The sequence below is a fragment of the Melanerpes formicivorus genome, unplaced genomic scaffold, assembly GCF_026170545.1.
Source record: "Melanerpes formicivorus ecotype bairdi unplaced genomic scaffold, bMelFor1.0.p_v2 SCAF_48, whole genome shotgun sequence".
NCBI lineage: Eukaryota > Metazoa > Chordata > Aves > Piciformes > Picidae > Melanerpes > Melanerpes formicivorus.
The window spans coordinates 694668-814552 of record NW_027142400.1 but is presented as its reverse complement, the minus strand read 5'-3'; the positions used below and the strand labels follow the sequence as shown (position 1 = coordinate 814552).

Sequence of the window (119885 nt, the reverse complement as noted above, 5' to 3'; positions counted from 1 at the left end):
CAGGGCACCTACAATGGTACAAGTACAGTCACCTTAGCGTCCAGATGCTGTCACCTACATGAGTAAGAAACAAAGCAGGATTTAGTGTCTAACCTAGATGTTTACATATCCCATCATACTCCTGATCTAAGGGTCTAAATGCCTTGGAAATTTTGGTCTTTCAGATTTTAAATCCCATGGTGGGGGTCATAACTTTCCCCACACCCTGAGGGGGCTCAGCCATCTAACTATTCAAAGAGCCAGATCCACCTGAACACTACTAGCTGGACCAGGGCCTTTGCTATTGCTGACTCACCTCTCAGCCACAGATTCAGCCAGCATCATCCAGACCCCACAGGAGAGGCAAGGACCTATACTTCCCACTGTGGGATCTAAGGCCCAGCCAGACGCTGGCTGCCTGCTGACATTACTGGTAGAAGGACTTTGCTAAGCTCTGCACTGCTGTAGGAGCACGGATGTTTTCCTTCTCTCTGATTTTCTCTTTCTCTACCCTACAAGAAGCAAAAATGATTTCTTCACCTAACCAAGTCAGATCTGATTATTAAATCTGCAATTTTCCCCGAGAGTGAAGCAAGTGCCTTACTGCCTGCTTCGTCAGGCATTTCTGTCTCACATCAGCATGAATTCCATGCGGTTTAAATAAAGAATGGATGAAATGTGCTTCTCCCTTCTAATTTATGCAAATTCCCTTGGGATTTTTCCTCCATGGGAAGAGATTTCTGCCTGTTGGGTATGAGAGGATTCACAGCCTGGGCAGGGAGAGGGGAGAAACAGGGCTAAAAGAGAAACTGCAGGGTGATATAAGCAGGTTGGCATCAGGATGTGGGTGACCTTCTCTCAGAACAGTGAGGAGCCCAAAATGCAGTCCTGTAGGCAGGGACAGTCCCCAGGCACTGGGATGGTCTGACTGGTGTTCAGACAGCTAAACATTCCTGCCATCACAGACAGAAAAGCTTAATAAATTCAGCACGTGTTTTCAGTCTTTTCTTCCTAGTGCTGTTTTCCTTGGGAGTTATGGTTAGGTAGTAAAGAGTTAGCTAGCAAAGAGTTAGCTAGCAAAGAGTTTTCTTCACCCTGAAATGTCCTGTGGCTGGTAAGGAGAGTGTGAGTCATTCTGTCCTCTAGAGCAAGAAGTAAAATTAACTACAGCTTTTGAACTACACCCAGACAAAGTGCAGAGAAGCAAGAGGGGACCATGCTGGCCAGCCACCACCTGCCCCACTGCCAGCCCTGCTGAGCCTTAATGCAGTCCTGGCTGTAACCTTGGGAAGGGTCCATGGGATGCATCCCTCAGGGGTCTGTACTGAGACCAGTGATGTTTAACATCTTTGTCAGCAATATGAGTTTTCAGCAATGAGATTGAGTGCACCTTCAGCAAGTCTGCGGATGACACCAAGCTGTGTGGTCCACTTGACATAGTGTGGGGAAGGGAGGCCATCCAGACGGACCTGCACAGGCTTGAGACGTGGGTCCAAGCCAACCTCATAAAGTTCAGCAAGGCCAAGTGCAAGGTTCTACATGTGAGTACACAAGCACAAATACAGGCTGGTCTAGCAGTCTTGAGGAGAAGGACTTGGGGATGTCAGTGGATGATAAACTCAACACAAGCCAGCAATGTGTGCTTGCAGCCCAGAAGGGCAGCTGTGTCCTGGGTTGTATCAATAGAAGCATGACCAGCACAAGGACAATGATTCTCCCCCTCTACTCAGCACTTGTGAGACCCCACCTGGAGTACTGCATCCAGTTCTGGTGCTCCCAGCAGAAGAAGGACATGGAGCTGCTGGAATGAATCCAGAGGAGGGCCATGAAGATGATCAGAAGGCTGGAGAACTGTCCCTATGGGGACAGGCTGTGAGTGTTGGGGCTGTTTAGACTGGAAAAGAAAAGGCTGCTGGGAGACCCTTTAGCAGCCTTCCAGTACCTGAAGCGGGTCTGCAAGAAAGCTGAGTAGGGACTTTTTGCAAGGGCTTCTAGTAATAGGATGAGAGAGAATGCATTGAAGCTCAAGGAGGGCTGATTTAGACTAGGTATCACAGAATTGCCAGGGTTGTAAGGGACCTCAAAATCATCCAGTTCCAACATCCCTGCCATGGGTAGAGACACCTCACAGTAGATCAGGTTGCTCAGAGCCCCTTCCAGACTGTATAAGGAAGAAATTATTTACAGTGAAGGTGGTGAGACATGGGAACATATTGCCCAGGGATGCTGTGGAAGCCCCCTCCCTGGATGTGTTCAAGTGCAGGTTGGATGGGGCCTTGAGCAGCCTGGTCTAGTGGAAGGTGTTCATGCCTATGGCAGGGGTGTTGGAACTAGATGATCCTCAAGGTTCCTTCCAAACTAAACCATTCTATTAATTGCATGAATCTATGCTGTGCCATGTCCACATGTGGCAGAGAAATTACTCCAGAGATGCTGGTCAGATAGGCCTGAACCTCTGCATGGCAACCAGCAGAAGCCTGCCCTGAGGAAAGCAGCCAGGCTTGGATTAGAAATTAACCACCCAGTAAGTCTCAATAATTAGGATATTTTTTTATTGGTATTTTCTGACACAGTCTGTTCACTTTTCAAATTGATGGACAGGGACTGTAATAACACAGTCACATGAAAAGATGATTCATTGACAAGATTTCATGCAGGTGCATCCAGTGATGGGAAAGCAAGTGGTGGGGGGGAAGGCAAGATGGAGCTAAAAGCTAAAACAGTCCTCTATGAAATAACAAAAGGAATAGCAGTAATAGCAGTCCCTCAAAATGAGTAGGTATGTCACCATTTTACATTAGTCTGTTTTCTTAAAAAATTTTGTAACAAAATCTTCTGTAGTCACAACTGAATCTGAGCTTTCTATTCAAGAAAGGAAACATTTCCATCATCTCCTCTGATGTCACTCCAGAGAGAAGATTATCTGTCAGACAATGCCAATCCGATAGCAAGGAAAATAATTTTGCACATTCAAAGAGAAAATGGAGGAGAAAATCCAGCTATCTTGAAAACACATGAACCTTGCCAGTAGTAACTACTGGCTCACAGAGAAAACACTTTATACACACAAGCAGCTATACAGTAAATAAATAAGAAGATCAAAGCCTTGGAAAAGGATTTATCTTAAAGAAGAAATGAGCTGATAGTTTGAATCTCAGTGGCATTTTAGTCTCATCTAATTTATAAGTGGTTGCATTCTCTGTGGAGGTGTTATGAAGGGCCAATGAAATCATGTGAGGAAATAAAAAAACTACATCCAAAAGACAAAAGTGGCTTTTGAGCTGAGCAATTGTTGCTGGCAATGTCTCCTGATGCACCAGTTACCAAAATGAGCCTGCCCTAGCACTCAAATGAAATTTTACACAAGGATGGAGAGAAGGTAAGCACAACTGCGTGAGGCTAGCTTTCAGTATCTGCTGATAAACACTAATGGCTCTTTGCTGGCAGGCTCTGCAGGAGTCACCCAGCACAGGATGACAGAGGCTGAAGTTATTTTCCCATTGACACATGGCAGATTTCTGTACACAGCTGCAATTAGTGTTAATGGCAGTTCCCTCCACAAATGTTCCAGGTGTTCCTGAATAGTCTCTCAGTGAACCTAAAGAGCTAAGAAAAATAATATGCTTCAATCACAACTTGTTGCTTTTGGTTTTGTTGGTATTATTACTGTTTATTTCAGTGGAATCAAGACTGAGTCTTGTACATCTGAGTGCAGCTCCATGTACTTTGCACAGACCTAGTGGAAAAAAAGAGTGTCAAGCCCTGAATGTAAATACCACTGTGTCAAGTGATGAGTTTGAGAAGGTGAGAATCTTGCAAACCTGATTTGCCAGCTGCAAAAATAATACTCAGGCAAACAGATGGTCTCTGCAATGAGGGAAGTCTTTAAAAGATTCACAAATTGATGAGCTCTTCCAGATTTTTAGTAATTCCTACCAAAATTCCTATAAATCAGCCTAACTGGTAGGGACATGGAGAAGAGAGGAATCAATAACTTTCCTAGACAGCTTGTATATCCAAGGTTAGCTGAAAAAGAGCTTCAGAGCTCAAAAGTCCCAAGAGGAATTACAGAGGTGCAGTATTGTCTTTTTTTGGAAGGCAAAAGCCACAGCATTTATCATGTACTATCAGCACTCTGGGGACTCAGTGCTCTGGGGACTAATTGCAGCCATCCATGATCAAGGGTATTGGTTTGGTGATAAAGGAAGGTGAGGTGTCAGACACACTGAATTATTGGCTCATTCTGGGAACACCGAAACGTGCTTTGAAGGAATGAAAGCCTCCTCTATCCACCACAGGTCAAAGACAGACCACATCTTCACCTACCTTCAGTCTTTATTAAAACCAGGGCCAGACAGCATGTTGCCAATGCAGAATGTTTAGAACAGCCAAACTTAGTGCTACTTTCAGATAAATTACATCTCATTTCCATTCTCATCTCCAAGACTTTCTCCTTGCTCAGTGTTATGTCAAGCACAGAAAGATCCTTTCACCAAGCCAAAAACACATCATTAAAATTGTCACTGTCAAGTGTTAGCCACAACAAGTACCAAAAAATCAGGGTTTCATCCCAAATTTAGAGCAAACTATGTTTTGGGAATGGAGCATCGTCAGAAAAAGAGCAGCAGAGAGATTTGATAAAATCCTCCGGCTGATCATCTCTCCAGCAGATCTTCTGTACCCAAACAACTGCTGTCTCTACAAAACTGAGTGATTTAATGTATAAGGAGACAAAATTAATTAAGGAATTGCTAATGGAATCAGAGTTGAACAGGAGGAAAAATTATTCATTAGGATATCTCAGGTTTATAATGTGATTCACTTTACAACTCAATTTCATTTGGTTCTTTGCAAACGTTTGTCACTGGTATTTGACAGTGGAACAATCTGGGAGGAGTTTTCACTCTTAGTCATTTGGAGCCACCTCTGTCTTACAATAAACACAGGCACAATTAACGGAAGCAGTGACCTTGTTGGCAGTTTCTGCAAAGAGGGCAAGAATCCTTGAGAATAAAGCAGATTATTACATGTAAGTGACCTCTGGAAGTTACACTGGAGGTGACGTATGTTGCTTGTGACTGTTTTAATAGCACAGAAGTCATCTTTCCAAGCAGTTTTCGTTGAAAACAGGATTGGATTTGTTTTAGGTTCACTGATGTTTGTGTTTTTCACTACAGGCACTGCCAGCTGCCTCAAAGAGAAATTCAAGACTGCCTTGGTGTGGTTAGACTCTCAGCTCTGGGGGGAGGGAAGCCTGGGCTGACGTGGTGGGGACTGCAGCACCTTGTTGCTGAGCCAGGCAGTACAGGGTGACAGGCACTCAGACCCTTGTGGGGAAATCAAAGTCCCCCCTGCCAGGATGGAGCAGAGAAAATCTAGAAGAGGGTAAAATGATTTTCCTAGGGTCACTACATGAGACCATGGCATGGTGGCAGGGGAGTCTGGTCCCTGCTCCACCATGGGCAAAAGGCAAACAGGAGAATTCACTAATTCAGGTTTCAAATTAGAGTGTTGCTTGCAAACAGGAAAAATCTTAATAAATATTTATTATTATATTAAAAGAGAGAGAGGTAGAAAAACCTGTTTCCATTCACTGTTCAAGAAAAATATGAGAACTTTTATTTTTCTTTCTTATTTAGTCTCAATAAATGGAAAAATATTTTCACCTAAGAGGCTGATGGGGTGCCTGGCACTGATCTTGGGGATTTGGTTAGGAACAGCTGCTGCAGAACTGCTGGGAAAGGGACTATAAGTATGTGACATCCTTTCACTTAACCAAAACTGCTGCTAAAGCGATGCAGATGGGCCAGGAGACCACTTTGTACAGTTACCAGCCTGGCTACACCTAGCTGCATTGCCCCAGAGTGGGGGTAGCTTCGTGCCTTGCTTGGTATCCACCTAGCTGGCGCTGCTCTCTTGTTAGCTGCAATCACTTCTGTGACTGAAATATCTTACAACCATTCTTGAGATGCTCGATAGTACAGCAACAAGTGTTTTTTTCCAATATACAAGCAAATGTTCCAGCTGCCATGGGAGCTGGAAGCATTCAGGAAGCACTTTGTGCTTTAAAATTGTCGGGACAAGCTTCCCTGCAATTTCCTAGTTTGATGCATGAAGCAGCTTCTTCCTTCTGACTCTCCAGTTCTCACCCAGGGCTAATCTGTGTACTGAGTTTCTCCCACTGCCACTGGAGTGGAGCAGGGGAGCAGCATTTCCTCACGTAGTCAAAGCCAAGAGCTCCCATCTCAGGGCAGAGCCAGTGTTGCTGCTGCCTCTCAACATCCCCTGGGGCTACCTCTTGCAGTTCTCAGCATTGCCTTGTTCACACTGTGCCTTTTCTCCCATTTACACAACCAAAGCACAAATCCAAGTCAGTTTCCCTGCTATGTCCATATCTCACCCATCACTCAATCCACAGAAATGACATGACTTAGTAGTAGCAAGTGAATGTTTTCCTCTGAAACACTGGAACACAGCTAACCAAGAGGGCCTCTAAAAACATCACAATTATATTATACAGTACAGAGTCTGATGTGCTGAGCTGCCATACCTGGACCACCACTGCAACAGCTAATGTGGGCTAATCGGGGATCCTGGCATTTTTAAGTACAGTATCAATGTGTAGCTAGTTACAACTTATCACAAAGTTATCCTTGAAAGTTATAAAAACCTTATTAATGGTAAGGTGTTTATGTTGCGTGGAATAAACCCAAAGCTGAAGAAGTGAAAATTAAACCACCATTGATATTTTTTCCCTTTTGATTTAGAAAGCAACAGAAGCCTAAGAGAAATCTGTCTCACAGCAGAGCCCACATCTAAGGAAGTTGCACATATGGTCAAATGTCAAGCTGTTTCTTTTGCAAAGGGCAATGTGGCAATCGTATTTCCATTTGGAGAAAAGTTTTTTCCTTCAAGCCAAGTTTTTCAGTGCGGGAAGAGAGGAAGAGAAAGTAAAGTACTTTCAGCACACACACACTCAGTAACTTGGCTGCTCCTTTTTAAAAGGTTATGGCTCCTTTTCCTGCTCCTCCATATGAGCACAGCCTGGTCAGTCACACATTGCCTACTGGTCCTATGTTCTTAAGGTCTCCCTTTTTCCTCTGTGAGGCTCCTCAAACTAAAGTAAGCCCTTGGAAAGGCTTAATTTGAATGGGAGTCTCAGTGACTCCTATCCACCCATCAACAGGCAGAGTTTGGCTCAGTGCTCTTGCCAGTTTAAAGATCCTTTTCATTGTTGTTTCCTCAAGAAAAAAGATTTGCATAGTCCCTTCAATAATAAATCCACAATCCACCAATTAGTTCCAAGCCACGACAAGGCCTGAAAGCAATTGAAGTTCCTGCAGTTTCCAGAGAACATCTGGAACTCTATTAAGGAGGAGAGATTGTATTAATTTAAGGCCGTGTGACTTAGAGATAGGCTGGCACTTTGAACTAGTCAGTGCTTGGCCAGGCAGACCATGAAGCACACACAATGCCTTAAAGTTCACCCCAGTGTGCCACCTCCACCCCTTCCAGTGGCACAGGCAGAATTATGGGGACAAAGGAGGAAGGTGGGGATCTTAAAGGGGAGGCTGCCGTGTCGGACAGTAGTAGAGAGGAGACTGCTGGAGAGGTGATGGGAGAGTGTTGTGATGTGGTGAGGATGCTACAGATAACCCAGAGGGAAAATAGGTGTCACTCAAAAAAATTGGGAGGACAAAAACTTCACAGCAGGCCAGCATCTGTTAGTGCTGCAGGGGTTTTTCCCATCCTGGTAGACAACCTGCCCAGAGCCAACTGCCAGCTGACTCCTTGCACCCATCGGGGCTCTGATGACCTCAAAGCCACCCCCAAAGGGCTCAGCCCTTTCAGGAAAAAGCTGAAAATGTGTCTCTGTTTCTAAAATTCACTTTCATCAGCATCATCCTCATCACCTTCACTTTCCTCCCTGACCTTTCTGCCTTCACTGCCCACTTCTGCACCACACTCAGAGGCAAGAGCCATAGCTTTGCCATCTGCAAATCCTCCTTCTTGGCCATTTCACTGCTTTGCCAGGTCACCACCAACCTCATCGGAAAGCCCCCAGCTATCCCTACTCTCAATTTCCCCCACTTACTGCTATTTATTGCTCAGCAGTATTCAGGGGAGGAATGCAGCCTGTCCTGGGAAAAGGGCTGCTGCTGCCAAGACTCATCAGGCTAAGTTTAGTTCCTGACTCTGCCAGGGATCATCTCTGTGACACTAATCAAAGATTAAATTTCTCCCTGCCTCAGTTTCCTCTCTGTAGATATCAAAGTTTTCCCCCTTTTTTTTTTAACGGTGTTCCATTTAGATAGCAATTCCTTAACAAGTAAAAGGACTCTGGGATTGCTCATGCAGTTCTAGATATTGATTCTGAGAGCCAATGTGGCCACAGAGAGTTTGTCAGTCTTAAGTTGTATGAAAAGCTGGACATGAGCCAACAATGAACACTTGCAGCCCAAAATGCCTATAGCATCCTGGGTTGCATCAAAAGTGTGGTTAGCAGATAGAGAAGTCATTCTGCCACTCTACTCTGCTCCATTGAGACCTCACCTGGAGTATTGTGTCCAGGTTTGGGGCCCTCAACACAAGAAGCACATGGATATGATGGAGAGGGTCCAGAGGAGGGCCACAAAAATGATCAGGGCTGGAGCACCTCTCCTATGACGAGAGGCTTAGGCAGTTGGTGCTGTTCAACTTGGAGAAGAGAAGGCCCTGCAGAGACCTTATTGCAGCCATCCAGTACATGAAGAGGACCTACAAGAAAGCTGAAGAGAGACTGTTTACAACTGCACATAGCCCTGTGATGAGGGGAAATGGTTTTAAACTAGAGAAGGGTTGATGTAGATTGGACATTAAGAAGATGTTCTTTACTATGAGGGTGGTGGAACACTGTAACAGGCTGTCCAGGGAGCTGGTGGAGGCCCCATCCCTATAGACATTCATTCAAGGTAGGCTTGATGGGGCTCTGAGCAAACTATTTAGTTTGGGATGTCCCTGTTTACTGGAGTGGGTGTTGGACTAGATGACCTCTAGAGATCCTTTCCAGCCCCATATGGTCTATGATTCTAAGTTCCCTAGGAAGAGGTCAGCCTTTGAAAAAGTAGCTGGAGCTACTGTCTGTGTTTTGGCAATGAAATGAGTGAGCAACAAGAAAAGAAAGCCCTCTGTGTGTGAGCTGAAGACTTGGCTTGATGCTGTCTCTTTAAAAAAATAGCTCAAACAATACATTAAGAATCAAATGTCTATCACATACATATTTCATCTGCAGCTTAGAACTGTAATTAGTGGTACAGGAGGCTTCGTTTGACAAGCTGTCCTCAGGGCAGACTTTTTACTTCTATCTATGTTGACAGTGTTCTCTGCTACTGTTTCCCCTGGCAAAACTCCTCCTCAGTTTCATCCTGCTCCTTAATGGAGAGGTGAGCAGATGTGGGGCTGGTCCACATTTCTCTCCATTGATGAGCTTCCCTCAGATATAACAGGACTAAAGAGATAATTTTTCAAAGACAGAAGAAGATGAGGTGGGATGCAGAGTGAAAGGCAAAAAGAAAGCTCCAGCCTGTAAAGCCTGCCTGCTCTGTGTAAAATAACCAATGCTAATTCAATGCAAGTGTGATCAAAATGAAACACCACGGGCCAAAGAAGTCCCTGTTCAGCACCAGTAACCCAAAGATAGATGATTACCAAATCACTGAATTTACACCAGAGTGAACTTGACCCACAGCATTACATGGTATCTAACAGTACGGCCAGGAAACTTGAAAGAGACACACATACAAGCATGGGTGTTTTGGTTGTGGCTGGTGCTCTAATGCACCTAGTCAGTTGTTAGCTCTTGAGCCTTTGTCAGCCCCGATAAATATTTCATTTACCTCCATCCTTTTCATAATCATAGTGGTCCTCCATCTTTGTGAAGACATTATGGAGGCTCTGCAAAAACACAAGGAAAAATAAAATAATTAAACACTGCATGAGCTGTGTTTTTTCTAACCAATTCAAATGGAAAATAGACAAGGAAAAAAAGAAGTGGTAACCTTTATGCAAGATCTGCTTGATGGAGCACACGCTCATACAATGTGTACTGAATCCATCACAAAGTAAATCAGCTTGCAGCAGGCTAGAAATGCACAGACATCATCTCCGGGAAGAACTGAGGTGGTATGACCCATAGGATCCCAAAGGCTTTCAGAAACTGAGTTATGGATCTTATGCTGCAAACAGGATAGAATTAAAGTTTTGCTACTTCCTCAGGCTTTGAAGCATGTAAAAGATGAGGCTGCTGAGCCTTGTTTCTCTGAGAAGAGAGGAGGTGCTGCAGTCCCATCAGTCCTCCACAGAGACACATGCCATAGTGGCAGGGATTGTTTCCAGGCTTGGCACAGATTGTTTGCACAGACTCTCCTCCTGTTTGTCCAAGGGCCAGGCAGCTCACAGCACCTGCTTCAGCAGTCCTGAGATCAGTGAGATCTTTGCCATCAGCTCACTAGGTACCAGGCCAATACCCCATAGTATGTAATACTTACAACTTGGCTACAGACCTTGCACATTCTCCTGAGCACTTTTAAAACCCAAAAGCAGAATTTTGTGTTTGGTGTTCTGGCTCAAAGGTTTACCCTGTCAATCATCTGCATGTACTCTATCATTAATTATTTCATCTAGAATCTGGCAATAGCTAACACTGCTAGCTCTTACTATCAGTGATGCAGATATATAAAACCTCAGAGGTGGGATGGCTCTGCAAAGGTTTTATAAAACCACAGCCAGAATTTTACTTTTTGTTTAGCTCTGTTTCGAGACTGCATCTGGGTTTCATTTGTCTTTTGGATTTTCTAAACAAGGATTTCATTCTTTTGGGTAATTTATCTACAGTTGACTACCTACATCTCTCTCACTATACAACCCTGCAAAATACTGCTTTGTGCTTATGTTTACAGCCCTAGAAATAGTCCTTTTATGAGTAGCAGCATTGAATTTGTCAGTGTTAAGTGCTGCAAGATTGGCAATACACAAGAATGAGGGAAACTAGCAAACGCTGAAATTCAGACACTCATAGTTGTTTGTTGTGGCTAAAACATAAGCACTAACACAACTCCATGGGGAGGTGGCATGGGCTGATAATAAAGCACTCCTTAAGGAGATAGACACATCAATATTGGATGTGGAGGTCTTAGAGGACAGAGAAGTAAGACTACAAAACCCTAGGATTTCAAGATAAAAAAGGTACCCCAAAGCAGCAAGAACTAATGGAGTTGTCATTCTCCCAGTTAACCACCTAGTGATGATGAGAAAGGAAAATGTAGGAAAATGATCTGGAGGTATTTTGAAGCTATGAATACTTTGTTAAGAATTCAAAATTTCACGTTTTCATAGATAAGTAGGTGCTGCCTCTGGTCAGCCCAGGGGTGATGACTTTAAGGTTGGAGAGGCAAGGAGGTCCCTTATATGGTGCACAGAGTGAACGAGGCCCCTTGGACTGGGCTGCAGCCTTGAGAGAGCCCTAGCATCGCCATCACCTCCCTGGTTAACACTGTTGACTGATTTTTGCCTTTGCTGGCCCTTAGGAAGGCAATCCAAGGAAAACAAAGGAAGGTTATCAATTTGCAACCGTGCATTAGGATCTGAGCATCTCTGTGAGTGCAGTGTCACCCACAAGGTCAACAAAACCTTGTAAGGATGAAGTGGAAGAAGGAGGACCAGGACTCACCATCTTGGTAGCAGCACAGCCCCATCATACAAGCTTCTGGAGTACTTCCTCCATTCAGCCCAACACCACTGCAGCACAGACTGCTGAAATGGCAGGACAACAGCTGAATCTTCTCATTTGGTGGGTACCAGTGACAGTGGACCAGGTAACAAGGCTCAGCTTTTTCCAAACGAGCACTTCGTTTCTTCCCCCATTCCTTGCTGTGCTCACCCCACCTTAAGTGCATACCACCACACACTCCTGCTCCGTCCTTATCAAGTGTGATTAAAGATAATGAGCTGCTGATTAGCACCGGAGAACACAACTGAAAACATTTCATTCCAATTGCCTTTCTTGTTGAGTTAATTAAAATAAAACACAAAGCTTCTCAGCTGCAATAGATGCCTGCTTAGCTCAAAGCACTTCGACTGAACAGGCTTGCAATTAATACTTGTGTTGACTTCCCCCTGGCATTAGCATAACAAAAGAGACTAATAGCACCTTTCAGATGATTCCCAGTGGTGTAGCTGCTTGCTTCTGGGACGCTTTGGCTGCAGGGAAGGTGCTACGCAGTCCTTCCACAAGCACAAGGCTTTCCGAAGAAGTAAGGCTAAGGAGAAATGTGCACTGACCACCTACTCTAGAGTATTCATATTGAGCTGTAGACAGTGCTTTACTTTAATAGCTGTCAGCTGCTTCATGAGACTTTGTTCAGGTGGTCAATGAAAACTTTGGCTGTAATATCGGTGGGAGTATTTTTGACCCCATATTGGTGGTTCAGAAAGTTCAGGGTCGTGCTTAGTTTGAGAGCAGCACTGCAATCTATAGGCCCCTGAAAGCAGAAATAAACTTTCTTATGCTTTAGCTGATTCGTTTCTCTATTGATGCCCCAAGTGTCTAAGCCGCTTAAAAACCCTGTGGACATGAATGACTGCCCTCTCCTGGAAGGTGATGGAGCTGCTACTGCGTTCTTCCCACCAGCTGAGCATCAGACCTATGGAAATTACACCTTTTAGTATTTCACTCTATCTTGTATATCACACGTATGTTACATATATATATATAATCTATACACAATGTATATAGCATATACAGCCGTATACACATATGAGCCAAAGGCACGTAGACCTGAACCCTCTGCAGTTCAAAGTGCATGGTTATAACTGATTTACCTCCTGTTCATGCAGTAGTTTATAAATGCATCTGTTCTTTTTCTTTTTCTTTTTTTTTTTTTGGCTACCAATACTATCATCTTATTAGAGTTACTGAAAAGCATTTTCATAACCAGTACAGACACACTCATATCTAAACCACATTCCCTCTCTCACCTCTATATTAATCCTAGCAATGACTACTGACAAAGCATACATACAGCTTTCTCGTGCTTTTGCAAATTGCTATCTGTATTTTCTAGCATTTTCATCACCAAGCATAAATAAAATGTGACTGTTGGTAAAGAATTGAGTCATCAATACAGGAGGTTTCAGCCAAAGTTAAATGTAATGGTTTTATACATGTTAACTGAGTGGAGAAAATTGCATTAGTTTCTCTCTAATTTCACTTTTAAGGGGTTCCTCATTGCCAGGTGGTAAGAAATCACCAGAAGCAGCTAAGTTTCATGCTGTTATTACTAAGCATTGTTGTTTTCTGCAGGTACAAGTTTTCTTCTGGCAATTCAGAAAACTCCCATCTGAAAATTTCTCTTTACCAAGGCAGATTTCAAATGCAACCCAGATAGAGTACAAAGCTCTATCCTGTCAGAAGTGGCTGCCTGGGCTGCACAAACCTCACCCAGTAGAGAGTCCCTGGGGGCTGGGGCTGCTGCCACCTCGGTGGGCCTCCTGCCCATTGGTGACCAATGCTGCACTGACCACTGCTGCTGCCACCAGGCTGTGCCTTGCAGGACCAAGGAACAGATGTCACAGATACCCACACTTTAAAACAGGACTGGTATCAGGTGGTGAAGGAGTGAGGCAGAAACCAAAGTGTAACATCTTATGGCAGCACAGCTCACTCACTTCCAGTTGTGGAGCAGAAAGGTTAAGTTTATGCCTCAGATCGAAATGTCTGCCCTAGTTTTGGCTACCCTAGAAAAATGTCTGCCATTGATAATTAGTCTCCAGTGTGGGAAAGAGGATGTGTAGTTAATCATTCAGGAAGCTCATTAGTTTTGCCCCATATTCAGTATTACATTTGCTGAGGTCTTTATATGCCTGAAAGTGTCTTGCAACTCCTGCTGCAAGCAAGTTGGCATCTCTCTGTAGCAATGAGGGAAGTAATAAAATGTAATCAGATTCATTATCCCTCTTTTATGTTGGTATTACTCCATTAATTTTAAAAGCCTCCCTTGACATACACAGGTAAAAAGGAATTCCAGGCACCTGCTTTGCTATTTTTGGACACTGAGTTGAATTCAGAAAGGGCAGAAAAGCATTTGTGGGTTACTGAAACATTCTCCTTTTTGTAACCTTCCAAATTTATTTTACAATAACTCTTTTTAAGTCATTTTTCTGAATAAAGATCATGAAGTAAGTGGAATTCCTTAATGGAAAAGTGCATCGTATTTTTCATTTCATACTAGAAAGCACTTAGCTCAATGAGAATTAGAGGCCTGGCTGTGTCTTAGGTTTAATAATAATTTTTTAAAATTAGCATTGATACTACAGGAACTACTACAAGAACAAATGCCCTAGAAGCAGAGGTGAGCTGCAGTCACTCTTTCTTAATTAATAGAATCAGGAATGTTGCAACCCATGGGATGGGAGAGCAGATGCAGCTCTTTCTCTGCTTCCACCTACACATGGCTGTGCTGGGAAAGCTCCTTGGTGTCACCTGATGGTGTGAATGTTGATGAGCTGGGAAAGAACAGGCCACCATGATATGCTCTGATACCCTGATGGATATGTTACATAGGATTGCTTCTTATTTTAGTCATCCTCACAGGAAAAAAAAAGAAAAAAACAAAAATCCAATTCTCTATTGTGTAGAAATGTTGTAAGCAAAGGAGCCTGTGCAACATGTGTGAGCTCCTGATGGTTGGTCAAAGTAATGAGAGCAACTTCCACAGCTGATGTCCAGTTTTTCCCTCTGCAGATCAAAAACAGGACTGAAAAACTTCCCATGCTCTACCAGACTGGTGAAAAAAGCCAATTCTGAGTGGTAAACATAATGGCCCATTCACGTCTCTTGCCAAATCAGGCTAATCTTTCATGCAGATAGTCATCACAAAACAGCATTCTGCAAAGAGATGCTGGAGTATAATGGAAGTCAGGCAGTCACCTATTCTGGGCAGTATCACTGGAATCAGTGAAAAACAGATAAAAAAGCTGAGCAAGAGTGAAATTGGAGAGTAGACAGATGTAAGCTCCATTAGCTCATTAAAGATGGAGATGTTGGCCTGCTGGGAAATTATTGTCCACTTTATGTCTTGATATTGGAAAGAAATTAACTAAAAGAGCCAAGGCAGATTTAGCACTTGAGCTACTTAATTATGCCTTTTAAAGTTGTCTTTGAAGCCACTGAGCAAAGGATGAATGAAATGCTCTCTGAAGGTCCTTATTAGTCATTCCCTTCTCTGATGACAATAATAATTACATTGTCCTACATTGGAAGGAGTGTTCCTAGTGAATCCCCATACTCCTTGGTAACATTTCCAGCAGGGCAGACTGTGATAATGATGTGGGTAATTAGAGCTCTGGCTGCAGGGTATGAGCACCACAGAGGTCAGCTGTGAATGTCCCTCCTAGGCAGAGCAGCCTGGTTTCACTTCCAGAGGCTTAGGCAAGATGTGAAAATCCTGGCACTGAAGAAAAATCCAGCTCAGATGATTTGACTGCTGCTCCTCTGTGTGTGGACTCCAAGAGAATTTCCTTTCCTATTACTGGCTGCAGACAGAATAGTAGATGAGACTTTTGTTGGATCTCAACCATTAGAAAATATCCTTTGGTCTATCCTTCTGCATAATGTACTGCATGACCTACAACACAGATGGCTAATACTAAGTTTCTTGACTCTATTAAACCTTGAAACCTAGTAACTAATGGATGGACCAAAAAAAAGACCTATAAAATGGCAGCGGTGTCGCAGCATCACCTTTGTTCCACTGTATTTTCTGCACAGAAACGACATCCTGCAAGCACCTGCACGTGTGGCAGCAGCAGCTCTGGTGAGGCAGCATGCAGACAACGGCAGACTGCAATGGGACTTCCCCTGGCAGCACCTGACACAAGGATGAATAATGAAGGGACTCATTAATCATTTACAGAATTGCTGTTCCTGTGGATACATCAGTAGTAGAGACTTGCACTGAAGTCTTTCTCTTTTGATTCCACTGAGCATTTTCTTTTTGTGCTTGGCAAGGTCACACTGTCCCTGGGACGGAGATAACTTCATCATGGAGAGGAAAGTTTTACAGCCCACAGGTCAGCCACTTTTCCATCTCTGCCTTAGCTTGCAAATCACAGCACTAGTCCAAGTACAGACTGGCCATGGAACCAAAGGGACATGAACTCTTCAAGTAACAGGAGAAAATCTGGAAGGAGGTTAAAAAAACCCAACCTTGTGTCTAAAAATGTAGCTGTTTCCCTAATTACCACCCCTCAGTGTTGTCTCCTCAGCGCACCTCTCCACTGCCCTCCCAGCCCCCCGTCTCCCTTCCTCCTTCTGTGCCCTACTCCTCCTCTTCACTCCCAGTGTAGGACACAACTCCCTAGCCCCACAGGACCTCCGCCTCGCGTCCCCAGCACACAAAGCCTAGTACTGTCCCAGGGCCTAGACTGGCCTCCCGTGCTACCCTGGATGCCTACCTTGCCTTGCGCTTCCTGCCTGCGCTGCTCAGAGCTGCCCTGCCCTGACTGCATGGCTCCTCCATGCCCTGCTCAGAGCTGCGCCGCCTGCCGCAGGCGCAGCCCCAGTGACCGCAGCTCTGCCTGCACCGGCGGGTCCCGGCCACAGGAGGGGAACGCTGCAGCGTGCAGCGAACGCTTTTCCCCGGTTACTCCTTAAGGAAGAAGAAAGGGTTCCTCCAAGCCCTTCACCTGTGCGGGGGCACGGCAGAAGGTTTCGGTTACAACCTCGACCCCAGAGCCGCCCCCGGGAAAGGCTGCAAGGGCCTGGGGATCCAGGGAAGAGCAGCCGCTGGCCAGGTGCGGACCCTTAGGTCTGGCAAGGAGCACACCGGTTACGATCCGAACAGCTTAATCATCTGTAAATTATTTGAATAAATGCAGGCAAGTCGCTACTATTATTCCAAGCAAGAGAAGTGTGTGTAATCAGATCAGCTCTGTGTGTCATACATATCATGAAACGATTAGCGAGTTAAGGGTATTAGATGCCCGAACATGCAGCAAAGTCAATCACAGCATCAAGACCTTCCTCTGCCCGTGATAATTCATGCAGGACTGGGGAAGGAAAAATGTGCTGTGATTTCATGCTCCTAGAGCATTTATCCAGTTAAGATTCTTCTCCAGAGTATCCACAAAAACATGTTTCCTCGTTAATGTAAATAAAGATGCTTGTCCTTTTTTTTTTTTTTGGGGGGGGGAAGCAGGTATTTATAGATGCTTGGTTTTCCATCCGTAGCTTAAGGACGGGCATAGTGTGTCTGCTCTGATTACTGTTTGACTGTAGGCACGTATCTTTCAATAGCCTAAACAAAGGTTGGGAACCACTGTTTCAAAACAAATATTGGGCTGGATCCAGAGCTTGCTGAAGTGAATAGGACTCCCATTGGGGTTTTTAATCAGGCCTATCATTAATTCCCTAATGAAGTTAGCCATTTATCTTTATTAGATGGATTCTTCGATGAATTAATTTAATCTAGAAGACTTCTCCTCCATAACAGGGTTTCGGAGCCCCATGCACTCCTGCTTCTGCCAGGAGCCCAGCCTGCCCTCTGCCAATCGTGCTCTGCTTCCCAAAGAGCTAATCAGCCGGCCCTTCTCCTCTCAATCAATAAACATTTATTCTAATTGAAACCAACATGCACTGGATACCGACCAGGAATGTGAAATGCTCTATAAGTAATGTGCATGGGCTAGAGCCTGAGAGCAGGCAGTATTGGGACTGTCAATGGGCACGCTAATGGGGGGACATGCCACCCAGCACTCTGTCACTTTCCCAGTGTCCTATTTAGAGCACTCACCAGGGAGCTGTCTGTTTGGCTTTGATGATGAATTAATTTCCTCTGACAGATCAGTCCCCCATTGCAACACCTTGCAGAATGCATTGCCTAACGAGAATTGCTCATTAACATATAAATCATGATGTATTTCTTTTTGGCACCCCAGGCAAAACAATGGGTCGAGTGCTACCCCCTCATCTAGCATTTTCCTGGAGGGAGAACTTTCATTTGATTGCTAAATGGAAGGTGGAAAGAGTGAAATCATTTAATTGCATGACTCCTCTGATGTGCTTCTGTGTAGACTTTAAGTAAGCATATGACTTCCCCAGCACGCATGCTGTCTTCATATTTCATTGCAGGATAAGGTATGATGAGTCTTCTCTATCATAACCACTTATGATAGAGAATGTTCAAGTGTTAGTTTACCAAGAATATCAGGGTCCTCTGAACACCCCACCTGCAATGGGAACAGACAAGGTTTAAGACCCAAAATCTGTGATCTCTCTCTTTTTTAAGATGGATCTGTTCTCTCTATGCCACAAGGGATATATTCAAGATGCACAGATATGAGGCGGCTCCAAGTCAGGAGCTAAACAGCCACTGACAACATTATTCTGTGCTGAAGTTAAGAAACCATTTTCATAGTCAGCCTGGGAAACACCAGCAAAAACACCTTCAGGCATTTAATGGTTTATATCTAGCTCCTCAGTAGACAATGGTAGGTAGCTGCCTCAGTTTTTCTGCCTGGGTAGACAAGGCAGGATCATCTGAACTAGTAAATTTTCAGTTCCTAGTATTGCATTCACTACAGCAATTAAAGAAAGTTCCTCAAACTCCTCCCTTTTCTCCTTGCTTGGACTATCAGCAACTTATTTTTGATTCATTATTTTTATATGATCATGTCATAACCTCAGAGCAATGTGGCAGCTATACCTTCCAAATCTGACTTGAGAATAAGGATTGGAGGCACCACTTTGTCCCCTGAATCAGAGAAGGCTTATCTTCTCATGAGGTTCACCAAGTGCAGGCTCCTGCATCTGGGTCGAGGCAACCCAAGCACAAATCCAGGCTGGGCAGTGACTGGCTGGAAAGCAGCCCTGAGGAGAGAGACTTGGGGGTGCTAGTGGACGAGAAGTTCAACATGAGCTCTCAATGTGCACTTGCAGCCCAGAAAGCAAATCAGATCCTGGGCTGCACCAAGAGAAGTGTGGCCAGCAGGTCAAGGGAGGTGATCCTCCCCCTCTACTCAACTCTGGTGAGACCCCACCTGGAGTACTGCGTCCAGTCTAGAGCCCCTATTACAAGAGGGATGTGGAGGTGCTGGAAGGTGTCCAAAGAAGGGCCACGAGGATGATCAGAGGGCTGGAGCACCTCTCCTATGAGGACAGACTGAAGGAGTTGGGGCTGTTCAGTCTGGAGAAAAGAAGGCTCCGAGGTGACCTAATTGTGGCTTTCCAGTATCTGAAGGGGGCCTACAGGAAGGCTGGGGAAGGACTTCTTAGGATCTCAGGTAGTGATAGGACTAGGGGAAATGGAATGAAGCTGGAGGTGGGGAGATTCAAGCTGGTTGTGAGGAGCAAGTTCTTCACCATGAGAGTGGTGAAGCCCTGGAATGGGTTGTCCAGAGAGGTGGTTGAGGCCCCATCCCTGGAGGTGTTTAAGACCAGGCTGGATGAGGCTCTGGCCAGCCTGATCTAGTGTGGGGTGTCCCTGCCCATGGCAGGGGGTTTGGAACTAAATGATCCTTGTGGTCCCTTCCAACTCTGACTGATTCTATGATTTGGTGAGAAGTGCACATTGTAGCTTAGACATTAATAATATGACCAGGCAGTGGATCATGGAAGCAGTGCCTTCAGTAGCAGAAAGAAGGAGTTAATGAGTGCCAGGAACCTGCAGTGTAGCCCCTTGGGAATCCCCCTTCCTCTTTCTGAGCTGCACTACAGATATGGCATGGAAGAGCCAGCAAACCCAAGGCCAGTGTACCTGCAGTACCTGTAGTAATGAGCACTATGAATTAGTTCAGTTTGATGAACAGCAAACAGATTTGATCTATCCTGCAGATTCAACCTGCTGCATACTTCCACACCAGTGGCACAGCTCACATAATCTGACCCTCTCAAGGCTTACAGAGAAGCCCATCTTGCAGCCTCTCCCACTTCCCAGTATGTCTGGTCGACAAATTGACCTTCCATGTGGGGCATTTGGCATGAGGAGACTAGAAAAGCACAGCAGATGGTCTTTGAGGATCAAGATGTGGTTACTTCCCACAATGCCTCATCCCAGACAGAGAAGCAAAAAGTCTGTATCAGCTTTCCGCTTCTTCATACACAGTTTTTACTGGAATCTCCACAGTCTCAGAGAGGCTACAGAAAGAGACCTCACACATCTGAAATATTTAGCTAGTCAATAACCTGAGGCCAAGATGAGAAGCATTCTCAAGAGTCTTGACTGCCCCAGGGTGAACCTACAATAGCAATTCCCACCACATCCTTACAGTTGGCAATGGAGCAACTAAGGCAGAGCTGAGGCAGCCCAGCCTCTACCCAAAGCATTGCCAGTGCTGCCCTGCCTTTGCTCTCTTGCCTCCTCCCAGCCCCAGCTCCTGCCCCACAGCAGCTCTTCCTCTGCAGTCTTCTTCATATGTCACCTTTTCTATGCTCCTCAGGTTGGGGATGATTTAGTCAAATAAGCACAGACACCATCTTCTTTTCTTCTTCCACCTTTTGCAGGTAACTTCCTCATTTCATGCTAACAGCCACTGAGAATGTAATTTTTGCCAGTTCCAACAGGAATAAGAGGAATGTTTTCACTGTTGCAAATTTGGGTGGTTTTTTTGCTGTCCTACCTTCTGTAAGTGCTGGGCAGTAGCTCAAATTGCCCATCTCTAACACTAATGGGGCTTCCAAATTTGAATGGGTAGAATCCAGCTCACTTTCCCTTCAGCCTTTTGTTTTGCTACTTTGCTCAAGATTTAAAGCAGGGATGCATTTTTGTCTTGTTTTGTGTTTACATTAGCAAGATTGGTATCAGCTTAATTAGGTCAGCTTAAAATCAGTTCATACCAGGCACCATTTTCCTTGTGTAGACAACAGCAGAGCACAAAGCCAGCATAGCTCCATTCAGCTCTTTTGAGGTGGGGCTGAGCCAGTCAGGCAAGAAGAGGAGCCCACAGCAATGCAGCTCAGGGTCATCGCCTCCACTAGAAGTGCCAGAAGGAAAGCTTGGAAATTCCATCAAGTCTTCTTGGAAGTTGTTCTGGAAGGTATACTTTGTTAACATGAAGGAAACATGAAAATTTTTCAGCACCACTCAGGAAGCCTGGTGCCATTATTAGCAGGCAGGCTATGAAGCGGGGCACACAAAGCAAGCTCTCTCTAAATTCCAGTGCCTTTTTGCCATAGATACATCACCAACACCCATTTTCCTCATTTGCACAGAATATTATTTTCAGTCTAAGAACTTCTTTGAGGCACTGTTTTCTTACCAACCAGGTCTTAGCTACTGCACCAGCATTAGTACCCAGCTGCCCTGGCATCACCTGGTGATCTAGGGTTTTGGGTGGGGTTTTTTAATTCTTTTGTTTTTCAGACAACATTAGTATGACCCAGGGTTCTGCCTCTTTAAACTGCTGAATATTTCCTTCACAATTTTTCATTGTGGGTTTGAGTCATGGCTGTGGACTCTCTTATCAGATGAGGAGAATCATCTCTGGCAGAAGGCTGGGTGATCAAAATTATTTAAGTCATGCATCTATCCCTTTAAATTTTACAATGTGTCATACAGGACACTGTGACTATGAGCACACCAGTTCTATGGAGAGCTTTACCCATCCTCATCCCTGGGACCAGGTTCTGGAAGAAGCCTCACAGGGTAAAAGCTGCCTGCCAACAGCAGAGACATGTCAAAAGGAGGCTTGTGCTTGTGGAAGGCATATGCCTGGCTCTTTTCACTAAGCACAAGGACTTGTGGAGAACACAAGTTTCCTTCAGAAGAAAGCTCTCAGCAACATGGAGCAACCAGTGTACAAAGCATCCAAGGGCACATGGGATCTCCTTTGGGGCCTCACCAAGGACAGCACATGACAGTCTGTTCCCCAACAGCCATCACCTCAGCTGGGCAGACACCGTGCTCAGCCAGGGAAGCTGAGGAATAGCACGTTTGCCTTTGCTGCTTATTGTGAGAGAACAGAATGTTGTCATCCATAGCGAGGCCATGAGTCAGTACAGAAAAGATGGATGTAATCTCTTATAGACAGGATCATGCAAAATATCATCCTGACTTTCCTCACCATGCTTTCAATATACAAGTTCATGGGTCTGTGGAAACCCTTTGCACAGTATTTCATCTAGAGCTTTCGGATTTTCTTGGTCCAAGAGTTTTACTACTAGTCACATGAATAGTGCAAGCTGTGGTTACACAATAGTGAAAGAGACCTAACTGAGTGTTTCAACTACTGTGCTTTACCAGTCCCTCCCAAATGCCTGGCTGCAGGCACTGATGCTTATCTGGCCATGGAGTAAGTCAGCTCAGGAAACTAAACTGACAGAAAACTGACCTGGCAAAAATAGAGAATTGCTTTCTGTGATGTAAGCTCCTGCTCTGGCTTATTGCAGGGTTAGGGAGATGGGAGTGCCCTTCAGGGTGTGGAGGAGATACCTTCATTTGGGGAGAGTGGGACCATACCAGAGCTGACTGAAGTAACTTTAAAATTATGTGTCAAGCCCTGTCATAGACAATGTCCAGACATTGTGATGAAATGGAATATCCCACATGCTAAAATTTGAGGTCTTCCCTGAAGTCTTTTGTAGAAGAGACCTTGTATGTGCACTTGTGTTGTTCACATTGCATTTGCACTTAAGTTGTCTGAGGAGGTTGAGAAGTCTCTCTTCTCAGAGATCGAGACACAGACCTGTGCAGCTGGCTGTAGGTATCCCTGCTTGAGCAAGTGAGGTGGACACAATGACCTCCAGAGCTCCCTTCTGACCTCAGTCAGTCTATGGTTCTGTGATTCTATATTGAAGTCCCATCAAATACAGTTCAGAAGCAGCTGTAAGCACAGAAGCCTTAGGGTGGGAGGCTACAGCTGTAATTACAGCATGTAATTTCTTAGCTAACAGGGGTCAACCTTAGTCTGCACTGGTGATTGAAGGAAAAGCAGGTTCTGTGGAGCTCCCTGGTTCTCAGCCATGTTCTCATTGCCTCCCTGGCCTCTTGATCACGCTCATGCATTCACATGCTCCACATCAGGCAGCTCCCCTGACTTAATGCTAGTATATTTTTCAGGTTAGTTTCTGCATCTCCAATGCCTGTTGGGCTGTCTGGCTGTGAAGCAGTGCTGCTGCAGGGGGTGGTACACGGGAAGTGGTGGGAAAGCTTTTCCAGAAACATGGATTTGCATTTGCTTTACTACAGTATGAAACCACATAAGCAATGACCCTGTACCATGGTGCCCTGAACCATTCTTGCCATAGTTCTGCCCTTTCTCCTGTCCTTTTCATTCAGCCTTCTCCCTTCTCCAGCCCATTTTTGCTAATGCATGCTAACTCCTCAGCAACCTGCCCCCTTCTCTGGCACTTATCCAGCAAGCTTTTTCTCTCCAACCTCACATACTTATTTTCATATCTTTGCTTGGAAAGTTTTTTGCCATTTTAGTTGGCTTTCCAGGTAGCAGGTAGCATGGAGGCAGGGACTAGCATGGTGATCGTGCGACCCTTTTGGCCACGCGAAGATGTTACTTTGGCTTGGCAGAGACAGAGTCAGACTCTTCTGTTTGTTCTCATTCTCCAGTTTAATTGTTTGCTTTTTTTCCTGCACTTTACTGATAAAAGTGGAGTTTTTTAAAAGGATATGTGAACTGGGCTTGTAAATGTAATCACACATCTTTTTTTTTTTACCCAGCTACTGAACCAATCCATTTAACAGGTCACTAGCCCCAAAAGAATGATATTCTATGGCTAGAGTGTGGATAAATTGTGAGCTGATATGGGCTCAGGGCTGAGATGCAAATCTACAGATAACAGCTGGCTTCAGGGGAGCCAGTTGCAGGAAAGAGGATCTCAGAAATCCTAACACCCAGCTGTACAGTATCCCAAGAGCAACCCTGAAGGAGAAAGAAGAGCCAGCCTTTTCCTATCCCATCCCTCATGTTTAAATGCAAACAAATGCTGAGAACAGAAAACAGAATTATTAAATGTATCTATTCCTGCTGTTCCCTGAATATGATTAATCTTCTTTTCCTCTACCAGAGAGTATATTAGTGAGAGTGGGCTTATAATACAGAGGCATCTGGCTGAGGCTAGGACGAGCAGCATGCTGATGCATTATTAATGCTTTAGAAAAAGCAGACTTTTGTGGCCTGAGTGTATATATTGGATCGCTATGGCATTGCCTTTACAGGATAATTAGCACTGATAACTGGCCCATTTTGCTTATCTTTTGCTATGGAATTATCTCCAGGATGAGACACGTTTTGTCAAATAGGGAAAGAGATTATGTTTTGAAATAGCTTTTAATGAGCAGCTAGTGCCCAACACTACTTTACTCTTAAAAGAGAGAACCTGATCTAGGAAGGAGTGTACAGCAAATTGACAGAGAAAATGCAAACCTCCACCTTAGCAGATCTGTAATTGTGAACTGGGATCTTCAGGGATCAGACATGGTACTGCAGTCTCACCAGCGAGACAGACAGCATTTGAGGGAAATATAAAATTATAGTGGGGCTTCCAAAGGCATAACTTTGACACATAGGGGCTGTGTTTCTTTAACTGGATGATGTCCAAAGCAAGCACAGTACGGCAGGAGGCCATGGGGGCTGCCCAGGTATGAGACATAATAATCAAGTTTATATTCCAGCTTTCTTTTTCCAAGTGATTTATCCACTGCAAGATGTTTAAATCAGCAAGAAATTGGTGAGGGCCCTAATCTTGGGAAGATAGAGCTACATTCATTTGTGTGCTGCTCATTTTCAAAGGATGAAGTGACTCTGTGATACGTATCTAGCCCATAAATCAGAGGAGCAAGGAGACACACTGGCTCCCCATTCCCTACCCTCTGACATGAAGAGCTCAGCTCAGCAGAAGGGTAGAGTCACATTTCCAGCAGAACATGGAGTGTACCAACCATACCTCTTACCTTACACAGCTGTGTATCAGCACCAGGGTCCTTAAGTAGGATTCATTTCACATGTTTGCATCTGAACTGGTCACCCTGGGGTCCTTCTATAGTCAAGGATGTAATTTATCTGATGCACAAGTAGATATTTAACAGAGGTCAAATGCATTGCCTTAGAAAGAGCTTATTTCTGTTGCTTACAGAGCTGAGACTACTGCCTCTGCTGTAGCTATCCATGTAACACTGGACAAGACCTCGCCCCTGTGGCAGAGGTGTTTGGGCACAATATCCCACGTGCTGGTGGTGGGTTGGCACTGATGCAGCATGGGGCCACAGCCACCTGGCTGTGGAGAACCACAGCTCCATAGCAGAGATAGCTGTGCCTCACAGCACAGTGTGGTGGAACCTCAGCAAATGCCTGTCAACCAAGCAGTGCTTGTGGGAGCACCATGATGGACTGCTTAGAAGCTGGGGCACATCTGGTGCCTTGGGGAAAGGCCTTTAGGGAACATGCTGTCTGTGTGTACAAATGGTCAACACATACCCAAGGCATCTTGAAATCCCAGCTGAAACTGGGGCTCTGCTGAAGCAGTAGGGAAACATGCATGATTTCTTGACTTGCAGCAAGAAGCAGCACAAATTGCTACCTGGCCAGCTTAAGAAACAGCCTTCTCTGGATGTGATGAATGCTCAGCCACTGATCTGCCATGAACAGCCCCAGAAGACTGGGGTGCTGTGGAGCTGTTGTGCTCATCCAAGGGGTGTGCAGGTGTGCAGTGACTCCAGTCAGGTTGGGGATGGGACAGGCTCTTGTGACTGTGCAGATACCAACTCACTCCCAAGACGATTCTGGGGCGCTGCCACATGCTGCAGTGGTGCTAAAATCCAGCCAAATCTTTGTCTTTTAGAAAGACATGTCTTTCTGGAAAGCCATGAAGTAACAGTGTAATGTGGTGGGTTGAAGTTTCCCCCCAGCATTACCTTTTTGCCAGATCAACTCAGTTAGAAGCAAATGAAGCTGTATTTACAAGCAGAATCTGCACTCTGCAACGGAATGCAATGAATATGTACAAAATACACAGTATCTACAATATTATACAGGTATTTACAATTAGCAAACAACACAAAGATGCCCCTGGTCAAGAGACCAGGGAAGCTGTTCCACTGCCCCCCTCTACCTCCCTGTCCCAAGAGAGAAAGGAGCAGAGAGAGAAGCAGTGGGTTAGACTTAGCCAAGGCTAGCCAGAAGCATGTTACCTCTCCCGAGTGAAGCAAAACAGCCAGAGATCAGAGCAGAAGAGAAAAAATGGAAGAATTACTATGGTATAGCTCCTCTTATTCCAGATATTTACCCAATGAATTTGTTTAGAATAATCTTTTGTTTTCCTTTTTACACCCAATAGTGATTTATTTATATTTTTCTACTTTTCTGCTTAAAATCTGTAACTAAATTTTAAAGGCATAGCATAAACCCACCACAAACAGTAAAACAAGCTACTTGGAAGACTGCCACTTTTCAAGCCCTCAGGCATGCTGCATCTTAACAGTGGCTCCCAGGCAGAGCCAGGCAATTGCTTTCACTGTCCTGAGGCCTGGGATGGGAGAGAGGCTCCAGGGAGGCACAAGACCCAGCTGTAGCTGTAAGAAACATTGAGGCAAAAACCCACAGTGGGAAACTCACACCCAGTATGTGAGACTTGATGGATCTGTCACTTCACAGAGCCAGGCTCCATCCCCTAGCAAATACAGATGACAAAAGGATAGACACTGCCAGACTAGCCTTGCTGTCACTGCAACAGCAATGACACGCTGCTCAAAACCCAGAAGACTTGCTGCTCTGGAAGTTGTCCTGCCCACAGGACTGTGGCCATCCCTCAAATGCATAAAACCATCTCTGTTTCTTGATAATATTTTCATCCTAAGTGTTGTGGTTTTAGGCTATGCCTTTAAAATTTAGTTACAGATTTTAAGCAGAAAAGTAGAAAAACATAAATAAATCACTATTGGGTGTAAAAAGGAAAACAAAAGATTATTCTAAACAAATTCATTGGGTAAATATCTGGAATAAGAGGAGCTGTACCATAACAATCCTTCCCTTTTTCTCTTCTCTTCCGATTTCAGCTGCTTTTGCTTCACTCAGGAGAGATAACCTGCATGCTTCAGCTGGCCTTGGCTAAGTCTAACCCACTGCTACTCTCTACACTCCTTTCTCTCTTGGGACAGGGGGGGCAGGGGGAACAGTGGAACAGCTTCCCTGGTCTCTCGACCAGGGGGGTTTTCGTATTGTTCGCTAATTGTAAATACCTGTATAACATTGTAAATACTGTATATTTTGTACATACTCATTGCATTCCATTGTAGAGTGTACATTTTGCTTGTAAATCCAGCTTCATTTTCTTCTATCTGAGTTGGTCTGGCAAAGTTAATGGCGGGGGGGGAGAAAAACTTCAACCCACCACATTGCAAAAATAATTGGTACCTATTCAATGTGGGGCAATTGTTTGATTGATTGATTAATTCCTGCTCAGATTAAGGAAGCAAAATGAAGCTGTTTTGGGTTTTGTGGCATTTGATATATTCTGATTTTATATAGATGATTCATGGCTCTGATGTTAGATAAACTGGGAAGATATTTATCATATAAACTGTTCCTTTGGTTTAAATACAAGCTGAAAATGCTGTATGACCGCTGCTTGGGATTTCTTTGGCTTAAAAGATTTGATAATATGACTGTACATCTTCCCACAGAAGTATATGAATTCAGCATTCCTGTCACTGAGAGCTATGTAAGCAGCTGGGATCAAAAAATGATTTATTTGCCATGTGTGATTCTGTTATTGGTAATAATTAATGTGTTGTTCTTAATGGCACTGCTCCAAGAGGGACGTGCAGCAAATAGGGGTTCTATTTTTAGACGCAGCAGACGCAGACGTCGTAGGGCTAGTTCTAACTCAAATGCAGAAATTACGACTGACGATGAAGACACAGAAACAGGACAAACAGGAGGAAACAGGCAGACAGGAGTTAATGGTAAAGCAGCTCTGAGTGAGGTCGGCAGCAGTTCTGGCATTGAGCCAGCGGGGGGGACAGACAGCCCACAATGGCTGGAGCAGCCATGCCTCCACTGGCAGCCATTAACGAGGCAAAATCACTTCCGCCTGCAGCAGCTGGAGCAGGAGTTCTGCGGCAGCCGCTGAGTCCCAAAGTCCACCCGCTAATGGTGTTTCCTTGCAAATCCCTTCTGCTTCTGCAAATTCTGCTGTAAATTCAAATACAGCTCCAGTTAAACAAATTGCAGCTTTGGATGAAAGGGGCAGGTGCAGGGCAGATGGAGAGGCAGAAGAACAGCAAGAACAGCAGGATCCCTCTGCTGCTCAGGGACCTTCTGTTAAAAAGGATCCTTGTGATGATGGAGAGAAAGTTTGCCTTAAAGATATAGCTGACTTACTGAGACCATCAGTGGATAGTGGAGATGCAGGACAGGATATGGGTTCTGGTAAGTCAGGAGCTAATGGAAGTGCTTCCGAATTTAAGGAAGTCCTGTGGCGAGTATCATCAGGATTATGGGGACAGCATCTTCAAGAGGATGTGATAGATGAAGAGGAAGATGACATTCAGACAGCTAACACGCCCCAGGCAGGAAATTAGGCATGTGATAAAGGATTACATTAGAGGAGAGAATGAGCCTATTTTGACCTGGTTAGGAAGATGTTATGATACAGGTGCCCCTGCTTTAGTAGTGGGGGACAAGTCAGCATCTCAGCTTGGAATCCTCTCAAAAGATAGTGCGATAGACATCTAGGCAGGTGTCTTGGTAAAAGATTATCCTAAACAAATTCATTGGATACCTGACCACCTGACCAGCAGATCCAAGCAGATGAGGCCCTCCATAGGCAAATAGAAGCGGCTTCCAGGTCACAAGCCCTGGTCCTCATGGGTGATTTCAACCACCCGGACATCTGCTGGAGGGACAACACAGCAAGGCACCAGCAATCCAGGATGTTCCTGGACTGCATAGAAGACAACTTCCTCCTCCAAATGGTAGAGGAACCAACAAGAAATGGTGCTATGCTGGACCTTGTTCTCACCAACAGGGAAGGGCTGGTAAGCAATGTGAGGCTCATAGACGGCCTTGGCTGCAGTGACCATGAAGCAGTTGAATTTAACATCCTCAGGGCAATCAGGAGGAAGTATTCCAAGCTCATGACCCTAGACTTTAGGCATGCAGATTTTGATCGCTTCAGGGATCTGCTAGCCAAAGTGTCCTGGGACAAAGCCCTGGAGGGAAGAGGGACCCAGGACAGCTGGTCAGTATTCAAGGACCACCTCCTCTGTGTCCAGGAGCTCTGTGTACCAACAAAGAGAAAAGCAGGTAAGAATGCTAGGAGGCCTGCCTGGATGGGCAAGGAGCTACTGGACACACTATTACTTAAAAGGAAACTCTACAGGAAGTGGAGGGAAGGACAGGTAGAACAGGGGGAATACAAGGAAGCTGCCCGAGCAGCAAGAGTCCTGGTTAGGAAAGCCAAAGCAGAGTTTGAGTTGAATCTAGCCAGGGAGATTAAAGGGAATACTAAGAACTTTTACAGGTATATTAATGGGAAGAAGAAGACTAGGGAAGGTGTGGGCCCCCTCAGAAAGGAAAATGGTGACATGGTCACCTGTGATGAGGAAAAGGCTGAGGTACTTAATAACTTCTTTACCTCAGTCTTCACTGCAAGGGCCTCTAGCCACACTCCTGATGTTATGGAAGTCAAAGCCAGGGACGGGGAGGAAGAACTGCCCATTGTAAGTGCAAATCAGGTTCGTGATCATCTGAAGAACCTGAAAGTGTTCAAGTCCATGGGACCCGACGGGTTACACCCACGGGTACTGAGAGAACTGGCAGATGAGGTTGCTAAACCCCTCTCTATTATATTTCAAAAGTCCTGGCAGTCTGGTGAAGTCCCCACAGACTGGAAAAGGGGAAACATTGCCCCCATCTTCAAAAAGGGCAAGAAGGAGGAACCAGGGAACTACAGGCCAGTCAGTCTCACCTCTGTGCCTGGAAAGATCATGGAACAGATCCTCCTGGAGTCACTACTCGCTCAAAAGAATAGTGAAGAGGTGATTGGGAACAGTCAGCATGGCTTTGCCAAGGGCAAATCCTGCCTGACCAACCTGGTGGCCTTCTATGAGCAGGTGACAAAATTAATAGATGAGGGGCAAGCAACTGATGTCGTTTACCTGGACCTGAGCAAAGCCTTTGACACTGTCCCACACCACATCCTGGTCTCCAAACTGGTGACACATGGGTTTGATTGGTGGACCACTAGATGGATAAGGAGCTGGCTTGATGGCCGCACCCAAAGAGTGGCTGTCAATGGCTCCATGTCCCAGTGGAGGCCAGTGACAAGTGGAGTCCCTCAGGGATCAGTCCTGGGACCTGTCTTATTCAACATCTTTGTGGGGGACATGGACAGTGGCATTGAGTGCACCCTCAGCAAGTTTGCTGATGACACCAAGCTGTGTGGTGCAGCAGACACGCTGGAGGGAAGGGAGGCCATCCAGAGGGACCTTGACAGGCTGGAGAGGTGGGCACAGGCCAACCTCATGAAGTTCAATAAGAGCAAGTGCAGGGTCCTGCATCTGGGTCGAGGCAATCCCAGGCACAAATACAGGCTGGGCAGGGACTGGCTGGAGGATAGCCCTGAGGAGAGAGACTTGGGGGTGCTGGTGGACAAAAAGCTCAACATGAGCTCTCAGTGTGCACTTGCAGCCCGCAAAGCCAATCAGATCCTGGGCTGCATCAGGAGAAGTGTGGCTAGCAGGTCGAGGGAGGTGATCCTCCCCCTCTACTCAGCCCTGGTGAGACCCCACCTGGAGTACTGTGTCCAGTTCTGGAGCCCCTATTACAAGAGGGATGTGGAGGTGCTGGAACGTGTCCAGAGAAGGGCCACGAGGATGATCAGAGGGCTGGAGCACCTCTCCTATGAGGACAGACTGAAGGAGTTGGGGCTGTTCAGTCTGCAGAAGAGAAGGCTCCGAGGTGACCTAATTGTCGCCTTCCAGTATCTGAAGGGGGCCTACAGGAGGGCTGGGGAAGGACTTCTCAGGATATCAGGTAGTGATAGGACTAGGGGGAATGGAATGAAGCTGGAGGTGGGGAGATTCAGGCTGGATGTGAGGAGGAGGTTCTTCACCATGAGAGTGGTGAAACCCTGGAATGGGTTGTCCAGGGAGGTGGTCGAGGCCCCGTCCCTGGGGGTGTTTAAGAGCAGGCTGGATGAGGCTCTGTCCAGCCTGATCTAGTGTGGGGTGTCCCTGCCCATGGCAGGGGGGTTGGAACTAGATGATCCTTGTGGTCCCTTCCAACCCTGAATGAAACTATGAAACTATGAAACTATGGATAAATATCTGGAATAAGAGGAGCTGTACCATAATAATCCTTCACTTTTTCTCTTCTAATCTTGGATGTTTTGCTTCACTGAGGAGAGATAATCTGTGTTCTTTGGCTGGCCTTGGATAAGTCTAATCCACTCCTCCTCTCTCCACTCCTTTCTCTCTTGGGACAGGGGGGACTGGGGGGGGGGAGGGGGGAACAGTGGAATGGCTTCCCTGGTCTCTTGACCAGGGGCATTTTTGTGTTGTTTGCTAATTGTAAATACCTGTATAATATCGTAGATAGTGTATATTTTTTACATATTCATTGCATTCCATTGTAGAGTGCAGATTTTGCTTGTAAATCCAGCTTCATTTGCTTCTGAGTTGGTCTGGCAAAGTTAATGTTGGGGGGGAGAAAAACTTCAACCCGCCACACTAATGGAAAGGAGGAGATCCAGAAAGTGCTGTTTTCACAATGCATTTGAAACAAGTTAGCACCTCTCTGGTTGAGAGAGTCTGAATATTCAGGCCACACTTTTGAAGTGTTTGACACACATTGCCCCCCTCATCTGCTCATGACTATCTCTTTCCCCTCCTTCAGAGCCCCCCTTTTCTCTGAGTGGGGAAGGAAATCAGTTTGCTTTGGTAAATAGCTTGCTATGAAAATTATGAATTCAAGAGCATGTGGAGCTTGTGGTTGAAAAGAAAACGTCTGATCAGCAGAACGTTTCTCCCTCAGCTTGTAAGGGCAGATTCAGTCTCAAAGCCAAGCTGCCATGTGGTTATAAAATAGAAGCAGGCCTTGTAAGAACTGATCTAACTTTCTTCAATTGTCTGTGCATCTTTAATCATGTTCACCACTTAAAAAGCAGCAGTGCTGGCAGCTGATAATTAGCCTGAGCCTGCAGCAGCGTGGCCAGTGGCCAGATCACATGGCTCCTTTCATCTGCATATTTATGCATTTAAAGGAAAGGAAAACTTTCATAACATTTTAATAACTAGGTTCTTCTGAATCCATAAATACAGTCCTCTGGGCTTAGCCTACACTCTCTGTCTGATCTTACATAAGTGGAAGAGGGTGGGGTGTTTTGTTTGTTCTCCCTATTCTCTTCCTGTACATGAACATACAAAGCCCATGTTCCCAAGTTCAGGGTCCTTTGGTGGATGGGAGGGTCAGGCAAGGTAAAACTGCACTTCTAAGGATGAAGGTATAACTCTGATTTGGTTCCTGGCACAGGAACAATTCCCCTTTCCCTAGATAGCTCATCTACAAACTGGCAGGACTGAAACTCCTTTGCTAAACAATGGCTTCAAACAAAAAATTCCTGATATCTGTACACACTGGCCATTACACTTCTTAGCAAATCACTATTAGATCCAGCTCTGGGATGTCAATATTTCAGACCATGGCTGAAAGATGTCAAAATGCAGGGAGCTGGTCCGGTTTGGGTCTATGGATGCTGGAATTTGTCTCTGCACACACACGCTGTCAAGGACAGCAAAGGAGGAGCAATGACCCTCTGTGCAGTGCCTCCAATCTCCTCCCATGGGCAGACACAGCCTAGCAGTACCTGGGTGCTGCCACTCTGCTGCATAGCTCTGCACAGGACACCAGAAACTGGCCACTGCCCCTGCCACTATTTTGCCTCCTGGTGGAGCAGTGTCAGGGTGACACAGCAAGGGGCTGCAGCAAGGGTGTGGCAGTTTGTGGGGATGCCATCTCCTTCTCTGGAGACTTTCAAGACCCATCTGGATGTGTTCCTGTGTGACCTGTGCTAGATTCTATGGTCCTGCTCTGGCAAGGGGGTTGGACTTGATGATCTTTGGAAGTCCTTCCAACCCCTGAAATCCTGCGATCTCCATCTCCCCTGCCTAGGGGTGGCAACTCCCCTGACAGTCTTGGTGACATCCTGCAGGGTCCTTCACAATGAGACTTTGCAGATCATGGTAGCATCGCCCAGCATGTGCAAGTGGGCTTTTCTTTAGTGCTGAATGACAGCTGCTATCAGCAGGAAAACAAAGAAGGTAAGGATGGGAGGCTAATCCTTATGCTCCTGTGTTATCTTAATAAGATGGAGGAAGCACTGTTAAAATAACACCTCACTGATTTCTTTCAAAGATGAACCACTCAGCTAAAAGAAAAAATAAAAGGCAGCAGCCCCCAAAACAAACAAACAAAAACTATGTAATGAAGTTCCATTCTGAAAGACTATTGCTTTTTTGTTTTGTTTGGTTAAAAAAAATTTCTTCTGTTTTGGAGGCAGCTTCCACCTAAGATTCCATGGATGAAGCAGATATTTTGCTGATTTATAAGGGTCTCAGTGGAGACTTTAATTGTTGTTACCATACAGCAAGTGAACAAACAAGCCAATTGCACTGATTAAACAATTTCCAGAGTATGTCTTGAACTGGTCATAAGCTGTGCCAGCAAAACTTAGGGGCCTGACACTGCTTTAGAGTACAAGTGAATTTAGTATGCTGCCGCTGCTTTGTTTCAGAGGTAACGTTAACGATCATAGTCTTGTAACAATAGCTTTGCTAGACAAAGTGGAATGGCCAAGCCCTGAAAAATGCAAACCATGGCATTAACTTCACTGGGAGGGAGCATTGTTTCTTGTGTATTTAAAGAATCACAAGAAATGAATAAGGGAGAAAATAATTAGGAGTGGGAGTTCACAACTCCCTCTCCAAGTGAATAAGGAATGGGACTGGATGAGACACAGCAGCAGTGCTGAATGTTTCTTGGCATTTTCCATCTGAGGCCATAGAAAATTTTCTTTGCACCCCAGTGTCCCCAAGACATTCATAAACTGCCTCTCTGGCTACCTAATGTGATAATTAACTTGTGTCCCCAGGTTTCATTATCAAGCTTCTAATCTAAGCCTAAACTCTCTGATCTGTCATCTGAAGTAGTGAGGGAATTTACAGCAGGGTTTTACCCAATAAAGAAAAACAATTTACTTGCTAAAGACATTATGTGGGAAACACAGCTTACAGCTACAAGAATCTGGAAATTTGGGTGTTTATTTTGTAGTTTTGAGAGTCACTGAAATTTAACTTCATTTTGAGGCTGGATCTTAAATTTCCAGTACTGTAAATAGGGCAAAGGATTTCAGCCAAAAAGTACAAGAGAGATTACCACTGATTTTGATGCAGTTAGAGGATAAATATTGATAAACATAATTTAGGAATTTGTATTTTCTTAAGCCTCGGGTGTGAGGCACCATGTGAATAACACAATGCAGTTAAGGCACTGTGATTCTAATGCACACCTTTAACCCTGGTTGTTTGCAGGAGGCTATTACTACGCTGTATTTAGCACTAATCTAGAAATCATTGATGGTAAATGAAAAGAGAGGTTACAAATCAAATACAGGCTGATCTTGTGGCTACACCTTTCAGATCTGGTCTCCTGCCACATGCAGGACTATTTCACCTCTAACAGTACAGAAATAAGGGCTCCTTGGTCATACCACCACTTACACATTGGTTGCAAGAGTAAGAAGCTGTGGGGCTGTGTATGAATATTGAGAGGGTGGGTCTACAAGGAATTAACAAGTAGATGGGCTGGGATAACACATGGGGAGTAGAGGGTGAGTAAATGAAGGGAGGGAGAAATCTCATCCTGCAACCCTCAGATTTGGGGGTGGAGAAGAATAGGGCAATTGTGTGATAGTGTGTGCAATGCAGGGACACTTGGAGCCAAGAAAAGCTTTTCCTAAAAATCCATCAGCATCACCATCTCCTCCAAAGCTGTGTTGAGAGGTCTCCTCTGTCCAGCAAACCCAGCACTTTTCTTATCTGGGTTGTCCAGCCAGAAGAGAGGAAGGTCCAAAGGCTCTATGTCAAAATTCCTTGCTTGGAGCTCCCACACAAAGGAAGGAGCTAAACTACAAGCAGAGTCTGGGAGCTCGTCCCTCCAGCTATCACCTGTCCTTGGTGCACACAGACCTGTCTGATGTAATCTGATACAATTTCCAGTTAGCCAAGAACTAACACTGAGGGCAAATCCACCATCCTGGACTAAGTACATGCTACAGAGGAGTGAGAGTGGCTCATGATTACCGCTCATAATATTGTGTTCCATGAATTTTCTTTCACCACCATCTTTTCCACACTGCTAGTGGTGGCATTTTGGTACACTGGAACAATGGAACCAAGGAGAAAGATTGCTGTAACTGGTATAGTTACTGGGTGAAGATTATCTCAAAGGTCTACCAAGCCGCCATGATGGACTGCTCTGCATACTGAAATCACATTTCACCAATTCTTCAAAATGAACCCCAAACCAGCTCTTTCAACTCAAAGTGCTCTTATTTCTAGCCACAAAGATCATTGCTTGGTACATGAATTTACAGGAGATCTTACAGAAATTAATGTTACTCAGATGTGCAATCTGGGCCTACAGCTGCCTGTGATAAATCCCTGGTTTTTCCCAAAAATAACTTGAAAGCTCATCTATTTGAATATTGGTTGAGAACTTACAGAAATTAATGTTACTCAGATGTGCATTTGGGCCTACAGCTGCCTGTGATAAATTCCTGGGTTTTCCACAAAATAGCTGGAAAGCTCATCTCTTTGAATATTGCTTAGAGCATCACCAATGTTTGCAGAGCATGTTGTGTAAGAACTCAGGTATGGTTTTTCTTCTTATTTAAACCTTGTCTGATGCAGCAGGAGTTGCATTTGGGCTCCATCCCCCTTGCTCTGCTCCTCATTCTGTCATGAAGTCACCAGTCATGCAAACGCCTGTGCAAACATACCGAACATGAGTCATGCAGCATCTGTTGCTATTTATTAAACCGTGGTTTATGTCTTTGGAATACATGCTATTATCCTTCATGTATGTGGCTTTATCTCTCTTATTATAATATGGAATTAATTAAGAATACTAAAGCTCGTGTTTACAAAATTATGTTCCTAACTTTTATCTATGGAGGCAGCATTTTCATATCCATTCTCTCCTAATGGCAGCATCCTTTGGGAAGATGCGATAGATACATTTAGGTAAATATTATTCCTCCGGCACACATGGTTTCCATTGTAATTGATCTCCTGCTGTTTCCTTCCAAACACTTTCCTCTGTTACATATTCCACAATGGTGGCTGAAATACTGATCAACGATAGCAGAGACAAATTGACTCCAGCAACTGGGAATTTTAAGGGCAACAAATGTTTGTATCTGAGTTTTGCATGTACCATAGTTACTGAAATAGAGCTTTTATCTCTGTGCTGAAATTTTCACTGGCATTGAAAGTCTAAAGTTGCTTGAGGCAGTTATAATTTAACAAAAGGTTAGAATGAATAAAGACTGACTGAATGAGATGGGACATAAAGATAAAGCACTACAAAACAGTCACATGGGCCCAAAAGCTGTATGGAAGATGCTCTCCCCTGTAGTTTCCCCTTTAGGCTGTATCAGCCTGGGTGCTCCACACAGACTTGCTGCAGAAGCTGCACCTGAGCCATTCACGAGCTGCCTGAAGCATAGGGGCCACAAGTTGCTCACTGCAGCATGCTTTTAAACCTGCATGGCCATTGGAAAAGGCTTCTTAGCAAATGATAACAGCAAGAAGCTGGGAAAAAAGAGGGCTGGGGACTGCTTTTTCCAGTGACTATGTTTCCTTCAATGCATGTCAAATTAAAGCTCTAGATGCAGCAGAGTGATAAAATATTTTCCTTCACCCAGCATTCACTGGGCTCCATTGGGCTGCAGTAGGATGTCACTTCAAATCAGACCAAAGTTGGCATGCCCACTAGGCATTAGGTGCCATGGGGAACTGCACAGAAGTATGAGGAGAATCAATACCTAACTTATACCAGCAGATTTGCTGCATCTTCCAAGTCTCTAGCATGTAAATAGCATCAGACCTAAATGTATAACTGTGCCCTAGCTCTTTGTCCGTGATAGCACGATGATGAATCTGCTCACAGGGGTCCAGGCTCTGAGGATGGACCTACTCATTTGCAGGGGGTGCTCAAAATGCCCTTCAAAAGCCATGCACTGTGGCAACAGCACACCAAGCGTTGGGATTTTTTGAAGTCTGCCTTCCCTTCTTTTATTATGACTATGACTTGATTATGATTTATCTATTATTTGTTAAGCACCCTGTGCTCAAAACTTTCAAGGCAAGATGATAGGGTCTCTGCTCCCAGGCTCAAACTGAAGGTTTGATGCTGAAACCTACATTTATACAAGTGACCCTGTCATACCCTGCACCATCGGCCAAGGGGCTAGACCTGCAGGTAATGACAGAATGACGACTTGACAGAAAAATCTGCAACATGGAAGGAGCATCACATAACTGAAATACACAATCTTTTTTTTTTACCAAGACACATTTTTAAGACAGAAAGATCTTTCTAATCCAAACTGGAATCACTTCAACTTTTGCATTCTGTGTTTCTCCCTCTCTCAGATGACCCCAGGCTGGCCCTTGCCCTTGCTTTGGGGAAGATACTTCTGATTTGTATCTCAGGAGGCTGAGAGATACAGAATAAACTCTCATTACCTCTTGCTAATGTAAAGCATCACACAGCAGATGCCTGAAGCCCTGCTCAGTGGGGTCAACGCAAAACAATAGCAGACCCCTGGAAGGACTTTTCCTTCAACTTCCACAGGACCCACTGTAATGGAGAGAGCAGTCTGTGGCTATCCATTTAAAAAGCCTTGCCTTCACAAAGCCTGCAGCAGTGTAGCCGTCACTGAGAAGACCTTTCTTCTTGTGCTAACTAGGAATTCTCATTAACTGATATCACTATCAGAGTTCCAGAGCCTCAGTGTTAACAGCAGGGGTTATAGTGCATGAGAAAGCCTCCATGCAATGACATTGCTGTGAGTTACTAAGAGTCCAAATGAGCTTAAAGGTGAGATCCTGCAGTAGGAAAAACAGAACCAGATCACAAAAATACAGCACAACCACTGGCGTACACTGCTTAGAGCACACACAGGTTCTCCTCAGGAGTGGGTAATCATGCTAGGTGAACTGAAAGTGGGAAACACCTGGATTTGTTCATTTAGTTGCAGTAAAGACTTCAAAGAGAAAAAAAGGTTTCACAGCATGTTTAGAATAAACGGTCATTCTTTATCATACAGAGTCATGCCTTACATATAAATAATTTGAATGTCTTGCTCTTTCACAGAAAGTAACAGAGAAAAACCTTCAAGGTTGATACATGGGAGCTGGCATTACAAATCACATAGGGTCAAACTCAAATCCTACATACAAACTTAGAATATTCCAGAGTTGATCTATATACCACCTCTCTCCTCTGCCCTGGAAGGAATGGAATCAGGACCCTCCTTGAAAGACCACCCCATCATCAGCCTCTGGTTATGGATCCCAACCCTGCAATGCTGGCCCTGTTGCTGAAATCCAGTCCTTTACATTTGCAGTGGTTAGCAGCTGCAGAAGGAGCCATTGCCTTCTCCAAAGTGTGTATTCTATAGGTTTAGGGAGATGATTGCACTAACTAAGCACTACCCAAGCTGGATCCCTTGCAGCTATTTCTACTTCTTGGCCGACAAGCTGGCTACCAAAGCAGCATGGCTAGGTATTGCAGTCTAGTGACATTTGACTACAATGGGAAGCATTTATGTGGAATAGCAGTTTGGGAGCAGATAAAGGCACTAGTGGGGCTGCAGAGAGAAATCTGAGCTTTGATCAAGGAGATTGCAGCATTTGACTCAATCTGAGCTGGCAAAGAGATCCCATCCCAACACAAAATAAAATACGTCATTCTTTTCAGCAGATGAAGTTCTGCCCAGTGGTTTGCTCCTCTCAGGATTTTTTTATGTGATCTCACTGTCTTTAAAGTCTTTCTCCTGAGGAAGATGATTGTTTAATATAGACTACAGCGTTAGCATCTGGTATTAGATCAGTCAGGCTGCTCTGAAACGAGGCAAGAGGGCGTCCTGGAAAGGAAATAAATATGCAAGTTTAATAGAGGAGATAGATTTACCTTTACCCATGCTATATAGTGCAAAAAAAACACAGGAATACACTGCTTGCTCAGTGAAGGGTCACCCCACCCTGCCACAGAAGTGTTTTACACTCCCAGTAAACGCCAGATGCTCAGCAAGTGTGCACAAGGAGGGCAGAATTGAACCCCAGAGGCTTTTATGTCTTGCTTTGCTTTACCAAGCTGTCCTAAGAGGGATTAGCATGTTCCCACAGCTCTCATTAATTTAACCGTCAAAATAAGGCACTCAGCTTTTCAACCACACACTTTTGGCATCACTGAGCTGCAAAGATAAGCTCTAAAAACGCAAGAAAAACAGTCAGAAGGGAAACGTTAACACAGGCACAGTGTAGAATGGTAGGTATCAGCACCCAAGCCAGGCACTGCAGAAAAGGTCTTCTGTTCCACGTGCTGATGCTTCTGCATCCCCAATACTGTTTTAAGCAGGATTCCTTCCAGCTAGCCACCAAACACAGCAACTAACAGCTTCCTGGTAAGGAAGCCAGGTGTGATGTTAGGGTTCAAAGAGATTTATGTTGCATCAGAGTAAGTGTTCTTAAGTCACTAGATAGCCACATGCCAATTGCACTTGAAGCTACAGAAAAACTGTGGGTTTGGTAGTTTTTTGTGTGCTTAATGTTTAAAATGTCATATCAGCTGACAAGAAGTGATTCTTCAGCACCGTTGTGAGTGAAAACACTCATTTACCTCATTTAGTGTTTCACTTTATAACAAGTTAGCCAAAAACCCAAAACCAAAGTGTCAGGTAAAGGAGATAATTTGTATTAAGCCTGAAAACATGCTAACTGTAAGAGGCTATAATCAGAGCTAATTACAGCAATACTTTGGAAATCCATTTGTTTGGGGCTTTAGTTTTGATAAGGGGGATAACAACTTGTAAGTTACAATTCTTTCTAATTGTAACAATAGTAACCACCTTCTTTAACACTGCTTCTTTCATCTCAAAAAACCCCACAGGTTCTTGCAAAGTATACATACCATGGGAATTGCTTAACCTAACACCAAAGTGAAGCATGAAATGTGTAATTGTCCAACAACACATAACAGCCCTGTGCAAAATTTGTAGAAAATAAAAAAGGTGAAAGAGTAAAAAATAATCTCCCTCATGTCTCCTCACTAAAACTCAGGAGATCCTAGAATGTCCACCATAACAGAGAATTATTTTTTGAGAATAAAGAAGGCAGCTTTTAATAGTCACTCATTAACTTGAGGCACTTACAGAAGAGGACAGCAGCATCACCCCCACTCGTGGCCAGGGAAGCAGGGGCACCACAGGACAGTGTCCTGTCACATCTATCAAGCTCACCTGTCCATGTCCTCTGCTGGGTGATGATAAAACTTTGACACCGGGACTGGGAGTTGCAAATTGCAGCAGCTTCCTCAGCACTGTGAACGGACAGCAGGCATCCCAGGTAGCTGTAGGAAGGCCAGCACTTGTAGTCTCCTCCTTCCACTATTCGGAAGCCCTTCACAGAGATGTAGTCTGGGAACAGAAGGAGGAAGTTTAGGGAGTCTTTAAGTGCACTTCCAGAGTCTAGTTACACTATATACTTAGTATGTTGCACTTCAGTGGAACTCTTGAAGGAAATGTGACAGTGACAGATTGAACAAACCTACTTAAATGGAGAGGATAGGACTGTAAAATTTAAAAGAAATCCAAATTTTGGCTTTTGGTTGTGTTATGGAGCACAAGACATCAATTTCCTGATGCATATAAGAGAGGGCAGAGCTCTCAAGAGTGAAGGGACAGGGCAGCAACTGCAGGTGTGGGGTGAGAGGAGCAGGCTGTTGTGCACACCCACACACACCTTCTGTTTCTTCTCCAGAAAAGCAAACCTGACAGCAATCTCTCCTATACCTCAGCCCCAACAGCAGAACCATTCATCACAGATCCAGCACCATGCTACATGGGGCAGGTGTTGACCCCATCATAGTGCTACTGACAAGCACAGGATTCCCAGTGGGGAAAGGGAGAGGCCAGGTCCTGCTCCAGTGGGATACAAAAGACCTGACAAGTCTGAGCAGGTGATGTTCAGGCTATTGTTCACTAACTGCCAAGATTCCCTCCCCACCTTCCCACATTTCTAGGATGATGATAATTTTGGCACATTGCTATTGAGCCTGCTGTGAAGAGAACAGGTAGGTGTTGCTGGAAAATAAAAGCAATTCCTGTTAAAGCTGCTCGTCCTCCAGTGCAAACAACCAGGTATTTTTGTCCATAATGTTGCAAATTCCATTCTTCCTCACATAAAAAGATATCCTTCAGCACACCACCATCACCACCTCACCATCTCAACTAAATGCTCAGTAAAATGTGCTTACATGTGCTCAGTAACCATTGCACTTTTGAAGCCTTCCTTTGGATTAACCTCATCTCTACCACCAAGTGGGTCCTTTTCAGAAGAATCCATCTCATAAAGGTTCATCTGTTTATCCACAGGTCAAATAGGATGGTCTTCAGAAAAGAAACAAATTAAGAGGGCACCAAGGCCCAAGATACTCTGCCACACTTATCTCGGAGTTGTCAACTTCCTACTATATGTTCACATAATAACCTGTGCTCAGCAGCCAAAAGCCACCAAGTGAAATAGGAAGTTTCAGTATCAGCCTGGAAAACTGACTTTTTGGTTCATAGCATGAGATGACCCCAACAGGCAGGAGACATTCAATTTGTTACTCTGTTCTAGTTGCTTATATTCAAATACATTCACTTGAAAAAAAATTATGTGCATTAAGAGGAGAGTATTGTGAAGCAGTGCAAACATATGACCATATGTAGGCCAGGCTGTCTGCACTGTATGCACTTTGCAAACAATAAAATCATGCATAGCTCCCATAAAAAATAAAGAGTAAAAAAAAATGAGCAAAAGGCTGCTCAAAAAAGGACACTCTCGGTGCTTTTCCTAGTCACTGTACCCTGCCTGAATGCATGGGAGATCAGAATTTGACCAAGTTATCAAGATCATTATCCCCTCAGTAGTTATGTTACTTAAAGCATTCAAAATCGAGTACCTTTTAAAAGCAGAGGTCTTTTCTGCAGGTAGAGCCCAGACTTGTACAGATGCAAGACCTTTTCAAACGCTTTCAGAGTTTCATTTATTCCGTATCGTAAATCACCTGCATTCAAAGGAAAAATATTATAAAGATGAGTAATAATTCCATGAAACACTATTTAGAGACTTTTATAAAGAAGCTTATGAGTTTTAGCCAGTACCTGTTGCATTCAGAATGTCACTCAAAAAGGGCCGCAAAGCTGGTGGTGCAGAGTGTGGCAAGAGGTAGGTGAAAAAATACCTGCAAAATATCCCAGAGACTAATTAGAATACACTTACTTAATTTCCCTAGTGATTAAGTTATCTACATTTTCCCATAACTTGATTATCCATACGCAACTAGTAAGTCTGCTTTGGTTATTAAGTTATGCTTAAGCACTTCCTTAGCATCTCATAGGTCATTCCTGTGAGTCGGGCTGAAAGCTCAGTCCTGGCAGCACAGTGTGTGAAATCTAACTTGCAAGGGCTCACGCACGGAGCTTTCCTTCATTCCCCTGAGCCATTTTTATACATTAAGCAATGCACTTCCCATAAAAAAGAACAAAAACAAAACAAAACTGTATAAAAAAAGACTCATGCAAGACCTTTCCCTTGCCTTGAAAAGATTTCACATTCTTATTACCCCTGGAAAGGCAGGACAACTCATTCCCTGAACCTTCCAGAAAATGCCTGTTCTACAAGAGATGAGTGAATGACTGCAAGGCTGCAATAATCTCTGCAGGATTTGTCCTTTAACATCAAGCCCTGAAAATTCAGGCTGCCTTACTAAATCTTAATACATTACAGTCTAGCTGCCAAGACTTCTGCCAGTACTTGACCTCCCAAGCATCAATGCTAAATGTAAGTCCTCATGCTTTCAGCTGGTGGCCTACTGGAAGTGCTGCAGCAGTCTCAGCCCACTGTCCATTACTTGTTTCATCACTCTTCCGTAAGTGCCCACAGTCTTCATAGGGAGACTCAGGGTTCAAGTGAATTGCTAGTCAGCCTGTTCCAAATAACGGGGGTCTCAAAGCTGGTGGGCCTTGGATGGCAGCCCATGCTGCCACTGCTTTCAGCAAATAGATGTCAAATACAAAGGCTTGTTTGGCAAACAATAAATTCACAGGTTCAAATTTGGGGCACACTTCTAGAGAGCTCTGGGAAAAGGGAGCAGCAGAAGAAAAATGTCTCCATCCTCACCCAACAACAACCACCCTATATTCCTGCCTTATAAGGAAAACAAACTTGCTTCAAAGTGATCCTTAACTACCCTTTGACAAATGTGAGGGGGAATCACTGCATGGAAGAAACACAAGGTGCTAGAGGCTACATAGCAGTGTGTAAGCTCAACCATCCTAGATCTTCCCCCCCTCTTGATGGACACACCGATATGCATTGAAAAGATTCTTCTTTTCATTTATTCCTTCACATTTCCCAACTGCAGAGCATTTGAGAGGGAAGCTTTTTGTAGGAAAGTCGAGTGTGCAGTCATTATCTTCCTTGCATGACAGTTCCTCAGTGCTGGCATCATCCATGTCTGTCACTTTTAGGTTTCCATCCACCATAACAAACTGCCTTGGCTGGAAATCCAAGAGGACTATTGAACCCAGGGGGGAATGTGCCAAGTAAAACAGCAGTTTCACAAGACTCAGGCAAATCTGAAAAAGAGATGAATATGCATGGGGAAAACAGATGAAAAACAGCTATTAAATTGGAAGTAGAACAAAGGGGAGGGCATTCAATGAAATTAAGGGGGAGGGGGGAAGTATAGTACTTAAAAGGTAATTATATGTATGCTACAAAATTTATTATCAACATTGCCACAGGACTTGACTGGTAAGTAGTTTAGCAGCATTTTTTAAAAATGTGTGTATACAAAAAGAGAAATTTGCAATTGGAGGAACTAGAGGAGAAAGCTGTGAAGAAAACAATAGCAGCCTTCATGTTTAAGGAGCTATATTGATTTGTTAGCTGAAATCAGAATGTTCTTTTCCCACTCTGGCATAGAATTAATACATTTCCCCCCCTTCCCCCATGCTGCTCCATACAGCAGATTCATGCCTTGATGGATCATTCAGCAGTATGAATTTGGGCACACAATTGTGCTTCTGATGAATTAGCTGAAGCATGCAATGTATATGTTGCCAGCTTTTTTGCGTTTATGTCAACTTTCTGGCAGCAGGGAAAGGTCAGACAATACCCTGACCCAGCACAAAGCTCGCCAAATTATTTTTTGAGCAAACCAGAACCAGAAAAAAAAAAGCATTTATGCTGCACCAGCACTTAGTTTAAGTAGCTTTTTTCAGCAGTTTTCATTCAGTATGGAGAGCCCTGGCATCAAACTGTATCATCAGCTAGGTGTGCCAGGCAGACCCACGCCACCCCTCACTGCCTCCGATAGCAATCTGTGCAGGCGTGATGGTTTGTTCACTTGGTACAGCTGAAGAATCGCTGCTATCTGATGTGGCTCATCACAGGGGAATCCCATCCATTTAGACACCCTAATTAAGAAACAGGACTAAACAGTGCCAGTGTAAGTTCTGAATTAGTATCTTAATCAGTCAAAAGATTATGAAAATCTTAATGCCATCATACTAGACCTCACCACCAAATAATCCAGCATCATGAGTTTCTAGCTTTACAGAGATTTTTGCACATTCAAGAAGATACAAAATAGCTTGTGAGTAAAAGTGGAACTCCATAGGCTAGAAGAAGTTACTTTGGAAGTTCTGACACTATTTTAATTTCATTAGTGAAACAGTCATAAGAATCCCCACTTCATATTCTGCAGCTCAGTGAGCACAGTTGCCACACTCCTCCTCTGGCTTGGATTGCAAATCACATGCAGGCAGGGATTTTATTTTGGGACTTTTGTTATGTTTCTATTTTAGCCAAAGCATTTCTTACTGACATTGAGGTACCCAAACTTCCACTTGATTCTCTCTTTCCTCCTGAGAACCAAACAAGCAGTAGTGAACCCCCAACTGAGACCTTGAGGCAAACTGTAATACAAGCTACAACCAAAGCGAGTGCATTGTCAGAATTCATTTATGTTTCTGGGGAACTTAAGAATCCCTATGCCAGATGCTTAGGAGACAAGGCAGATCTCACTAACAGGGAAGCAATCCTAGCACCTACGGCGGGAGGAAGTAAGTTAGCAGTGTTTGGAGTACATCAATACCCAAAAGCTAAGAACAGAAACATACAAACACACAGCTGAGCAACAGGCTGCTCAGCTTGGTGCCCAGGACAGGTAATATACGGAAAACAACCCACTCCTCGGGTGGCCAGGTGGCTTTCCCCAGTCAGATCCAGTCTGATGAGGGGTTTTGCTATAAAATCCCCTCTATGGAGCAGAGCAACAGAGAAGGAAAACTAGCAATGCAGTGGAATACTGGGTATCAAACACCGTCTCAACCCTGAGCAACATTCTGTGGCCATTTCCTCCCAGCTGCAGCTCCGTTAACACCGCTTTAGAGAGCAGGGATTTAACAGCGAGACGCCAAGGGAGGGCTATTTTCAAGTGATTTAAAAGGAGTGAAAGCAAAACGATGTAAGGAGAATTTGCGGAAGCAAACAGAGTGTCATCATGACAATCCGTTTGCCCCAGCGGTCACCGCGGGCTCTTTGCATTTACCCAGTTTGTGGTCTAAAAGCAATTGATAAAAATCCCTTTGATTTGTTTTCTTACTTTAAATCTCTCCTCCCAGGGGGTCTGCAGAAGCTGAATCATCTCCAGGGGCGATCCCAGCTCCAACATAGCTGTGACTCCTATTTCAGGATCTCTGCTATTATCATAGCATTGGCCGTGCAGCTGCCGTGAGGGAAGGAGCGATTGTCAGAACGACGCCGCTGCCAGTGCCAGAAGGCCCGGGCCGCCAGGGGATGGGGAGGACAGGGGGCAATGTAGGCGGATCGACTCAGCCTCGGCACCAGGCCGCCCCTCTCCCTTCCCGATAAACCCCCGTACCGGCGAAGCAGATGCCGCAGCCGTTCTGCTCCGACGCGCCCCGCCGTACCTGCACGATGCCGGGATGCTGCAGGCGCTGCAGCAGCGTCACCTCCTTCATCAGCTTGTAGGCGGCCAGGCGGCGGCAGCCCGCCGGCGCCCCGTAGCGCTGCACACACTGCCGCACCTCCCGGCCCGCTTCGTGCACCGACTTGAGGGCCACAGCCCCACCGCCAGCCAGCGCCGCCCGCGCCACCACTTTGGTGAAGCCCCAGCCCAGTACAGTGACGCCCGTCGCCAGACTCAGGTCGCCGCAGCCCAACCCGCCCGCCAGCGCCTCCTGGCCGCCTGCCGCCGCTGCCAGGCGTCGCAGGTCGCGTTGCCTCTGCCACAGCTCCTCCCGCAAACCCGGCGGGAGCGGCAGCGGGGAGCCCGGCTGCCCCTCACCGCCACCGCGGCGGCCGGCTGGCAGCGCCAGCAGCGCCAGCAGTGCCAGCAACACCACCGCGCTCAGCCGGGCGCCCCGCCGCGCCCCGCCCGTCACCGCCACTGCCATGGGACGCGGGACTGCGCCGCAGCAGACTCCGACCGCTCTGCCGACCGCTCTTCGGAGCGCAGAGAAGGCGAAAGCCGCCAACGGGGCGGGGCGGGCGGGATCCCCGCCGACGGGCGCACCCACCCACCGCTGCCGGCCCGGCCCTGCGGGACAGCCGCTGAACCGACGGGCGTCCGCGGGTGCACGGGGAGGGCAGGACGGGCGGTGCTGGAGCTCAAGCGGTTCTGACAAGAGATGGGAGTGAGCGGCACGTCCCGGCAGCGCCCGCCCCGCTATTCCAGAGGGGTTGTTGTTAGCAATAGGCGCTGATTTGGTGGGCGTGAATTCCGTCAGTCTCCCGCTAAAACTACCGCAGTACACATTCTCTGACAGACCTCACGTTAGGTTTCTAAGCCAAGCAAACACAGGCAGTCTGTCTTATCAGAAGGTGCACCCCGTTAGGATGAAACAGCAAGGCATTGCCTAAAGGTTCTAGAAAACAAACAAAACAAAACAAAAAACACCAAACAGAAAAATGAAACATGCAGGAAAACCCTACCCCACAAATTTACCATGGATTTGTGAAGAAATCGATCAGCCCAGGGGTGGGTTAGATCTCCGGAGGTTCCTTCCAACCGTTACTATTCTGTGATTCTGTGTGCTGTGACACATGTTGCTGTGAAGGCAAGGACAGCATTGGCGAGGTGGCTATGAGGAAGTGGGATGGCAGTGTGCCTGAGCTCCTTCACACACTTCATACAGGCCCCTGCTCCAAGCACTGCTGCACAGTTGGTTGGGTTAGTGCAGGGCAAAGGCAGGTGGAATTTGTGTGCTTCTGCTTCAGGTGACAAGCAGTGAACCCTCCTCACCAACTGTCCTTGAACACCAGCCCAATGGGCTGATCCTCTTTTTTTGTTACCTTTATGCTACTGAGTTAAAGCTAAAATAACACTCTGCCTTGCCACCTGTTTTGCCTCATAATTTGTTTGGTGGCATAATCAACTCGGAACTCGGGAGACCCTCCCTAGAAAGCAAGCAGCATGGGGCACAACCTGGTGCAGAGCAGCTCCCTCCTGGTTCTAGAGGATGCATGTTTCACTTTTCCTTTGCTAGCTGGGGTGGTTGCTGTCTTCAACTGCTGTCCTGGTCCTGAAGGGGACAGCTCTGATGAGAACCTTCTGTCTGCACCTGGAGGAGACCAGTAGGACAGTGAGTTAAGTTTCATAGGGCCTGACCTAATCATGAGCAAGCAGTGTGAACACTTGGTCCTGCAGTGTTGCTTCTGTCTTTGGACACACCTGCCTCTCCTTTCTCCCTCCACCTATAGCAATGCTATTGCTTCTCCCCTGGCTGGCCACACACTGCTCAGGTCACTGCTTGAAACCACCCCTGCAAAGGAGCCTTTCTGAAACCTCCCTGAGAAGCTCAGCTTTGATATCATGGCCTTTGGAATGGAGGTTTTCAGAGATTACAGTAGGGCAGCTATCACAACCAGTGATCTCAAGACTGTTCTAATAGAAATAATGAATAGAAGAGATTGTTTACAAATAGCTTCCCTCTCAAAAGCCCACAGAAAATTTCTTCTCCCTTCTCACTGGTTCGAAGTCAGTAGGACAGCCTGTGAGTTAGGGCATGAGCAGCAGCCCCACAGTGGAGCACAGCTGCCCTGTAAGACAGCAGGAAAAATGAACTCTGAATTCATGAGAACATTTCCATATGACAGAGTTTGGGAGAGAAGGCAGACCCCACAGTGCAGCAGTGGAACATCTCAGGCCACCTGTGCTTGTCTATGCATGGATTGATTAGGGGGTGATCCCAGAACAGCTCTTATGGTAGTTGAATTTCCTTCATTACTTTTTAATCTTAATAGCTCTTTAATTACTGTCCTTATTCCCAAATCAAGGATATGTCTGTGTCATATTAATGAATATTCATTGTCACCAGAGAACTATGAAGTATATTTTTACCTGTTTCCAAGGGAATAGATACCAGCTGAGTGTAGTACTATCTGATTTTAGCCTGACCTCAGCACCTTAACAATGTCAAGACCTATCAGAGAAGACTCACAAATACACAAATATAATAATGATTGGTTATTTATTTGCTTTATGGTAGCCTTTAAGGATTCACATCAAGATCATGGCTTTGCTGTACAAGGGTTCTTGCAGATAATGGCACAAGCAGCATAGAGCTGAGACCTTGAATGGGAAACACAGCAAGTATGTAGCAAAGAATGTGGTCATTTGGGTGTCCTTCAGTTCCTTGGAGGGCTTGTACAATGCAGGAAGAGAGAAAAGGTAATGAGGAAAGACATGGAAGATAAGGGTGAGTAAGACAAGGACCAACCCTTGGCAGAAGAGCTGAAAAGACCCTACAGAGCTGGAGCCTTCCCAGTACTTGGCACCAGTATCCTCTACTAGGATCCTCAGGGTGGATCCAGCATAGTCTCTTACTGGATACTACTGATGCCTCAGGCACTGGAGATGCTCCAGTATCTGCTTGTACCTTACAGTGATGTACTCTTCTGAGGAATGGAAGTGAGAGCAAACCTAATTAAATAAAGGTAATTTGAAAAGAATGAAGCAGTTCCTTAATGATTTTACAATGGGTCTGTACTGGAGGAACAACTTCTGCACCAGTCCAGTGAGGACACTTGCAGAGTGTGAAAGCAGTGGAGATAGGAAGCAAATCCTATAGATGGATCAAAGACGAGAAGGACAGCTGGAGTGTGAGACATCAGTGTGGTGATGTTACTACAACAGGGAAGCAGCATGAGTGGAAAGCAGCATTGATGAGAAAAGTTGTTGTTCATTGTTAGAATAAAATAGTCTGCTGGCTGGGTAAACCTACTGGTATGGACGGGGCCTAAAGACAATTGTCAGACTATTATTGGCTGGAGAAGTTGAAGTGTCAAGTACATTCCTAGGCACTGACACTTGATATTTCCTGTTAAAGCAGCCCCCGGCCACTAACACTCTCCTTTCAATTCTTGGTATTATCTGGGACTCAAGACATACCAGAGACCATTCCTGCTACACAGGTTGCATATGACCACCGTACTTTGAAGGATAAAAGAGCTCAATAGATAGGGCTGTTCTGTGCCAAACCACCTCAGTGCCAGGAAAAAGTCTGTGGCATATTTCCTTTGTTAAAGGTGCCATCTAAGTGTTTTGAAGTGAGAACAGGAAACAGTACCAGTCCTTGAGAACAGACGGAGGTCCTGTTCCTGAGTGCTGTCTCACTCCCAGGAGCATTGGGCTGAGTAAACCAGGAGGATCAAAAGATGGTTTGCTCTGAAGTTACAAAACCATTGGAGAAATTCAGAGCAGAGCTTGTGTATGTTGTATACATATGTTGCTCTGGGAGAGAGCAAAGAAGTGCCAACCATAGAGAGAGCAAATGCCCATCAGGGGAGTCCAGCTGCTCACTGCAGTGAAAAGCTATCTGTGCTTTGACCACACACACCTCAGAGCCTGCTGAGACAGCAGAGCAGGACAAGACCAGGAGACACTTCAGGGTTTGATTGGGAAACACCTGACTCAGTACTGCTCACTTCGTTAAGTGTCCATCACTACTGGACAAAAAATACTTGCAGTCTCATGTGGACCTGTGCATGGGCACACATGGGCATGGTGAGCAGGGCAGGGCTTGCCACCAAGCATATCACACAAGAGGTCTTAGCATCATAGAATCATAGAATGGTTAGGGTTGGAAGGGATCGCAAGGATCATCTAGTTCCAATCCCCCTGACATGGGCAGGGACAACTCAAGAGTAGATCAAATGGCATCTGTGGTTAATCTGTGTGCTTGCACTAGGCCCACCACATTCTAGGAGCACCAGGTTTTCTGAAGATAAGGTGATTGCATGTGCTACATACACTTAGCGCTGCACTCTGTAGCTGCTGCAGTGAGGAAAGCAGCTAGGAGCTGGTCATGGCTAGACAGATGGGCCTGAAAATATGTTCTGCATACCTGGCTCCAGCAATAGAGAACAGTATCTTACACTTTCTTATCTACATTGATTCCCCCAGAGGCTACAGATGGAGCACAAGTCTGTCCACTGATCAGAAAATATCAGGCTGCACTATAATTGCAATGACTGCAATTGAATCCTGTGCTTCTGAGCTTCTTCTGGCTTCCTGCAAGGGCTAGGAAGAGATTCCTGTCACATAAAACAGTGATTTTTTTTTTCCCACTTCCCTGCTGGCACTGCTAGCTGGGCTCCTCCCTGGAAACGAAGGGGAGTCTGTAGATGAGGTATAGGTGCAAAACTGAGGCTCAACTGTGTTCCAGACTAGCTGGGGTGAGAAAGCATTCCTTTCTCCCATGCCAGCAGTGAAGCAGTTTGGGGAAAGAAGCCTCTGAAAGACAGAGATTTTTCTGGGTGTATTTCCCCCAACTGGTTCCCTCCTCTCCCAAGATGTCTAGGCAGCAAAGTTTTCCCTGTTTCTTGTCTTTCACACTGATCTAATAGGGATAAGATCAAGATCTTGGGTTAGGATCAAAACCCTGGGGAGAAATCCAGGAGGGAAAGGTCTGACTGTGAGCACATACATGAAAGTTCTGGGCATCAGTCCAGAAGAAGGAAACAAAAGGTTTATAGGTCTGGAAGGGGGATCAAAGAAACCTGCAGCAGCCATCTGTCAGAACAAGAGGACGACGTAGACACCTCTCATAAAGACTCTTGGAAATAAGAGTCACCATCAGTGCCTTCACCTTTGGGAGCAGCTGCTTACCTTGAATCCTGCCAGTTGAGCTTCTGGCTGCCTACAAAGAGTTTGTCTGCAGGCATGCACATCTGAGGCAGGGTGAAAGTAAGAGGAGCTGCTGGAGGGCAGGCTCCCCTGCAGGGTCCCCAAGCAGGAACCATCCCGAGCAGTCTGGCTTTGCAGTTCCATGTACACCGAGAAAGCCTTTTGCATCCAGCCTCCAGGCACGCTACACAGAGCTGTGCTGAGCCTTGCCTGGGTGGCAACCAGGCAAAAATCACCCCATCAGCTATTTCCACACTTGTCCAAGATCCAGGAAAAGGGTAACAAGGGAAGTAGCGGCAGGTATGACTCCTCCCGACAAGCAGCTGGGAAGAGCACTGAGCACACACAGACCTTGCCCTCTTTCTTGTCTTACCAGCCATGATCCCTTGCAGAGTGCTTGGTGCAGATGACTCTTGCCTCAGAAGTGAAATACTTTGTTTCTCTTCCCCAGAATAAGGAGAAACTGTCCTTTTCTGTGGTGTCCAAGAAAGCTGCTTCTCCCATATCTCTATATAGCCTGCGGTAGGCATAGCTGTGTCTTCTTAGGCACTTCTGGCCTTATGTTTCTTGACAGGGTTTGGCAGAGCCTGTGCTGGTATGTGGTCGGCATACAGGGCCCCAAGGAACAGGCCTCCTGAACCTGCTCCTTTTTTTTTTAGGGGGGTGGGGCTCCTGTCCGAGGGTGCAGGATGAAACCATGAGAGCACTGCAGGAAGTCTGCACAACCTCACAGAGCATCAGCTATTCATGCAGTGTGATGCTCTGGAAAAGCCAAGACAGCTTGTCTCCCGAGAGAAGGGGGCTGTCAAAGCTGAGGAAGGCTTCTCCTACTGGATGCATCGACAAGGAGAGCTTGCCATCTGCTGGCAGGCTATCAGCATTGACAGGAGAGTCTGAGCTCTTGGGTGCATTTAGGAACAGGGCAGAAGCCTGTCATCAGTCCCTGGAGACTTGGATGGCATTTGGGCTTGAAGACAGGGCAGGAAGTGCATCCTCCAAGGGAAGGAAGTACCAGTCTCAGGCAAGTGAGGTATGACAAAACTCACTGCACAGTTTTAACATGCCACTGCTCCTCTTGAGCCCTCCTTGGAGGTCGCCATCCCCGCTGCAGAGGTAGCTGAGGGGAACACCTGCTTATGTGACTAATTTGTAGAGCAAAGTGGAGAGCCAGCATTGTTGCGTCTTGCATCTCTGCAACACAGTTTACCAGCATGACTGACAAACTGTATGCTGTTCACAGCTTCCCTCACCACTCCCTACACTGCTGAGATACTTCCCTCCCTTTATCATACTCAGGCATCAGCATTTTGTTATGCCACCAGCACACCTAACCTGACTGGCATCAACCAGCCTGCTACCAACCACATCAACTCCTAGGAGCACACAACCAACTGGAGTCCTCCATTTTCCCAATCATGTTTTATTAATGTCCAGGAAGATATAATCAGATCTCCAGCACAAGAGATTGCAGAGCTGGTCTACCAACTGCTGGACTAAATCTTCTGCAGCAATACTAGTATTGATACCTCTGGGTATAAGTTATATTAATATACCATATAATATTGCTTATGTTACCAAAAGCCACATCCACCTTATTGGTCTGTTATCCCACTGCTGCACTCAGATGGTGCACAACAGCAGCAGAACCAGGGAAAGCTCTGGGACATTACTCTTCTGGTGTGAAACCATTATGGGAACTTGACAGTGTGCAAACCAGGTACTTGTCACTTTAATTCAAAAAGCAGCATGAAATGTCTTGAAATTCCTCTGGTTTAGGGCCTAAACTCTGGATACTAGGTACGCATTTATTTCTAGAAGGTGGCATTTTCATACAATCATTTTTTTTCATTAGTAGAGCCAGGCTGCTTGCAGTGAGAAATTTTGGCACAGCTACAGAAAAGTGGGTGAAGGACCTTCTCCTGCCTCTGGCTCAAGCTTCACGTATGTCTCTTCAACAGCAATATCATTTTAAGCAGTGTTTGGTTCCAGACACTTACTTCCTGCCCTGCTGTACCTACCAGATCATCTGGTCTAAGCGCTCACGTAGTATTATGATGAGCCAGATGGGGAAAATGAACCAGGTTAAAAGGAACCCAGAAAGGTTCCCCCCCAAAAAAAAAACAAACCACCATCTCAGCAGAATGAGCACAGGGTATGGGAAAGGACAGGAGGAAGTAGGAAAGCCTCTTTCTACAGCATAGATTTGGAATGTACACTGAAAAATATTGAAAGTAGGAGATACTGAAGAAAAAGGAGGCAGAAGCAACAGGGGAAAGCAGTAGCCACAGTTTGTTTCAGATTGTGCCTATGAATCATTCTTCTCATTTAGAGAAAGAATAGGAAAATTGCTTTGTTCAAGAGAATAGCTCTAAACTTCTTTTTCCAAATCCATCCCAAATCTTGAGCTCTGTTACAAAACTCCCCAAACACGGGGTTACTTAGACTATTTTGTGTTGTAAGTGAAGCTAGTGCAAGCTATCAGCTGGGATTTGAGTGTAAGTTTGGGTGGAGCTTCAGAGATACTCCAGTGAAAAGATATTAGTCTCCAAGTCTGGTCAGAACCAAATAGTCCACCAGGAAAATAATAGGCTTTGCAATTCCAGGAACGCTTCTGGATCAAAGATGCTCAAACATATTTACAATGACTCTCTTAAGGCTTTCCTCAGTAAAGAAGGTTATGAAAAATTTAACTCTGGTAATCCTCTGAAGGGCCCTTCAAAATCTAACCTGTGATTATTGTGAAGCTCTTAAAACAACAGAAGAAATGCCACCACCATGTCATGTTCCTTTCCTGAGTAGTCACTCCTGACAGCCTCTTGCAGGGCTCCTTGGCTTTAATTTACACAATACTCCATCTAGTGGCCTAATGGTTCCAGCATCCAAGAGCTTAAAACTCTGCCCTGGTACCAGCTGGAATTCAAACCTCTGCAATAGTTTTGCCATCACCACTTTTGCCTCCATCTGTTAAGAAGAAAATAAAATCATTGTTAGTGACAGTAAATACAGCTTGGACTGCAGCTACTTAAAGTCAGTGCATTACATCATGCTGCTTCATCCCTATAGGGATTAAGAAGTTCAATGTTCCTTTCAGTGCAGCTAGTTGAGTTTGGGCAGCCAGAACAGAGTTACCTGGGGCTTGCTGGGTTTGAAGACAACTGACATGCACTTAAATAGGTCTTGTGTTTATGCTTTAATGTTTTGGAAATCAGAGAGTAAAACTCAGCACTCTAACCTGAAGATTTTGAGCATTGGTGCTTACATGATTCATAGCACAGACCCAAAGAGCTGGCCTCCTACTGTCCTTCTGAAATGCTTTTTGTCATGCTCATATATTTCATTAAATTGTTCCTTCCATCCACACAGTCCCCTCCTCACCTTCTCAGTGTGAGTTCTGGCTTGTGCTCTGCCAGCTGGTGTTTTCCTTGCCTTGACTCTGCCAGCTGCAGCCATGCATACACGCTGTGTGTTTGACCTTGTCTGGCAAAGGGATGTTGACTGTGATTGCCATCTAGGGGTTTGGATTCAAGCAGGATGACCCACGACAGTTCAGAGAAAGAGCAAATGTGCTGCTCCCTCCCCTCCAGACACCTTGTCTGCATGTGTGCATGGGTGACATGGGGCCAGTTTGCAGTCTGTTCATGTGATAGCATTTGAAACGCATATCTTATTGTGGGCATGGCAGGAATCTTCCGTCTAGTGGGGAAGAGGGTCAGTGCACCATCAGTGTGGCCTCTGGTTCCACCCACCAGCCATGGCTAGTACACATTGAGCTGGCCTAGTGCTCACTGAGGAAGCACTGTTCCAGGCCTCTGCTTACCTGTGCAAATATCTGCCCAATGCAGGATCGGGGGCCCAGGGAGAATGGAAAATAGCAGTAATATGGCCTGCAAAAGAAAAACATTCAAAATTGTCACTCTGACAGCTTGATTGTAAAGAAACAAGGAAATATTTCATCACAGCAGCACAAAAAAGGTTGTAAGTGCCACCTTATCTAGCTGACTTTTTAAGACAATCTCCAAAGTAACGTTTTTATATGACTCTACTCGAAGATGCATGCACACCTTACTTCAAAGCTGAATGTCAAGCATACTCTTGATTCTCTTAAGCTCATCATGAGGATGTAATGATCCACCCAATTATTGCTCCCTTGCAAAATTCTGCACCATGTAAACAAGGAACATTTAGTTCAGGAGATCAGACTAACCCTGGCTGAAGTAAAATCCCTGACTCACAAAATAGTTAGATGTCGGGTTCAGCATCAACTGTTTAGGTCACTGGTCCTTTATACTGTTACTTCCATCTACTGATTAGACTTAGGCTGCCTGCTGCCTACCCATGTGGCTCAACAGCACCTTCTGTCCCTCAGACTCTTGTCCCATCTCTTATGTGGAGACACTTCAACCATCCATGGACCAGGGCTGCCATGTATTAAATGTTTGTATTGCACTAAGGAAAATATTCAACCTGGTTTTGGCCCAAAGCTTTTGCCTCAATATAAACATTAAATAATGTTACTATATTGGTTTTTTTTTTGCAAGGTATCAGGTGGACAAAAAAAACCTTCTGAACAAAAGCTGCACGTGACTGCTCTCTGCATTTGAATAAAGACTTAGCATTACACATATCGAAGTGGAAAAACAGTTTTTCATCTACTTTTTTCCCCTTGAAATCTCTTCCTATAATGGCTCCTTGTTACATATTTAGTAACTTGAGAGTAAGAAGAAACTTACTTAGGTGCATCTTTGCTAAATCGGTCTGGATTGAAAGTGAGGGGATCCTTGAAAAACTTTTCCATTCTTCCCATAATGTAAGTGCTGAACTGTCAAGAAACAGTTTATCTGTGTTAGGAGCAACACATTGAAAATGCCTCTTCACTGTCACCGGTACAAAACCATAACCACCTTTCGCTCCCCAGACAAAACTCATCCAGAGTCCCAACTCATACCCCAATTTTGACTGCAATTTCAGACAAGTCAGTAGAAATATGACCACAGAGGATTCTGTCCCTCTGACACACTTGGATCAACGTCAACAGCTAAGACCCACTGCTGGTGGATGGGACTCACAACGAGTGTCGTCTTGGCGGGAATTCTGACACTGTTGACAACGTGATCCTTCTCCAGCCAGCGAACGGTCCCGGGGACAGGCGGGTACAGCCGCAGTGATTCTTTCAAAACCTGCATCCATTGAAAGCACAAAAGATTAGTTAATTAATAGAATGTAGGAAGCAGAAATAAAGTTAATTACCTCCCTATGGCCTTTTGCTTTGGTCAAATGGGAGCTTTTGACTTGTGGAACTGATGCTAGTGCATCTGCCTTGGACTCCTGTGGGCAAAATATATGGCTAAGTCAGCTCCTGCAGGTTTGGCTCTCTTTTACACCTGCTAAGATAGAGAGAATAAGAAGCATTAACCACAAGAGACTGCAGGCACTGAACAGATCTAACACTTCAAGTCAGGTCAACAAGTAAGTGAAAAAAGTACTGGGAGGCAAATTCCAAAGGAATATCTAAGAGTGAAGTATCATGTCCCCAGTGAGCTCTCCTCAGTGATGGCTGTCATGAGGATGAGTGCTTGCTCCCACCTCCTTCCCACTCTCACCACTGTGCTCCCACTCCTGCCTTTGTCCTGCTTCTGCTGCTTGGGGAACTGAGCCAGGTCAGAGCACGAAAATGACAAAAAACAACCTGGCAAAGGAAAATGAATAGGGAATAGTGAGAAAAAGTGAAATAAGACCATTTCTTTCAGTGGCAGTGAGCTGTAAGAATGGCTTACTTCATCAAAGTGAAACCTAATGAACAGTGCACATTAGCATTGCACTGCAAATGCAATTAATGGTGTGTATGCACAAGTGGATTAACGAAAAAGAAGTAAAGACAAAAGGATTCAGAATTGCCCAAGTGACAGGAAAGGAGTCCTGTGGTCTCTCATGCGTCAGTGATTGACTAGTTCTGACCAAGGGTTACTGTTGATTTTGGTTGTACAAGCTTGTTCTGTTAAATAAATGGTCTGCTTTGACAGGCTTTCATGTGACCTGTCTTAAAATTGAAAGGCTTAGATACCTCAACCTAATTGGAGAGCTATAATTGTGATAGTGTTTGTAGAAGCCTAATGAAACCTGCTATCTTTGTAATTACACAGAGATGCATTTTCCTTATAGGAAATACACCTTTCAAATCTATTCACTATCAAAGCACAGTGATTTGTGGGATGGGATACGGCAAATGTGTACAACATGAGCAGCAGCCATGGCAGGGCAGTTTAAGAGAACAGCAATCACAACAGACTACTAAAAGCAGAGGGAAAGTTAAGAAGACATTTAAGCCAGGACTGTGATGCAGACTCTCCTGAGGGCTGTTGGTGTCCCCCACCTTGTAAAGAAGGATATGAACCACAAACACTGGCAAGCAGCCAAGCCCTGGCTTTGCAGTTCATTACCAAGTGGCACCTCTATACGCAAGATCTCTTTTAAGACCAAACTCTCCTTTCCCCCCTCTCTCAAAGTGACTCAAGAGCATTTCAAGACTGAATAATAAAAAACCAGAAATTACAAAACCTTGCCATTATTTTTGGATGTCCTCAAACTCTGATGAGTTTATGGTGCATGGTGAGATCATAGCTGGAAATGCTTTAGTGAAACAAAAATAGAGCTGTGAGTTTGGGAAGTGTGTAGGATTCACACATGGGTTTGGCTCGAAGTTGCAAACCCTTCTTAAAATACAGCTATGGTTTTAGCTCGAACAGGTGGGAGTTAAGCAACTTTGCTCCCGCTCCCAGTTCGGTAATAATTAAAGCAAGCACTGAAAGAATCATGTGGGATTTTGGAAAGAAATTCAAGGAACATCTCTTCCAGTAAGGCTGGGCTGCTGCAAACAGGTCACAACACCTGCTGACTGACTCTCTGGGGACAAACACTGCCACAATTAAATAACTGTGTTGCTTTTACTACATTAGAAATGTGGGGTCCCTCTTGGCAGCCCCATAAGATGGCAGAAGTGCTACCAAACAGCCAACACTCCAAACACTCCAACAGTACCTGTGATAAGTATGTGAGCTTGCCAAGATCCTCATAGTCAATTTCTCTTTTGGCACCAAGAACTTCATCTACTTCAGCTTGAAGCCTGCAGTGAAATTAAAAAATGTTAGTTGCAGACACCCATTTCTTGCTAGACAAGTTGACAAATTAAGTTTTTTATTTTTCAGACACTGAGTTGGACTTTGACTCCCACCCTCAGGCAAAATGCCTACTGATTCCCAGCCAGCCTGCCTAAACTTGTGCCTTTTTATCAGGATGGAGCAACGCGCATACAGTGCAGCTAAATCAGGCAGGACTCAGGACCAGCTTTTTATAAAGGCTTTAAAAAAAGTGATACTTAGATGAAATTAAAGTAACTCATCTTGATGATCTTGAAGGTCTCTTCCAGCCTGATTTATTCTATTCTATTCATCTTGAGCTTTTTTTAAAATCTGAATATATTTGGACTACAGAACTCTTTGGAAAGGAGAATAGAATTTACTGGAAATTTATCCTAGCTTTTTATTAATCCGCATTATTAAGTTCACCTTGAAATTATCAGCAAGCTGAGTTTACAAATTGCAGTGCACATACCTTTCTAGTATTTCAGGATGCTGAGCCAGTGCCATGATGGTAAATGACAACTGATTAGCAGTGGTTTCATGACCTAACATCACCAAAAAAAAAAAATTGGTTTAAAGGTTAGTATGACGTAATAACATGATACAAAGATGGTCTACTAGTGTGACAGTGAACAGGAAACTTTAGACACCAGGCCCTGAATATTCAGTTTCAACTGTGCTAGAAATTAAAAGAAATACTAAAGAAGATGCAATTTCTACATAAGAAACTTTCAAGACTGACAAGAACAAGACATAGCTGGCAAAGATATAAGCTGTCTTGCTCAACTGAAAGCTGCATACAGCACCTACTGGCTATGAGCTCCCCAACAGAAAGGCCAGGGAGGTTCAACAGTTGCTTTGTCATATTATGAAACACACAGAGTTCTGCTGAGAAGCAAGGATTTACTGGTTTTGGGGGAAAACAGAGCTTCTAACCATCTTTCTTTGAAATATCTACTTTGTGTGGATAGTTTATTTTTTTTTCATTGATATGTATTACTTTTTTAGCATGACAGAAAACAGACTTCTGCAAAGATGTATTTATTGCAGTAACATCTTTCATGAAAAAAACCCAGTTTTGACCTCACCTTAGCAATCTAAATCCTTCTGACTTACAAGATCAATCTTTCCACGTTACTTACCTCCTTTATCTCAGCTCCTGCTATTTCTAATAGGTTTAACAATGTTCCTCTCCTACCATGTACTGACAAACACTCTTAAGGCAATATTGACATTTAATCATGTGGGTGAGATGACATGAAGACCCAAGGACTATGTTAAAGATGATTTCAGTGGGGTTTAGCAGGTTCTAGGGGGAAGGGCCAAAACCACAGGAGCAATGTCGATTCACCCCAGTGGGCAGTGCCGCCCTCTGCACTGCACGTTGGAAACCACTGGCTGTTGATATGCCTGAACAAGAATACCATAGAATTAATCTAGGAGAACACTAAGATCTCTTCAGATCTTGCCCAGCTGGTACTACACCAGTGTAATACTGCTATCTTCAACCAAATGACTCCTGGTTACAGTAGTGTACTGGGTTACACTCATCCTGGGGGAGGGCTGCGAGAGCCCTGCTTCCCCAGGGGACAAAAGAAACCTAATCCAGGTGAACAGACAGGGGCTTGGTCCCCCGGGTCAAAGGTAGTCTATTCCACCCCACCTTCCCGTCCAGAAAGCCTATAAAAAGGAAGACGCTGCAGCCTTTTGCTCCTGCCTTGCCTATTTGAAAGGACCAACAGCTGCTGCCAGCCTGCTGGTTCTGCCACGTGGTCGGGCCTGATCTCCCTGCCACATCCGTGCTTCTCTAAAGGACTGAAATCCACATACATCAAGGGAGATACAAAGCCATCCAAATTTGGTTTTGTATATTCTCCTATTCATCCTTATTCCTTACCCTTGTAAATCCTCCCTGTTACTGCTATATATATATATTTTGTTAAAAAACTTTACTTCTCCTACTTCCAAATGGACTCCAGATTATTTTTTGGTAGATTTATCTCCTTCTCTTTTCCCCTACCCCTTTTTTCTTCTCTCCTTTTTCCTTATCGGGGCAGGGGGAGGGAGTTCTTGGGGTTTTGCTACCATCTGAGCTCTTAAACCACTACAATATTTTGGCACTCCAACATGGAGTTTGAAAAATATTTTATTTGAAAAGTAATACTTTGTTTGGGAAGAAAGGGTTGGAAATAGAAATGTTAATTTTGAAGACTCTAATGTTCCAAGCTTTTGCATGGGTTTTTGGCTGGATCTTTTGGACCCATATCTATAATAACTTATTATGTGGTTTGGTTAATGATAGAGATGCTGCTTGACTGGATAAAATGCAGTTCGGCATGTACCTCTTCAATTCTATGAAGTTCACTGGCAGTGATAACTTCTCTGACATAGAGATTTTTTCTGAAGCAGACTATGAAACTAACTGTATAGATTAAAATGTCTTTGAGGGAAAATTGCACTATATAACGGTATGTTCTGTATTTTTTAATGTAATCCTTATAGTGGCATTCACTCTGGCCATGTGGGGAGGTGGAGGTGCTAACCCGTTAAGAACTCTGCAAAGGAACAATGGATGCAATGCATCTTTTGTAAGCTCTGATCGCCGAGGGATGGGGCACTGTGAACACTGTAAGCACTGTCTAAACAGGGACACAGAGTGAGAGGTCGGGTTGTAATGAGTGCTGCCCAGCGACAAGGGCCGTCAGCTCTCAGCCTCAGCCCCAGACACAAGGGTTTGCCTCCTCACTGGCAGTTGCCCACTTAATCCCTGATGCTCCCGCCCACATAGTTCCTCTAGCACCTGTCACCACACACCGGAAAAAGATGCAAAAATCATCTCCAAACACGGATGGTGAGGAAGGCATGTCAGCAGGACCCAGCACAAGTAGCAGCACACTGGGTGAACAAGGACTTTAATTGTAACCCTATAGATGCTCCCACATATCTGAGCATTAAATTGCTACCAACCTGCAACAAAGAAAGTGATGAAATTATCCACAATGTTTTCATCATCTCTAGTTTCCTCCAGAGCTGTCAAAAGAGAAAATGAGATTAGAAAACATCACCATTCCCCAGCTGGAACAGCCAAAATACTCTGCCTTGTTTTGCTATTTTTTCTGAGATGGCACCAGGAAGGGATGCTAAGCCAACAACTCAGCGGTGACTTGTGACCATTATTTGATCCAACACAAGGAAACAGAGAATTTTGTTGATGTGTGTGGGTTAAACCATCACAACTATCTTCAATACAAAAAACCCCCAAACCACAACATTAGAGTAGGATAAAAGTTCAGATGCCCAAAACAACCCTTTCCTGAATCTCATGGCAAAACATGCAATAGGGAAAGTCACTCAAATAACAATGCAACCCTACCATCTCCTTTCAGTATCTGTGTAAGAATATCCACTGTGGCTTCCTTCCCGTTCTGGATGGCCTCTCTCCTCTGGTCAATACACTTCTTCCCGACACATCGCAACAGTCTCACGCTCTCCTTGACCTCCTTTACCAGCTTCTGTTTCCCTGGCATGTACTGAACACAGAATTTCTTCAGTCATTTTATTCTTTTTGCTGGTAAAAAGCACTGCAGTGTTATTTTTCAGTTGAGCACCTTGTTTTCGGCTAAATGGCATTTGTCACAAAAACATCTGCTCTCCACAAAATAAAGTGAATGTCCCTAAGGTCAAGGAATTGGGCTGAAATGAGAAATATTTCAATCTGTGCATAATGAAATTCTGCTTTGTCAGAGGTGATATTTTGGTCACTTGAGCAAAATTCCTCACCTCTCCATGAAAATAAACTGCAGCTTGCAGTACAGAAACACACCTCTGGGCCCAAAAATGGAAACAGGCGCTCTTGAAGTCTGAATTATAACTTCCATGAGAAACTGTGGAATGATTTTAAAGTTAAATATTTCATACTACACCCATCATTGCCTAGTATATGAATTTGGGTAGCGTTTGTTTTTCAGTGTTTTTGGTTTTTCTTTGTGGTAAGAATGTTCACATTTCTTTCAGCTCAAGTGAAGGCTGCCAAACCTTCTAGGACAAATGGCAAAAGAAAATAATCTCAATTTCTGCACTGATGGGTGTGGAAGTGTTAAACCTGCAGAGAGAAAGAGGTGAAGAAAAGACAGAAAGCAAGCATTAAATGTTAATTTTGCAACTGTTCTAAATCACTAATGAACTTTATCTTGATGCACAATGGAGGGAAAGAGGTACTGATGACTGTTTCCCCATCACATATGGGCCTTGCAGAGCTCCAGCCCACTAACTTGCACAGGAGCAGCTTCTCCAGCTGGATGAGAGTTAAGAGGACCAAAGCGAGGAGCATACAGACCTGTATGAAGGGGATGCGTGCCTTGGTCATTCCCTCCAAAGCCAGAGTCACGGCACGAGGGAAAGGTGTCTGGTCATCACTCAGTGCATGCAATTCCAAGCCAAAAGCTACCTATGGAGAGAAAAAAAAAGCAACTTGCTGCATCCTCCTGAATCCCTGGAGCTGGGGTGAAAGAGAAGGACAGCCGTGCACCACTGACATCCCCTAAAAATACCTCAAACTAGATCCTGCCTTGCAGGAGGCTGTGAAGGAAGGGTAATAGCTACATTATGCTTCCTCCTTATTTATTTGGGATTAATAACTTACTATTACTCTCCACTCATCCCAAACCATTTTGCATAAAGGCAAAGCAACCATAAGGTAGACTTCATGCTGACATATAATGGTAGTAATACAACATTCACACATGAAAGAGCACTGGTATACTCCTTTTGGCACAGAGGGGTGGGAAGTATGAGGCTGTAAGGGCTTTTGCAATGGGTTGCCATCCTGCAGACCACACTTGAGCTGTGCAGATCACTCCTTAACTGCTCCTTTCTATGGCTCAGCCCAAATGGAAATAGGACAGTAAGTCCTTCATCTCTTCTGACACTGCTGGGCTAATGGTCTTGTTCCCTAGGTCTACCTCCTGATGCTGTTGGTACCTGTTACTTCCACTCCTTCCTGCCATTTGCAGAGGAAACAAGAAAGCAGACAGGTGGTACCTTTGCAATGATATCCATAGTCACCCGGTTCATCATCGTCAGCATGCTAAACTCTGTTTTTCCATCTGCCTTTTCCTCTAGCTTCTCCATCAGCTCCTCTGCTTTTTCATTAATAGTTCCCATCAGACCAATCAGATAGCTGAACAATCAATAAAAATGCATGATAGCAGCTCAGGAGAGGACATCTTTGCTCAGGCAGAATGACCATCGTTATTTTACATAGAAAACTGTGTATATATATATTTTTTTTTTACATTTACAATAAATTTGCCTTAATACTTTAAAAAGTGATCAGATAAGATGAGCTAAATTTTTCTTACAGCAGCCATGCTCTATTTTACCATGTAAACAACGGCTGCTGAGATGAAAGGCTTGGGCCTATGCATGCCTAAGCAAACTAGCTTTATCTTCAGATCCCAACTGCAACACATCAAGGCATACACAAACAAAGCAGACCAACCTCCTGCTTATCAATCACACCATATCTCCCACAGAGAATCACTCAAGCAAATGATAAGGGTTGCCCACACCAAATCCCTGAGGTCTGTTTTCTGACAGCATAAGGCGCCCATCACCACGCTCCTAGATACACAGTCTTGGGACCTTTCTGCCTTCACTGATGGGTGTTATGGCCCCACAGGAAGTCTGGTCATATTATACTTGACATGGAAGTGGTGCACTGGACTCAATGTTATAATGTGATATTGGCACTAAATGGGCTTTTTCTAAGTATCAAATAATGGCTCAATGAAGGACAGAATAATGAAAATACAGTAGAAATAACAGCTATCTCATTTCAGAGAGATTTGCCTTACGTTCGGCTGAAAGCTGGATCCATGATCTTCCGCTGCTTGTGCCAATGCTCATAGTTGCAAACAGTTGCCAAACCATTCCCTAGAAACCTTGCATTTAGGAAAACAAAGAAAGGAAAAAAATTCAGCAAGGGAGCCAGCTGAACCCTGTTTAGTCAGAAGATAACTCCTCCAAATCTACTTTTTTTTTCACCACATGTAGGAAGTACTGCGCTGCTTCGATTACCCAGTTGCTGCATCAATGTGGACAATGATTGAACTGCAAATATGTTTTGCCTGATAGGTGTGGAATTCTGAGTCCAGTAAGATGCTGGTTCATTACAGCTGTTATGCAATTAATTAATATAATAACTGAAATATTATATTTTTAAACCTTCAGGCTAACAGAGAAAAATCCCCCTTTTTGCTATTAAATTTAGGAGCTTTAAACACTCATGTATTGAGGAATAATTCAGTGCTCTAAAACCTAAGTGAGAAGTTTTATGATGATCTTGAGCAAACTAATCTGAGACTAAGCATCCACATATGGGAGAAAAAAGGGATCATCAAGGTCAGAAAAAAAAAAAAAAAGACCACAACCCAACTGGGAATACATTTGACTTGGCACAATTTAATACATATTTGCTGCCCACAAATGTCCAGGATTAACCATTAATTCTCACACTTAGGAAAATCACCTGAGTCAAAGTAAGTGTTGTCATTCATCTTTTACTTATATTCAAATCACAGTGGCTTCAGATGGGTTTCACCTACCTCTCACCAAATATGTTGAAGATACGACCATACACCAGCCGATCCTTTGGGTACTGTGGTGACATCAAGAACTCCTAAAATCAAATTTCAGGTCAGTGAATACTGAGTCAATCTGTTTCTCAGAAAACATAAAAAGCCACTCACACATTTGCTCTTTTCCTCCTGTAGAAATAGTCTGAAGACTAGATGAATTATTTGGTGTGCCCCGAATCCCCAGTTCCCGTCTGCTGACTAGTTTTGAATGCCTCTAACACTTTTTGCCCAATGACCTGAAATCTCACTCTGCAGTTATTACAAAGATTCAGAAGAAGAAATTCAGTCCCTTGTGCCTTGCACATTTGAGATATTAAGCTACTGCAGAGAGCCTGCTTTTCAGAAGTGGTACATGCTTTTTCTACCTGCTCTTTAAATAAATGCAACAAAGTCAGTCAACTGATCAGGAAAGAAAACAAATCAGGTGAGCTGTTCTTCAGGCACAGGCTAGCTGTACCACACTGCCCTGAACATCAGGCACTACCTCTCTTTCTGGAAGGATGGGCTGATCCCCACTGTCGATCCTGCTTTATTTTGCAATACCTTCACTCCTTCAGGACTCAGAATCATTACTGAGACTCTGTGAAAGGCATTAAGCCGTACAACAGGTCCAAATTTCTCTGCCCTAGGAGAAGGGAGGGGAAAAAATAAGAGAGTGAATTATCATACAAACCACCAACATGTAAAAGTTCAGAACTAATAATCCCGAAAGACCAAAACAGGATGTACTGGGAACTACTGGAGTGTTCAGTGAATAAAAACATTAAGAGAAAGATCAGTGCTCTGTCTCTAGCTCCTCTGAATGATGCAAAGAAATGTTGTTCAGGGCCTGTGTCTTGATTTCCCAATTTGTGCCACAAGACTACCCCCTTTGGTATTACTCATGTGTCAACTTACCATTGCAGAAAGAGATCATGCATAAACTCCTGTTTCTTTAGCATCCTCCACAAGATCGGCAGATGTCCAAATAAAAAGCTACAGAAAATGAAGGTTGAGTGTCATGAGGATGTCAACACAAACATTTTGTACAAAGTGCAATCATTGTTGTTCAGTCATGCAATACGAGTCTTGGTCATGTTTTTTTTCCTCCTTGGAAGGAAAAGAGAAAAACAACACCTAGCTATGCCAATGTTCACCTCTCATGTGGGTAAACTAGGAACCACAGTCAGGCTGGTGCACTCCTAGAGCCAGGAAGACCTGTACAGAGACTTATGACATCTTTTTGGACTGCTGCATTACACAAGATGTTTGGACCTCTGTGGGAGCTCACACAGAACTGCTTTGCTCTTTGCCCAGCTGACTTCTGGGCAACCTGATCTAGTTGAGGATGCCCCTCCTTAATGCAGAGTGTGTTGGACTAGATGACTTTTGGATGACCCTTCCAACCCAGACAATTCTATGATTCTATAACTGAATCTCAACTGTTAACCCTTCAAACAAAATAGTTGTATTAAAAAGTTAGAGATCAATTCCTTCCTTTGGCTGCGAGTGGCAAGTTCCCACCAGTTCTGTATACATCTGAAGGAAAATCTGGCCAAACTCCTCTCTGAATCAAGCAAGCTGCACTTGAGATCTGTTTTCCATTTGAGAGACAGCCAGCCACACTATCATCTTTTTCAGTATAAATAAACTATAGGGGAAAAAAACCCAACACAACAGGTTCTTATTTTATTTCTGTTGGAACAAGGAAATACTTAAAATAACAAGTACTACACAAAGTTATCCAACATCTACAGAAAGTTTTAAGCCTTCACTTGACTCATCCATTTTAACTGGACTCCCTAAAGGTGTGAAAGCCCCAAACACAACAGATGAGTAATTTGTTAGCAAAAGTTCTAAACCCCATTCTATCTGTACTGCATGAGACAAGGTCCCACTCATGGCACCTCCTGTGTGACACAAAAATCCTCAGAGACACTCTCCACCCCCCATGCCATCAGCACTCAAGCCAGATGTTACGGCAGGCCTAAAACATTCAATCTGCTAATGAGAAGTCCCAGTTACTTACTACACACCATGAAAAAAAACAAGTAAGGGCTTGGTTTGGCATATATCACTATGTGATGTTATCTGAAAACATGTATTTGCAAAGAGAGACATTTTCCCTACTTTTTGCTCTTAGATCTTTAATATGTAGCAAAACTTTGAAGGAACAACCTTTTTTCTTCACATGTGATTCATTCATTGGCTAAAAATGACATAAAGCCACTGGGACTCACTTTTCCAGCCTGTCCTTCATGAGCCTCTTTTAGAGCTGTGCTGTGTTAGTTCTGATAAAACAAATCAGCCCATTAAATCAAGGGCATTAACGCAATCTTGTCATCAGGCAGACGTAAGATGTTAGACAAAGCCTGAGGTTTTGGTAACAATCTGTTGTACTTGGATCCTAAAATAAGGTTTCCTTAAACTTTTATCAAGGGCAAATGAAAAGTCATGCATCTGGGGCAGAATGACACCTTGAAAGGATACAGGCTGCGGATTGACTAGAGAGCAAATCTGCTGATCGCAACATGGGGGCTAGTCCCAGTGAGCAGCAAGCGGGACACAGCCTTTTCTTCTACTGTTGTTCTTCTCCAGTTTACCAGCTACAGTCTCAGCTGAGAAGTACTTATATTTGGATGAATCCCATTTCAAAGTAACTTGGGTTGGCAAGAATTTCTGGAGGCCACCAGTCTACTCCCCTGCTCCCAAGTCAGTCAACATCAGAGCTACGGTACATGGCTCAGGGCTTCACCTAGTCACCTATGCCAGTGAACTGGGTATTCTCACAGTGAACATTTTTTACTTGACTCCTAACCAGGACTTGAGACACATCGCCCTTTGTCCTTCACTTTGCAACTACAAGGAGCGTCTGGCTCCATCTTCTCATAACCACCCACCAGGCAGCTGAAAGCAGCCACCGGATCCCCTCCACCTCTCAGCAGACACTTCTTCATCCAAAGCAAGCACAGCTCTCAGCCTCCTAGGTACCCTCTGCTGGATTCACCCCAGCCTGTCAGTTTCTGTCCTGTGCTGTGAAGGTCACCACCACACACAGCACTAGGCTTTGACTTTTTTTGGGGTTTATATGTAACTTTTCCGAGCTGTTAAGTATTAGATTTTCCTTATCTTGGACATTTAGGAGAGGAAGTGTTTGTGCAATAGGTACGGAAAGAGGAGTTTTGGACTGTCCCTGGCAATTTGTGTGAGGTGCTGTGGGTTTGTGTGATGTACAAGCTTCCACCTAGATATACCAGTACCAGAAACTTTCCTGGGAAAGACCCTAGGCTGATCACCAACATCAAGCCTCAAACCTTGAAGAGACAGAAAACCAACCACAGGGTTCCCCTAGTTGCTGTTACTCTAGGCAGTTACCCAACACTTCAAAATGAACCCAAGTAAAAGCAAGTACAGGTATGACAAGACCTATCCTCTCATTAATCTTAGTATTTGACCTTGATTACACAACCAGGCTGAAACTTGGGTGTTCAGCAGCCAAGCTCAGTGTCCCTGCAAGAGAGAGTTTGTGTAAGGAAGTGCTGGTGTGGTTTCTCTTCCCAGGGCAAGTTATAGAGGGTATGTACAGCCAAAGGTGAGGTGGAACGGGAAGCCCACACACTCCTTTGTGACAGTGCTGCCATTCCCTTGCTGGCAGCTTTCTCACTGCCCTTTATCATTTATGACATGTTTTTATATATGTATGGTCTTGTTTTTTGTTTTTTTTTTTTTTAAGCAGAAACCAAGCACCCAGCTCATGAGGGAGAGCAGGGAAGGTGGCTGGTAGAGTTAGCACTAACGTGTCTCTTGGAACTGTTCAGGACGGCAGGCTGTGCTGGTCCAGTGCAGAGAGGCCTTTCTGCACAGCTAGCGCCGCCTATCGTACTCTTTGGCATCGTAAGCAAACACACAGCTTAGGTGGGCAACTCCAAACCACTTGTTTCATGCTGCTGTGGCCACCTGGCGCGAAGCTGGAGAGATGTTGGACAGCACGTCCCACCCCGGCAGCCCAAGCCAGCCAGGCTGCCTGACCTCGCTAGTGCCCTTGTCCGTATCAGCAACGTCCTGGCCCGGGTCCTGCAGAGGTACAGGCTGGAGTGTTTCTTTTCTGTTTTGACATTTTCTCACGTCTCCTGCCTGGCAAGGAGAGCGGCCGGGATGCAAGGCCCACCGCTGTCCGGCCACGGGAACGCGCGTCGCGACCAGTGACCGCGGTGGGAATCCATCCGCAGGCGCCTGAAACAGCCGCTCCGGTTCCCTGTCTCATTACCCCAACCCTGCCTGGCCTGCCCCTTACCTCTCCCGCGGGGCGCCGGGGATGTGGTCATACTTGACGTGGATGTATTTCACATAGCAGCAGTAGAGGCCGCAGGCCAGGAAGGAGAGGCCCAGCAAGAGGCCGCCCACAACCCCCAGCGCCTCCATTGCAGCTAGGCAGGCCAGGAGAGTCCCCGGCTGTGGAGAAAGCGCAGGCGGGGCCGGCCCCGCTTAAAGAGCCCGGCGGCAGCGAACCGGGCGTGGGGGATGTGGCTTCGCTGTCAGTACGAGCACGGCGACGAGGGGGCACTGGCAGGAGTGTGTCTGTGTACGTATTCCTGGTTGGAGGCGGTGCTTGTGGAGGTGCGGAAGGGGATTGCACCTTCTTGTGCTTGTTTGCAGAACCGTGACGGTTCTCAGACAAACTAGGTTTTGGAAGGCAGGGAAGGCAGAGGCTCTGTGTTGACCTTTAACTGCTTAAAATACACGATGCGGGGGGAATATACTGTTGACGCCTGTAGGAATCAATAAATGAAGATTTTCAGAGCAGCCTGCTTTGCAGACAGTGTTATACAATGGTCTCATTCATCACCCAGACCTGGGAATGAGAGGTGATACAGTTTTACTCAAAACAGGTAATCTGAAGCTGACTGCCACAAATTCTGTAAGGATCAAAACACACAAGGGACCAAGTCATAAAATGGTAGAACTTAATTTCTGGTAAATGAAAAGCAATGCATGGGAAAAGAAACTATGTGCATACATCCAACCCAGTTATATTAATTAAGTGGTGGCACCTGTTCAAGAAACATCAACTTAATACTTTGTACAGACCAAAGAAGCAAGCAAAGCACAGGCAGTGATTAGAAATGAGCAAAACGAGATGCCTGACTGTATTAGTATATAGAGGATTCTGTAACTGGAGCACACCCACTGTGTACAAATGCTACATGTGCTCTTCTTCCCAGCTCAGGAGAGATGTAAAAATAGAGGCAGAAGAGATCAGGCGTCAAAACTGGAGAAAGTAGGACTAAGGCAAGTTATGACAGGGGTCTGCAAAAGTATAAGTGGTTTGGATACAAATAGGGCCAAAGTAATCATTCCTTCAAGAACAATGAGGCACCCACTGAAGTGATCCAGCAGCACGTCTAGAAGAGGAAGGTATTTTTCACAATAAATTGTTAGATAGAGGAAGAAATTGCAACAAGCTGTTGTGGAGGCTAAATCTGCTCACAGGGAGCCAAAGAAAGTGATGGAGGTCCCTTCCCCATGCTGCAGCCACTGCCTGCTGGATCTTGTGCCCACTCCATTCCTTCAAAGGTTGCTCACCACACATACAGGGTGGCAGACGCTCCTCTCCACCTTCCTCACAGATTTGACTGCAGCAGGAGAAGGAGAAGCAGGACACCCTATTGCACTTTGAAGATAAGCAACACATCACCTGCCTGTCAGGCTTTCACATGTCCATTCACACACTCTTACTCCACACAAGTTTTACTTAACCATCTAGACACAGGATACTAAACTACCTGGATTTTTATCATGTCTTTTTTTGCTTCCTGTGGTTCTCTGACATTTCTCCGCAGCATATGAGGACTTTTTATCCCTGCCATTTCCAATGGGTTGCCTTTCCCCTGCTCCCCTCCCACAGCAGATCCCATATGGCTGTGCCTCTCTGCAGCGTGCAGGAAAGGATGTAACTCATGGAACCCCCTGTTTTTGTCCATCTGATGCAGCAGTTATTTGCCAGGCACCTCCAACAGTCAGATTATTTTGGTTTCCAAATGGAAGCAATGACTGCTAAAAGGCAAAAATCTGCAAGTTTTCTTTGGTTTTCTTGTGCCATTTCTGTTCACGTTTGAGACTAGCGGATCAGAGAGAGCAGAAAATGCTATTAAAGCAACAACAGCATATGTTGGTATGAGGTGAGAGATTTTTATCTCTATTACATATTTGTTTCAAATTGTCAATAATTTTGAATGGTCTGTTAATGACAGAGAGGCAGCATAAAGTCAATGGTAAAGGGGAATTTAAGGAGCAGCTGTAGCAGCCATGATTCTGTGTCTTATTTATGTGGCTTTCCTTTGTGGAATGCATCCACATATCTCTCACTAGCAACTTAATGGCTAACACTACTGGGCAACTTCAGCTAAGTATGCCATGGAAATACAGGTCACAAAATGCTTGAGAACCAGGCAGATGAAAGAAGCTGCATTGGCTTTATAATGTGGGCTAGGCAAAAGAAATATTTGGTATTGCAGACCTTAGAGGGTGACAGGGATTTTCTTTTGAAGTCCCCAGAAACTGGCACTTCTCCTGGCAGGCATGGCCAAAACTTGCCCATGTTTGTGTTTCTTGGCGTGGACACAGCAGAAGTTGGATGCTGTCAGCCCAGTGAGTCTCTGTGGAAGCAGAAGGATCAGTGACTTGTCATTAGGCTGTGAAATCTATGGAAGCCTGTTAGAACTCCTGGGCTTTTCCTTTTGGGTAGACATCATGCTCAGCAGAGCAGAGGAAGGACACCTGATGTACCCTATGAGAACAAATACACCTGATCACTTCATTTATGGACTCCTAGTCCACAGGTGAGCAAGGCTGCTTCACTGGGCACACTTGGTAGCCAGCATCACTTTTCTGGCTTCACATTACAGAGCAGAAGGTTTTTGTGGTAATGCCACATCACAACCTCAGAGAAACACTAAGTTTCACAGTATCACAGTATCACAGTATCACAGTATCACCCAGGTTGGAAAGGACCTCGAGGATCATCGAGTCCAACCTGACACCGCAGACCCCATGACTAGACCATGGCACCAAGTGCCACGTCCAATCTCCCCTTGAACGCCTCCAGGGTCGATGACTCAACCACCTCCCTGGGTAACCCATTCCAATGCCGAATGACTCGCTCGGTGAAGAACTTCCTCCTCACCTCGAGTCTGAACCTCCCCTGGCGCAGCTTGAGACTGTGTCCCCTTGTTCTGGTGCTGGTTGCCTGGGAGAAGAGGCCAACTCCCTCCTGGCTACAACCACCCTTCAGGTAGTTGTAGAGGGCAATAAGGTCACCCCTGAGCCTCCTCTTCTCCAGGCTAAACAATCCCAGCTCCCTCAGCCTCTCCTCATAGGGCTTGTGTTCAAGGCCTCTCACCAGCCTTGTTGCCCTTCTCTGGACACGCTCAAGTGTCTCAATGTCCTTCTTAAACTGAGGAGCCCAGAACTGGACACAGTACTCAAGGTGCGGCCTAACCAGAGCAGAGTACAGGGGCACTATGACCTCCCTGCTCCTGCTGGCCACACTATTCCTAATGCAGGCCAGAATGCTATTGGCCCTCCTGGCCACCTGAGCACACTGCTGGCTCATATTCAGGTGGCTGTCGATCAGCACACCCAGGTCCCTCTCTGTCTGGGAGCTCTCCAGCCACTCCGACCCCAGCCTATAGCTCTGCATGGGATTGCCATAGCCAAAGTGCAGCACTCGGCACTTGGACTTGTTGAAAGCCATCCCATTGGACTCTGCCCATCTTTCCAGTCGGTCGAGGTCCCTCTGCAGAGCCTTTCTACCCTCTAATTGACTAACATCTGCCCCTAACTTTGTGTCATCTGCAAACTTGCTGATGACTGACTCTACCCCTTCATCCAGATCATCAACGAATATGTTGAAGAGGACAGGGCCCAGCACTGATCCCTGGGGGACACCACTGGTGACTGGCCTCCAGCTGGATGCGGCACCGTTCACGACCACTCTCTGGGCCCGGCCCTCCAGCCAGTTCCTAACCCAGCACAGAGTGTAGTGGTCCAATCCACAGGCTGACAGCTTAGTCAGCAGTTTGCTGTGGGGGACGGTGTCAAAGGCCTTGCTGAAGTCTAGGTAGACCACATCCACAGGCCTCCCCACATCCACCAGGCGGGTCACCTGATCATAGAAAGAGATCAGGTTGGAGAGGCAGGATCTGCCCTTCCTGAATCCATGTTGGCTGGACCTGAGCCCTTGGCCATCCTTCAGGTGCGCAGTTATTGCTGCCAGGATAATCTGCTCCATCACTTTCCCTGGCACTGAGGTCAGGCTGACTGGCCTGTAGTTTCCAGGTTCCTCCATCCGACCCTTCTTGTGGATGGGGACCACGTTGGCCAGTTTCCAGTCATCTGGGACCTCACCAGTGAGCCAGGACTGGAGGAAAATGATGGAGAGTGGCCTAGCTAGCACATCCGCCAGCTCTCTCAGCACCCTAGGATGGATCCCATCTGGTCCCATGGACTTGTGGATATCCAAGTGGCTCAGCAGGTCCCGAACTAACTCCTCATGGATTTCCAGGGTATTACTCTGCTCCCCGACCCCAACGCCCAGCTCCGGAGACCACTCGTCCTGAACTCCTGCCTTGCTGTTAAACATTGAGGTAAAGAAGGTGTTCAGGACCTCAGCTTTATCCTCATCCTCAGTAACTGTGTTCCCCTCCAGGTCCACTAGGGAGTTCAGGTTCTTCCTGCCCTTCTTATTGTTAATATATTTATAAAAATGCTTTTTATTATCTTTGACTGAGGTGGCCAGCTTCAGTTCCAGCTGGGCCTTAGCCTCCCTAATTTTATTCCTACATAATCTAACAGCTTCCTTGAACATACCTCGAGAAGCCTTCCCCTCCTTCCAAAGGTGATACAGCCTCCTCTTCCCCCTTAAATCCTCCAGGAGCTGCTTGCTCATCCAGGCTGGTCGCCTTCCCCGCCGGCTTGCCTTCCGGCACATGGGAACCGCCAATTCCTGTGCCTTCAAGAGCTCCTGTTTGAAGTAGGTCCAACCCTCCTGAACCCCTTGGTTCATGAGGGCTGGTACCCAGGGGACTTTGCAGACAAGTTTTTTAAATAGGCTGAAGTTCGCCCTTCGGAAGTCCAAGGTGGAGGTTCTGTTGGTGCTCCTCCCAATCTCCCTGCATATTGAAAACTTCACTATCTCGTGGTCACTGCACCCTAGGCAGCCTCCCACGATCACATCTCCCACCAGCCCTTCCCTATTGCAGAACAGCAGGTCAAGCAGAGCCTGTCCCCTGGTAGGCTCGCTTAACAGCTGTGTCAGGAAGCAGTCCTCCATTCGCTCCAGGAATCTTCTGGACTGCCTCCTCCCTGCTGAATTAAGTTCCCAGCAGATATCTGGGAGGTTGAAGTCACCAACAAGGACAAGATCAGATGATCTTGAGACAGCCTCCAGTTGCTTGTAGAACAACTCATCAGCCGCCTCATCCTGGTTGGGTGGTCTGTAACAGATTCCAATCAGGATGTCAGACTTGTTAGGTTGTCCTCTGATTTTGACCCACAGGCTCTCAACTACCTCATCTTCCACCACAAGTTGTGTGGCAGAGATTGACTCTCTAATATACAGAGCCACCCCTCCTCCTCTTCTCCCTCGCCTGTCCCTCCTAAAGAGCCTGTAACCCCCCATTGTAGCACTCCAATCGTGGGTGCTGTCCCACCAAGTTTCTGAGATGGCGACTACATCATAGTCGCCCTGATGGATTAGGACCTCCAACTCCTCTTGCTTGTTGCCCAGGCTGCGTGCATTGGTGTACATGCATCGCAGCTGGGTTCCTGACTTCTCAACTGACCCTACCTTGCGCCCTACTCTTACCTCTGCAGAGGGACCGATTGCCTCACCCACCCCCTTCAGACCTAGTTTAAAGCCCTCCTAATGAGCCCTGCCAACTCCAGTGCCAGGACTCTTTTACCCCTTCTAGATAGATGCACCCCATCAGGACCCAGCAGGTCAGGTGCAGTGAAAGTTGCCCCGTGGTCACAGAACCCAAAGTTCTGCCGCTGGCACCATCCCCTGAGCCAATTGTTGATGGTGTGGGTTCTCCCATTCCTCTCAGTGTACACCCCTGACACTGAAGGAATTGAGCAGAACACCACTTGAGCTCCTGCCCCATCAATCAATTGTCCATCAATCAATCAATCAATCAATCAATCAAGTTGTGATAACTGTCAAATGGCATAAGTTAGAAACCATTTCAGTATGGAAAAAAAGCTGGTGGTCTATTTTAAAATATTGTTTGGAACACTGTTACCTTTAATCTTAACATGGATATTTCTAGAACTGATAATTCCTTCTTTAGTTTTAAATAATTTCAACAGCCCTGGAATGTTTTTCCCTTCTGATTCGAGAACATATGCATTCACACACTCCTTGGTTTGTTGGTTTGGTTTTGTTGTTATTTGTGGGGATTTTTTTCAATATGGAAATTATGTTGTCATTACATTCTCAAAAACAAACAGTATTATCTAGCTACTGTTTCTGTTTATCTTAAATGAAACTAGATTATTTGTATTCATTTATTACTGCCTGTTAAGACTGGAGTTTTATAACCTCTTAATTTGGGGGGGGGGGGGAATGAAGAAAAAATTTAAAAAAGCTAACCTTCCTTCCCAGTTGGTCAGACAATATATATCATCATCTCATGATACATATACCCACCAAAGGGAATATATCACGAGAATAGCATCCACCAGAGAACGTGCTCAAAACCTAAAGTTAGCTAATGAAACCACATCTTTAAAGCCACTCCAAGAACTTCCTGATGAAACACTGATTTTCTTAATTTAATTTTTCAGCGTACCTCAAGAATAGGTCATACCTAACAATCTGTAAAGTGTTCTTCCACTTGAAATCACTCTCGAGTTATTCCTGTGGAAAACTCCTGCTTGTATCTTGTTTGTGAGAAGCTCACAGAGAGATAAAATATTTGGCATTTCATACATTTTGATGAGATAGACAGGCCGTGTAATATAGTTCTGATCCCTGTCTAGAACACACAAACTCTCAGCATGAATTTTCTCATGCAGATGCAATTACCAGCTAACAATGCCCCTTCCCAAAGTATTTAGCCTGGGTAGATTGCAGAACTTACCTTATATTTCAGACTTTAAAGAGAAGATTTAATAAAGCCTTTTGTTTATATTCTAACAAGCTTTAATAACAACTTTTGTTTGTATTCTGACATGTTTCTGTACCCTTCAGTGAAGGACATGATACCAAGGGACCACATTGTTCTGATTATTATCTGCCTGGGAGGACGGCTTGTGCTCAGAAGGAAGGAGTGCAGGCTTGGGAACACTGAACTTCCTCATCTGTCACCTTTCTGCTGGAGAATGAACTGCCATTTCAAGGGCATTTTGCCAGCTTGCACATTCCCATAAACACAAACAGGAGGACAGACTTTGGAATCAAAGAGCAGAGAACAAGAAACCAATAAACAGTGTGAAGTTACAAGGTGATTTGAAAATTTGATGGGACATAGGGTTAGTCCAAACTCCTGCTCTCTTTTGCTTGTTTTTTCATAGCTATTTGGGTTTGAAAACATTTACTGCTTACTCTTGAGATGTCCAGCATTGCAATAGGCTGTAAGTGAAGACAGCAAAGAGAAGGCACAGCACAGACATGTCTTGTGCTGGGAAATGCTTTCTGCAACACACAGCCAGAGGGCTGTCTGTCTAGGCAGACTGCTTTTCTAAATAAAGAGCTTTTAATGTTATTGTTTTATGTTTCCATCTGCTGTGTGCTGCTAGTTAAGTGTAGATGGTGATTAAATTAGTGCCTCCTCTGGAGAAATTAGAGTCTATAACCTCACCTCCTGCCTAAAGGTCCATATGGAACTAGTGGGGGGCTTGCATGAGTGGTGCACTTCTTCCATCTCTAGCAGAAATGCAAACTTCAGGACTGGTTTTACTGGGCACATCCTCCTTTCCAAAGCAGAAACACTGACCAGGTGGAAGCTAAGGAGTGAATGTTGTTGAAGGATTTTGATCCTTCTGCCTGACTCAGGGAGTTCTGGCACATATGGGCAATCTCACACAAACCTCTGTCCCTGACAGATTCATTGTGTTTGTGTGCAGTGTGCCTTCATCTTCCTCTGTTTGATCTTTTCACATAGTTTCTATATTGTGGCAAATAGTGACTTGCTTTGAATAGTACAAAAAACTCCTCTGCTCCAAGGTTTGGAAAATTCAGGATAGAAAGATTTATCCTCTCAAGTTTTCGTGCTGCATGACTGCAGCTCAGCTTATCATTGAATCTACCATAGCCTGAGAGTTCAGACAAATTCATACTTGCCTGTCTTTGAACCCAGGATACCAAGACGATGATGCCAGCAGACCACTATCTGCCTCAGTGCAACACTGGCAGAGCAATGCAATCATATTTCAAAATATTCATAGAAGTACACCTCCAAACACTCATATCCAAGTAATAGTATCTGATGCCCCTGACAGCCCATGTGAAAAGTAGTGAGGCAGATGAACTTACTTAAAGTAAGACCATACATTCTTTACCCAATATAGCAGAGACATTTTCTGGAACCTCCTTCAGTAATTGATTGCATCTCTGTTACTTGTCATTTGCAAAGTATGGGGAGTTACTTGCTGCTAAGTGCTTATGGTTGCATTTATTCACACACCAGCTCCAAGTAAGAAATAAAATGCATAGTTTAATGCAAACAGTTGACAATTTTTCTTCTATAAAACAAATAGAAATATTGTAACTATTGCTACAGAATACGGACTTAAATTGTGTTAGCAGCACAATTCAATACATGTCCCCATTTTACATCCAGTTATTGATAAAATTAATAGAAAAATGTTCAATGTTGTGTTCAAAAGTATGTAGCTTTCCTCAGAATATGTATCCATATCTATATGGATATCAGATGTAAAGCAGTATGCCAGTTCTGCTATTTGCATCAGTGTAAATAATAATTAAATCCAGCCAAGCCAAAGCTAGTGAAGGCAGTTATGATTTTGGAAAGAGAAAATGACCCATTATTTTAAACTCATTATGAAGGAACAGGAAATGCAAAAGTGGCATCAAGTTAGAAACCTGACCTTCTGTCCCATGCTGGGAGAATCATCTTTCTGAGCACAGAGTGTCAAGTCACAAAATCTGCTGGAGAAGACCAAGCATCTTCACCACTGACCCAGGAGCAGCCGCTGGTACGCAAGGGTTGTGTTTGAGCTGTTGGACGTCTCCAGCCAACAGGACTGCCGTTCTGAAGATTTAACAGCACAGTACATGGCCATCCAGTGCAAAAAAAAATGTCTCCCAGTGCCCCTTCATTTACCAGGCAAAATTATTCCTTCATTTGGGGGTACCAACAACCAAATGAGATCTGGTCTTATCTGACTTTGAGGTACTTGATCAGGATAAAGCCGTCTGCTGTTTTATTCTGCAGGGGTGAGTAGAAATAGAATCTTTCATGGGCAGACGGCACGTTTTAAGGCCATCAGAGCCACGTTACTCAATCTTCAGATGCATTGCTGCACTGCTGTCTCCTATTCATACCTGGCAGATGTGGACAGGAAAGCTTTCTTTCTCAAAAAACAAAACCTCAAACCCCTAAATGCTCATAATAAATGAGCTGACCTAACCCCAGACCTTTTGCTAGATTAAACTATGTTGGATACCTTTTCGAAACAAAATCTTAGGTAGTCCTGATCCTTCTCAGTCAATAAAATTTTCCAGTGTGGAGTGGGCAGAAATTGGCAAGATGGTTAAAATTAATGAAAGCAGTCCAAGGGCTTAGTCATTTTCAACAGCTAATGCCCTTGAGGAACAACCTACTTGATGTCAGTGCTTATAACTGGCTGATCACTAGAGACTTTTCCCTTTAAAAATAGCATCCTATTTTCCACCTTGTTGTTAAGGAATGATTGCCATTTCCATTGTAGCTGCTGTTCTGACTACATTGAAACATTGCTCAAGGCAGCTCTACAGCTGTGCCTGTGCCCCAGGGTAAAGTCTAGACATGAAAACCTTGGGAAAGTCATGTACACGGCAGCAAGGTATTGATACACATCACATGTGTTTGAGGTATTTTTCACTTAACAGAGGAAAAACTACGGATTCTTAAAACTCAGATTCAGAATGCAGTTATTAGTTACCAAACAATGCTTACATCTCTTCATATAGAAAAAAATATCTTTATGTCTGAAAGCTAAGGGGGCCAGTGCATGTCATGTGCCAAGCTGACCTTTTAAAGACATCTCTTGGCACCTCTCCATGAGGAATAGCATGCTTGGATATTGATATGTTGTGACTGGTTTTCTCCTATGCATTTCTGTATTTCTATATTGAGCATAACCAAACAGTGCAGGGCTGAACATGAGCACAGTGGGATGGATTTGCTCCAAGAACCTCCCCTCCATATTGACACTAACAGGTTAAGGAAGAGGCAGGCTCTGCTTGGTGCATTCCTGCAAGTGTTTTGCTGGGTTTGGGCTGTGGAACAGTGGTATACAAGCTGTTATTCTCCTTTGGCCATGCTGAGGTATGACTGGTGGGGAGGTGGAGGAGAGGCTGGTAGTGCAGATAATGGCAGGAAAAACACCACAGCAGCACGTGAAGTTGGACCTCATGGCTCATCATTGCACCCAGTGTCACCCACAGTGCCACTGCTGAGATTTCTGAACTTCAGTCACAGCTTTAGTGTTAATTACAGGCTGTTGTGCTCAGTAATGTGAGATGTGTACCTCGTGCTATTCATGTCTTGCAAACTGACACAGAGAAGCTGCGCAGAGCCAAAGCTCTCCTGGTGTGGGGGAAGTCCTCGCAGCATACTCTATCAGGGCTCAGCACCCAGGAGTTTTGCCAGCATTTGAATGAACATCCCCACTGCAACACCCTACCTATTTTATTATCTCTCCAGCTCTAAAGTTTTTTTGGCACCCATCTCTAAAGTCTTTTTTCCCAGATACTTTTGGCTGGATTTGTCTGTTGGATGCTTTGGAAAGAACATGGTAAATTCAAGTATTTTGGCCTGAAGGTAACATCTACACCACAGACCACAACACAGCATGGCAGTGCTTCCAATGGATGCTGGGTACCAGAAGCAATGTAAGTGAACACCCTTCCCTCCATCCCTCCCTGAGCTCTGCACAGAGCTACTCTGCCTTGGAGGTAAAGAAAAAGAGGTAGCAAGGCTGTGTCTACACAGTTCCCTTGGAGGTATGCTGGGTCCTCCATGTCATACAACTGTGCTGACATAAGAAAAATTAAAATGTGTAAGGAAAAATGCAGATGTTCCAGTTTCAGTCAGAGAGGTAAAACAGGAGAGAAGGCAATAAACCATTTTGCTACAGTCAAAGTCTGGGACTGCCACATAACACATGCAAAAGAGAAGCTGCCCTGTGGTAACCATCATTATTCTGGGGTATTTTAAGACCTTTATCCTGAATCAGTATTCAGGTGGTATACTGGTATTTCAACAAATTTCAACAAATTTCAACATTTCAACAAATGTAGCAGCATGGTTCATTAGTTTAGCTAAAGCTTAATTTGTGTGACATCCTGGTACATAAGTACATTTTAAAATGAAGGAAAAAAAACATGAAACAAAACATCAGTAAGAAACTTATTAAACATCAGGTGATATGTCAGGTATATAAATACACATATACTCCAGTGTTTTGGTTCATTATTTAAATACCAGGGAATTAGACTGACAAATACCAGGATGTAGGAGAGATATGTTTTAGGCTTAGAAGGGACCACGATGGTCAAAAATATCTTCCCAGCACCATAACAATGTACTGAGCTGTCAGGCACAACTGTGCACACACATCCACACATACTGAGCTGGCATGCACCCACTTGAATGCCTTCCCCACTCAGAGTAGGCTGGGAGAAAGGGTAAGGGGGAAACCCCCTTATTTGCAAGTCTTTCTTTTCCTTTGCTGGTACTTCTCCTGTGAAGTCACTGGCATCCAGACAGCACCAGCAGCAAACACCAGGAGTGTACAGCTTTGTGTTTGCCATCAGCTCAGCCACAGCACATCTCACTCTTAGTGGCAGCTGCTCATCTTGGGCAGGCTTCCATATGCCTTTAGCTGTCACTAGAGACTGCGTGCCACCACGTGACTGCCAGCCAGCGGTTGGAGGCACTCACCACCAGTGACAGGAAGGATGTAGATGGCCTCTGATTATTCTCAGGAGGTTCACATGTGTTAAAGCAGGTGTAGGGTAACTAACAGTTAGATTAGAAAAAATACTTCAGTACCTGGAAAATAATGGTGACATTCCTGTCTAGTTGGTCTATGGCAGACATCCTTGAATCATCTCAATTCCTTTGGAGTAGCTTTTGTTGTGCAGGTCTGTTTTTTACCAGAAGTTTCTAAGCATAACTGTGACCAAGGTTCTTCATAAAATCTTACAGCTATAGCTAGCTGAAATTTGGCTAAGAATCTAAAAGAAGTGAAAGAGGAATTTGAAAGAAGTTTGTATCTCCACTTTTTGTTCTTTTTCAGCCCTCTAGTCCCATCAGCTCAACAGGTGTCAACTCTTAACAGAAGAATTTACAAAGCACACTCTTGTTCCCTGAACATTTTGATGTGCCTGAAGTGAATTTCTGCACCTTAAACAAATGCATTTGCACTTCCACTGCAGTGGGAAAAGCCTAATGACAGTCTGGTTCCTGATGACATTTGCAGATTTTTCCAAAGAAATAAGAGTAGTGTTTTGCAGAAGACATTTTATACATCTGTTCTCCCTTTTACACTTAATAAGGACTAGGGAGGCAGTGCTATTTTTCTGATCATCTGCTTTTGTATAGTGAAGGTATTCTTTAATATAAAACAATATTTAACAGGAATATCAGAAAGTTCAGGAAGAAGAATTAAAACAAATTTGTTTATCACATACATCAATGTTTTAGGCTTAAGAGAACACTGACAAGTATTAATTGGAGAAATAAAATAAACATGCCCAGTAAATCACAGAATCACCAAGGTTGGAAGAGACCTCAAGCTGTGCCAGGGGAAGTTTAGACTCGAGGTGAGGAGAAAGTTCTTCACAGAGAGAGTTGTTAGGCATTGGAATGCGCTGCCCAGGGAGGTGGTGGAGTCACCGTCCCCGGAGGTGTTCAAGAGGGGATTGGCACTTGGTGCCATGGTCTAGTAGTCATGAGGTCTTGGGTGACAGGTTGGACATGATGATCTTTGAGGTATTTTCCAACCTTATTGATTCTATGATTTTATGCTATGACTTTTTCTAATTCACCTTATTTTGCTTAGACATAGTTATCTTTGATAGCCAATAAGCTTGTGCCTATAAAAAGCATTATAGAAGAATCATTCATGGTTAAACTAGTGCAGGGAACATTGAAAAAAAAATAATCTACTTTTGTAGTCCGCAAAGAAAGGCACAGATTTGATTTGCACATACTTGGAAACCACAACTCAGAGCTGCCAGAACTGTGCAATGCAAACACTTCCATAAGAGCAAAACATGGTCATGTGGTTGTTTATTTTTTTTGGCAAAACACTGTGAAGCACAGCTGAGGAATGCTGTACTTTGAAAGGGGAAAGGGCAACAGGATGCATCTCTTTTCTAATCTGATGTTTGGGTTTTTATTCCAACCCACACCATTCTATGATACTCAAGTCACTGCTTCATTTTACTTTTTCTTTCCCTCTGAGGCAGATTCATGCAGATGAGTATGAAGAAAAGCACAAAATTATACTTTGAACAGATGCAGCATCCTCAAGGCAGAGCACACCCTCCTCAGTACTGAGGCTGATTTAGAGGGTCAGGCAAGAAAGGGACATGCTCTGGGTTCTTTCAGCTGCCTTCCCCAGCTCTTCTGTCATCAGTCTGCCACCTCCTCTCGGCTGCACACCACACCAGCATCCTCCTCGTGGGAGCAGTTGTGTGTGCCAACATCAGCATGAGTGCACTCCAGCAGTGTCTTCTCCCACCCGGAGCACTGGACATCATCCAGGAGAATGGGAAGGGAGGTCCCTTCCCCAAATTCTGCCTTCTTGCTGGCTCGCACCACATAGGGGAAGCCCAGCTGGTGACACACCACAGCAGCAGAGGCTGAGTTCCAGCCATCATCGCACACTGTGCCCCACTCACCATTGATGTAAACCTCCACTCGACCCCAGCTCTGGCCACGGCCCTGCCACTCCATCAGCCGCACAGCACCATTTCGCAGTGGTGGGGCTGTACTGGGGCGTTTCTTCTTTCTGTGCTGCCCCCTCCTCTGTCCTCCCTTCCTGGGCTTGGGGGTCTTGCTGCTTGGTGCGAGTGTGGTGGACATCTGGCTTCGGTTCCCTGGTAGTGGTGGGGCTTGACCCACCCAATCCACAGATGGTGTTGGAGGGGTTCCAGGGTCTGACCTGCCTCTCTGTGGGGCCTCAGTCATGACCTTCAGCTGGGGACGTGGCGTTGGTGTTTTCATAATAAACTCTGTTGGGGGAAAACACCAGGAAACCATGAGTCTGTCACTCTATGGACAGTACATAAAGACAACTATGAAAGTCCAGTGCTGATTTTTTACTTATTTAAGTTCTTTCTTGGAATTTGCTTACTTGATCCTGTTGAGAAGTGACAATGCTCCCAGTGAGCCAGTATTTCCTCAGTGAAAGAAGTCGGATGCTTTTAGTTAGAAGAGAGGACTGCAGGGCTTAATGCCAACAAGCAAGTCTCTCCCAAGAAGGAAACTCCAAGCAATCTACTGGCAAAACCACAACCTGGCCATTAAAGGGTGGGCACTGGAGTTTCAGTCAGAAGTTCCCTACCATATCCTTCTCACCTGATAAAAGCATTTTAAAGACAGGTACTATTTCTGCTCTTCTCTTCATTACCAAGGACTGGATCATTACCACACACACCGCGTCAGCTTCCCCACTGGGACAGATGCTTTATTCAGAGAACTGCAAATCAGGAACATTCAAAATCAATTCTCTCTGGCAACTGGAATGTGCAAAAGGAACACAGTTGCCAAGACAACACATAAAACAGAATTTTGGGTTGGTGGTTTGGTTTTTTTTTCCTTTCCTACAAAAAAAGAAAAAGAGCCTTGAACCCTAAAGAGCTGAAAATTCTTTGCTGTCACAGTTTCCAGGCGTTACTGGACTTACTTTATTCACATGTGCTCTATTTTTAGTTTAAAAATACGTTTTGGCTTGACGGAAGGAAGCAATTCAGAATTGCTCAGAACTACAATCAACTGAGCTGGGACAGTCTCACAGACATTTGCAAAGACATCACAACTTATTGAAATATATCCTAGAGTATTCATTCTCATTCATCACTTGCTTTGTACTACAGAGACCAAAAAAATATGAGTCTCATTTTTTCTTACTATCTATTGTCCCCACAAGACAAAACGTCATGGTGATACAGTTTTTCCAAATAATGCTCCTTGGAGAAGAACTGTATTTATGGCATGACAGTATTTTCTTTCTTTGGAAGCTGAGGTTCTAAAGGCAAGAAATAGATATGAAGCCTTACCTGTGAAGAACTGCTGCTGGAACCCAATTTGGCAAAGCACATAAAAATCCTAGAATTCATATGATGATATGCAGGCCTGCATGAAAGCTAGTAGTCACCTGGGAGTGCTTTTCACCTCAGTCATTGTCAAGCTATTTATTAAATGCACTTCCAGCAAATGCACTCATCCAGCTAAAGCTGGCCACATACCTTAGCAGTTCTGTTACATGCATGCTAAACACTAACCAAAACAGCAAAATATTTACAGCTACACATCCTTGTCTGCATGCTTCTGAATTAGAATTTTCATGCTTAGTTTTCAGCTAAAAATGAGTTTAGTTCTTGAGGCACTGAGCAGAATTCCACCTTTTCTAAGATGTAATTTAAGATGAAAACTACCCTGTGAAGAACCCCCCAACATTTACTTATATGTATAGTTTAAAAATCTGAACTTTGGACTTGCATAGACAAGAATGCATAAACAGAAACAAAGAATACAACTGGTTGAACACAAACCAAGATACTAATGTTTGGACACTGTGTGCACATCTTGCAAAGCAGAATGTTTCTGAAGGGGTGCTGAATTCTTAGGCAGTCAACAGTCTATAATGAGCCTTAGATCTTGTTTCACCTTAAAGACTCAGTCTTAATGTTGCTCAGTGCCCTCGTTCATCCCTGAAGTCAAAGCTGTTGGAACTGTCAATTACTCAAATGCAGTGTAAAATGATTCATGCAATTAAAAGTTAAATAAAAGCATTTTGACATTAGAAATTTTACAGCAATATTAACTTAATGACAAATTAGAGTACTGCCTCAGTACTTAGATGTGTAAACAAAATGCACACTGGACATCTAATTTTGATATCCTACTAATCTGTTTCTTTTTTTTCACTTAAACACTACTTGGCTTGCATATTCAGCTACATCGTTGACTACTCCAGCTTTAGCAGTGCAATACTTTGTCCACTATGAAGCAATCAAAAGTCCCAGGAGGGTTTGAGAAAGCCAAAAGTTCACCTGAATGGCCAACCAAGCTGATTCTTTGTGAATGTTTTCTCATCTCACATTGTCTCACTTGAATCTAACAATGGCTATGCCCTCATCTTTCTCAACGAGCAACCCTCTAGCGATCATATTCTTCAGCTGCTGAAGTGCTCTTTCCTACCTGAAGGCACTACAAAAAAAAAATCTCTTATCAGTGAAAAGCACCATTGAGCATAGGAACTCAGTACAAAAATGGTTACAGGGAAACCAAGTTGGAAACTTGGGAAACCACGGAAACAGGTACAATGTATCGTGGAGCAGGGAAAATGTACAGGGACAGAAACTACAGAGAAGATTTCATACAGCCAGGAGTGGGGAAATACCTCATGCCTGATTTGAATCAACTCTTCATTTCCAAAACAGCTGATAAGAATTAATTTTGAGGATACTCTGAAGAGGGAAGTTCTGGGTGGTCTCCACTCATACAGTGATGGTGCAAGCCTGGAGTTTGCATTTACTGCCAGCTAACATGCACCAATAATAAACAGCCGCAATGACACTTACTCTCCTTTGGCACAAATGGGATGCGCTTGCTTTTTACTGTCACTGGCAATGGCTCAACTCGGCATTTTCCTGGAGGTGCTCTCCTGCAAAAAAAGGGACGCATACAGTGCACAATTAATTCCTTTCCTCTGGCATTGTGAGTCTTTGCTTCCCGTTTTTCTATGAATGTAATGCTTGGGAGGGGAGAAAAAAAAAGAAGAAAAAAAAGAAAAGAAAAAAAAGAAAAAAACCCCAACCAAGCACCAGAAGTCTGTTTAAATGATCCAAATGCTGGTTTACATTAGAAAACATGTTTAAACAATCACATATCTCTGTTGATCAAAGTCCAAATATTCATAAGTCCTCTGGTTGTGTTTTCACTTGCCATTGATATGAATCCATTCAGGAAATAAAACGCTGGCAGGTTCAAGCCTTGTGGAAGGAGCTTAATCAAACTGAAAAGAAAAACTGCAAAACTAGACTAAATGTTGAACATCTGACATAAAGGCCATTTATATACAGGTTTTCAGGCTGTCTTCAAAGAAGCAAAACAAGACAGTATTATTCATACATAAAGCCCCCTTCAAAGACTAACTACTACAAAAGTAGTCGTGAAAATACATTAGTTTCAAACAAGAGCTCTAAGGGTGTTGTACAAAGGTTCTCTCTTGGTATAGTGTGTTATTTTGACACAAATATGTTTGCCATGGAGGTGTATCTCTTCTGAATGTAACGTCTTCAGTTCATCACAATTTTTAGCTATGATGGCTGTCTTGTTAATCTGCAGGCTTCTTCAGAGATTTTCAGACTGGTTCAAATATGCATGATGTTTGCTTTTGGAGGGTGTAACTCTTTCATAATTAGGATTGCTTGCATCTGCTTTTCTGTGGAAGGCAAAGAGCTTCTTTCTCAACTACTGACAAGTAGTTGAGGTTGTCCCCTACTTTTCTGAATTTTCCTGTGAGTTTTTCTGTGCTCTACACAGGAAAGAAACTTCTTTTTAAACTTAAAACTTATAACTTTCTTTTGACTTCTGCTTTCTTTATTTTTGCAAAGGTTGTGTAACACCAGCCTCTTATAACATAGTTTACAGGAACTCTTCCACTGTGTTAGATAATGGAAAATGCTCCTGACAGAGAAGAGTTGGAGGAAAACACGTAGCAGCTCTGGGCTCTCTTCCCAACATAATACCAGCAAGTGGTTGGTTCAAAATGCTCTTAAAGCTGCAAATTCAATCTGTGGTTTTCTGGGGTATTTTGGGGGGTTTTGGGTTTTCCCTCTTCCCCCAAAAAACAAACCAAAAATCCTACAAATGTCTCCTCTACATATCTGGCTGAAAATAGTCTTGTGCTTAGCCAACAGCAGTAATGCTTAAAAAACACAGCTGTCCCTTGTCAAGCCCAGACTCAGATACAGGCAAGTGGGATGCAGTGTGTTAAGAAAGGTCTTATTTCCTTGTCTAAGCCATTTTAATCTATGAAATACGGAACAGAATGCACTTCTTGATGTTCATTTCTGGTTTGCCCAAGAAAGTACTGCAATTCACACTGGGTCAGCTTCAGCTGCAGCTGCCTGGCTACAGGGCTCCCTCCTATTGGAGATGGAAGTGGCTACAGAGGATGGCGAGGAACTGAGAATAAACACCTTGAGGAAAATTGCCTCCTTTTGGGCAAGAAGTTAGAAAATCTTTGCCTGCGAAAGACAAGCCACCCATAAAATACTCCTTTAGCTCTCAGGAACAAATCTCCTAGCTCACATGAAACCAACAGATCCCTTAACAAGCTGGTGATCAGGAAGCAGCATAGATTCCTATGACTGCAAGAGCAAAGCAGACTCAAAAGGGGTTGCTCCAGTCATTCCTTGATCAGGCTCCACAGCAGAGCTCAGCACAGGAGAAGAGCCAGTCAACATCATTCATCACATCCACACCTGGACACGCTGCACACTGTTCAGGCTTTGCAACAAGAACATCTCATACCTAGAAGTGTCCACCACTTTATACACAACTCCATGTGGAGCCGTGGCACTTGGTATGCCAGTAGACATGAAGTAAAGTTCCCCTGGTGAAAAAAACAAACACAGCTATGAAAACTCTCCATGGAGCTTCTGTCCTGTAAAACACAAAGACATTAACTTTGCATCATAAGTCAGAGAACATCAGAAAACCCAGGATCACAGAGATCTATCTATGGAAGAAAAAAAATACATGTTTGTATTTGGGTTTGTAAGGAGCGTTTATCTGCAGTCCAGTGAGTGAGAGCTGTTACATAGTGTCATAAAATACTATTTTGATAAATGTCCACTGCATGTTCAGCTGCCCAGTCTCTAGCTATCATCTCAGTCTTGACCTTAACATAAAACAGTCAAACTCTGACTTCCCTCTGTCAAAATGAAGTGTGGAAATTAAGTGAGGAAATTAAGACTGTTCACAAAGGTTTCTGCTCTTTTGGAAGAGACACTCCTTTGAGGTGAATCACAGAACACTATTTTGGGGTTTGTTTTCTCTAGTACACTCCTGAAGTGAGGGATATCATACAAGAAAGGCATTTGGGTTCATTACAGCTCTGTCAGGCCACATGGGAAAGGGTTTGACCTTCAGTCAAACAATTTCCATCACTATGTATTTGATGTATTTTTGTGTAAACTGAAGTTCCATCCCTCTCCTCCTGTTGTGCAAGGGAAGCTGGGATAAGTGGTTCCTCCAGTACTCTTCTTCTTTTGCCAGTTTGAGTGCTTAAGCAGTGCAATGGAAAGCAATCAAAGAGCTGATCTGGATGAAAAATAAATTTGCAATATTTAAAAAAAAAAAAAGAGAGAGAGAGATAAAAAAAAAAAAAGGAAGACGAAGAGGCAATGGAGACCACTTTAGCAAGTAAGGCAGATTTGAGTATCCTATGTATTTCCCAAAGGAGACAGTGAAAGGAGTACAGGGGTCAGAGTGAGCAAAGGAAGATGTGGGCCGCTGGTGGCAGCTCCAGCTGGCTACTGAGCCCCCATCCTCTTCCTTCTCCTGCACTGCCACAGCCCAAGATACTCCAGATGTTCCTGTTAGGAAGAAGTTCTTCATAGAGAGAGTGATTGCCCATTGGAATGGGCTGCCCGGGGAGGTGGTGGAGTTGCCATCATTGGAAGTGTTTAGGAGGAGACTGGATGGGGTGCCATGGTTTAGTTGATTAGATGGTGTTGGATGATGGGCTGGATGCGATGATCTTGAAGGTCTCTTCCAACCTGGTCTGGTCTATTCTATTCTATTCTATTCTATTCTATTCTATTCTATTCTATTCTATTCTATTCTATTCTATTCTATTCTATTCCTGAAGCAAAAAAACAGCTGCCTCTGGCTCTCCCTGGCTGGTTTCTTCCCTTCTCTGGTAGACTCCATTAAGCACAGGCCTTGATCCAAACAGGGATGGGAAACACCTGGCACCATGTCTTGCAGTGCATCCCACTTTCTTTCCTGAAGATTATCAGGCAGAAATATGGATGCTCAGGCCATGAAGCACACAGGCTATCACACAAACACTCCATAGACATAGCACAGTGCCTAGGGTATCCCCGGCACACTCAGCTGCCAGGGGACAGAGCTAATGGCTTTACAATGGCTGTGAGATGAGCCAAAAACATAAATGTTTCCACTGTGTAAACTGCACTGGCCAGATTAACATTCATCAGAGCAAAAATGCCAAAACCCAAATGCTTCCATGAAAAAAAGCTTGTTAAAATAAACTGTGTAACAAGCTTGTAAAAAGGGATTCCCCATGCACCAAAAAGATGCAAGAGAAGACTGTTCACTGCAGATAAAGCAGCCCTTGCTACACTGTTACCAACAGATTTCTTTCCATTATAATAAAGCAAGCACAAGGCAAATAACTACCTCAGAGACTATGGTCCAGACTCCAGTCCAAATTTCCACCCAGCTCTGTTGTACTTATGCAAAGCACACATGAAAAGAGCAGGGTGGAAGGGCAGCAGCATTTCGCTCCCCTTTGTGCAGACACTGTCCACAAGCAAAGGACGAGGCAGACATTACTCCCTAGGTCCATGAGCAAGCACTGCCATTAACAGTTTGATACTGCACTTGGCAGCCCTCTGATTGGCACATAGCTGATATAAAGTAACTTATTCTGATTTTAAGGTAAGAGATCCTTCATGCAAAAGCACTGCAAAACAGATCTATCCTTCCTTAACATTAACCATTAAAGAAAACAGATTTTTAACTGCAAAAAAGATAACATTTCAAAGTTGAACTTTTGAGCTAATACTTAATTTGGATCATTTGCATTTATGTTAAAATATTTTCATTTATGTGATATGAAATGGACATTGCATTTGTGCAACATCCATGCCTGACATAATCTGCAGGAAATACAGATGTTTAAAAACTTGGCTGTTCTGGTAGCAGGTGCTTGAGACCATGAGCCAAGACCTCCCTGCAATAGGGCAGAACACAAACTCCTGCACTGCCAAATCGCAGGGCTAAACATACCCTTCTACAAACAATGGGAGTGGCCACCAGTTTATGTAGAATCATAGAACAATCTAGGTTGGAAAAGACCTTTAATATCACTGAGTCAAACCGTTTCATATCAAGACTCTTTGTTTCCTCCTTTTCAAATTGCAGCAACTTTCTTTTATAAAGCAAAATGTCTTGTCTTAAAACACAGCTGTGCAAAGTTCCATTGAGAATACATCCTACGGTCCTATACAAAACAAAATCCCAGCTGCAACTGATAGAATATGGACTTAAGCAGCCTTTTGCTGATGCCTTACTCAAGATATAATGCAGGGCTTTCATTCTCCTTCACCTTGAGAGGTGCTAATATTCCAGGCCAGAGTGAGTAGGTTCATAATTACTGTTCATTAGACCTGCTTCCCTGTATCTATTAACAACACCAAAAGCTTCGCTGAGTGGCCAAGTGCACAGACTTGTTCTCACTTAGTATGAGCTACTCATCCTCTCAGAGTCTGCATTCCCCACAGTACGGCACAGTAAAGAATGAAGCTTCTTTTCTAAGCTGTGCTTTGTTGTACTTTCCCCCTGCTGCTCTCAGTCCCTCCAGAGAGCAGGTGTGCAGGCAGCAGCACACCCAGCCTCAGTCCTGCAGGAAAATGCCTCTCCAGTTCTCCCTGCAGGCACTGTGTAGCACGCTGGCCTCAACATTAGGATTGTAGCTTTGGTTTGTGAGAGACACTGGGAATCTCACACACTGGCATTTTAAAGACTAACAGACTCATGCTCTGCCTCCTCACCACCCCCTGCCTCCCAGGAGCCTTCTATGACACCTTCTCTGGTGTTTTATTCCAAAAAGAAACCACAAGCATGCCACTCAGTGTGACATAAAGTTGAAAGATTACCTGCTTCATCTTCAGCAAAAGAGATGATGTATTGGTAATAGTTGTTGATGAGCCCAGGGAACATACACGTTTGTCCCTTTCCCATGCAGATTTCACTGTACTGCCACTCTCCAGTAGCACGATCCTCTTTCAAAGACATCAGGCGTCTGCAAGGCAAAGGAACAATTCCACAACACGTGAATACAATTTATGAATGTTAAGAAGGACACCTGAAAGAATGTTTAATACTTCCTACACTGGTTACCTGCAATAGGAACTGCAGCTCCTCTGAAAAGCAAAGGATTGTTATATTAAAACAAGTATTTTATATGCCCTCGCAACATCCTGTCTTTCAAGGGAAACAGAAGCACATGAAAAAAATATGGGAGAGTTTAAGGGATATCAGACTTATCTGTGGGGAGACCCTGGCAGAGACACAGAGCACCTGACTTCACAGCAGCTCTGTGGCCTCTCTCCTGCACACAGGTGTGGAGGCTGCATGAGAGACCTGGGAGATGCAGATAGAGCAAAGGAAGAGGAGGTGGAGGAAAACCAAGGCAGTCCCATGCATGCCTCATCACAGGTTTGCAGGAGACTCACTGATGGACAATATTTTATTTTCTTTCTGTATCTTCAGTGTCTGGAAACACTGCATCCGAGAGGGGGTTATTTTAGGGTGTATTTAAATGCCTTTTCACAGCACTTCCAAAGCTTTATATGAACATCACATCATGGCCCCTTTGTTTGTGAATCACTGACACTGCTGGCTGCTTGAATGTGAAGACTGCATCCCTGCACAGGACCAAGGAATGAAGGTTATATAAAACATGCCACATGAGTCCTCTGTAAAAAGCAATCAGGCTTTGTCCGGTGCTTGAAACCAGAAAGTGGCACCACATCCTCAGTTTTCAGACTGCATGAGCAGGCAGGTGTAATACTGCTGTAGAATTTCAGCTGGGGGAGCATCTTAGTGAGCATCTGTAGTATTTACTTACCCACTCATAAAATCACCAAATATGTACAGGCCATTCAAGTTTGGAGACTCGCAACCCCGATAGACATAGCCTCCAGTAACAGATTTCCCCATTTTGTGTGGATAGGCATAAATTGGAAGTACATCATCTGTGGGGGAGCAAAGATCTGTGACTTGCTTTGTTTTACATGATGCACAGTAGCTGTTTATCTAAACAGTTCTGAGACTAGCATGATACAACTGGGTTCACTTAAGCAGCTTCTAATTAAATGGAATGCTGATGAAGTCGTATTTAGTTTGATTTTTACCTTTCAGAAGCACATTTGATACCCTGCCTGGCTGGCTGTGCTAACCAAGGCCAAGCTGGATCAATGTTTCACTTGCAATATAAGCTGAATCCCCGATAAACCCGAGTGCTCTCTATCACCCAGACACCTCACTGTTCTCTTGAGCCCTTCTCTTCCTGTTGCAGCCCAGCTCTGTTCATACTGCTTCTGGACCATTTGTACACAGCTTGGCTGCTTTTGCTATGAATTTGCAGGTTACTCTTAGAGTCACCTCACCTGTGCATGAGATGTTTGCCCAATGCAGCTTTGTTTGGGTGGTGAAAAGTTAAAAAGAGACAGGTAACTCCAGACTGCAGGTACCGATGAAAAGATAAGTCAGATGTCAGTGCAAATAGCTTCTGTCTTTCTGAAGACAGAGGAGCTTAACCTGAAAGGGCCATTAAATATTTACAATATGGCACTGGTAAGATGTAGTTCTGGCATGTTCATTGTAAAAAGCAAGTTAAAACACAAGACAGAAGCAAAACAGAGTAAGATGCCCTGATTTTGAAGGTCTGCATTGGATGCTTCCACCTCTTTCTTTTGAAACTGTTGGGTTACAGGCATCTCTCCATGGTACTCACCCCTGCTCTTTCTCACAGCCTTTCACCCTGCCCATATAGCAGATGCTGCGAAGCCAGTAGCTCTGCCAGAGAGGAACTTGCACCAAGAGCATTTCATCTAAAGCAAATGTTTTCTATGCTTCTGCTGTACTTATCATTTTAAAGGTGCTGTGACATTTCACTGTTCTAACAAAAGGATCTCTAAAAGCATCAAAAATTGTTCCAAATCCCTGCAGACCTCAGTAAAGTGCCTTCTATGAATGCTCACGCAGGTGCTGTCACACAGGAGAGCACTAAAGAGGCTCTCTGACAACTGCTTCAGCAAAAGAAGTGAAAAAAAAATCTGCTCCCTGCTCTAAAATTTTTTATAAAAACCCCCCACTTAATCTCTACCACTGTACTTGTAGCTAAGTTAATAAAAGGAAGTAAGTTAATCTAAGTTAATAAAAGCAAGGAAGTTACATAACAACACACAGAAGAGAAAGAAAAATCAGAATCTCAGCTAGTGCAAATCATTGCCAGCCCACTGCCCCCCTGGATCTCTGGGGAGATGCTACAGCACAAGATGTGGTCTGCATCAGACCTTGCCACACAACAAACTCTGACTTCACACGTGCACTGGAACTTAAGCAGCCAGCAAACACTCCATAGCCAGCTCTGAAAAGCTGGAAGAAACAACAAATGTTTTCCATTTTGGCATAGCGAAAAGAATACATTCAGTTACCTGCAGAGCAGGCAGAATGCATACTGGGTGGCCAGCTGACACAATACACTTCTTTCTTTTTCTTAAATAGGGGCACTACCTTTGAGTTATGGAGAAAAATATTATTGCTCCAAATTTTTCTCACTTCTGCAGGAGAGCTTATTTTTATGTGGCAAAGATGAAATTGTCCCCCTAAATCACAGAATCAACAAGTAATTTGACTAATAACACAGAAAAGAAGCCTGCTAGCACCTTTCATTTTCCTCCTAAGTCAAAACTGGTAACATTTGGATTTTCAATATTTATCCTCAAGTCAGTTCCCTTCTACACTGAGACAGTACAGCTATACAAATCAAAAAAGCACATTTTCCACTATGCAGCCAGGCTTTGTAAGCAGGAATTAAAAATGACAGTCCAGAAAACTGCACAGTGGGAGGTACAGGTAATTTAAACAGCACATCCATTTACCCATTGAAGAATTGGCACAAAGTTTTTTATCGTAACAGCTGAATCCTTCCCTCGCCCTCCAGCCATAGTTTTTCCCTTTCTCCACGATGTCGATTTCTTCATATTTATTCTGCCCCACATCTCCACAGAAGAGCCTCCCTTTCCCTTCCTTGGTGTCAGGCTCGCCCCTGTCAAAAGAGCAGCGCCACATATTTCTCACTCCATAAGCGTAGACTTCAGGTCGAGCCTTAGGGTCATTAAGAAAAGGGTTGTCAGGAGGGATTCGGTAGAGAGGCCCACGGTCATTGTTGTTCACATCGATACGCAGCACTTTGCCCAGAAGGGCTGATCTGCATTGGGATAAGAAAGGAAGTGGAGGGAAAAAAAAATTAAATTAAATTAGATCTTGTTTAAACATCAGAAATGAGGATTTTGGAAAACTCTAGGGTTTCATTCTTTCTGGTTTGGAAAACACTTGTGTCTTTCAATATTTGTGTAAAAGCCAACCATTTGAAGACAATTTCATAAAATCACAGAATTACAGAATTGTTTCAGTTGGAAAGGAACTCTAGGATCATCAAGTCCACCATGGCCATTAAACCACATCCCGAAGTGCTATGTCTGCATGTTTCTTTGAACACTTCCAGGAACAATGACTCTACCGCCTCTTGGGCAGCCTGTTCCAGTGTCTGACCACCCTTTTCAGTAAAGAAATTTCCCCTAATATCCAATCTAAACCTCCCCTGGTGTAATTTAAGGCTATTTCTTCTCATTATATCACTTCGTGCTAGGGAGAAGAGACCAACTTCCACCTCACTACAATCTTCTTTCAAGTAGAGAGCAATGAGGTCCCTCCTCAGCCTCCTCCTCTCCAGACCAAACAATCCCAGTTTCCTCAGCCACTCCTCTTAAGACTTGCTCTCCAGGCCCTTCACCAGCTTCATTGCCCTTCTCACTTGCCTTGGGCCACCAAACTGCCTTCAGGTGGCTCTGACTTCCTACAACCCCACAGATGCATGCTGGTGGCTTGCGGATGCCATAGGCATGGGTTCACTCTTACTTGTTCTGGGCATTTCCAAAGGTTCCAAAAGGATCCCCAGCCATGCCTCCATCTCCAGTAAATATGTAGAGATATTCATCATCTCCAAAGAGCAACTGTCCTCCATTATGGTTGGAAGCAGGTTCTTCTATTTCCAGGATTATCCTAAGTGAAAAAAAGGGAGAAGGCATTACCTACTGCACATGCCCTAATCAAAAGGCAGAGCAACATCACTCCAGTTGTCCTTGACCCATGAAAATGACTGCAGATTGGGTTTGATACAAATTCCTCCACATCACTGAATTTTGCTTGGGCATAGCTGATTTCCTAACCTTAAATAATCCAAACATATTTTCCAGATTACAGAAACAAAAAACCTGTGTAATAAGGATATCATGCTGACAGTGCCTCTTAATAGCTGCAAAATAGAATTACAATAATCATGTATACCACCTCATTTTTAGCAAACTTTTTACCCTTCTGGAAGTACTGATAAGTTTGTGATCATATTGTAAATCGTGGGAAGGAACTCAGCTATGTCATTATCCTGTCACTTGCTGTTCAGTGTCACCACCTGAGATAAGGTAATTGTGCACAAGTGCACAGTCTCTAAATGGCAGCAGGAGTGAGGAAGTGAGGGTCCTGTACAGACCCAAAGGCAAACCCTCCTCAAACTCCCAAAGGCAATGGAAGAAAACAAAACACCAAAATCTGCAAACTGATAGACATATGCTTTCCTGCTAAGGCACACCATGTGCTGTCTTAGGCAGCATCTCAGGATGAAGTCAGTGGGATCCATGCCTATACAAGTACAGCAGGACCACAAATTTGTTTTCTGATGCTTTTCCTGTACTAGCTAAATAAGCACAGAAAATGTTACAAACATATACTCTGAGGATTTTTAGACAAGACAGCTCATGAGCCCTGACATCTGCAGGTTTAAGCTTCTGACTCTCGTTTCTGAAGAACATGTTTTAATTCCCTTTATCTTTCATCTACGGATCTGCTTACACTGAATTGCTGTAATTACTTTATAAACCAGCATCCCTTTTCTCTCATTAGGCTACATACATTTTTGAGCTAGAATCCTCTACTGATGAGTATTTGGAAAGCCCTAATACAACCCATGTAACAAAGCAAACCTTAAAATTAAAAATATTCCAGGGTCTCTTGAAACAGTGGTTCTATTACAGTGTGCTGCACCAGGTTATAAATCTGTAGACTGTCTTCACAAACAAACCTCTAATTATCTGTGCATATTCATGTGGATCAAAGTGCACTTGGTAATAGCACAGTCATTTGCATTTTACTTAATTCGATATGAAATTTGTAATATCACAGGGTTGAGCTGTGATTTAGATAAAGAAATGTGGAACCAAATCTCTCTCTGGTCCAGTATCATAGAGTTTCTTTATATTAATTTTGGAAATCTTTGTCTTGGGAATGAATCTCACTCATGCTTTACAGAACTTTATTTTAAAGGGTAATGGTTACGATACAAAACAAAAACCCCCAAAACCATACTCAAGGATACTAACTGTAAATAATGTTCAGTGAAATCTTCTGACATACCAGAATTGAGAAGTATGAATCTTTTACCCCTGAGCACTTGCAGTTCACCTATGGAGGGACTGGGAAACTCTTGACTCAGTATGCTAGGCATGGACTTGGACTTGGACTAGCTTGCTATCACATATGGAATGCATTAAGCTAATTAAACCTCACTTATTAGTAGATTTTAAAAATGTGCAAACTGGCCTCTGAGATCTTAAATACATTTTTCAGAGGAATGTCTGTGTACAATACCTTTCAGAACCATGGTCCAAAGCATTCATGTCAGCAGAAGAAATTCTGAACTCACTGATTCGGATTCTCTCTTCATAACGAACTTGAACTGAATAGTAGACATAGACCTTACCATTGAATTTGAACTTAGGATGGAAGACAATACCTAGAAAACCTCTCTCGTCTCCTTCCCAAGGTGAGGTAAGTACAGCTTCACTGATGTTCAGAAATGGCTTTTTGAGCCTGGATCGATCAGGAAGGTAGGTCCACACCAGGCCAACCTGCTCCGCAATGAAGAACCTGTGGGTGCCATCGTTGGCGTGCACCATTGCAACAGGATTGCGCAGCCCATTGGCGACCTCCACAAGGCAGAGCTGGAGACAGCCCTCTGCATCGGCCGTCACTAACCCAAGGTTTTGGTTAAGGTTCTGGTTAGACAGCAGGTGTGGAAAGCAGTAGTCTGTGTCCTCCAAAGCCAGGTAGTGGCAGAATTTTGCCATGTTGTTCTCCAGTGCAATTAATTCTTTGTCTGCAGAGAGATAGCGAAAAATGGAGCGGCATTTTTGCCACACTTGCAGGCAATAGTCTTGACAAAGTCCTGGTATCGTCCGCACAGGGGTGGAGGGATCCTCAGCATCATACAAGTGAGCTGCATATGGAGAACATTCCTAGAAGGAGAGAAAAAGCCTTCAATGATTTCTTGGACCAGATTTAAAACAGCTGAGCAGCAACACTAATTGGAGAAATTTCACCTTAATGACGACATATGTTCTGATTTGTTCTGAAGAGATATTAATAGAGGAAAAGTTCTTAGAAATGGGGTTTATTTTAGCATTTGCAGAAATGACATCCAATATTCCTGGGGAAAGCTGGCTTCCTTATGCTGTTATTCATTTATTTCAACCATAGAACTAACTCACAAAAACCAGTGATGACACAGATCTTGCTACATCACCTTAGCAGACTGTACTGGGAAGAAAGGGACTTTCTATCTTGGATGCTCTGATGAAGTAGATTCACCATAGCATGAGTTAGCTAAAAAGAATCAGGTCTTGCATCTGCAAGCTGAGCAGGGTTACAGGACTTCCATACCTCATCATCTGACAATCCAGACGTGGGCTTCAACACAGATTTGATCTACAGGTGGGAAGGAACAGCACAAGAAAGCATAGGAGAAGAACACACAATTCTTCATACCACACACTGCACCCAGCCCTATGTGTACACACCATCTTTGCTTGGGTCTAGCTGCCTTTGCTGGTGGATCTTTGCTTGCAAACAGTATATATACCTGATTAGAAGTGGTGAAATTAATCTCATAATCACGACACTGGTCAAGAAGTTCTGCAGGAGATGCTCAGGCTCTGACAATGAGAACAAATGCCCATAATCCAGGCATGGTCCATTGGCAATGGCTGCAGCTAAAACCTCATTCATGGAAGATGCACCCTTGTGTATCACCCTAAAGACTGAATGAAGGTCACATTGTACTCTCCACTACAAGAATTTCAACAGGTACATTTTCCTTATGTGAAAAGCCAGTGTAATCCAGTAAAACTGTCTGTACCTTACAAACTGACCAAAATGACTCAGCACTGTTTTGCAAGGACTTTTCCATGTAATAAATACCATATTTTCCAGTTCTAATGCATCTTCCCGACAAGCATCTCAAAAGTGCTCTCCAAATAACATAACATGACTCAGTGGAGGCTCAGTTATTTTCACAGGGCAGATAAATAACTGAGGCAAGAAAGGCAGGAAAAGAATCTATCCTTGAATAACTTCTGTATTTTTTAATTCCCAGATGGCATTTCTTCCAAGCAAACTTAGCTTACTTAAAAAAATATATAGTGAGCTGTTTCTAAATCTATAGGGAGCAATTTCTTAATGCAGATTACAGCACTATTCAATAGCTGAAAAGATATAATGTCTGAGATACTGAAGTATTTAAATTAGCTGATATGTACACATTATTTTGTTTTATTTTCCATTACACACAATAATAAACCAAGAGGCAATATAACAGAACATTAGCATACCATAAGCTTTCCTCCTGTAATGTCAAGCCATTCATTGCAACATGGAGGTTATTATGCCTTCAAGTGAGTAGCAATTAATGTGGTAAAAAGAACATTGTGTGTGACACAAAACGCTGAAACTACATGGGCAGATTGGGTAACAGGACAGCACTTGGCTTGGCTACAGGAGGTGTGCCAGGGACAGAAAGAGTCTAAGAGTTTGCCAGTGTGGTTGTCATGACTGAATATTTGGTCTTAGAAAACAAATTGAAAGAAGAGAAAAGGAGTTTGGAGGCTGGGCCGGATGGGGGCTCAGTCAGTCAGTTGCTGCCAGCAGAGGTTTCACATCTGAAAGAGGAGGCCCCCTGCTTGAGGTGTATCTGGTTCTCTGAAAGCCTTTTTCCAAGCAAGCAGTGATTTTATGCATTGCAAAGCAATGTCCTGGTTTCAGCATCAGAATAAAAAGTAGCACAGATGTATGGTTTCCCTATCCCTTTGCCACAGGGGTCTGTCCACCTCAGGTGTCTTTGAGTAGCAGCTATGAATGACTTCTTCCCTCCTTACCATGTTCCTGGTAGCATACAGCTATCTACAGCAGCCTTACACGGGCAGTGAAGTTTGGAGATCTATCACTAGCCAGATAGTACCCAAGCCTGTTGTCTAGGATATTTTCCAGAGATGGAATATTTTCCAACTTTTATTCCACATGAGCTGGAACCGGATGTCTGATTTGTCTGATTATGAACTTCCTGCTTCTGAATCAAATGTTGTGGTCCCTCACCCTTCACATCATCTTGTCACATGGACTAAAACACCATGAAAGTCTACCTTTGTTACAGCCTTGTATCATTAATAGATTCAAATTATCATTTCCAAACAACATGGTCTGCTCATTCATTTTAAACTACTATGTAGTCCAAAGGCCAAGGAAACTAATGAGCAGATGATCAGTAACTTCAGGAGGGCTGGGATAAGCTTGCACCATGAAAATATCTTACTAGAATATAAACCAATGAACATTAAGACAAGTTAGCCAAATCCACCCTACCTGTTCCAGGAATTCAGAGGCAGCTATTTATTTGCAACAGTCTGAGAGTGAACATACACCCACGTCAAACAATGGCTTATTTACCGCTGCCATCAGCCTGCAGGAAGCGATGGGACTCTTCAGGAAAGTGTCTAACTTTGACGTAATCCCTGACATTCCCTGTCTACCTCCATCTGGAAACTCAAGCCCTTAAGCGAGCTACTCCCCAAGAAGCAGAACAAGGCATCTGCTCTCCTGCAGTCTGGAGTCCTGTATACCCCTGCACAATAATCCACATCCACACATATCCCCTGAGACCTGCTGCCCCAGTCAGATCACCTCTGAATGTTGAGGCTGTGAGGCAGGCAAGGAGGATGTCCTACCATAGCCCCACAGCTAAAGGCATTCTCTTGACATCCCTCTGGAAGCCCTATTTTGGGGCTGGGGGACAATAGGCAGGACTGAGGGAAGGGTTTTTCTGCTCTTCCACAAAGAATACAAAGAGCACCACATAGCAAATCAGAATTTGAGAGAAGGTAGGAATCCTTTCCACAAATACAAACTGAGACACTTGTCAAAATAATTTGATCACATTTGAGAGAAATCATGCTTCGCAAGCAGAGACAGAAGTGTGCTCAGTAACTCACAGAAACCCACTTACTAATTTGAGTCCAGGATATAAATTGTATACATAACAAATGAACAGAACAAGAGTGTTCTGGAGTGCTGCAATGCCTGAACTTCCATTTTGTGCTTGCCCAGCCAGAGGTGGTGGTTTGTAGCCACGTCTGGGCTGGTGATGCACTGAACTCATCAGAACACTTCAGTGAGTCATTATTCCCACACTGAAATATTTCACCATTTCTGAATAAATTTTCAACATTTGGGTGTCTGATGTACACAGATGCTTCCAGGGGCAGAAGGACTGCTTAGCAGGCACTGCTAGCTGGTTTCCTGTCTGCAAATGGGCTTTTGGACACTGTTTGTTTCAGGACCATATTCAAAGGAGTTTTTGCTTCCAGAACAATGAGATGAACTAAAAGTCAAATCTCCGGAAGCTGATGGGTAAAAGGGTTGTCTTTCTCTTCACACTCTCAGGAACATAAGAGGTACCCTGTGTAGAATGCGAAGAGCAGTATTTCTGAAAAGCCCCTTTGATCCCATCTGAGCACAGCAGACAAGACTCCACTGTCTGAATTAATTTCAGATTTCCAATTGCACAGCACAGAGCTGCCACTGCTCTGTCTCAGGGGCATTTTCATACATATGAGGACACTGCTGATAATAAGGTCAGATGCTTTGCTCTGCACACACTGTGATCATCCTCTTATCATATCTGGCCACAGAACATCAACTGCTAGTGGAAATTTCCCCTGTGCAGGATGGTCACCACAGAGGTTTCTAGGCCACATCCTCAGGCATTACTCTGCAACTATCACCAGGACTGTTAGCACCTGGCACATGCTACAAGCTGTATCCTAGTACAAAAAGACATCCAATCTCATGAGCTGGGTGTAACAAGGAGAAAGTTTTGTGCAGGCAGATCCTCTCCTGAATGTCCAGTGATCTAACCCTGGGAGGCTGAGTGGAGTTGGCAAATTTTAACTGCCCACATACCTACCTAGAACTCATAAATTAAAGCAGAGCAACATCCCTATTTCTCTTTCAGACACCTGCCAAAGGAGAAAAAGTTCACTGGGAGGCCTGATGATGAACACTGCCTCATGACGGTGCCTGGGAGCACATGCCTAGGCTACTGCGCTAATCCCTGATGCGTTCTGCTATAAGCCAATGCACCTGTGTGGGGGCATTAATGCCACAGCTGATGTACCTGTGGGGCTGTCCATGCTCCCCTGTTTGGGCTGGGCAGTAACACCACATCTCATCACCTATGCCTGTGGTGATGCACTCCTTGCATGGGTGGATGCAGACATTCCTGGGCTGAATGTACTCACATCATGCTATGGGTCATGGTACCCTGTGAGGTCCAAAGTACCCATGCCTGGACCAGTGCACCCTCCTTGGAACAATGCACCCATGGGGTGCAGCATTCATACCCGGGTTTGATGCAGCCCTGCATGGGTTGATGCACCCACTCCTGGGCCAAAGCACTGTGGTAGGACTGAAGCACCCATGCCTGGGCCACAGCAACCTGCATGACCAAAGCTCCCCTGCACAGATGAATCTGCCTGTGCGGCTGACGCCACTTGTTCAGTGGGAACCCCCGCACGGCTGCTGCACCCTGTGCGGCTGAAGCCTTCTTCGTGGCTGATGCCTCCAGCGCAGCCGAGTAGCCCTGTGCGGTGGATGCTTCCCGTGCGGCCAAAGCTGTCCGTGAGGCATGTCGGCTGCGCGGCTGGAGTATGCCGTGCAGCGGCGGCCCTCTGGGCAGCAGCAGCCCTCTGGGCAGCAGCAGCCCTGGGATGGGCGGGCAAGGGGTGCCGAGACATCTCACCTGGCAAAGCAGGTCCTGCAGGTGCCCGGCGCAGGCGGCGTAGGTGGGCCCGTCCAGGCGGCCGCTGAGGCGGTAGAATCGCTGGAGCAGGGCGCGGTAGCGGCGCGGGTCGCAGCAGCCGAAGTTGGCATAGCGGCGGCAGAAGGCGAGGCCCCGCGGCGGCCGAAACGGCGGCTTAAAGTCCAGGCACTGTGGATGCGGCTGCACCGGCCCCGGTGCCAGCGCCGCCGCCAGCAGCAGCGCCAGGGCCGCCCGCGCCCCGCGCAGCCTCCGCATGGCGCCCCGCGGCACAGAGGCAGCGCAGCTCCTGGGACGGGCCGGCGGCGGAGTACAGAGGCTACCGCCGGCCCGCCTGCTCCGAGGCTCTACCGGCCCCTCCGCCCCGCTCCTCCCGCGGCAGAAGGGGCGCGGAGAGTGGCCGCCTCGCCGCGCCCTAGGGTCAGCGCCGGGGGCGGACGGCTTTGGGTGCTGGTTTGCTGCGCCGGGCTCACAGGGCTTCGGCTCATTCAGAGCACGCGCACGTTCGGTGATGGTTTTGGAAAGACGCTTCGAGTTTGATACCACCCAGGTTGCAACCTGGGCCCGCGCCTGACTCTACAGCCAGCACAGAGGCCATACTGGAGTATGTGGCTCCAGAATGCAACACGCTGGACACAAATTCCTTAGGTTGACCCCTCAAGTGTTGACTGCTGGACTCTGTTCTGTGTTTGAATCTTTTATACAACAAAAATATGGGAGATAATAGCACTCAGTTTATACAGCTGATAGACATATTTAAAACCAGGGAAACTTAGCTTCGGTACAACCAGTGCTCCTACATCCATTGGCATCCTTTGGAAATCTCATCCTGGAATGAGATTCTGATGAGACTCAGTTTTGAGGCTGAAAAGGAGAAGCTTGCTGCAGTGTTTCCATAGTATGACCCTTGATACCACAGGAGGCATATTCCCCTTTGTGAAGATATTCCTTCTGGCCAGGATGGTGCTACCTCCATGTTGTTCAGGTACTCCTTGCTCAAACAAAATGGCTGATCATGCTTTCCTAAAGTGCTTCATGATATACCCTAGGAAAATATGTACTTGAAATGCTGAGGGGTTTCAAATCATATATAATAAGTGACACTAGTGTCTAGTAAGATGAAGTCCCAAGTAGATGGTGTTGAAGGCAGCTAGCCACAGTGCATTATGTGTTTTGGTGTTAACAGACAGTCTGCCCATACAAGACAAAGAATGTGGAGTTCATGATAATATGCTATTTTTGACTCCTGCCTTGCGACCAAAAAACTGCTGTACAGTGCATATGGACTGTAAAATCACTGCACGGCTTGGAACATCCTGTCAGGAGACCATATGTGTTAAGGCATTTAGTATGAGTTTGTTTTTCTCTCCATATGCTTATGTAACTGCTGCTAAGGTCACTAAAAATGTTGCATATGTGCTGGCAAACAGAATACCTGACAATCTCATTTGAGAATTTTCCACTCTTTTATTTTATGTCATTTAAGAACACTTTTTTGTGGATGACCTTGGTGAGCACATTGGAAAGCACATGATCTAGTTGCTGCCCCAAAACCTTCTCATGTCATGCAAAAAACAAGTATGCAGTTGTGTAGTCCTATATTTGTGTAAAAACCACTGATGTAAATACATCTCAGTTAATGTATTATTCCCATGGTTAACACTGGCTGTTGTCTCAGCATGTGTAATGGTTTTTAACCATTGTTACTTAACATTGCAACAACACTTAATATACAAAGAATGGATCACAGTTACCAAACTTATTCTGTGATAATGAGATTTATCCTATAGTGTCTTGATTTCGTATTGCAGATCTTGATTAGTTAGACAGTCATGCAACATTCCAGAAATGAAAGGAAAATTAAATGCTGTGCATATTTAGTAATGAGTTGCAGAACAAGAACTACAGATTTGATTTTCCCATTGCTGCAGAACAGTATGAAATACCTTTGATAAGTTCTCTGTGTGCATTTACAGTACCTGCCCCTGTGCCAGAGCTCCCAGTGGGTTGTTCATTCAGGCAGGGCAGTTTTTTAGCTTACCCCTCAGGCTGGGAAGTGCACAGAACTGCATGGGCAATGCACTGTTAAAACAGCAACTGTAGCTGCCTTGACCTCAGTAATGATCTATTTCTGTCAAGGATGGCTTATTTCACATCATGTTGTGAAGCTGTGTTTTGAGGCTTCTCAAGCTCATGGGGTGTTGGAGAGAGCTGTTGAATAGGAGCACATTGCTTGGGCTTTTCATTCCAGCCTTGTCTGGAGATTTGCTGTGTGAGCATTCCCAAGTTCCAGTTGCAAAATTAGGATAGTCCATGCTCATCCACTCCATGTCAATATTTCAAGGTGTAGGGTACTGATATTTTAAATCATTGTTTTGTTATTTTCCTATGAGCTCTCTGCTGAGCCATTACTGAAGAGTAAGCTCAGGAGAGTGACTGTTGCCCTCAAAACCAAAGGGGCATCTTCTCATTTAAAGTGATTTATCGAGGAACACAGGTGTATACTGAGTGGTAGCTGAAACCACGCTGGCTACCATAGGCCTGCCAACACATTTTGATATTGAAGAAGTGTTTAATGCAAGAAACACAAGAAGCCACCTCAGTGCAGGTGACATCACAAGGATACTGTCAGAGGATTTGATAAGTGGAAATCCTGATGCCTGCAGAACTGCTGGGATGACTCAGATGTGGGATGACATGTGCTGCTGCAGAACTGATGCCCTACTTTCCCCTGGTAATGGAACACACAAGTGGCACATATTCTTTAATCCTGTTGTGATGAAGTACCTCCTCCTGCTTCAGCAATACTCTTTGGTGCACATTCCTAGGGTGTATGTCCTGTGTTACAGGAAATGCATGTAAGAAACACTGGGGCACCCCATAGAGGATGTAAATCAGTAGAACTCAACTGTGGCATATGATATTCAGGTTTCACATGTGGGTGACATGCTGCTAAATGCCTTTCCTCTTCTTATTATCTCATTTTATGTACAGGCAGGATGTAAATGTCACATTTTTGCAGCAATCAGTCAGTTCCCTTGATTCTTTTGCTTTACAGCTTGCTACCACAGAAATTCTAATGCAACAGCCCTAAAGAGAATATATGGGCAGTAAACATTCCTTATGTGTTGCATGTGCAGAAAGAACATATTTTCTTATCAGCTCACACAACAGCAGATTATGCAGAAAATTTTAATTTTTTTTTAAAATTTCTATTATTTTGCCCAGAGGGACAGTAATAGAACATTAAGTAACGACCCTTTAATAGGTTCTGTCTACTTTACAGCACAGGGGTCTTTTCCTTTTTTGGGTCACAAGAGAAATTATAAAGGCATTAAAACGTTCATTTCTTTTCAGAGAGTGCTGTATTGACTTTATGTAGCATTTGACTGCTTTGTGGTATAAATTACATATAACCATATAATTTGTCTCTAACAAGAAATAGACCAAAAGACTTGTTCAGTGAATTGTACAAATAAGCCTTTCTTCATCAGTGATCCAAAACACAATGAAATACTTTGCTTTTTTAGTTCTCTCTGAGAGGTGGAACAGCCCAGTTAGAAAAGCAAGTATATTCCACTGAAAGAAAAGGTGATTAATTATAGCATGAGCTCATAGAGAAAAAGGAAAAATCCAGTTTGGATCCATGCCTTTATCATAGGATCATTCTGTCCCGTCTCTAGTTTGGAGAGAATAAGGGGGTTTTGATTAGCAACCACAGAAATGTTACTTTCATGGAACAAAGCTAGCAAGCAGCAGCCAGTGCTGCGATTATTCCACCCCTGTTGAGAGACAAAGAGCTAATAAACAGGGTGGTACTTTTATATTTTCTAATAGCTGAAAAATACAAGTCATAGTCCACAAAAGCAAGCTATAAGTTGACAAATTCTTCCCCAAAGTAATCAGGTCTTTCAGCAAAAGAAAGTAGATGCCAGTCTAGAAGCAGAGATTGAAATTTAGTATTTCTGAAACCTTTCTGACTAATGAGGAGCTTAACATTGGAAGCTCTACCAAACTTATTGTTCATAGAAGACATATCTGGAGACCAAACAGTCTTTCAGGAAGGACAAAAGAGGAAGGAACAAAGAAGTTACACAAATCCATGTAGACAACTTAGCAGACTCTCTTCTAGAGGGGCAGGGACCAGGGAAGTGCAGACTATGCATAACATAGGATCCCCAGAGAATCCTGACCCAAATTGGCACCTCTGCGATAGTTATGTCACTTGCATAACTATCCCAGTACTTAGGTAGCTGGTAACTGTTGCCTCTGTTTTCCAATCAAATCCACTGTCTTCACGAAATATGCAAGGAAAAACACTTTCTGCTAAAGGAATATGCACATTTTCTATTTATTTAAAGAAATATGGCATTTAAAGAAGGCCAAGAGGAACACACTCCTGCAGCCACTGCTTTTGTGTCTTTTCTTTCACATTCTCTGAACAAATTCAACAGGAAATGTATGTGATCATTTCCCTCCCCAAAGCTGAGGAGGGTTTTGGACACAGAGCTTCTCTCTGCCACCATGGAGTATCATCAAACATCTCTCCTGGTAACAGCAAGTGTAACAATAGTCTGCAGGCATTGCAGAGCTGCTCTGACTGATTTCAGAGAGTCATGTAGCCTCACATGAAACCTGCTTTAGATGCCGTAAATGGGAATTTCTGAACAGGTTCAAATTGATTCCCGTTCTGTTGGCTGTTCTATCCTGCAGAAGGGGCTGCAAGAGTACTGTAGAACACTAAATTCTCTCATAGCCTAGCTTGGGTGGAAGTTGATCACTAAAAGCCTCTTACATAGAGTCTCAAGTGTGTTAGGTGCCTGTCTTTCACCAGTGTCCATACAGGCTCAGTGTTTGATGTGCTTTGGCATCTGACATTCCCACTGTCTGAATGTGCCTCTAGACCTTTGCAAGGCGTGCTCTAAACTCTCATGGACTTAAATCATGGTATTAAACCCTAAGTTTTAAAAGAATGGCGTTTTCAGAGTTATTTTGCCATAATCAGAAAGTCCCATATTCTGTATATCAGTTATGATTTATGGGTCAGCCTGACGTAGCTCAAAGTTCTAAAACAGATGTGACACTTCCATTACGAAGCAGCAACTTAGCAGCAAATGCCAAAAGGCCATGACTGTATTGACAGTCCCAAGCTCAGGTACAAAGTCTAGGTATTGCACAGGATTTTTATTTTTGCAGTTTTCTGAGATTTGTGGGAAATAACTGTGAATTGAGATCTGTATTTATTTTATGTTTAATTAATGAACAATAGTATCTGTTGCTGTAGGAGAACATGAATTTAAAACAGTTTCTACCTTTGGCTCTTCCCTGGTCTTCTTATTGGATGCATCAGTTTCAGTGGGGATAAGCAGCTTTGGCTGTTGCAGGCAGGAAGGAGCAAAGCTCAGGAACAAAGGAATTTTCCCCATCAGTGACCTGCCACAAGCTCGAGCAGGTCATATTTGGAAAGTGATGGCCTGATCCCCTCCCACAGCCTCAGTGGCCAAGCAAAGGGGAGGTCAAGTAAGGAAATCTTGAATGAACTACAGCAAATATATGTCAAAATTAACAGCCTGAATTACACACAGAAGTAACTTTGTGGTCACTGGAGATCACACAGTATTGCTATTTCTGGATGCCCTTGGGGAGTGCTGCAGTAACCCATGCTAGATTGAGCAGAGCCGGGTTCACTGTGCCAACACATGGGTCAGAAGCAGAAGGAAATCCCCTCTGAGTAAGCATCAGCAGTGAAAAAAGTGTCATTGCTTTTGGTGCTTTGGCTCTTCATCAGTTACAGAGGACCCAGTGCCATTTCTAAACCCTGATACTGTTTCATGGAACCTGGGCAATAATATAAGGAATAGCCACCATTTATCCTTTGATTGAGGACAGCTTCTCAGGGACCCTCTGCTCTTTCCTACCTCCAAATGCTCTCATGTGGGGAGCAGAGAAGGTCGCCTTGCAGGGTCCCTCCAAGCCCAAGGCAGGTCTTCAGGTACTCCAGGATGGAATGTCTCCAGACTGCACTGGAGGAGATGGTTGGCCTGTTGGGATAATGCAAATCTAGCAGCCACCTAAGCTTTCCTGCATGAAGCTGCAGCAGAGTGCAACCACTTGTGTCAGCAGAGTCTCAGCCAGGTTGTGAAGATGTCCAGCAACACATAGCCTGTTACCATATGGATATTTTCTGTATTTGACAGGGCAGAGCGAATGGAGTGGATTTGGGTCAAGTAGTATTTTTTTTCCTGTTCTCTTTTTTCCCCTGTTCTTTATGGAGCACGTACAGTGTTTAGGCCTCTGGTGGATCTAAATCCAGGTTTCACCTCAGAGTCTTTGCCTCAAATCTAGTTCAATAACATCTAAGACTGTTATCACACAAATAGCTTCCATGTAAGCTGTATCCAGTGTATCTTTATTAGCCTCTATTCCATCTTGCTGGGGATGGGAAACTGGCATTTCCTCAGCACTGTCCTCACAGGAGAGCACCCATGGTTAGCCTTCTGTTCCTCCATTGCTTATCCAAGCATTCAGTGTTGCCAGCTTTCTTCTCTGGAAGCTCTGAGAGAAGGTTTCCTGAGTATCTCAACTAAAAATCCTGTCTAAGAAGCTGAATATCATTGGTACCGACACTTCACGTTGCATGACTCCATCTCCTGGCAACCAGGGGTAAATAAAGCCAGCTGCTATTTGGGACGCTCAGGATCACTTGGGCTTTTCCCATTACTGTGTGTCCCCTGGCTGTGCCAGTGACATCTGTAGATATAAGTGGGAGGTCACCACAGGGATTGGATGACTCCGGTGTGAGACCCTTCCATGGTGAGGCAAACCTCTCTCTATTGCAGCTGCTGTACACAAATTAGGGGTATTTACCCCATACCTGCCTACATTTCACCCTTGATGTTTTAAGGAAGGTTGAGTCCAGCCAGTGGTGAAAGGGTAGACTGGATGGTGAAGATTTGATTGAACTGCCTTGTAAAGGTGCTTGTGACATGCAAAGCAGAAGCTCAGAGTATGTAGTCTAATTTCAGTGTTTTGCCTCTGTTTCTGTCAGTAAAAAGGGGAGACAGTCCTTCCTTACTTCACTCTAATATTATGCCAGTGCAAGGCATAAAAGCATCCAGAAATTCTCTTTTCATATCCTCAAATACAGATTTTATTCATTTTAGACAAGAACATCTTATAAGACTTCAAAATGCAAGTACTAGAAACAAATATTGATAATAATGAAAATAGAGAAGCTATAGAGAAGTGGCAACTTATGGAGCAGTTCACTATGATATGAAAGGCTTCTGGAAATGTAAAAATTCCTCCTTCACAGTGATGACTCTTGCCCTTTAAAAAACAGCCAGATGAGACTCTTTCTACCCACAGGGCTCTCCTGCAGTGACAGCTACATTAACCTTTGCTGACAAGCACTTCTCTTTGCTTGTAAAATCAGCTTAGTGAGTGCAGAATTCTTCCAGACTTTAAAATGGTTACTATCAAATGGAGATACACTCCGTGCAAAACAAAGCATCCGCCTGCCTTACAATTACTCGTGTGTTGTTAGTGCTGTTCTGAGATCACTGATGGGGTGATGGAAGATGATGTCTGGGCGTCTGTCTGCTTTGGCTAATACTGCATACTAGATATAAGTGTAGGAAAGGACACTGGGTTTTAGCTGCATTTCCCTCCCTGGGCATTTTTCTATGCTTATCACCACATTGTCTGTGCAATGAGCAACACAGCAGAGGAGCAGTAATGTATGCTTGGGTTATTTGTCTGTTATTATTACGGCAATGTTTGAGAACTGCAGATAAAGCCAGCACACTCCCTCCTGCACACGGCACGTGTGCAAATGGATGCGTGTTCCCTTCCTGACATCCTATTTCCCCCTATTAATTTCACATCCTACTCACTTATACATCTGAGTTGTCCTCTGTATGTGAGAAACTCCTCCTGTGCAAAGGGAATTCTTCTGGGCTCGGGCAAAAGAAAGCTCCACCAGTCTCCTCCCACTCTGTCACAGCACCTAGCCTTTGAAACTGGGTCACATGAGCTCTGCCACCTTGGCAGAGTCAAGCTTTTGGATCACCTAGGGCCATTTCAAAGACTTCATAGCCTCATGGATTGAATTTAAATAGTGCAGCAGATACAATTCTGATGCAGTCAGTAATTCCATAATATTTCTATGACATTTATAATACCTGACCAGAAATCTCCAGGAGTAGGACCTCAACATAAATTAAAAGTTAATCTCCCAGTCTGCTCCACCCCTGCTAAAAATCTGTCTTGTCCAAGAGACTAGGTCTCAACAAGGCACAGGATTCCAGTACATCACTGAAAAGATAAAAAATGCTTAGGAAAGAACAGAATAGAATAGGAGAAGGGGGGGGGGGGGAGGCAATAAAATGCTTGAAATGACCTGTTTTGTTGTAGTTGTTTTTTGGTGGTTTTTTGTTTGTTTGTTTTTGGAATTAGCTAAATACACAGTGTAAACACAATATATTGTAATACTCTTTCCTTGAAGGCTCCATTGCCAATGCATGACAGTTATTGCAAAACGTAGCTGAGCTCAAAGATGCAATCCTGTATTTCAAATCTGCTTCTTCACTGCATTTTGGTAGGACTGGGCTTGACCAAGCCAAATAAATGACTGCTGAAACATTAAAGTAAAATAGTAAATTGCGTGTGAGAAAGGGGCAACCTTCTGTTGCAAAAGCTATGGGAAATGACTTAGCTGCAAGCACAGATGCAAATCAGCTGAAGTTACTTTTCTGATAGCTTCCATATTAAATTATTTGCATTTGCATTATTCTAGGATATTGGACTCATAATCATCTTTGTAGAGATGCAAAGCTAATTGGCAAATCAGGCAAGGAATGCTGTCTTTCTGAGAAGCTTGTTGTGTGTTCTTATTATCAGATGAAATTTTGGAGCTGACCTGGCCTTTTATGTGATAAAAGTTTAATTCTATAGCATAAGTACATTAGGAAAGAAGTCCATGAACTCTTGCTGAAAGTAAGCCAAATGCCTTATGAACTACATTTATGAAAATTTGTTTTATGATGCTTACAGGGATAAAGAAAAAAAAAAATACAGCTGTGAGAATTCAGACCTGCTTTCTCTTGAATGTGTAGGCAAAGTCTTCCCCCACATAAATCAATGGCAGCACAGCCACCACTGTCATTTGGGCCAGGATTTCAGCCTAGATATTTTGTCCTCTGAGCTTACAAATAAGAAAGTTTAAAATAACCCAACAAGGACAGAGAATACCATGGATGATACAGTCAGGGTGCATCATTCAAATGGAGCTTACAGCTATACACTACAGACAGCTCATAAGTTAAAACTCCCATCTGCGAAACACAGCACAGTTGTTTGGATGGTGAGCTTCTTGAGACTGAAAGGAATTTATTGGATGCTTGTTCAGCACCCAGCACAGCTAGCCCCAGTTTCTAGAGACAGATCTCACACGCCACTGAAATGTCTCCAAGTATTAAACCTAATTGTGGCATATGGGAAGCAGGTTATGAAAGAGAAGATTAAAGAGGGTATAAACCAAGATTTAGGAGTTTTTGCCACCTATGTGCAGTGATGTTAGGAACAGGTTCTTTACTGTGAGGGTGGTGGAACACTGGAACAGGTTGTCCAGGGAGGTGGTTTGGGCCCCATCCCTGGAGATCTTCAAAGTGAGGCTCAACAGGGCTCTGGACCGCCTGATCTAGTTGAAGATGCCCCTGCTTACTGCAGAGGGGATTAGACTAGATTACCTTCAGAGGTCCCTTCTAAGCCAGACCATTCTATGATTCGACAAACTGCATGACTGCATGGCATGTCACTCCTCAGTTGCTGCCATGAGTGGCCTCTCTGACTGCTACCATCGTATGGGTGATGAAGAAGGCAGAGAGGCTCTGTCAGCAGATCCACTCTCCTACACATACTGGTTCTACCAGCGTTAGTGCTGTTGACCACTTGCACTTTGCCAGGACAATGATGCTGAAGACTTTGGGTGTCTCAGTAGCAGCCAGCTCAGGTCTCACTAGATTTGCTGTCTCCAGCTTGCCATTAGCCAAGCCAGAGCCAGGCTTGTTCCAGCGGAGACTGAGGGATCTCTGCTGTGTGCAGCAGCACCTTGTTGCTTGCCTTTTTACTTTTTCTGTGGTATATCAGCTCTGTGTTAGCCCAAATGCTGAAGATCTGGCTGCAGAGGACATGGGGCAAAGTGCTGATGTGCTCCTGGTGCCAGCAACCTGCTTGAACTCTTGTTCATGAATATGCAGGCCAAAAATGTTGGGAGGAGCTGGTACACTGAGGGAGTGTCACTGTCAAGATATTAGACCCCTGGTTTGGGACCTCAGGATGCTTCTTTCATTAACAGATGATTCATGGATGTAAATTTCGGTTAATGGAGTTAATGAGACCCTAAACTTGTGCAAATTTTTTTTTTTTTTTCCCCTGGCATCCTTGCCCACATAGCAACCTAGCATTAACAACACAGCTGATCAGCTACAGGTTCTAAGACTACTTCCTAGACAGTTAATCCCTTTGCTGGGAAAAGAGATCATTTAAAATGCATGTACCATGCATGTGCCTCCTGGATACCTGCCTGCTCCCCTCAATTTTAGGATAAATGTCAGCTGTTCTGCTGCCAGAGGTTCCCAAGCTTCTTGGTTGCTCTGCTTGGACTTTCACAGGATCACAGGATGTTGTGGGTTGAAAGGGATCTCTGGAGATCTTCAAGTCCAATCCCCATGCCAAAGCAGGACCACAGAATCTAGCATAAGTTGCACAGGAATGCATCCAGGTGGGTCTTGAAAGTCTCCAGAGAAGGAGACTCCACAACCTCTCTGGAGAACCTGTTCCAGTGCTCTGTGACCCCTACAGTATAGTTTTTCCTCATGTTGAGGTGGAACTTCCTGTGCTGTAGTTTACATCTATTGCCTCTTGTCCTATCACAAGGCACATGTGAGATGAGGCTGTCCCTTCTTGACACCCAGCCCTCATATATTTATATACATTCAATAGATTTTCCTCTCTGTTCTATCCTCTCCAGACTACAAAGCCCCAGGTCTCTCAGCCATTCCTCATAAAGCAGTGCTCCAGTCTCTTAATCATCCTTGTAGCCCTCTGTTGGACTCTCTCAAGTAGATCCCTGCCCCTCTTGAATTGGGGAGCCCAGAACTGGATGCAATATTCCAGATGGAACCTCACTAGGGCAGAGTAGAGGGGAAGGAGAACCTCCCTCTATCTGCTGGACACATTCTTCTTTATGCACCCCAGGATACCATTGGCCCTCTTGGCCACAAGAGCTCATTGCTGTCCCGTGGATAATTTGTCCACCAGGACTCCCAGGTCCTTCTCCACAGGGCTGCTGTCTTGCAGATCACCTCCTAACCTGTGGTAGTGCAGTTTATTATTCCTTCTCAGGTGCAGGACTCTGCACTTGTCCTTGATGAACCTCATTAGGTTCCTCTTTACACAGCTCTCCAGTCTATCCAAGTCTTGCTGAATGGCCACACAGCCTTCAGGTGTGGTTATATTATATACATTTTTAAATGTTGAGCTTGTTCTTTTGTTCAGGAACAGCAAATAAATCTGATAATTGGTTCAGACAGCAATTACTTGGGGATTTTTCTGTTTGATTTTGGTTGGTTTGCACCTAAATTGCTATGAATAATAAAACACTGGTTCAATTTCTCAGCTTTAGCAGATGCATTTGGCTGCTGCATTTACTTCACAGTTTCAGTCATGAATAAAACTAATCAAAGCATGTAAAGAATCCATGGTGTCAGAACAGTTCAGAAAAGGGTCACTAATAATATAAAACTGAGGTCAGAATGTGTGGATTTGAAAGTCTGGAAGAGCCATGGGAGGGGAAGACTATTTTTTTTCTGCACTTCAACACTTAAATTCACGTATAGAAATGTTCCTAGATTAATGTCTGCAACTCATGTGACTTAGACTATCCACAGTTTCTGGAAACAAACTAACACAGCCTCAGATGGGTATTTGGAAAGAAGGGTGATTATTATTCCAATCTGATCCAAGATCTAAAAGAATTTCTAATTCGTCATATCAAGGTTTCCTGATGAGTAGTCACGAGGGAGATTTCAAAGGTCAGGAGAAATGAAATGCAGATTTAAATTCAAATTAATCAGAGGCAGACTCTAGACTGGTGCACACTTTGATGGGTAAACATTCACCATGAGCTATATATCAATCCAAACCATGGAAATATAATCTAGACCTGAATTTCAGAGTACTGAACAAAATGTGAACTGTAGGAAAAAAGCTGTGATTGAAGGTGGAAACCAGACAACATCTACTAGGGAGCAATGGGACAGGAAAAACAAGTAGACATGAATATTTTAGTGTACCTGGCCAATCCATATCACACACTGGGGTAACCCAGAAGCTGCTCTAATTGATACTGTTGTTAGCCTCAAGATTGTTTTCCGTGGTCTGCCGCTTGACTTGCTTCTTTAATGATATTTGCTCCTTTTGCAGGATGGGAAGGGATCCCTAAGGGCTTGTTGCCACACCTGTAGAGATGGCTATGTTATGACACGTGATGTTTCCGAGGCCTGAGGCTTAGGAATTTTTTATGTGAGCTGCAGAAAGTTTGGAAAATTTTGGCCAAAAAGTTTGTCAGGCAAGCTCTGGCAGATGTGTTTGCTTTATTTAATCCACATGTTTGGCCATTAAATATTTCAGAAGGTGTTGTATTAAACAGACTTCACAGAAAAATGGTGGAAATGCATTTGCTGAAGCAAGAGCTTGTATAATGAGACATTCTGTAGAAGATGGACTTTTAAAGTCAGAATGGATTAAGGGCATGAATTCATGTGTCCCATGAGAACCTATTACTTAATGAATTGAAGGACATTCTGAGGCCTTCAGAAAGAAGCAGCTCTCATTTTTGAGTTTAATTTTAATGTTATTGCAGTTGTAAATAAATTGTTATAGTTGTTTCAATGTGAGTAACAATTTTATTTGACCACCCAGTTATCAGTAGGTTTTTCTTGTAATGAATGAGGAATTTACTAGGGCTTATTTTATGCACTACCGAAGAAAAAAAATTAATTTGTGGCTGTAAAAATTGTGCCTTTCTTTTAAGACTTCAAGAAAAAAAGGGGAAAAAAAGAGTATTTGAATAATACCAAATAAACACCTTTTTAAGAGGACAGACATATTTTCCTCTGTCTGTGCCATTGTAGCATAATCAGCTTGGACGCTGATAACAACCTCATAAGATTCATGGCTGATTTCATGTTCTCATACATTAATAATTCTATTATGATCACTTTAACTACAGTGTTGCCAAAGCTCCAGGAAAATGATAATTTGCCTTAAAGTAGTGCCTTCCATGGTGTGTAAAGGAAACAAACCTGCATTGGAAACTTTCCCATTAGTTGCCAGCCACAGGTGACTGTTCTCCAAACATGGTGGTTGGCACAGCTGGGATGGTGAGGATGAGGATGAAGATGAGGAGGATGGTGGGATTATTTTGCAAAGCAAGCTTCAGTGTGCCTCTTCTCTTGATGCCTCAGACCCTCTCCTCTCACCCTGCTATATTTCCCTTTTCCCTTGCATTTTCACAGGGAACTTTCACATTTTCACAGCTTTCCTTTGGGCATCCCAGTTAGGAGGAAGATGCCCTCCTTAGCAGTAATTACACACAGACAGCAACTTAAATACAAGAGTCCTGTTCTTAGCTCCAAATAATGGAAGAAGAAAAAAGGCTCTAAAAATTATGTATAAATGGTCACTCTGCTTCCACTCTTTGATTTGTATGTAGCATAAATAATGTTTCTCCTAGTTTTCTAGAAGAAAGTTTATTTTAAAAGTGCTTCTGAGCAGCTCAGCATTGGACATGAGCTACCTCTGTTACAGGTGTGTGCAAAAATGTGCTAGAATAGACTGTTTCAACTGTTTCATTTGGAAAGGACCTACGATGATCATGTAGTCAGTCTAGGGTGTCCCTGTATAATAGACTGCTTTTGCCCAGCTCAGGATCAACGGGCTTTTAAAAATCACCCACCAACCATGTCTATTTCTGGTGAAAGGCTTTTCTGCAAATCTTCAAAGGTGTGACCACTTGTATGTGGTAGGTGAAAGAAGATTACTGATCTGAGGCCTGGATCTCATTTGATGAATTCTGCTAGTAAAGTAACATGTAGACAGGCAACAGCTTTCATTAGTTGTCTAATTTTTTCCTGCAGTAACTGCTATGAGTTAGGTTCATAGCCAAAGTTATGCAGGATTGTAAGACAGGGGCTGAAAAGAGGATATATTAATCTCTCTTAGTCACCAGATTGCCCTCTCATCGTAACAGTAATGATGTAATCAGTTAACATTATGTTTTTCATTAAAATGATCTGATCTCATTTATCATCTGCAATTTAATTTCACCTTTTTGCACCTCAGAATTTAAGATTCATTTAAGGTCATCATTCTGTGCATGAAACCAAGTCTAGTTCTTGCTTAGCCAAAGGAATATTTGCAGTGCACTTAAGCCTGTTGCATTTCTTTCTGTACCAAGCCTTTTGCATTTCACATGTCAAAAGCAAATATATTAAAGTTGCAGTTCTGAGATTTTTAAACCTCTAGTGTTTGATTTTTTTAAAAAAATAAAAGTATTAACCTAATATTTAAAGCACTTTAATGATGTGATAAAAAAAAAAAGTCTCCTTAGCTTATCTTCTCTTTGTCTGGTTGGTGTAGCTACAGATCTGCCATTTCTCGCCTTGTACAGAAGGCTATTGGTGGGCAGGGGCAATTTCCCTAAGATTAAAGTGGTGGACTTGTAGAGTCTTTTTGCACAGTAAAGAGCAGGAGCAATAATGAGTGTGTGAAGTTGTTGAAAATTGTAGGCTTAGCACTTCCAAAGGCTTACCCTTCTTTTATCCCAGGGGAGGCAGAAAGGAAGAGGCAGTTTAGCATAGAAGACTTTTCCTCCTTCAGCTTACCCCACTCCTGTCTTGGTCCATACTTCCAAACCCATTTTGGTGATCATGTAATTCATCTTTCCCACAATCTACTAAATTACTGTCAGGAATGAGGCTGATAATTGTATTCTCTTTGTGGCGTTCAGATATAGACACTTGTTACTGAGAAAGTTGACCATGGACACTGACCCTGTTGACCTCAGCTGTTTAGCAACTGTCAGGCAGTAATAACTCCCAGTCACTGCCTATCTCATCCACGTTTGAACCAGTAACCCAGAAACAAAGGCCTTATATCTCATTATTACTAGTTCCTCAAGCTGCCCTATTCCCTCACAGCAGATTTCTATTGCAGTAGCATCAAAAGAAGTGGCAATCATCTTTAAAAACCTGCACTGGAAGAAGTTTGTATAGGCATATCTGTCCGGTACCTAAAAGCATTGTTTTACACCCAAAAAGTGCTGGGACAGGCTGTCAGGTGACAGGGACATACTGCAGGCTCTGTCCTCTGTGAGGGCTCCTATATTCTCACAGTCTTTTGCATCAAAGTTCCCAGTGCACTTCCAAATATGAAAAGGCCTTTTAGGTCTTTATTATGTTTTTATTAAGATCAATATTTGTGGCCTTTTAAAATAACTGAGGGACAGAGGCAGAGGCATCGTATCATAGACAGGTATAAAATTCATTCAGGTTAGAGAAGCTGCTCCCACTTATCCCAAGAGAGTCACCCAGTGAAACTGGAATGACTAGATTTGCCTGTCTAACATATCTGATAAGTACAAGACTGCAAAATAATCTGCCTTTAAGAAGACAGATGAAAATATCAGCAGGTAAATGCCCTTTGCTTTTGCCTTCAAGTTATCAGGAGTCTGATCTGACTAGTATTCAGCCGCAAGCACTAGCCAGGCTGTATTTACAAGCCTCAAAACAGCCTGCTCCTGGGTAGAAACGGTAATAAACTATTACTTGAGGAAACTACTTGCAAAAATATCCCTTGCAGCTTTGTCTCTCTCTTCCCCCGGCTTTCAACCTTGTGATGTTGAGCTCTGCCTATCGAAAATAATAGCTCCTGCTCTGATGGGGATGCTGCTTCCAGTGGGATGGGTGCTCAGTGACGTACAGTGTCCCTTCCCAGGCCCTTCAGTGGCTTTTCCAGTCTGTCAGGTCAGGTAAGTGAAGAACAAATGCATGTGTTGGGGAAGGGGCAGCAGCAGTGACCTGTAGCTTCCTGCAGTCTGCTTTGCCTTTTCTTCTGACTGCCAGCAGTAAGGAGAGACCTTTGTTCAGGGGCTGGAGCTAAGTCAGGGATGAGGTGTAAGAGCGGGAGTTGGCATGTTTCCGAAAGACGATGATGATTGTTGTTACTGTTATTATGTAGTCCCCCTGCTGCAGACTCCAGCCGTGCAGGGTAACAGTGCTGATGGCAAAAAGTCTCCCTCCCCTGATCAGCAAGCCTCTCAAGTACACCAGGCTTGCATCTAGGAACTATTTGCTCTTGATAAACTGCTCAAGAGCAGCAACAGCAATCCTTCTATACAGTAAACTGTGCAAGGTGTTGATGAGCTCAGTGACTGAAGGGATAGGAACAGGCTGTGCAGCGCCTGTGCCATAACAGATATCACATAGACAGCTGGGAGTGACCAGCAGCAGATAGGCTCAAGGGGATGAGCAAACACCAAGTGGCTGAAGGAGCTGTCCCATGCACAGGAGGATCAGGGGAGACTCTGATCCTGAGCTGAGGTCCAGCTCAGCTCAGTAGCAGACCAGTTACATTAGGCAGCAGGGAGTGGAATTCCACAGGGCCCAGCTGGAAGCACCAGGGGCATTGTTCAAGCCACTGCACATTTTAAGGGGCAGGTGACCAGACCAGAGCAATCTCACCATTATGGCTGGTCCTCAGGGGCAGTGCTGTTGGTGATCCCAGCAATAAGGCTGGTCTAAAGGACATGGGGTTAAGTTACAGGGAACAAATCACTATAATAAAC

The 119885-nt window shown here is 44.3% G+C and overlaps 3 protein-coding genes across 8 annotated transcripts; all 3 read right to left on the bottom strand.

Moving 5' to 3' along the window:
- Positions 1-36067: 36067 nt before the first annotated feature.
- On the bottom strand, positions 36068-46965 carry LOC137452035 (extracellular tyrosine-protein kinase PKDCC-like). The gene is made up of 7 exons (XM_068160100.1): positions 46295-46965; positions 45967-46089; positions 43662-43933; positions 42458-42537; positions 42256-42360; positions 40550-40726; positions 36068-39175 (listed from the first exon to the last, which is right to left on the bottom strand). Exons 1-7 carry the CDS (start codon positions 46778-46780, stop codon positions 39072-39074), a joined length of 1347 nt encoding a protein of 448 aa, XP_068016201.1. The 5' UTR covers positions 46781-46965; the 3' UTR covers positions 36068-39071.
- A 5952-nt stretch (positions 46966-52917) lies between these two features.
- Positions 52918-69842, bottom strand: CYP46A1 (cytochrome P450 family 46 subfamily A member 1). 3 transcript variants are annotated; one of them, XM_068160097.1, is made up of 15 exons: positions 69561-69842; positions 66185-66262; positions 65831-65912; positions 65255-65328; positions 64505-64591; positions 63690-63828; positions 62986-63096; positions 62023-62179; positions 61617-61679; positions 59122-59194; positions 58549-58633; positions 56580-56690; positions 56244-56332; positions 55331-55397; positions 52918-54474 (listed from the first exon to the last, which is right to left on the bottom strand). In XM_068160097.1, the coding sequence occupies exons 1-15, from the start codon at positions 69686-69688 to the stop codon at positions 54313-54315; spliced, it is 1506 nt and encodes a 501-aa protein (XP_068016198.1). In that variant the 5' UTR covers positions 69689-69842; the 3' UTR covers positions 52918-54312. The 3 variants fall into 3 exon arrangements, with proteins under 3 accessions (XP_068016198.1, XP_068016199.1, XP_068016200.1); XM_068160098.1 differs by lacking the exons at positions 65831-65912; positions 69561-69842; XM_068160099.1 differs by lacking the exons at positions 66185-66262; positions 69561-69842 and having other exon boundaries at positions 65772-65860.
- Positions 69843-71826: 1984 nt separating this feature from the next.
- On the bottom strand, positions 71827-103336 carry HHIPL1 (HHIP like 1). 4 transcript variants are annotated; one of them, XR_010989944.1, is made up of 10 exons: positions 102959-103334; positions 97480-98126; positions 95695-95838; positions 94656-94984; positions 92618-92744; positions 91644-91789; positions 88267-88348; positions 86310-86392; positions 81547-83735; positions 71827-71922 (listed from the first exon to the last, which is right to left on the bottom strand). XR_010989944.1 is itself a non-coding variant. In XM_068160095.1 (9 exons), the coding sequence occupies exons 1-9, from the start codon at positions 103232-103234 to the stop codon at positions 83134-83136; spliced, it is 2436 nt and encodes an 811-aa protein (XP_068016196.1). In that variant the 5' UTR covers positions 103235-103334; the 3' UTR covers positions 77963-83133. The 4 variants fall into 4 exon arrangements, 2 of the variants coding, with proteins under 2 accessions (XP_068016196.1, XP_068016197.1); XR_010989945.1 differs by lacking the exon at positions 71827-71922 and adding an exon at positions 77963-78540; XM_068160095.1 differs by lacking the exon at positions 71827-71922 and having other exon boundaries at positions 77963-83735.
- Between the last annotated feature and the right edge of the window lie 16549 nt (positions 103337-119885).

Bases quoted from the DNA above. Each gene is read 5' to 3' on its own strand.
- CYP46A1 (XM_068160097.1), bottom strand. From the start codon at position 69,688: ATGGAGGCGCTGGGGGTTGTGGGCGGCCTCTTGCTGGGCCTCTCCTTC. The intron at 63,829-64,504 runs GTAAGGCAAATC...TTGATTGTTCAG, and splicing joins GATCCAGCTTTCAGCCGAAC to CTATCTGATTGGTCTGATGG. The intron at 55,398-56,243 runs GTAAGTTTCTTC...TTTCTTTTGCAG, and splicing joins TTTAGCAAAGATGCACCTAA to GCCATATTACTGCTATTTTC.
- LOC137452035 (XM_068160100.1), bottom strand. From the start codon at position 46,780: ATGGCAGTGGCGGTGACGGGCGGGGCGCGGCGGGGCGCCCGGCTGAGC. The intron at 46,090-46,294 runs GTACGGCGGGGC...CCCTCACGGCAG, and splicing joins AGCATCCCGGCATCGTGCAG to CTGCACGGCCAATGCTATGA. The intron at 39,176-40,549 runs GTGAGCTTGATA...TTTCCTTTCCAG, and splicing joins CCAGCAGAGGACATGGACAG to GACGCCCTCTTGCCTCGTTT.
- HHIPL1 (XM_068160095.1), bottom strand. From the start codon at position 103,234: ATGCGGAGGCTGCGCGGGGCGCGGGCGGCCCTGGCGCTGCTGCTGGCG. The intron at 92,745-94,655 runs GTAAATGGATGT...GCTCCCCCACAG, and splicing joins TTGTGCCAATTCTTCAATGG to ATGATGTACTTCCAATTTAT. The intron at 91,790-92,617 runs GTAAGTAAATAC...TTTGCCTTGCAG, and splicing joins TTTGGTGATTTTATGAGTGG to ACGCCTGATGTCTTTGAAAG.